The sequence below is a fragment of the Vanessa atalanta genome, chromosome 11 (assembly GCF_905147765.1).
Source record: "Vanessa atalanta chromosome 11, ilVanAtal1.2, whole genome shotgun sequence".
Classification (NCBI taxonomy): domain Eukaryota; kingdom Metazoa; phylum Arthropoda; class Insecta; order Lepidoptera; family Nymphalidae; genus Vanessa; species Vanessa atalanta.
The window spans coordinates 8,733,033-8,877,211 of record NC_061881.1 but is presented as its reverse complement, the minus strand read 5'-3'; the positions used below and the strand labels follow the sequence as shown (position 1 = coordinate 8,877,211).

General features: G+C 31.5%; 2 protein-coding genes and 1 non-coding gene across 5 annotated transcripts in view; 1 reads left to right on the top strand and 2 right to left on the bottom strand.

Moving 5' to 3' along the window:
• LOC125067322 (tektin-2-like) overlaps positions 1-9,499 on the bottom strand; it is a 14,633-nt gene extending 5,134 nt beyond the window's left edge. Inside the window, exons 1-5 of the mRNA XM_047675859.1 lie at positions 9,348-9,499; positions 5,650-5,774; positions 3,435-3,651; positions 1,155-1,369; positions 1-189 (exon numbers count right to left, since the gene is read on the bottom strand). The exon at positions 1-189 is cut by the window's left edge and continues 34 nt beyond it. Coding sequence (XP_047531815.1) covers positions 1-189; positions 1,155-1,369; positions 3,435-3,651; positions 5,650-5,774; positions 9,348-9,428 — 827 coding nt within the window. The 5' untranslated portion in view covers positions 9,429-9,499. The remainder of the gene's footprint in view (positions 190-1,154; positions 1,370-3,434; positions 3,652-5,649; positions 5,775-9,347) is intronic.
• Trnar-acg lies at positions 1,008-1,080 on the bottom strand. Its single transcript has one exon. It is a non-coding gene; the product is annotated as a tRNA-Arg (tRNA).
• A 25,230-nt stretch (positions 9,500-34,729) lies between the features above and the next one.
• Positions 34,730-136,291, top strand: LOC125067416 (angiotensin-converting enzyme-like). 3 transcript variants are annotated; one of them, XM_047676016.1, is made up of 14 exons: positions 34,730-34,972; positions 114,556-114,560; positions 116,251-116,284; positions 129,971-130,169; positions 130,432-130,599; positions 132,162-132,249; positions 132,495-132,635; positions 133,162-133,338; positions 133,794-133,891; positions 133,974-134,262; positions 134,343-134,499; positions 134,578-134,754; positions 134,835-134,948; positions 135,020-136,291. In XM_047676016.1, the coding sequence occupies exons 4-14, from the start codon at positions 129,975-129,977 to the stop codon at positions 135,561-135,563; spliced, it is 2,148 nt and encodes a 715-aa protein (XP_047531972.1). In that variant the 5' UTR covers positions 34,730-34,972; positions 114,556-114,560; positions 116,251-116,284; positions 129,971-129,974; the 3' UTR covers positions 135,564-136,291. The 3 variants fall into 3 exon arrangements, with proteins under 3 accessions (XP_047531972.1, XP_047531973.1, XP_047531974.1); XM_047676017.1 differs by lacking the exon at positions 114,556-114,560; XM_047676018.1 differs by lacking the exons at positions 114,556-114,560; positions 116,251-116,284.
• Positions 136,292-144,179: the final 7,888 nt, after the last annotated feature.

Here is a 144,179-nt window from a genome sequence, read left to right as displayed (position 1 = left end):
CTCTGCGTGTCGTATATGCGTCTTCGCATCATGTAATTAGTAACGTCTGTCTGTGCACGTAACGCGTTCCTCGCTCGACCACGGGCCACAAACAACATCTCCCTGAGACGCAGCGTGTCTTGAAGTTCATCTATCGCCATCTTCTTTGTTGATTCACATTTGTTTAACCATTGTTCGTACGTTATCATTCTGCAGATTAACTTTCAGCATTGATGCTACTCATTTTGATCATATCTATATATACTAGCTTCACTGCTACTATATGTGTATACTATACATCTTTGAGATTAAAGAACAAACATAAAAAGAAAGATTCTGGATTTTTTTTCCGGCTAGAAAAAGTACAACTCTCTTGGTCAGTCTGCTTATTAATACAAACCGCATGAAAATATGTTGCGTAGTTCCAAAGATCTAGAGTGCAGACCGCGGGAAGCGACTTTGTTTTCTACTTTGCAGAGAGAAGAAGCAAAATCTTTAATTTCGAATTAAGCTTCTTACAAAAGCTATTTGTTTGTGAAGTAGTAAAAGAAAGCCGAAATTAAAACATGCATTGGAATATCAGTAAAAAATTTATATGTTTATTTATTTATTGGTAACAATATTATAAACGCGAATCTTTTTACTCAATAACACTTAAACCAGTGGTCAGAATCGTAGTAAAGGTACATAAGGTTAGGAACCTATTTTAAATTATTTAAGCAAAATATATACTGAACTCTATTTAAGATAAAATTTAGTATTTATATAAAGCAGCTAGACAATTACCGCTCGCTTAAAAAAGCACGAGAAGGGTTTTAATAAAACACGTTAGCTAAATTTATTTTTAGACATAGATTCAAGATAACATACTAATAATTTTTGTCTATAAATTAGAGCGATATTTCCTTATAAAATGTACTCGAAAGTAGCCAAAGAATTCCCAGATATAATAAATAGTATAAAAATTAATTTCGCAAGAATAGTAAAAATATAATATCACAGAGTCAAGCACAAAAACTTATATATTCCGACCCTGCCAGGATTCGAACCTGGAATCTTCTGATCCGTAGTCAGACGCGTTATCCATTGCGCCACAGGGCCATGTGATCTACATTATCAAAATAGACTTGTGAATCCACAAATAATGTCTCGAAAAATGAGAAAAAATGTCATACCGATTCGGAGTTTTGAGGGAATCAGTTTTATAAGTAATGTTGGCACAGTCCTTATCCAAACTGAGCATATCTTTATCAATTAGTAAAGCTTCGTTTTTATCATTTAGATCAAGTTGTAATTTGAACTTGACTACTTCTAATTTATTAATCTTTTCCCAAGCTGACTGACATCGATCGATGAGCATTTTTTTGTTGCTCTCCGTGACACACAATTCCTACAAAGATGAAAAACAAAAAATATATGAGTAAATTAGTACAAAATATATGTACATAAAATATTATAGTTAGTTATACAAAAATAATAAGTATATATATATTTTATAAAAGCAATATAAACTACTTATAAAAAATAAGCAGTAACATTACTCATTTAATAACTTAAGTTTATTTATTGTACAACATTGACTTCCGGAATATGTAAATGTTTTATTCAAAAGTATTATACATATATTTTTATGGTATAGGTTTCACCACTCCATATTAATTTAGAAACATATTGTACTTGAAGTTAGAATGTCTCACACACCCTTCAAACCGGAATATAAAAACATTGCTGTGTGGCGGTAGAATATCCGATGAGTGGAACGTACACACGTAGGCGGACTTGCATAAAGCCGTACCACCAAGCATATAATATTACCAAGATATTATTCACTTATTCATCAATCATAATTATTAATTATGTAAAATTGTAATGATTAATAAGAACCGAGATGGCCCAGTGGTTAGAACGCGTGCATCTTAACCGATGATTTCGGGTTCAAACCCAGGCAAGCACCAATGAATTCATGTGCTTAATTTGTGTTTATAATTCATCTCGTGCTCGGTGGTGAAGGAAAACATCGTGATGAAACCTGCATGTGATCTAATTTCAACGAAATTCTGCCACATGTGTATTCCACCAACCCGTATTAGAGCAGCGTGGTGGAATATGCTCCAAACCTTCTCCTCAAAGGGAGAGGAGGCCTTAGCCCAGCAGTGGGAAATTTACAGGCAGCTAATGTAATCATTAATGATTTTTTTGTATCTTATATAATATTACTCAATCGAGGGATGGCGGACGTCACCCTTTATTTCTTTTATATAATAATTTTATCCTTTTTATATTCTACCTCGTTCTTTTTTGTGGGCGATGATTTTTAATTAACTTCCTGATGAGTTAGGGACTTGAAATTTTGATTGTTACTCATAATTGAATGACAAGCCAAGACATTATTATTCTTTGAACAGTTTTTAATAAATTCCAACTTCGATTATGTCGATTATATTATATCGTATGTATATTTACAGTAACATTGATCACTTGGATAAAATCAGTGATAATCATTGTATGTGCACAAGAAGTAAGGATAGGTTTATAACGCCAATTTTCCGACTCCGCAAAGTCAATATAAAAGGTATCCGTTTCTATAATAAAATTCCGCAGACATTTTTTAACTTTGCCGTTTCATAAATTCAAATCATTTGTAAAGAAGGCATATTATTCAATACAAGATTATACAGATGATAAAAAGCGTGGAGTTAATGCTTGTTGACTTCCAGGCAGGATATATTACATACATATATAATTGTATTTAACTAACATAACTGTAATGTTGTCTTAGATTTTCGCGATTATTACACATTGAAATAAAACTAGTGGTCACGGGCAGACCACGAACACTGCAAAGTGCTCGAAACGTCGGGATGTTAAAATAATTAATATACATGATTAAATCCGTTAAAAACTAGTTTTATAACATAACTGTATTTTTAAATGTTGAAAAAGAGTAACTACTGAGTTCCTTGCCGGTTCTTCTCGGTAAAATCTACATTTCGAATCGGTGGTAGCTTTACTTAATATAGTTTGTTAAATAACGATTCAAAAGTGCTTGTAAAAGCCTACTGATGATTTTTATTTTGATTTCTCGATATATAGTTTAAATTCCTAAATGCTATCTCTTTGCTTTTACAATGCGTGAAACAACTCTTGGTGGTAGGCTTTTGTGCAAGCCCATCTGGGTAAGTACCACCCACTTGTCATATATTCTACCGCCAAGAAACAATTCTTAGTATCATTGTGTTCCAGTTTGAAGGGCGAGTGAACCAGTGTAACTACAGGCACAAGGCACATCACAACTTATCTTCCATAGTCGGTGGCGCAATGGTGATATAAGGAATAGTTAATATTTTTTACAGCGCTAAATTTATGGGCGGCGGTGACCACTTACCATCAGGTTGCTCACTTGCCCCTCAGCCTACTTATATCATGAAAAAATATGTATGTATTACTAGACGTACCTTTTTCAACTCAGTGTCAGCTAAGTCATAAGTTAATTCCGTGCTCCTTCTTCCATCTCTATTGGACAGACATTCAGAGCATACTAGAAGTGGCATGTTCAGTTGTTCTAATTCCCTTTCGGTTGAAGCCTTCTCCTCTTTTAACGCACTCATTTCTCTATCTATGCGTTCCAGCAGCTCTTGAAGAGTTGATTTCCACTGTTCTATTTCGTAAACCCTGTATAAATTGTTTTGTAAGTTTAGGCCTAATATGTATTAAAAATCTTAATAATAATTCCTTAAACGCGCCCAGGCTTAGCACGGGTGCGTTTAGTATAAAAATAAATATTTATTTCATAACGAGTCTCATTCTCCAGCAGTAGTAGGCTGCGTGTTGAAATGTCTATTAGCCAGTTTATCGAGAAAAAAATGATCTAATATAACTTTTTTTGATATTAAAACAGGACAAAACTGTCAAATTGAAGTATTTTTTTTTATTTCCTATAGAAACTGACAAACCTATAAATCAAAACAAATACAACATAAAAACCCTGCCAAATCGGTCAAGTTGTTCTCAAATGACGGTCTTGAATGAGGCAATTTATATACTTAGAATTGCAATTATATCATGAAAAACTAATACTGACTGATAACTTATACTATCCCAAATATATATCAACATTTATATCGTACTTGCTACCCTACAGAATGAGGGTCTCCATAAAACGTTTATATTGAGGACAAACATAAAAATAACACTATTTCTACTAATTAAAAATTTCAATTCATTCATTTTAGTTTAGTAATTTTATCGAGATCATGTCATAAGTTATTTAGTCATGTTAGTTTCTCATTATATAATTGCAAATATAATTAATGTATAAATTGCAGCATTAATTATTATCGTCACTTGAACTTTTTAATTAGGAAATATTTAGATTTTTTATTTTTATTCTTGTAAATTCCCTTTTTAACTTAAAATAGGAAGATAGGTGAATGTGCCATCTTCGGCATAACTATAAACATCTATATCTACAGCCAAGCGGTCATCGTCGCCTATATGGTTATTCCTTTAACCGGAAACTTGTATTGCCTTATACGACCTGCAAATCAGTACAAAGTCAATGAAATTGATAACAATTTTGAATACATTCATTTAATATTATAAAATTATATTTTCAGTTGTTTAATAAATTTCAGATTTCATAATATTTAAATTTAAATTTGCCTCTCGTTAAATGTATAATAATAAATATTTATATACGAATTCGAATTCGAATTGAATTTAAATCGTATCGAATGAATGAATGTTAAATAAAACCACGTATCACTATTTTATCTGTCATTCCACTTGTAAGAAATTGCTCCCCTACAGCTGGGTAAAAGCTTTTTATACTTAGTAAAGGTTTAGTAGCATTTAGTGAAATCGTCCCCAGCGTACAATACGCTCGTTTAAGACAATTCCGTATCGTAATACGGACGGCAAACTCAGTACTATTTTCAGTTTCAACGATCAGTTGATTCAATACTTCAAGAATATTGAAGAATTAATAATATGAAAAGTTTTATTAACTGGGATCGTATTAGGAAACCTAGTCGAGACTCATATAAAAAATAATAAATCATTTTTATTTTTCATCGAGTTGCATTATTAAAGGAATGAATATTAAACGTCAATATTCATAAAATACAGATTTTTTACGATAATTTTACAGCATAATTTAAAACAGTTCCATAAATAGCACCGCAACCAAAATAGGACTTTGTTTTTTTATTTAATCGGCTTTTCTCAATTCTGGCAAAATTAATATATTTTATTTTATTTACTTATTTTATTTTAAGGCTATCGATCAACTTCAAAGTTTATATTAAAACAGCTCGTAATTGTCTCATTGTTGAATACTCTCCTCTTAAAGAGGAGTTTCGAATTCATTCCTAAACGCTCCTAAGTGTATTGGTGGACAGATATTTGGCAAAATATCATGAGAGACGTGCAAATTTCCTTACGATGTTTTCGTTCACAGCTCGGCACGAGAGCGATATGAAACGCATAAAATGTTACATGAATTTAATTCCGCGATCTTAGCATGAAGATCCATGTTTTTCGCTAGACCATCACGGCTCAAGTTTCTACTATAAAATCTTATTTGAAATACTAAAGCAAGAGCTGATCTAATAATAGATAAAAGAGTAAAAAGAAAAATAAAGCTTATCGTATTTAGTTTAGTTTAATTACCTTGCTCTAAGACGATTGTTGTTGTGGTAACTATCCCATTGCGTTTTAATCCTAGTTTCATTGCGGAGTTGATGAGCACTGTGGCGTAGATCAAAGGCGTCAGCTCGTCTGGTGTCTGCAGTAACCTATTTAACGGAAAAACTTTTTCAGATTGATGAGCGATGAACGGTTTGATTTCTTTGTATCTAGAATTACATACATGGTCGATTTGTAAAAAGTTCTTAATTTCCAAAAAAATATAGTGATGCGCTATTTGAATATATGAATACTCAAAAACAAGTTCTAAAATCAATAAAAGCGTAATATGAATGCCAATAGGATCATTTCAACTTTTCATTGAAAACAAACTTCGTTGAAATGAATATTTACGACGGAACGTCTAACTTTGAATAAAAATCACCGTTCCTTTTCAGAGACAAAAGTTTAAGAATTCGGAATGAGATACACTTAGGGGGATTTACAAGTAGTGTTTTGTCTAGACCGATACAGCATAGCGAAATAAAAAAAATTCGCTGCTTATACCCATCGTTATCTATAACCAACAGCTTACAATTTTCAGTCAATAGATAGAATAGTCGATAAATAAAAAATTGCCATAAATACTAAATATTTTGGAAATTAGATTGTACATATGAACCGTCATAAATCATCTATATGAGTAATATCGTGAAGATTTAGTATTTTTCTTCGTCTTTTTTGGGCAACACCTTCAGATGAAGAAAGAAAAATTTTACCGTTCTATAAATAGTAGAAGGTGAAAATAAACAAAGCTAGTCAAACACTTATATGAAGAACCTTAAAACAAAAGATGCTAATCCTGCTCAAATACTCCTCAACAAACAGAACCGTAACTCAAGATTTCAAGATACGTCAAAAATTACCCAAAGACTTAAGAGCAATATTATTCAAAGTGAAAATTGAGGATCTCGTGAATTCCTCGCTAAATCTTCCTTTAAAAGGCTTACCAGTCAATTTAGCATTACGAGGAACAGGTAAAACTTTTCTAATTTGCCAGCAAACCAGACCACCCTTAAAATTATTAAAGGGAGAATCGACGAAATGTTACCTAAAGCATAATTGTGGTGTTATGTACTGAGATGTACCCTAATAAAGTTAACTTAGGTTCTTCAAAGGTAGACAGTAATTTGTTTCTCGCTTTGAAATTCAGCCACGTTAATAAAACATTAAGGTTTTATTATTAGGTTATATTGTATTATGGGAGATACGACCTTTTATAAAAGAGATTTGAATACATAAATACTCAAAGGTTTCTATTTAACTTTACTCGAAATGAAAAGTAGCCACGGTTCGAGTAAAAAGTTTTATTTACTTTAAAAAATACTCAATTTTTATATTATAAATTAAATTTAATGTAGCTATTTTATAATATGTAAGTCTGATTAATGTACCTCAATACTAATATGTTTATGTAATGGTTGTGTTTCTAAAATAAATATTACCTAACCAAGGTCTAAAACTTTATTATTATCTTTATTTTATAAGACAAATATTAAATACATCTTACTAACATACATATTCTATGCAACCAACGAGGCAATACTAGCCAGAAGCTATATCAACATATTTTTAATAAGTTTTGTTATTTACTTAACGTTGACGTTCATGTGTTTTTTATAAAAACCAAATTGCCACCTGAAGATGGCCTTTGTTAGTAATGGTTATCTTTGCCCATAGATACTGGGTATATTGTAATACAACAGGTCATATCTCAGATGCTGTGTCCCATATTTTACCATAGTTAACCTTGACCACTCACCTTTTAAACCAAATCACAGCAATAAAAAGCATTGTTATTTGGTAACAGATTAACTGGTAAGTAGGAAAGAAATAACCAAGTAAGGACAGATAAGAAATGTTTTAAAATATACATAAGTATTTGATAGGTCACATGATCGACAATTGACGTAACAATGTCGGTATAAAATAATTGCTTCGTTAGGAACCAAATGCCAATTTGATATGAGTTTAAATCTCACTGAACAATGTGTCAACACTGGTAAAATTAACCTTTGTCATTGTTTGTTTCTTAGCATAAAAGTTTTTGTTCGATACTTTCTGAATAAAATAATGCTCTGTTTATGTTTGCACCTTTTAAAAGACTATTCGTTCGTTTAAGAATACTTTTAAATTTTGTGTATTAAAACAATACAACAGTCAAAAATAAATCGAAAAAACTCCGAACATAGAAGTAAATATTACTTGGAAGCAACTATTTTTATCCTATCGGGGATGGTAGAAAGAGCCTCTCGTAAAAAAGAAGTTCTAACTCTCTGAACATTGCTTTTTGAGTACGATACAAGAGCTGTTTGTAGTTTCCAAGTGCATTTACGTCAGTATCTTTTCTCCTGCAACGGTAATAGTTGTAACGAAACTTATGTACTTGTAAGCACTGTTATAAATCTTTTCCAACAATTACAAAATACGTAGTGTGAAATCAATACAAACTTATATTATAAAAAACAAACAAATATCACGAATTATTTCATGTATTGATAATTGAAAATATGTTAATGACAATGGTGTTATGCACGGGTCGATATAGGTAATGTAATAATAAATATTTTCCTTTAGTACATGGTATCGTAAGTTAACATGCGTATTTTTGTATAGATGTGTAACAATTATATAATTTTGTAATATTATCAATATCGTCAGTTCTAAGGAAGAACGGCTAAAGCGCCAAAAAGGTGATTTTGGGAAATGAGGTTTAAAGTTAAGTTAGTAAACCTCATTCAACCTCATCGACGACCTCCGTGGTCGAGTAGTGTGTACACCGGTTAGTCGATGTAGAAAAAGTTCATTAGTTTTCTACGTTGTCTTGGTTCTGGGTGTTTGTGGTACCGTCGATACTTCTGATTTTCCATAACACAAGTGCTTTAGCTACTTGCATTGGGATCATAGTAATGTATGTGATGTTGTCCAACATTTATTTATTTATTTCCCAGAAGTATCATAATAAAAATACCCCTTGAACGAATTTTAGCAACAGCGGTCAATTTTAAAGCCAATACCACAGACTTTACGTGCTTACAGACGAACGGAAGTGTATCACTACTAACTTCCTTACGTCGGGATGGTATTGAGAATTTCTTGATACAAAACTCAATGAAATTACAAAAAGCTGTGATAGGGAATTTTGCCAAGATTTCACAACAATTTCACGTCCCAAAACGAATTAAAAATGGACAATCCCATTTCGTATTATTAGTATGAATTACACCTAAGTAAATGTCAGATTAAAATGTTTAGCTTTATGATTTCCGTAGAGTAAAATACTACCGCTCAAGCTGAGAGCGTCGAAAGAACTGATTAGGATTTTTTTAAGCGCATTTATTAATAACATTAGAACATACGGATTTTCATTATCTGTTTCATGGTCGGGAACCAACCTATCAGTGAAGCGACTGGTTTCGAAGAAGAATTCTGTCAAATATTACGCAAACATTGGAAAAACTTGCAAAAGGTGATGATGATTATAAGAATCAATTTTTATAAATCAAATTCTATTCTAGTCAATATAGTTTCACTTCTACTAAAAGCGAAGAGGTTAGACAACAGTTTATGTGTATCCTTTGCTTCGACAATGTTAGTATAGTCATGCTAAACGATCAGTAACGTAGAAAACTAACGTTCACGATGGCTTTAGTCTAAGCTGGCTATAAAATAAAGTAAATCACCTGCAAGCCGTACAGTCGAGCATCCCAATCCGGCAGACTTAAATGCGGTAATGGCTTCTCGAACGTTACTACGGACTGCATCCTGATAATTTATTATTATTCCAATATTTGGATAATGTCTAAACTGTACTATTGGTAGCGATGTCAAATTGAAATATGTGCTGGTAATGTTGACGCTTGTTTAGTAACGTGCGGCGTTCTTATTTCGATTTTTATACGTGTGACTGGTTGGTTTGTTTCAAGGAGTTTGTAGTTTTCATTTTTTTTTTTTAAATTAAATATTTTTTTAATGTAGATGTAGTTTATTTTGTTATTAATGTATATCTAATTACATATTATTGTTATAGCATGTTTCCACACGGCAGATACTCTACATCCTTTTCTCACAACGCGTGGATCTAAAATTAGGAACGCGCTGTTTCCATTATAATTTTACTTGTTTATAATTATTTTTATAATACATCCCACAGTCGGTGAACCATATCCTAAACAGAGGTTACCTTTGTCCCAGAATGTTTTTTTTTTTTAATATACTTTTAAAAGGTTCGTTTAGTTAGAGGATGTGAATCTTAACTGAAGTTTCTGGATATCCGGCTGAGCATAAATTATTTGTTGTACTCGGCAGTCAAGGAAAACACAGTCAAGAAATTTGTACCATGTATATTCATCAATCCGCATTAAAGCGCGGTAGACTCCAAACCTTTCTGGAAGCCTTCAACTGGTTGTTACTTTTCACAATACATTTTTATATACCTGCTAATATAAAAAATAATATTTTATGACTTGCAAATTTAAAAAATATAATAACGAAAAATTTAAGTCGAATCAGATAGAAATCAAGTAAATTTCGTACCACTCATTCGCGTACGTTGTTGCGAACTTTACATGTTTGTGTAAGAATTAACCGCATCGTACACGCCCTGTTTACCAAATACAAGAGCGAGGAAGTTAATCTAATTCCGGAATTATCTTAGATTGACCCACTTTCTGTATCAGTTCGGAACTTAACATTTTGCGGCCTTACGATGTAAAAAAAATCTATGTGTGTGTGATCATAAATATTCTTTCTTATATTTACTTGGATTCCTGCCAGTTGATCCACTTATTTATGAGTTGATGCCGATTGGGGATAACTAACGCTATTCCTATGCCATGTTACAAAACATGAAATAGCAGATGTTAGCATTAGAGATAAGTAGAACTTCTGAAAAGTCAATTTGCTATTTAGTGACAAGGACGGGCCGCTGGGATATGGCCGCCGGCGTTTAGACTTCGTTTCCAACAACAATCATATAATTTATACGAAACATGAAACGCAAATTATTTGAACTAAAATGATCCTTATCGTATCCTTCATTAGGACTAAAATCCAGAACTAAAATAACGTTGATGGTTTAAACACTCTATGATCATTTTAATATGTAATTAGAAAGTTTTTGTTATATAGGTTTTTAATAGTCCATAATTTGTCAAACAGGAGACTTGTTTGAGGTCATCGTTTTGGGGTATTTTAGTGTGAGGTATCTCTGTATATGTGTGTGTAAATGTGTCTTATATGAAACTATGTATTTTCAAGAACATTTATGTTGTCTCTTTTTTATGTATGTAAGCAGACGATCAAAATGATAATTCCTTACATCGCCAATGCGCCACCAACTCTGCGAGCGAAGTATTATGTCCGGAAAACAACAATACAGAATACTGCTATTTGGTGGCAGAATATCTGATGAGTGGGTGGTACCTACCCAGACGGCCTTGCACCAAGCCTTACCAAAAATAAAATAAATGATGACTTCATGACCGAATTCACTCAATACAACGTAAGTTTTCACTGATGACGATTTTATTCAAGTACCGAAATAGTTTAATATTGTATTTATTAATAGAAATAGTACAATTACATTAGCACACATTAGCAGCCCGTAAATGTCCCACTGCTGGGATAAAGGCCACCTCTCCCTTTGAGGAGAAGGTTTGGAGCATATTCCACCACGCTGCTCCAATGCGGGTTGGCGGAATACACATGTGGCAGAATTTCGTTGAAATTAGACACATGCAGGTTTCCTCACGATGTTTTCCTTCACCGTCGAGCGCGAGATGAATTATAAACACAAATTAAGCACATGAAATTTCAGTGGTGCCAGCCTGGGTTTGAACCCGAAATCATCGGTTAAGATGCACGCGTTCTAGCCACTGGGCCATCTCGGCACTCAATATATTAATTTGTAATATTATGCCTTAAAATTTTCATTTATTATATATTACTAATAAATATTACAGATTTGATTTGTCATGTTAGTGATAAAATTGTGCGTGTCAGTGTTACGAGCACATAATATTATGATCGGTAGTGTTCTCAATTTCCTGACGGTACGAAATACGACCTATTCGGCGACTCAATCGGTCGTGTTGGTCCGTATAAAAATGTAACTCTATTATCATTATATATAAAAAATCTATCGCAGAGATTAATTAGGTCAGTGCTATAACTGCCAGGAATGTATGTATGAATATGTTTTGAAAAGAAAATATTTTAAGTGTGATTCAGACTTTGATGTCCGTAAAAGTTTCATGGTTATGTCACGGTTTTTAATAAAGAAAGAATAGCTTTAAATATTTAATTATCGATTTATTTGTTTCATTACATTTGCATCGAAATAAATAATACGATTTAAATCAACAAAAAGTTTTAACATCCATAAAAACTACGACAGTTTTAATATAAATTTCAAAAATACGAAATGTGTTTAATTTAAATTTTATTCTCCTGTTCAGGATTAAAACTTCATTGCAACTGTTACATGCAACTCGATACTTGAAGGTTTGTTCACAATGTTTTCGTTTACTGTTTGGTACAAGTTGAATTCTAAACACATATTTTGTTCTCAACACTTCAAACTTGAGATTTCGATTGTTATCATATTAATATGATAACAATCGAAATACTTATCGACACGTAATATGCTATAAATTGATTAAATAAAATATCTTCTCTAAGGTCTAGTCTTAATTTATTCCGACACTAAGTTAAGTTCTAGGTCAGGCTTGTAGATGAGCTTAGATAAAGTATACATTAGTCGCCCCCGCCGTTCAATGCTGGGATTTTATAGCGCCGTCATTATGCTTAATTGAAAAAATGCAATTTAACGGAATCATTTTATAACTTTTTTTTAAAGAGAATAAAAGTTACGTATGCCAACATTTTTGTATGAGATTTATTAAATTGGATAGATTGAATTAATAAAGCCTACAAAATATATCGAGATAAAAGAATGTTGTTCGATAAAGATGTGTTGATTTTATATCATAATCAATGTGTAATTTCAGGAACCTAACTGGTAACTATATAATGTAACACTCACAAACACTCATAATTAATGTTCTGAAGAGTATTACAGGTTATCTTATAAACACTTAATCATGTAAACTTCGTAAAGAAGATGTTCCAAGACACGGATGCCCATTAAACCCATTGATAGGGTTTTGAACAAGTCTGTGTAGGTGTTACCTATTCATTACGTCATATTCATACATCAAACAGCAGTCGTACAAGTAACGTTGTATTCGAGGTGGAAGAGTGAGAGTTGGAAGTTGGTAGTGATCGGTGATGTAAGGAATGATTAATTTTTCTTACAAAGGTATTGGTAAACACCTAACATAAATTCCATTTGCAAGTACTCGGAAATAAATCCTTAAAAAATGGAATAAAGAAATCTCTCAACTTTCTAAAATAAATAAAAAAAAAAACAGTTACAGTACAGTACAGTAAAGTACAGTTCAGCGCGGTCGAATAAATTGTATAAACCTATTCTAGTTTTTTTTAAATAGCTCGAGAGGAATTCTGAAAGGATTACCGTTACGCGACGGTAACACAATTCATCCGTATATCGGAGAAAAGGCACTCAGTTCCACTTAAATGTTACTACTGTTTTCCATGGTTCCCGAGCCTGCCTTTTATTATGGCTGAGGATAAGTTAGGTAACATTGGTATTGTAGATAATTTACGGTAGTCTGGAAAATTTTCCTTTATACTAACTAAGTTTTGTTTAGCTTTAATGAATATGTAAATAATTATAAAGTCTTCATCCAACTATACTTTATATTTTGCAAATAAATTTAACACGCTTTGAAAATAAATACAGTTAAATAATAAATAATTAACTTAAGTATCGCCTGTTGAATGTTTAATAGCAATAACGCAAAGTCAAATTAACCATTGTCGAGTAACTATTGTCGGCTTACAACTTCATATGTTATTATAATAGTTTCATAGTAGCGTTTCGAATATATATATTTCGATAGTCGATTATAAATGATATAGGATATATGTGGTTTTGTAAGGATAACATAATTTATGACGTATTGGAACTGCAGCAAAAAATATTAATTAATGTAAATTATATAAATGTATGAGGTGGACGTATAATGGCAGAGTTTTCGTACAATTTAGTCTGGTTTCTGACTTAATTTTTAAACGCCACTTAATTATTATTATTTGTAGCACATATAAAATTAAATCTCAAAATTACGAAAATTTTACCTCTTCTATATGTATAAGATTGGCTCGTTTTGTATTATTAAAATTACACAACGGGTTTTGATGCGGTTTTTTTAATAGATAGATTGATTCAAGAGGAAGGTTTATATGTATAATACATGTACAATATAATAGAGAAACACAGATAATTTTAAAGGCTTCCAAAGTGATGTCGTAAATAAACACATTTTTGCGCTTACATTGCAAATGCTGGCTCAACCCTACGAGATAGATTAAAAAAGTCCCGGATGATATATGTCTATCTCTTAGGGATAGCCCACAATAACTTTTATTTATCCTCTACTTTTTACAAGAAATAATGGATTATTTTCGAAGCGATTTTATGCAATACAGTATTAATGCTTATCCAATTAAGTACCTTAAATACATTGTGCATTTAAGATAGATCAATATAGACCTTTACAGCATGTAATTTAAATGAATATTTTCGAGGGTATTACAGATTTAAAACGCAGGGACATAGCGGCTTGTATTGTCTAACGACTGAAAAATTGTGAACGTTGTAAGACATTCTGTAGTATATTTAGTGGCAGCATTGCACCCGTGCGAAGCCGGGGCGGGTTTAACAAAAGCTATTCGGAAGTACGGCTGGTTATAAGTACAAGTAACGAAACAAAAAAACTCAAAATTGTACCCAGAAACCGTAAATATGCTGCACTTTTCTATAATCTTCCTTTAGTAAAACCATCCTGTCTATTAAAATATTTGATTACTTGAAAACTTTGGAAGATAATTTAAAATACTTTTTTTTATAATTAAATCCACGATTTGAGAACATTCCCATTGCTGCCACGCCTAGTATCTTGATGTTGATGTTTCGAACCTCGTCCTGTTCCGCGGTCAAATTTGCCAAAAAAATTCAAATTCAAATTTGTTTCAAAAAAGCTTGATGTGCTCAGCAATGCGAAACGGTACTCCACGTCGGCCTATTGCCTATAACTTTACTAGGTGTAAATTGAGCCTCACATGGAATACTTTCATTTGCTTAGAGATGTTGGATCACTCTGCATCTTCTACAGCATTTTTCACGGGGAATGTTCCGAGGAACTATTTCAATTAATCCCGGCTCCTGAATTTCACCTTCGGACATAACATACATAACATAACATAAGCAGCCCGTAAATGTCCCACTGCTGGGATAAAGGCCTCCTCTCCCTTTGAGGAGAAGGTTTGGAGCATATTCCACCACGCTGCTCCAATGCGGGTTGGCGGAATACACATGTGGCTGAATTTCGTTGAAATTAGACACATGCAGGTTTCCTCACGATGTTTTCCTTCACCGCCGAGCACGAGATGAATTATAAACACAAATTAAGCACATGAAATTTCAGTGGTGCCTGCCTGGGTTTGAACCCGAAATCATCGGTTAAGATGCACGCGTTCTAACCACTGGGCCATCTCGGCTCATCTGTCACCTTCGGACATCACGTCAAAATTTCAAGTTTTTCCTGCACCACCTAGATGTCCGAACTTCCAACCAGTCTGTGGAACCAGCTTTCGCCAGCGTTTTTTCCGAAATGATACGACTTGGTTACCTTCAAGAAAAGAGCGTAGGTAGATATTTCTTAAAGGCCGCCAACACCTACAGGTACCCCGGTGTTGCAGATGTCTATGGACGATGGTGTTATGTGTTAGTCGTACGCTGTTCAATTAACTATTAATTAAGAAAATATAAAGTCGTTTTTCTTTACTTTAGCGTCGACTTAAATTTATAGAATTAGGTAAATCACTTTAATGTCATACTAAAAAATTATTCGCGCTTAATGCAAGCCATTAAAGGGCAAAGCGGCCTTTCTTATTTGCGAGTACGGAATTCTTAAGATGGTAATGACAGGACGATTTATAGTAATTCAATCCGTTGTTTCACCATGATCTTCTGTGCGCTCCGTCTGCCTTTTGTTTTATATTCCGATTCATTAAATTAACAGAATGGTGAAATCCGGCACCATAACAGATATAATATACAACAAAGGCACATAAGATTGCTAAGCTGTATCTGCTATAACGTAAGATTTCCTGGTACTGTCCCAAACAAACCACAACAGCTTATACCCAGCATGTGTTCCAATGTCGTTTGTGTTGATTAATGCAGTGTTTGTGAGTTTGTGAGGATTGTACGTGTATATGTTGTAAGTATTTAGTCTTGCATATAGTGAAAACAAAGGAAGATATAAACTCGAAAGTCGAAACTAATTTCATTTGACGCATTTACGAATGATATACACACGCAATTACTAAGACGTTACTAACTCTCTACGTTAAATTATTTATCAGTGTTCATTGGCATTGAGTGACGCTCGTGTCTATAAGATATATCTGTGTGCGTTTGCGAGTAACCCGTAGAAGTAAGGAAAACAGTACTTAGGTTATACGACGGCTTCTCCTGAATATGGTTTATTTGTCATTGACCTCAATCTAAAGTCAAGCATAAGCTCTTTATTAAATTAATAAGCTTTAATCTTAAGTACTAATTATCAATTATAAACAATATATTTAAGGGTTCGGAAAAAATACCTCAGAGCAAAGAAAAACCGATTAATAATATGGCTAAAAATTACATTCTTAGCTGAATTAGCCTAGAGGCGATCGCTTCAGCCATCTAAAAAGTCACTTGTTTCATAATTTTTCTTACCTAATATTTCTAATAAAATATTTTAATTTTTTTATTGATTAATTATTTCTAAACGTTTTCTGTTATCCTGTTGTATATGTAAATGTATGTTAATATGTCCTACAATTTTTTTTATAGGGGGCAAACGAGCAGGAGGCTCACCTGATGGAAAGTGATTACCACCGCCCATGGACATCTGCAACACCAGGGGGGTTACAGGTGCGTTGCCGGCCTTAAATAATTAAAAAGCCTGTGAAATAAAGGAATAGTTACAATTTTTTGCTTTTTCATTATTTTACAGTTATGTAAAAGCTTATTCCTTATTATATGTGATTTACCTATAAATTTCTAGAAAAAAAAAATTATGATTTAGCGTACAAATATAACCAAGAGCCGAGATGGCCCAGTGGTTAGAACGCGTGCATCTTAACCGATGATTTCGGGTTCAAACCCAGGCAGGCACCACTGAAATTTCAAGTGCTTAATTTGTGTTTATAATTCATCTCGTGCTCGGCGGTGAAGGAAAACATCGTGAGGAAACCTGCATGTGTCTAATTTCAACGAAATTCAGCCACATGTGTATTCCGTCAACCCGCATTGGAGCAGCGTGGTGGAATATGCTCCAAACCTTCTCCTCAAAGGGAGAGGAGGCCTTTATCCCAGCAGTGGGACATTTACGGGCTGCTTATGTACAAATATAACACATACAAATATATATTGAGCTCTTTTAACAATTTTAATTTCTTCAAATTCACATTTTAGTGAAGTCAATTTTCCTATTTTAAGTTACCTAAATTTTACCAATAATATGACGAATTTAAGTACATAAATACATATAAAAATCTATGAAACGGGAAAAACTAGTTGGCAAGCGTGGTCTCCTCTGCGTTTCATGGCGTAATAGATGATAATTATAGATGTAAGGTGAATTAATCCTTTTCTGTGCCACTAAGAATTTTTATGAAACATTTCATGATGATCGATTATTATTTATTATGAAAGGGTAACAAACAAATAAATCCACTATCACATAATATAATATTAGTTAGGATGTGCTGTTAAATTAAAAAAGCACGTGGAATACAAACACATAATAGATACAGACACATGAGATAATACTTTCAGCAAATAACAGTCTTCTTGCCCCGAAAAAAATTGAAGCAAAATTTTAATACAAATTATATATTTTTTCCTTATTAATATAAGTTCAAGTAGGTTATACGGGTATATGACAAAATTACCTTTATGAACTAAAACAAAAATTAGACTTACATATTACTTTTGTTGTCCAGTTTAGATTAATGAAATCTATTTATTTACATGCTGTTAAGATGGCTAGGTTTTAGACTTACAAGCTATTTCAACTAGTCTAGAAACTTACTTCATTTTGGTTAGATGTGTTTGGGCAGAGACACGAACTTCGAGTTAGAAATTTGCTTTGTCGTACAAGCCAGTCTTACTAATCAAATAACAAGAATACAAATATAAAGACACAACACATCAATTAAAATAACCATTAATAAGTAAGATTATAGATGATTGATCAATCAAATCAATTAATCTTGTTCAGGTGTTATAGATGATCTGAAAAATTCCAAAGAAAAGATTTCCCCAAGGTTTTGGGAAGGTGTTTAAAGTTAATCCCCAGTTCAAATATTCATCACAATTTTGAATCAGTTCGGTTCAGTCTTTAATGTTCCAAAAATTTTATAAATTCAAACTCTCCAATTTGAGATGACTCGCGTAAACGCTGGAAGGTACTAATAAAGTTTCACACGAATATCGCTTATGATAAAGTCATAATAGATTATCAAACCGTAATATTTGGATTTCGTTAAAATGTTCATACAAGTATGTGCGTACTGATATTAAATATATTGTATGTAATTTATGCTGCTTAAACTTATTAGAAAAGGTCAGATTCTTATTTTATTTTCATTATAGGCTTTCATCAAGTTATCCTCTAAATAACGTGACAACCGACTTATATAATTTAAGACTGCTTGCATGTAAATGGTAATGGTAATTTCGGCTTATATCCACTCATAATTTCTTCAGAAACTTGGGTTCATTACGGAAACATATTTATCTTCTCGACAGATTTCTCCCTTGATAATTTCGCGGTATTATTTATTTATATTATTTCGTCTAAAACACATATAGACTAAGTCGCAGAAGGCAAAATGAATGATGAAGATCATGGCATGATTTTGTAACTGACGACAGTTACAGTGGCGAAATTGATTTTCTTAAAAAAAAGAGATTTTCGGTTTCTTAGATACAAAGACGACCTGAAAAGGCATTTGAAGAGATGCCATACAGAGTCCTCCCTTTAACATGTCCAAATTGTAACCGTTTGTTTTCACATAAGGTCGCCTGTGCCTTTTATAGCCGATATAATATTATACTTGTCTTCGTAGCTCCGCTAAGAGCAATACTTATATTGGTTGAGGAATTATAGACCAACTATTAACTATATTTTAAATTATGTATGTATTTATTAAAGTTTGGGATTATGATTATTTTAAATCAACATCTGTGCAGTATTTTTTTAACTATTTACGTTAGTATAGTGTAGTAGCGGCTTAAATTAACACCCACTTACAGAAACTTCTGATGAATGCAAAATAAACATTGTATATTTAAAAACAAAAATCCATTTCCACACTTCTAACTAAAAAAATTAAGAACCTAAAAAAAATTACTTCATTTCCTTTTTAATACCCTATAAAGATTGCTCTCTGAACATTTTTCACACGACTGACTTTCATTAAAAAAAAGATAAGCCGAATACCGATTTCCAAAATTCTAACTTCAAAAATAACGAACGATATTTTTTTTATCCTATATTTAATCCCTTCCCAAAGGCTTCGTCCGTATGTATACGGGTACGTATTGCTAAATTGGTTGTGAAGGGAAATCATAACAAACACACAGATAAACAAACTCATTTTCATTCATAATTAATAATATCAGTTAGATAAATGATACGAATCAATCAAAAATTTAAATGTGGATAAAAAACGTTCCAAAATTGAAACACATATATTCTACGCAATGGATATTGACATCGAATCGTACACATCGTTCATTCGAACTAATCTTGATCGAAACCATTAATCGTACTTTATGTATCTCCGTATACTCTGACCAATAATCGCGAATAACGATCGGTCGATAATTACAACGCTCTTTGATTCACTGTAAGAAGCTTATTTCTGACAAAAGTCTTATTACTCCACGTAGAAGATTTGACACTCGATGGGATTATTTTCTAAATGAGCGAGAAATTCAATTGAGTTCTGATAGTGAATTTAAGAAACTAGAATGGTAGTAAATCGATTCGGTATTTCGAAATGGTAAACTTATAGGATCGCTAGGAGAGTTAGAATACGAAAACAGAATTCTTATATAGGTGACTATTATATTCCTCTATAGCTTAAATATTCTCCCGCCAAATACCAATCTTGTTGTTGTGTTTCGGTTTGTTGTCCAAGCGATTCTTTACGTCAGTTTTTGCGTATTTGGAGTATTACTCACATCTTTGGATTCCCAAAGTCCAAAATACCCACTGCCCACCCCTGACTTTATACAAAGGCGAGTAGTCCGAATTGTCGATGATTCCAATCTGACTGACAGCTTGAAGCCGCTATAACATAGCAGAGATTCAGTAGTCTATGTGTGTTCTACCGGTACTTATATTAAGAGTGTTCTTCAAATAATATCATATACTGGTGTCAATATCATCACATTTTTATTTTATTAGATAAATTACTGGTATAAAATAACCCAACAGTTATTGAGGTTAATATCGTTCTCAAGCCTCAACGAGTATCAAAACCTTAACAAATGTTAGCATATAAAAAAACAAATGAATTAATTTATTCAGTTTAGTAATGAAATAATAAATATCATAGTAAATTTTAAATATTTTATTATCTATTCATAAAATATATTTATAACGAATAATGGAAACTGTAAACATATATGTTGACTGCTATACATATATTTTATATACGCGTAGTCGACTACTTACCAAAAGGTGATATGGCTGTCCGAAACCCCCTCCATAAAATTAAGACAAACAGAGAGTAGACAATATTGTATAAATTGCATTTTTTTAATAAATTAAATGTCATATTGAATCGCTTTAGTACATATAAACCTTTGTTATTATTAGTAAAAAAATATATTTTATATTATAAAATATAATCTTGTCCGTAATTAACTCTTTGGACTAACGAAAATGTTTGTATAAATTTAGCCGAATACCTCAAGAGTATCATAAAATTACTCGGCTGATTGTACTTGAGGACTCGAGCTAAATATAATAAATATATCTCAATATTTAAGCCTAGTTTGTAGACGTTCTTATCTTTGTCGTTTCATTACGAGTATATTATTTTAAAGTGACCTTTGAAAAGTCTATGATAAATATTCGCCTGGGGTACCTACTAGCGATAAGGCAAAATTTGTAGGTCAATAGTTTATATTTCACTCAATTCGAAATTAGAAGGTAATTAACTTTTTTTTTAATCCGTTTCTGGTCAAAATCTCACATTTTATGGCGAAATAAAATCGAAATTATTTTTCTCCACTTCTATGAATACATTTTAAAAAAATTTAATTAATTTTTTTATTCAATTAAAAAAATTATATTTTATATAAATCATAGAAATGACATAAAATAATAATATTCTAAAAACTTAATACAAAATTGCTGACTTGGAGCGCATAACATTCGTCACGGTCAGCTGAAAATGCGGTTAGCATGGTAACCTAGCGTAATAAATGTTTTGTCTGTATCAAACAATTTTTTATACTTAGAATGTTAGAACAGCAACTCTTTATCATCTGTGCTCTGGTTGCTTTATACTCGTAGAACTTGCTTGCTTGTGCATGTTTTTATAGTGAAAGGGTAATTGTTTATGGTATAATATAATGAAAAATATGCTTGGAGGTTGTAGTACTTAATCAATTGCATACAGTTTTTGTAGTTCACTTTGTAGTTAATTGAATATTAACTGACGTAAAACAGTAAACTAATAATATTGGGTTAAATAAAATATTAAAACTTATGAAATAGAGTAGAAACTCGATTATCCGAATTAATTGGGACTATTCGGATCATCGAAAATTCGGATAATACGACATAGACTGGTAATAAAGAAAAACGAACTGTCACACATAGAATAAACTTTATAATGTTTAACCAACATAATTATACAACCATAACAGTTTAAATATATCTGAACTCCAGCGAGTTCCAACTTGTTACAACAAAACATAACAAAATACTTGGTTTTAATTTTCATATTACACAAATAAGACAAAAAAATGATCATTTATGATTGGTGAATTTAAACCAGCTAACGTCGGTTAAGGGCCACCATATATAGGCTCATGTCGGCTGTAACTTGATTTTCTCAACTCTCAATTAAAATTATAAGCTAAGAATTTTTTTTAAGGCTTAAAAAACATATTACAATGTGACAAATTAGTAAGATAATACATCTTACTAATTTGTCTTTTAGGATTAAAACTCACTTGGTAGTAGGGATTTTTGCAATCCCGTGCGTTTACGTCATCACCGACTAATCATATATTCAACCACCAAATATTGTTCACTCACATAAACTCAGTATTTTTATTTTTACGTTGGCGATTTATCGAATAGTGTACACATTCAAAATACTTACAGCGCCAATGTAAGGGGGATGGTGCCTCTTCACATCAGGTGGCCAATCTGCCGGTCCATAGTTATGTAAAAAATATAGTAAGTATGTCAGCATAATCATAATCGTATAAAGTACATACGTAATGTGCATGTGTTTTTTTTTTCAAACTCAGATAATAACTCAAAAATAAAATAACATCAAAGGATAAATAAAACTTGGTGGTAGGGGTTTGTGCTAGCCCGTCTGAGTAGGTACCACCCACTCATCAGATATTCTACCGCTAAACAGCAGTACCTTGTTGTGTTCTGGTTTGAAGGGTGTGTGAGCCTGTGTAACTACAGGCACAAGGGACATAACATCTTAGGTCCCAAGGTTGGTGGCGCATTGGCGATGTGAGGAATGGTTAATATTTCTTATAGCGCCATTGTCTATGGGCGGTGGTGACCACTTAACATCAGGTGGCCTATTTGCTGGTCCGCCTACCTATATCATAAAAAAAAAACTTCAACAGCACGTCATAGTGGGTAAGAGTCTAATAAGAATGAGAATAATTATTTCCAAGAAACCGCTTCTAAACAATGAAATGTAACTTTATCAACTTACTTAATAGTTAATACTTAGTTATAAAACAATCATAGTAAGAATTTTAAACTTTAATAAAACTTAACAATTGTTTTAAAGAAGAAACATAATTCTAAAAATATGGCAGTGTGCCAGTAAAAGTGCGAAAACTAGGTTACATTTATTAATAAATAGGCGTTTAACTTCAGAAAATGTATAAATTTTCATTAAATCGTTTATTGCAAAAGTCGTTAAACAAAAACGTATAGTATTTCAATTTACAATAGCTCTTATGCCTTTAGTGTTAAAAAACGAAATTGCACGAAAGCCTTTATATAAAACACAATACCCGCGGAAAGTAAACGTCGAATGATAATGACACCCAAATGTGGTGAGGCTCATATATTATGCACATGTAAATTAGTCTTCGTAAATTGGTATTAAAGTTGTCGCTGTGGCACGTGTGTTTTGGAGCGCTAATTAGTTATTTGCTTTGGGAATTGTATGCACTTCTTTTCAAGACACATTAATGTACAACCAGCTTATAACCGTATTACTCTGTTGAACATAATGTATGTAGGATGTATTTACTTTTCCCAGTCGCAATTAAGAAGAAACATTATTATGCTTTCTATGCTATCTAAGTTTATATTTCGTTGACAATTAATATTTCGGTAATTTAAATTCTATGTTGGAAATGTTCTCAAATAATATCGTTAAAAAATAATTAAATTAAAAAATAAAACTTATATAATCAATCTTTTACGTACCTATTGGGAGATTTAAAGAACTAATTATATTTCTGTTTTTGTAACCACACCAAAATCATAATTTCAGTTCTATCGATAAGGCTAGGAAATATTTCTAAATTCAGTTGCACATTCATTCACATTTGATAAGCTTATGTTAGCGAGTAGCCCTAGCCTCCAATACGGTGTTACGTCATAGGGTGTCATAATTTATCATATCACATTATTATATTATTTAAGACTAGCACAAATAAATATACATACTTTATTTTTTTTTTTAATTCATCTGCGACGAGAAATAATGAGATGATTGCGGGGGATTGAAAAGTATATTTGTTGGAGAATTATTATAAAACGTGATTTTATTTTGTCATCTTAAAATACTGAAATCACAAACTAGCTTGAAACTGCATATATGCCTATATAATCACAACTACTATCGTCAAGTCAATAGATATAAACTATCGTGATACTATTAGGTGCATTATTAAGTCCGTACCTACATATGAAATGTATTTTATGATTGTTATATTCAATTATATAGAAAATAAAATAACATCATCATAGTAAGTTATCAAAATAATTATAATATATTGGATATACATACAGTTATTATTAAAAAAATAAAAACTGAGTAAAATATTAAAATCGATTGTCACCCGTAGTAACCGTAAATTTTACTTTGTAAAACGTATAAAAAAATGCTTTTAAAACGTATTAAATAATACGCAAATTACTTCGAAGTTACATGTTTTTTTGTCTGTAATGTAATATTAGTTTAATAAATCATGTTTTTACTATCTGAAGTAATAACCTAAAGTATAAAGTGTTGCCAACTTACTAAGCTGTTTAAAAATAAGAGGTGTCTCTCATTAAAAATTTCCAGTGAAATTTGCAAACCTTTGTGGTTATTTGTGCTGACTTTTGAATGTTTTTTCAATCAACGAAAAGATTTCGATTCGATATCGAGCTACTGAAAATGTATGTATTGCATACACAGTGTATAAGGGTAACTACCTAGTTAGATTGGCTGAACTATTTGCTATACTATTGGCTATATACGGTTGCAGACTTAGAGTTCAATCGGGTAATATTTTTTTTTATTATGAAATAATCTATAGCCTATTCCAATGTAATTAGGTATAAAGATAAACAAACCTTTTCTAATTTACGTATTTCATGATATTTGCTAAATAGCTCGGCTATATTGTGGACTGCTAAGAGTTTTTGAATACATCTTTATTTATAATACAATGCTATTACACTTAACTACCTAAATCTACTTAAATTTGACTTCCATAGATCCGATAGCAGTTTCTTCGACGTTTAAAACGCCATTTTTTCACAAATCCATAATGAATATCATCGATTAATCAAGCTCACTTGGCTTTTGTGTTCTTGTGGTTGGAATAGACTATACATTAATCCGGAGTGAGATAGTTGACAGTCCTGTACTCTATAGTCGGTTCGGATCGCCACCCCACTTATTACTGGGTAATAATATTACACACCGTACAACATATGAATATAACAAGCATATTATAGTTTGATAGATTGGTCATGTATGCCATTGTCAATAATAACGTTGAACAACTGTTTTCAACAGATTAATATCTGTTGATAATTTAACGAACCATCTTGTTAAAATTATTTAATATTGTTTATATTTTGCAAAAATATCTTATATATTAATAAGGAATGTTTTTTTATAAATATATCATAATAAATTAATTGATGTTATATTATATATGAAATTAAAAACATATTATTTTCAGCGAATATAATTTGTGTTATTTTTTGAATAATTAAAATTCTGCAATCATAAATGATCCATGTGAAATCGCAATTAAAATATATGTTTACAAATCCCGTTAGCATTTCCCCGTTAAACCGGATTTCCGATACTCTGGTGGTAAAATGGTTGTAACAGAAAGGAAGTATCTACAATTATTCCCGCACTTTGCAAACTTCACACAATAGAAAAATGCTCATATTATTTTCAGTAAAGTTAATTGTAAACTAACTCGTTTAATTAAAAACAATTTAATATCTAAAAAATGTAAGATATTTAACGCTTTCGTAAACTTTGATGATATTATTATTTAATTTCTATATCAGATTTTTTTTCACACTTTTATGTTTTTAAAAAATTTGATCTGTACTAGAAGAGGATTCAGAAATAACGAACCCCTTGTGTTTGCATCCGTAACTTCATTCGCGCTGATGCTCGCTGTAACATGCAACTAAAAATAATTTAAATGGTCTAAAGTAGTACTGGAAATTTTTAGTTGGATGAAACCGGAAAAAAGTCGGACATATCCTGTTAAAACCAGATATAACCGATTTTCGAAGTTCGTATATTCAAATTATATTAGAGAATCTTAGTTATTATGATTGGTTGCACTACGCTGCTATTTGTAGAAGCACGTGTGAATGAATTTCATTGAATTTAGACACACGCAGATTTCACAACGAAGTTTTCTTTACCCACCAAGCACGAGATGACTTATAAAAACAAATTAGGCACTAGAAAATACGGTGATGCTTTGCCCAGGCTTGTATCGCAATCATCCGTTAAGAGGCCCGCGTTCTAATTTCTGGGTCGTCGCGGCAACATTGTCGGATCTTTCAGCTCAGATATTTAAATATTATTTATTAATATTTTATACTGTTATAAAGTTATTCCACTGTGTATGTGTTTAGGTATTATTGTAAAGTTATTTTTATGTACAAATCACAGAACACATGAATAGTATGCCCTATTCACCCTTGTTTATAATTCTCAAAACGACTAATCATGATTGGACCGTTTTTGTGCTGCAATAATTCTCAAAAAGTGTTTAATTATTGTAGGTAACATTAAACACAAACCCTTAACGCATTTGCCGTATATGTAAGTTAGAGTTTTAGAGTATAAAATGACTTTAGTAAATAATTATCAAAAAGCAAAATAAACAAGATTACCTTTACACACAAATTCAGAAACGATTTTTTTAATTAAGTACCTACAAAATACAAAGAGCAATTAATATAAGCTTAATATCGTTCCTATGTGATGTACGCTGCAGGATAATTGAGCAAAGAGGCCCTCGTTAAAGAGAAAATAATGTTTAACAAACAGGCTCTTCACTGTGCTAACGGTTTCAAAATTATGCTCAAAATTTCCAACTTATCTCAACACTGCCGCAGAATAATTAGAAGAAATTTTAAATTAAGAATGATATTCCGTTGAATCGGATTCTAAAAAGAACTCATTTCCAATCCGATGTTAAATATGCTAAATGCGAATTCGGAAATGCACTCTCATTAGAGGTTGCAGTCGCAAATATCTAGCTAAATAGTCATATTGTTATTCACATTTCACTTAACACGTGCTCTGCCTTTATATTACATCATTTGAATTTCGAACCGTTTCGAATACGTTTAATATAGATAAAATACATTCGGTTTTAAACAGTTCCCTTTTTTTTGAAATAAATATGGCGTTAACTGGCAAAGGTATAATATTATAAGTCTGGTTGGTCTCATTACTAATACAAATTTAGATTATTTTTTTAATTCTAAAGACCTGGTTTCAAATCCCAGATTTGTCCAATAAGAATATATTGAGATTTTAATTCAAGGATTTCGGAACATTCGGCCTGCCTGTTGCCTGGAGGTTGGAAGTTGACAATTTAGACTCACGTTCTTCGGAAAGCGCTTAAAGTTATTGTCTTGCATTACCATCCCATTGGATTTGAGAAAACAGAGAGTGCACTTGGGAACTAAACCACCTACTGCAGGTGCAGTCTCCCTTGAGAATAGAAAGTGGCAGAAAACGTTTTCTGCCATATGAGATAATTCTTATCGATATAGTAAAGACCTCTTTACTATTATATCGATAAGAATTTTAATTTAGTTTTAATATTTCATTCGAATTTACGTAAAAAGGACGTACTACATTCATATTGAATTATATATTATCTTGAATATATAATGAATTTGTAGAAAAATATATTGTTTATTTTTTGAGAACGACGCCCCCTGCACTATTGCAGGTTTTTATAGGTATATCTTCTCAATAAAATTATTGTTATGATGATATTAATGTGTGAAATTAAGTAATATTTTTTGTTTGTACAGTTTATAATATCTATCAGCATTAATTTATTTACTCACAGACCTTATTTTTTTATGAAATATGTAAGCGGATGAGCATATAGGCCACCGGATGGTAAATGTCACAAGTAATGCCGCTGTAAGAAATATTAACCATTCATTACATCGCCAATGCGCGACCAACATTGGGAACTAAGATGTTATGTCCCTTGTGCCTGTAGTTACACTGGCTACTGACCTTTCATAGCGGAATACAAGAATACAGTATACTACTGTTTGGCGGTAGAATATCTGATTAGTGATTATAGTAAAGTGTCTGTATAGTTAATATTAACTTTCGAGGTTGTTGTGGCAAAGTTGTCAAACTGAATTTCATAATAATATGTATTTATTGGTTAAATTAGCGATTTTGTTTTTTCTTATTAAATATTATTTTATATTAAAATATAAAATTTTCTTATTTTTATATACACTGCACGTAACGTTATCATTATAACCAAATACTTGAAAGTTTTTTACAATAATATTACTAAGCCGAATAATGATAATGATAATGAATAATAATATTTCATTAGGCACTTCGTGTGAATTTAAAACGTTCTTAATATAAATTAAGAACGATTTTTTTTAAACGTTGCTTATTCGTTTCCAACGATGTTCTAGTAAATTCGTTTGAAATTTGATATCCTACGTAATAAGTGCAATAAAAATTCTTTAAAAATTCTTCTTTATTTACATCGTATATATATTGGTTCGACTTATCTGAACTGCATACTGCTAATAATTCAAAAATCCGAATCAAAGTATGAACCTAGACTTAAATATCAATTCAATAGGCAAGTAAGTATGTTGTTCAAGTTATTAAATACCTAGCTAAAATTATTGTAACACCACAACAGAAAAATATATATATTTAAAGACAATTTTGATTATAATTCGTCAAATCTATTGGGACGACATATTATTACATTACGTTCAACGAAAAGCGTTAAAAATTAGCGGCGTTTACGACGTTTCGGTCGCGCGAAAATTATTCTCTACAAGCGATTTAGCGTTGTATGTTTCAATAGTTAGATTAGATGACATAATTATGATTTATCGCTGCAGCGAACTAATAATGTATACATTTTTTATCAGTTATTGGACAAATACATAATCGTTTTGGTTATCGTAGAAAATAAGTGTATTTTTTATCATAAAAAATACGGAAAATCTTAAAAATGTCGTGTATATGTTATTCTAACTAACAGATGCTAAATTGTAATATAAATATTATTTCCAATAATAGGTAACTAGATAGATAAGTAACTAGATTATTGCATGGGGTATCGAAGTAAATTATTACTGAAATGGCCTATAATTGTATAGAGCACCTGAATTTAACCGAAAGTGTGAGTTTAAATCCAGGCAAGCCACTGAAGTTTCATGTGTGAAATTTATGTTTATATTTTTTATATTTGAAAGGCACATTGACAATCTAGAAGCAATTAATATTTTTCATTCTGTCATTGTCCCACCAACCATGTTATCTTAAGAATTAAAATTGACTTCCTTATGCCTGTACTACACTGGCTCAATTTCTGACCTGAAAGAGTTTGCATCTACTCATATTTTTTAGCTTCTTCTAAACCTGGTATTTGGGCAGTTTTGATTATATTAATAAGCGATATACTAAATATATATTAAGTATATCGATCGATCATTTAGTATTCAAATTAGTGTATCTATCGTAATACAAAAGACAATGAAAAAATTAACATTTTTCAAGGTTATTTCATTCATTACGTGTTCAGCGGATAGAATATGTGGATCTTAATAGGGACGGATTTACTATAACAAAATAGGCTTATACTTGAAAAACTCTTTTTTCTTAATTATTTTTAATATAAAAACTCAAAAATCAAAAGTCATATGGAGATTCGAAAAAAAATGTTCTGTAGGGATGCATCAAGCAACAGGTAGAATTGAGATCGTTTTATCAATTTATCATCAATTTTTAATTTTAAGGTATCAAATCCTTCATTGGACCTTGAACGAAGTCGTAATAAGCCCTGATTATTGAGCCCTGAGCCTTTGTGTCAATAAAATTAATCTCGTGCTAAGAAAAACATTGTTAGGTAACCTGCTTGCGTGGGATGAAGTCGATGTGTCAATCTACGTTGGAACAGTGTGAACTAATAAACTAAAAAAATCCCATCAACAGGAGGAGATGTCTAAACCCAGCTTTGAGACATTTATATAATTCAACCTGGTTGGTTAATTGTTCATTAGTCATGTCATTTAAATTTAAAACGTAATTAATACAAATTAACCACGTGTCATTTAAAATATGGCATTGACGATATAATTTGGACCTTAATTAATTCCAACCGAACCTAAAATACACTGTATGTTTCTTTTACTTTTGACAAATGCATGTACAGAAATATATTCAACGTGCAATTCGTGTCTAGTGATGCAAGTATGAAATATATTAGCCGTCATAAAATAGTAGCTCCGAGCTTCATATGTTTTACTTACCCTCCAGACAGTTCGGAGTCGGTCGTGATTAATGCGCTTCTAAATCAACATGAAAGCACACCTCTAATATACTTTTAAAATTGTTTATTATTTCAAAATAGTGTGTGAGAATAGAACAATTTTTCATTTTAAATATATGGATGACGGACGTGTTTTAAAATATCATCTAAGCTTTAAAATTAAATATGCTGCTATTTAGCAATATAATATGACGCTGCAAAAAGATCGTCGTAAAATTTTGAAAATGCTGTTTATATTGAAGAACTGCTGAGATGCTTACAGTTTAGTTTTAATATTGCTGCTAGATTGTTGGTTAAATTGAGGGCACTGAAAGATTGACGTTTTGCTCGTTTGACATTAACCATGGAGAATATAATCAACACTAGTGTAGTTAGTTATATAGTGATTGTTTGTCGAGTCATGTCTAACTTTTGAAATGCCAAATAATGTTTTTGTCTTTGGTGATATAGGATTTTGGATAAATGTTTTTTGTTTTGGCGATTTTGGAGAGAATCGATATTGGATTCGATCGATTTTTATGACGAAAGCAGACAAGATTGTTTTTAACTTACGATAAGTGTTATCTAGAATAAATATTGACACTGAGAGAACCATTCTTTAAATCAACAATAAGGTTTAACAGTTATATCTGGTGTGCCTGTAATAACCCCCCATAAGCCGGAACAGGGCAAAATATTGACGTTTAGTGATAGAAGAACGAATGAGTGAGGAAGTTCTATTCTGTGTTTCGTACAAGGTTTGTCTGTTTGAAAATTAGTGAACTATATTTCCATGGCCTCATCACACCTTTTTTTTAAATAAATATAATCACTACTAATTCTACTTACTAATTCCATTTGAGATAACTACATTGGGCAAAGAGATTGAACCTGCAATTTATAGACCGCTAAGCGGCCTTTAAGCCGTTTTACTATATTCGCTTTAATTTCTTTAAATATTAAAGACGATATAACTTCCAAACCGTTTCCATCAGATCCATGCTTTTAAGATACGGTGCAGAACTAAAAATATGGTGCGATCCTGTGAATGCTTCACGATCCAGTCATTACCAGCTAAAAGGTTTGTAACCTCTGCAGCATTAGCTGGTTCACGCTTCGTTGGCTCCAAATAATGATGCCTCAAATTGCCGAGGATAGGAATTTATATTAACTCTTCGTTGTTTCCGGAATTTTAGTTTTAACGCTTCTTACTTTTACATGGTTAATTGCGGAAATCAATGACGCGGAAGGAGGAAATTACGTTATCTCTTAATTACTTTGCGATTGAACTTAATAATTTATATATAGCTTCTTTACGGTGTTCAATTGACCTGCAATTGCTTAAAGTGTTTGGAATTGTACAATACCAAACCAGTTTGCAAGGACTACCAATTATATTACCAATGAAAAAATATTAACTTTGTTTACTCAGCTTTCACATCTTAAATAATCAATCGATCATCATGATATTTTGCATACATGTTATCAAGGTGGTAGGGCTTTGTGAAAGCCCGTATGGGTAGGTACCACCCACTCATCAGATATTCTACCGCCAAATAACAGTACTCTGTATTGATGTGTTCCGGTTAGAAGGGTGAGTGAGCCAGTGTCATCACAGGCACAAGGGACATAACATCTTAGTTCCCAAGGTTGGTGGCGCATAGGTGATGTAAGGAATGGTTAATATTTCTTACAGCGCCTTAGTCTATAGGCGGTGGTGACCACTTACCATCAGGTGGCCCATATGCTCGTCCGCCAACAAATGCTATAAAAGAAAGGATACAGAAAAGGAAATAGGGTACCTTTCAACTGTCTACTCCCTGTCAACGAAGCCGTAGGTGGTAACTAGAAAAAAATATCACTGAAATGAGATTTTAAAAAATCTTAATTACACAATCGAGGAATGAATTTCGAACAGCTTAAAGCCACTCTGCTATATTCAAACTCTATTAACAATTGTCCACTTTGTCATCGTTAGATTGAGGTCAAAGGCCTTTGGAGTAACGTGTGATGAAGATTATAAGGTTCGTTAGAAATTAAGCTATACATCAATGGTCATGTAAGATATGGATTGCTGAACAAATCGGCTTATATGAAGAACAATATATCGTCCCTCTAGTATTGTACAAAGGCTTATATTATCTAGTTCGTTCTACACTTCATTTGAGGAGAGGGTGAATTTTAAAAGGAGACTTTTTTTATAAATTTAACTCGATAAAAAATAATTTAACACGAACTATACTCGCACTTTAATTGTTCTACAAATTTGGCTTTTCACTTTCAATTTATAAATGAAAATGCAGGCTACATTTTTTGAATACTTTATTCGATAGAGACATCGTAAGGTCGTCATTTAAAACAGGACTACAATTTGTTTTTTAATTGCATAGACTTATATACACTTCCATACAAATATTAGCCGGTGGCTTTAGGTTATTTGTCGTATATCAGTAAGTCATTAGTTAGATCAATCTAAGGAAATAATTTATTTAATTATATTTTATAATATATCAAATCAATGTTTGCCAAAATAGGCGTTATAGCGTACATCTCCTCCGTACATAGTATTAGCAAAACTATAAAGAGATTATTATAATATTTTATATTATAAATATTGATTGTAAGTATAATCCCTATTTCTTGCCGATTCGTCGCAATACAATATGCATTCCGAACCGATACTATTAAAAAATGCTAAGTGGAATAACGAATAATATTTAGATTTTTATTTGTGAAGAGTGGCGATGGTAATAATAAAACGGTAATGGCGGGAATTTTGTTTTGGGATTTTTTTCTACTTGGTATTTTTACATTCAGAAATTGTATTATATTATTTTATTTTTTGTTTGTTTCTTATTTTTATAACTTAAGGAAGTAAAATAAGGTAATTAATGAATTTAATATGATATGTTTCCCGTTTTAATCTGTTTGTTTTTAAATTAGTTTTTTTAATGTTTTCATATTTTATGTATTATTTTAAATTAATTTTACATATTTGTAATGTGTGTGCGTGTGTGTGTAGTTAACAAGTGTAATCCTTTTTTGTAATTAGTAATATGTAATCCTTTATCAAAAAATGAACAATATTGTGTACAACGTGCATGTTATTTCATGTAACTTAGAACCGAATTTTCAGTTAAAATTAAAAATAATCGGTCAAGAAACTTGGGTATACAAAGAAAATATATACTTTTTTATTATTTGTAAATAAGGGTATATAATTATGTATTATTTCGTGTGCCGATTCTACCCTTCAATCTAATTCATTAGTCTAAGTATTGGTTGAGGCATTTCATCATCTCTATTAATAACTGACGCCATCCGTTTCCTCGTAAATTTAAGCTTGAAAATTTGCTTTTATTGAAATATTTCAGAATAATAGAGTTTGGGTTATTAAGTTTTATACTTTAAACATATAAAAAAAAAACATATTATAAAATTTTATTTAATTTGCAATATTTATTTCTCAATACATTTTGTGAGATGGTTAAGAAACACTTGCTTTTATCCTATTTCTACACCCAGTATTGGGTAGACTCTTTAACGGTCAAAGTGACGACCTCCGTGGTTGAGTAGTATGTGCACCGGTTTTCATGGGTACTCCGTTGTCCTAGGTTCGATTCCCGGCCGAGTCGATGTAGAAAAAGTTCATTTGTTTTCTATGTTATCTTGGGTCTGGGTGTATGTGGTACCGTCGTTACTTCTGATTTTCCATAACACAAGTGCTTTAGCTACTTACATTGGGATCAGTGGAATGTATGTGATGTTGTCTAATATTAAAAAAAAAAAACATCGATACGAAATGTATGATATGATATATGTATGATATCTACAATAAAGGCTAGTTTTTAAAATGGGGTTTAACCTTTTACTAGTAATTTGCTTCCATAAATTTATCTTATTATCTTAAAACATTAAATACAAATTAGGTGCACAATAATGTAACAATAATATAGTGCACAATAATAATTGTGTGCACGCACACACAGGTGTAATTTGAGTAAACGAACTCGTATAGTCCGATAGGATGTTGGTCGGTCAAAGCATGTATGGGTAGGTACCATCAGATATTCTACCGCTAAATAGCAATAGGTAGGTATTTGGTAATGTTGTGTTCCGGTTTGAAGAGTGAGCGAGCCAGTCTAACTAGAGGGAGAAAACATCATAACACGCTTGCTAGTAATGGTTACTATTTATCACAGCTCTAATGTCTATAGGAGGTGGTGACCACGTACCAACACGTGGGCCATTTACTCGTCCATCTACCAAAACTATAAAAAAAGTATAGCCGATACGATAATAGTATTATTTTCAATTTTCAATATTCTAAACTTGTGTGCGTAATTTGTAGCTATTGTTGTATTTCATAATGAGGTTAAAGACATAAATTATAACCAAATATAGATTAAACATAAAAAAGTACCAGGTAAGTATGTGGGTAAGTACCTAATATTTTTACTTGTACTTATTTTAAACGTGAAAACTATTTGGTGTGTGTTTTCGTTTCTATTTATCGCGTTTTGGTATTATAAATTCATTCTATCAACATTCAACATTCATTTGATTCGCAGACAAGACAACTCACTCATTCACTTGTTCAGTTGGCGAGCGATCGCGGTGTGATGTGGTAGTGCGTAACGTAATACAGCGTTGCCGCGTTTTCTTCGCGATAGATTCCAAAACTTTTTAAACGAGTTTATGTGTTATATTGTGAGATAATGACAAAGTATTGTGCTAATATTTCGTGATAAACAAACCGACTGTGCTGTTTCTTCTGTGTTTTCAAAGTTTTTGTATTGTGTAAACAGGCCAAGAGTGGATTTTCAACGTACCGGCATTTTGTTTTACTTTGTAAGTACTGGTTTATAGGTTCATTATTATACTACGTTTAACTTAAGATTAAGAATTTATTTCTTATTTTAATTATGTATTACCTATTTACACATTTTATTGTTTTTTAATTTATACAGTATGTTTCAAATCAAATAGTATTAATGTGTAAAAACACGTGTCATAGTTAAACCAATGGTAGAAAAAAAATTAAATTGAGTGTTGGGTATACTGTTTTTTTATCATTATTTGTTACTGCCTTTCGTTCTTTAAAACTGGAAACCGTTAGTCTGCCTTGTGATGTCTCATATTCGAATTTTATTCAACGACTGATATCTTTGAACTATTAAAAATATACATACCTACCTATAATATATACAATTCGTTTAGTCAAGAGACCCAATCTCTTACCAATAACTACTGTAGGTACAAACTGTAGTCTTCTGTAATTAGTATAAAACACGTGTTTTGTATATAATTGTACCAGTAATATATCTTTAAAATTGCTCTAAAATAATGGCATCATATATTAATTACATTTTAGGTAAGTATGATAAAAAATATATTTATAATTTAGTACGTAACAATTATTAAGTATTATAGAAGTGTTAATGAGCGAGATGAAAAGGTCTCATAACACTTGGCATAATAATCTGATTTTCGCTTTAGTAACGGGTTATATGATTTTTCACTAAAAATATTTTATCGATTAACATACTAGATTTCCTTGACCATTTTTACTTAATTATTTAAGTAAATGTTTCACCCATTAAGAAGTTAAAAGGCTCGTAATTGGCAAGTCATTAACCTATTGTGATTTTATATTAAAACTAGCGACCCGCCCCGGCTTTGCACGGTTGCAATGCTGATACCAAATGTACAACAGAATGTGTTTATTTACGTTATCACTTCAGAAACCTCTAAAATTATCAGTATTTCTCTAAATTATTGTGGATGTATTATACATATAAACCTTCCTCTTGAATCAATCTATCCATTTACAATAATCTGATCAAAAACCTTTGTGTAATTTTAAAGATCTAAGCATACATAGGGACAGACAGCGGTAAGCGACTTTGTTTTATACTATGTAATGATAATACTTTACTAAAATGAGAAATGAGAGAGAGAAATGAGAAATGTTTATTTGGACACGGTACACAGTAAAAAGAATAAAAAAGTATAAAAATTTAAAACAAAAAATAATAAAAAAAAAAGAGATATTAACTAATTATAACTACTAACTTAATTACAAAAAAACAAAAACAATACAAAACAACACAATGATACTTAACGTGTCCTAAGGGTTACCATTCAGCTTCCAAGTTGGGTTCCAAGAACCCAACGCTGATTTTCAATGGTACCCTTATGACTTATGTGTATAAATAAAATCGTACATATTGAATATTTTTAAATGGCCATTCTTTCGAAAACAAATATTTTAAATTAAAATGTGCTCTTTCTAAAGACTACCCGTAAAATTAAATATATTAAATACAATAAATTACTCTTGTGTTCATGGTACTTCAACATTCTTATTGGACTTGTAGGGCTTCGGAAATATTTGGGTATTGTTTAAAAATAAATGAATATTAAAATCGTGCGTGCCACACCAAAGGTCATGCACTAACGGTATTTTTATTTATTTGGATTAGCCTGGCAACGGATCGGACTAATACTTCTGTTATACTATACTACCCATTACTAACATCTACTTACGTACTTCCTAAATCAGTGTTTAATATTCGATTTAATATACCTAATAATATTTTATACTTTGACGTTTTAACTTTTAATATACATATACATAAAAAATACGGAGGTAAGTACTAAATAATTATTATAAATATGAATAAAAACGAATTCTTGCTAAATACAATATTTGTTAAACACGTATTTAATTAACTAATTTTAAATTTTTCCCGTTAATTAAGTGTGTAAAAATTAAAAACACTAACTTGCTAAAAAACACTATATGTGTCAAAGAAAACATAATATGTATACATCATAGTAATCACATAACACTAAAAAATATGTCAAATTTATATTTTTTAATGTTTATAAAAACTTCATTCAAGCTTCATCGTTTGCGTCTAATTTTTATTTATAATAATTTATGATAATGTGAAATCTAAACGTATTTTTGCTTTTTTTAGTTTCATAAAAAAATCTATCAACCTGTCCCTTTTATAACCAAGTGCACATATTAAATTCCTCACTACCGCACGCGTGTCATATTGTTCTCGCCTTGTGTAGTCCCGCTTTAATATTCCAGATTGATTGACATTTATGATTACTGCTTCGCTCCTTAGCTTCACTGTGAGAAGTTATATGACCTAAAACTTTCTATAACATTTTTTTGTTAGTCGTTAAATATGCCATATAATATTATACACCACATTGTAAAAAAACAGTTACAACTAAGGCTAGTATAGATGTGCAAAGGCGGTCTTACCGCTAAATAGCGATTTCTTCCAGACAACCTTTAGGCGTAGGACTCGACGAAGCAACAGCGGTTTGGACTTGTACACTTATTAAATATATTCTTAAATACATCGACGAGATAAAATACATATGAGTGCATGAATAAATACTTATGGAATATATAGCGACAAAAGTTGTTCTTTTAGATGCCATTTGACACATATATGAGACTCAAGAAGTTTTAAATTAAGAGAATGATGCATATTGTCTGTGAGTAAAACAAAATTGTTACTTAGACCATTTTTTAATCACTGGACTCATAAAAAAAATCAAATAACTTCGAGTGAAACTCATACCGATATCTTTGTTTGAATTTACTTTAATTAAAAAAGCAATCTAAGCGATGAAAATAATTTATCTTATTCTCTATTCTATGAATTATGGTAAGTTTTATTTCTTGGCTTGTATCTTGGTTACAGACAATAAAATATTATAACAATGTAACTTTTGTATGAAAATGGGGGTAAATATTTATCTTTCGAAATAAGCACAGATATACTATGCCTATTTATTGATATACATATTGAATTTGGAAGCACGCGCTATAGAACTTCATTCGCGTTTTCGGAGTTGGTCGTCAGGAGTTAAGCATAAAAAGTAGCCTGTGTAAGTATGTGCCTTGGCATTCAAGTTTGCTACATATCTAATTTCATCGAAGTTCAACAGACAGACAGAGTTTCTAACAAATTTATAATATTAGCCTTACCTTACCGTACGAACCTTCTTCATTTTTAATACGACACCAAGGTTCGTAACAGAAAGCATACGTCAAACAATATGACAAACTACGAAACATGTAAAATATAACGGCCTGTAATTTCCATTGCTGGGTTAAAGTTTTCTCTCTTGAGAAGGTTTGGAGCTTATATTAGTCAGTCGATACAATTGAAGAATTCATCTACACATAACCTGCACATTTAGGTTTTTCATGTTGTTTTCCTTCAACGGATAGCGCGAAGTTATAAACACAAGAGAGTTCAGTGGTGTTTGGCCAGGCTTGAATCCATAATTCAATCAAAATTGCTAAAGATTCTGCTTTAACAACTGATCTATGTCTGTAACGACAAGCTTGTTTAATCTAAATTAAACGCGATCAATATATATATAGCCTAATGTTTTGAAAATCAATGAATAATGCAATGAAAATAAACATACAAAAAAATATTCTATCATAAACCTTACAAACGGTGTTTATGTAATGCTTGTGATAGTGGCCAAGATCTGTACAACAATTGTAACAAAACGTACGTATACACATAACATATTATACTGTATGTGCTTATTAAAGAAGAATGGTCAAAATATGGTAATATGTCTGTGTGTGTAGCGCTTATGAGTATGTGTGTTATTTTGTTATTTTATGACACATTTTTAGAAGTAGATAGTGTGTGGGGTTCTGAGTAATTTGAGGTTTATGTAATGAGCCTATTTCCAATATAAACTTATTTCAACAAATGTTATTAGTAATAATTCGTGAAAATATTGACGAAATATTCACGCTCCAAAGAAATATATTTATTTATGTAATATTTTGTCCATGGTAAATATTTTGAAATGAATTACACGCGTTCGGAAATATTGACGTATGGCTTAAAAAATGTATGTAATATCTATTTTTATGGAATATTTTAATCTCTTGAATTGAAATTGCTCTCCAAGCACCAATTGCTTACGCCAACAAATATTTTACGGATGTATAATATAAATAAAAATAGATATCATTGTGTATTAATATATTTTAGGTTTAATTTTATTAAAAGTTAGAAAGGTCAATACGTCAAAATTATATACTTTTCATGTTTAAACACTAATGCTGGGAATCGAGATAATTGTTTCTGCTACACAATTTTATGTTCTAAAATTAAATAAATACTTATTTCCACTTATCTCGTACGAACGAATGATAACATAAACTTGTTTAGTAAATATAATAATTCCTGCTTTTATTTCGTGATAAGGAACTACATGTCTCTATGTATGTAGAATATGAGAAGGTTTTATAACATAATAAAAAGGAGGCCGTACTGTCAAAGTACGTTTATATTGTTGATTGTACCCAGATCGTAGACTATCTCTAGTTGTACGAGTTTATCTGTCAAAGGTCAGAGGGCAAATCAGCGCGGTAAATTTTCATATCCGTTCGTGTTTAATTCGCGGTAGTGTTTATTATCAAGGGAACAATAGACGAACTATTTTTTTCATACGACATCTATGTATGTGTGTTTTTATACTTTAAAATGTTTAATATATTCGAAACTAGCAAACGTGACATGTTTGTTATATTTCGATATGAAAAGTGTTGGGAAAGGCAACTATGTATTTATTTTTTCAAAATATATTAGTTTTATTGCGACTCGTTAGTAAATATGTTAGTATCTCTTATCGTCACACTTAGTGGTAGGGCTTTGTGCAAGCCTATATGGGACCATCCACTCATAATGTGTTCTGCTGCCAAATTGGTTTCGGTTTGAACGGTGAGTTAGCCAGTGTTATTACAGGCACAAGGGACATAACATCTTAGTTCCCAAGATTAGTGGCGCATTGGCGATGTAAGGAATGGTTAATATTTCTTACAGCGTGAATGTCTATGGGTTGTGGTGACCACTTAACATCTGGAGGCCCAAATGAGCGCCCGCCTACCTCTTACATAAAAAAATAGATAAATAGATACCTACTGATAAAAGAGCCTTAATGTTCTATTTTTAAATATAATTCTGATAATCGTATTATTTTAAGCAATCGGCTATAACAGTTACCTGTAACGAATTTCTTTTAGTTCTATAAATTTTATGACTACAGTTTTTTATTTTAAATTCGATGGAATAAATATAAATCGAAACACTCTATTTGTAATACGAATAACTTATTTCATTAACGCTGTTACAATCATCTCTGTTAATAATTAAATCCGAACACAGGCCATAGTCAAAATCTTCACGTTTAAGATGTGGCTTAAGAACAAATAAAATGATTGTGTGAGTTACGACCTCTCTGACTTCTGACGTTATAACTTATATATAAATATATATACACATGTATAATATTTGAATATGTAAATATATAATGCGGTATTACTGATGTTTGAAACAGTGTTCATTTGTGTTTATACGATTTTCATATAAAGCGAAGAAATTAAAAAGTCTGAGTACGTTATGAGTGCATTCTGCGCTAGTATGAGAATATAAATTAATAATACGGCTTGCGTTTATAAAAGCGTCGAGTTTAATATTATAAACGTGTATTTTTAATATTGTACACGAAAAAAAAACATCTTGTCTCTCGGTTGTATTATTATACAAAAAAAAAAAAAACGCTAGTTTGAATAAATTTAGGAAACTCCACTTTGTATAGCGTATGACTTTGTACTTATATAATTTATGTTCTACATCAAACAATGCGTAACAAACTACTGAACCGTATTAAACTAACTTGCGGTGAAGATAATAACTGTATATATTTAACGTGTTATTCGATAACCCCTTAATAATCGACGCCTGGAGCCGAACGTAATTATTGCTGTGAAAAATGATTTAGGTACTGGCAACATTAATTTACATTTAATATTGGATTATTCAAATCTTACGTTAACATTATATAATAAGTTTTGTTATTTTTAAATTAATGCAAATATTATTAACTTGGTGGACGTTCGGAGGTATTTAAAGCGTGAGTGTGAAACAATGGAGAAGAAATAAAATATAATTAGTATTAAAAAACACACACGCCAAAGGAAACCGTTTCCTGATATTTAGGCGGCGGTCGGTATGGAGGCAACCAATGTTTTTATATTGTTGTCCTCGTGTACCTAACCAAAATTAATTAAATCATTGTTATCATCGGTTAATACGTGTGCCAATTTGTAAGATCATCACACGTCTTTAGGATGATGAAAATGACGTTGAAAATTTTCGTTACAGGTTAAGTTAATAAATTTGTAAAAAGTCATGGCAATCAGGTGAGCTGAGTCTGGACATATAGCTAGTGTTATATGTAATTACTTGGTGGTAAAGATATTGGCAAGCCCTCCTGGTTAGGTACCAACCACTCATCACATATTCTACCGCCAAAAAGTAATACAGAGTATTGATCTTTTACGGTTTGAAGGGTATGTAAGTCAGGGTTGGTGGCGCAGTGGTGGCAAAATGTTGAATAGTTAATATTTCTTAATAGACCACCAGGGCTAGTGACATCTCACCATCATGTTGCACATTAGCTCGCCCGCCTACCTATTTAATATATATAACCTAAATGACAAACTGATTTTAAGTAGTCACCTATGCTCATAGACATCGAAACCGTAAGAAATATGAACTATTCCTTTAATCGACAATGCGTCACCAACTTTGAAATCTGAGATAATGTTATGTCCCTTCAAATTGGATCAAAAATACCTATTTTTGATCTATATATTAGTGTTGTTAGTAGAATTTGTAATGACTGTGTATTACATATACATTTTGAAAAAGAAAACTCGCAAGTTGTTTGTAATATAAATATGAATTTTATTTTAAAACTTATTTAAATCTTTTCACATTCTCGTTAGAAGCTTTATTCCGTTTAAATTTATGATAGATTTTACTAAACTCTAAACGAATACGAGAGTGAAAGCGTCATTTTAAACGATAAATAATGGTAGTCCAATTCAGGGTCCATACTTAATAAAACCGCTTTTATACCGCCACATTAACTCGATGCTAAATGAACATCGTAAATTCAACTCACAGGGAAAATTAATAATATGCGCCGCAGGTTCCGAATGAAATGTAAGAGAAATGAACAATTGTGGGGCGTATGAAACGCGATCCTTTCATAGCGCTCATTGCTCGAATGCCATCGGATATGTTGAGAAAAACTTTCTTACTTTAATATCATTAGTTTTCATGTGGGTCCTGAATCTAAATTTTACAAAATTATATCTTAGTCAGTGAGTTGAGTCGAGAGGAATTGATGGTTGATCCACCTGAATCTTTATCGAACATTGGTTGAAACTGTGTTTTTATTTCCTTCTTTGCTTGTTGGTGAAGAAGGTTCGCAAATAATAGCATTTAAGCAGCGTTTTGGAATGATCTCGTAATTTTCTCAAACGGAGAGGTTTTAGCCCCGCAGTGAACATTTGCATTGCGGTTTGTACTCAACATGATATCATAAGTCACTTTTACTTTAATCTATTTGTACTTTAATCAAATAAGATTTCTTGATAACCCGACCAGATTATGATATCTTATCGTTCGTATGTAAATGAATAATAAAGTCGTGTACCATTTAATAAAACATATTTCGTTTAGATGATGTTTTAGAGAAGTTTGAACTTTGTTTTACTAACTCAGGTGTATCTTTATATTAAAAAATGAAATATTGATATTTGCGAAAGGGATACATCAGCTTTAGAACGAAAGAAGTTTGAGTATAAAGTTCATTAAAGAATTTATCGCTTCATATGAGAGAAACGTGTAACGCGTTTAACCAGAGAAACGAAAAAATGGATCATGGATAATAATAAAATATTTCAAAGACGAGACAGGGAGAACGGGAAAGATTTATTTTTGGTTGGTTCAAAATGACTGACCAAAACTAATTATTATTATATTAGATGGATTTGCATAGATCAGTTTGCTTTGGCTACAATCCTCAATACCTTCAATGAGGTTTGCAGTCTGCCCACAAAGGAGACATAAATTTAATTTAGCAGTCCAAGTCTAGAACTAAAACAATTCCAACTGCTAAGTTAGATATCTTCATTGACAACGTCAAGCTATGTAAATTTAGTAGTAAAACTTGTCTTATTAGACAAGGTCAGAGAATTCGTGAATTCATTCGATAATTTCAATATTACTTCGATATCACTTGAAATTGCTAGGAGAGGTTCTAGAAGTAATATTGTTATGAATTAATCTATTTCTGTATATTAATAAAATATTATATAAATTACAAGGTGGTTATTTTAAAATCGATTTAAATACAGTTATTCATTCACATATTTACCTTTAAATTAACGTATCAGAGGGAACAAGTTGAATGGGCTCTTCCTGTATACCTTTGAGCTATTGCGACCAAGATATTGATTGATTGCTTGCTGGACTAATCGCTTAAAATATCGTTAGTCGATAATGACTTACAATTTATAATGCACCAAGTCAGTAAAAACGTAAATAAAAAATTAAGGAAAAGGAAGCTTTGATTCGCCAACATCCGATATGAAAACATAAATACTTTGCTTTGTCAACAAACAAAGCGCATTTTGTTCAAAATGCAAGATCTTTGAATCACACTTTTGTAAGAAAACACCCAGTTTCTTAATTGCGCTAGTTCATAACGAGTCAACTACGGAAGGTTTAAACACTTTAAAACAGCTCTGTTGCTTTTTACAAGGATTAATTGCTTTATTCTTTCCTCAATTTAATCAAAGAGATACACACACATATATAAATACATGTGTGTGTATATTATTTAATAAGAATGTATTTAATTATCATCACTAGCCAGATTGCTGGATTTGAGGCCTCCTCTTGCCTGTGCCACTTTTTACGGTACTGCGCTAATCTAGCAAGATTAAAAAAAAAAAAAAAAACAGTTCCAGCATTTAGAAATGATTCACGTAAAATTTATTCAAATAAAATGAAGTACGAAACTCGGATTGTATTTTCTGCCCGTGCATGTTACAGTTAAAACCTTTCGACAAATTCAAAGCGTTTTTTCGCTGAAATATCACTAACAATTGGTTAAATGAAAATACGAATCGTTTCATTCCGGATATATTGCCTGAGCAATTTGGGTAATACGTTTTTTCAACTGCTTAGTTTTAGTTAAGGATTCGGTGTCGAGGTTCTTCTATTCCTATAGATTTTGATAGGCCTATAAATATTGATATATTTTTCTCAATTGCTTTACTTTGGATGGCAGTTAGTTGTGACGAGGAGAGGACTGTTTTAATTATTTAAGAGGCTCGGCTATGCACAAGTGTCCGCTATACACACATAATATCAATGATTTTTTTAATTCGATAGTAAACCGTTTCCTAATGGGCAAAGGTCGCACATCGCACATACACAAATCCACTGCAATAATTAGAAACAACTCCTTACAATCTCAATAATTAATACACTGGATCTTATATATCGAATCGATCCCATAAACCGAAATAACAAATACTTAGTATTGATTTTTTATCTGTGAACTAATGAGCGTGTAATACTGAAGGCGCTTTAAAGGCGTTTCGTTTCATTTGTATGTGGTCCCTCGAAATGTTATTTACAACAAAACCATAATAGGTTGAAATTATCGTCACGTAATAAATTACAGGAACGTACTTGAAGTGTAAAACGTATTCGGTTATATAATTATTTTAACCTCTCACAGACATGTTGTTAATTCAAAAAGGTCTGCGATAATTTTCTTCATATTCATTCATGGTCAGTTTTTCTACAATGCGAATTTGTAAGGAATTCTTTGGTATTACAAAATCGCTGGTAAGAAATTGGTGGGAATAATAAGAGCTGGAAATATTTTTCTTATTGTCTGTATAATCTATATTTTTTTTAAATTGTTTGTCTCATAATTGTAAATCCTGAAAATTTCGATACTCACCGTAGCATGTGGTTTACGAAAATAATTATATATTACATTTATAGGATACACGCATTAACTCCGTATCAACGTTTTTCTTAATCTTTTACTTTTAACAGAGTAATCATTAATTATGGAAATTAATATGAGTAGGAAACTCTGCCTTATATGGGAATACTTAAAAACGTAATTTCAACATGCTATTAAGACGTTTTGAAAAAAATTATAATTTATTAAATACGTAATTAGGTTTAAAAAAAAAAAAATTACACATGTACACACACACATAGACTCAAGTTCACGCAAACACTCAACCTACACACGCGCACGCACACATGAAAGGATTGTGTTTCAGGTTTTTGTATCCTATTTAAACACATGTAATGAACAAATATATAGGTAATTAAATGTTCCCACTGTCTTTTATTAGATTAAAATTTAATTATGTTGAAAAGAATTTTAATTAAAGTCCGTTAATCACAATCCGTGATACCCGTTATCAAGTATTATCAAACGTTGACATGATACCGTCGAACACTAACAGTGTCATTTGATTAGCGTGTCATTCAACACAGATTTATTAAATCAAAATCGCTGTACAGCCCGTGTATTGACGTGAAATACTTTAAATAATAATCTTTATAATGATTTTGTATCGTTGAAATTTACAATGAATCGTGTGATAGATTCTAACGATTCTATGACATTTTTAAACAATAAATGTGCCACTAGACCGTAGTCTATTCTTGCAAGTGTTTTTTTTATTTATCGCATCATTTATTTAGTGTCATATAATTTTATTATGAAGTTTTTTTATTAGACAGGCGAGAAAAAAAGCGGTTTATATTACATTACATAATTTAGTGGTGTTTCTGGTTATTATTATTTTATTTTGGGGTCCCATATTGTTTTATATACTGAAACCTTTTTCTTACATAAATTTATTTATATATTATATTAAGTAATACACATCTTCTTTTATTATAGTTTGTTTCAGATGTTAACAGCTGTGTTTTTTCTAAATTCTATATGCTTACTCTTATTTATTTCCATCAACTTTTGTTTGTTTTTAAATTATTTTACATTACTCTGTACATGTTTTAATTTTATATTATAATATTTGTAATATTGACGCAAAAATCGCTATCAGAAAAAAATATAAAAAAGTGTGCATGTCTCGTGGTAGATTATAATCATATCTTGATTCGTGATATGACATTTTAATACACTAACTGTGTCATTAGTTCGGTGTGTCATCACACGTGCTTTATAATCGCGTCGTTTGTTTGACGTGGAATCTTTATTATGTTTACTGAGCGAGACTGGTGTTGTTTGCGATGCAATGTTTGCTCTTGTTTTGTAAGTTCTGTGTGTATTGTCGTGTTCTATTATCAGATGTCCGTGTGTATTCGTTTTATCGTTACTTTTATAATCTTTTATAGATCATGAAATATATATTTTATACATACGATTTCGTGACAGAAAATATAATTTAAATTTATGTTGTTAAATTGTTTAGAAAAGGAATTCATACAAGCTAATCTTTTTTATATAAGAATAGCTTTAGGTTTTTGCCGAAACGATAGTTATCGCAATTATAATTGTTATTAGTTTATGTAAAACTTTGTATCGTAACAATTTATACTGTTAAGCTAACACGTAACGTTAAAAATAATAATAAATATCCACCAAGGTACTATCAAGTCATCCTTGGTCTATATGTCACTAACAATGTAACTGACTAGCTATTAAAAACTGATTAACAATAACATCAATCATTTTACAACGTTTTTATCAGTAACGGACAAAGATTTAATATCATGAAATTCCAAAACTTTATCTTAAAATCGTAAAGATAAGAAATATATTACTGATTGGAAAATTGCATGTTGTTACCATGAAACAAAATTTAATTTTCGAGATTATTCAATGAATATTAATGGAATTTTATAGATAATGGATTCCTTGGTTCTTCCCAGGTCCTAGTACTACCGGCTTATACCGATTCTATATTGAATAAAGGTTTGACTTTGATTTTGAATTTAATAAAAACCGTAGGTCTTAATTGAAGCAAGCAACACTTTGTCTCCTCGCTTGGGTCAACTGTTAACTTTTTTAATTCCTTAAGTTTTCGCGTGCACGCCAGTAAAGCTCCTATACATCATATGTCGACAAATCTAAACCGTATTTTGAATGTCTCCGTCAATTGATGAAAACCGTATGAAATTTCGTTCGAAACACGGCAGTTGTACTTAGTTTTATAATACCCGTCAAGAAAGAAAATATCTTAAGCAAACCTACACGTGGCACAATTTGCCATATGTATGCCAAACCCACAATAGAATTGCGTGTTGGGGTGTGGGAGTTTCGCCCAGAATTGTAACATTTAACTAATAAAAATAATATTATATTGAATTAATGGTATTTAATTTTCCTCTTTTGACAGCAGTTAAAAAAAACAAACTCACGTTCAAAAGTTAACAATCTTTTAGAACAACAACCAACAACCATTTTAAAATAAGTTTTAAATTCATTCACGATTAATAAATCAACTAAAGTTCTTTACGTATACTCAATAGCAAACTTTTGTAAATATACTGACGGTATTTTCTTTTAAATATGTCTTGAGATGTGCTATGATTAATAAACATAACGTCACAGAATCAGTCACAATGACATTGACCCAAATGCGTCGATTTCCCAAGAAACGAAAATAGTGATTATAAATGTTTGTTTTAAAACATAGTTATTCGAAATAACCGTAACCTATTTAATGCGTAATTAAAATATTTTAGTCATTCGTGTAAAACGATTCGCTATCTGTTCCATTTAAATTCTATACTATAGAATTCTTGTAAAGAGAAAATGGTGTATGATAATATATAACCATGAATGTTAATGACTATTATAGTGTTATGAGTCCATATGGCGCAGCGGTTAGAATGACGTGAATTATTACTAAATATTGCGGGTTCAGATGAGTCGAGATGGCCCAGTGGTTAGAACGCGTGCATCTTAACCGATGATTTCGGGTTCAAACCCAGGCAGGCACCACTGAAATTTCATGTGCTTAATTTGTGTTTATAATTCATCTCGTGCTCGGCGGTGAAGGAAAACATCGTGAGGAAACCTGCATGTGTCTAATTTCAACGAAATTCTGCCACATGTGTATTCCGCTAACCCGCATTGGAGCAGCGTGGTGGAATATGCTCCACACCTTCTCCTCAAAGGAGAGGAGGCCTTTATACCAGCAGTGGGACATTACCGGGCTGCTAATGCTAATAAAATGCGGGTTCAGAACCGGGCATCACTCAGTTTTCGTGTCATTATTTTGTGAAGGAACAAATCCTGAGAATATTTAGATGTGACTGATGAAAATTCTGCCACATTATGTTCACTTAACAGTATTGGAGTAGCGTAGTTGATTATGTATTAGACCAGCTGACATCGACATTGTAGTACATTGACATAATGTTACTTAATGACATTATATGTAAATAATGTCATAAAGTAAATATATATAAGAGCCTAAATTATTAAGAAGTTTGTTTTGCTTTTAAAGAATATTTAGTCATTACTCTTGTTCCTATATGTTAGACATTCACTATGAATTCCTATATATTTGCATACCGAATAATTGAAAGTATCGTAAGTTGAATTTTCCGTACACAGTTGACACATTATAGGCTGATTAAAGTGTTTCCTCAATTTAGTCAGTCATTATACTATTAAGGTAAATGTTTTTATTAGTTTCAAATAAGAACTATTATTCTGATTGATGTGGAATTTTCATGCTATACATTTATGAACAACCTACTGTACATTTGAAATTTTATTACTGAGCATGGCCTTTAAAAAAAATGTATATTGTGACTGTGTGAGTTATACTGATTAGAAACGATTTTAATAAAAACAAAGATATTAAATATATATATCTAGCTACTTTAAAGCGCTTTGCTGGTATATTATGAAGATATTTTAATTACTCTGAAAATTATTTTATTATGATATTTGTATTTTTCAGCGTAATATTTTATCTAACCACAGCAACAGAAAGCTATGATGTTTGGCCGTAAAATAACTGAATCATATTTTGGATGTTATCTAATACCTACACAATTATTAATAAATAATTTAATTTCATATAATAATATTATCCAGTAATTTAATCGCTCAAGTTTACGGTCGTAGTTTCGAAATACTTTAAAGTATTAAGAACAATCTTATACTGCGAAAGTTTTAATTATATCGCTTTATGTACTTTGATATTCAACGTGGAATTGTGTCAAAATAATTAAATTAAAACGTCGGGTCAAGTTAAACTTATCAGTATTGTGTAATTAATTATGTGGAAACGAACGTTACGTAACAAGACGATAATGTTTTTGTCAATAAATACAAACGAGTACGTACTCGTACGTAATTGAATAAATCTTTTGTGAGTTAACAATACGTGACAAGGCTATTAAAATTTATGGTAATATATGAGTAATAAGTTGTTCAACTTTCTACTTAAAATATGTTTAAATAATCTTCGATTTAGGGCTGCTCGAATATTTGTTATTCGAATTATATTTAAAAAAAAAAAAAAAAACTATTCAAAATTTAAATAGTGTTTATCGATATTGTATAATATATTTATATTTAAAAGAGAAATTGACGAAATTATAAAATATTTAATGCTAAAATATAATATCTATTGGTGTTTTTGATATTCAAATTAGAATTTTATTACGTTTTAATAGATATGTTATAGTTTTAGTTTAAGTTTTAAAGGCATGTTCATTGATCTCCAAGAAATCATTCCATAGATATAAATTAAACTTGCAATTAATAAATGATACCTTGAGTTAACATACTCGTATAGATGATATAATGAAGCGTTTTTTAAAAAGAAAAATGTGACGTATAGCAAAGCTGAGGCATTTTGTGTAAGTAATGTTTAAAAAATAAACGTTAAATTTTGTATTTGCTCTTTCACGTGTTCCTATACCAGAATGAGGTCTTAGCTGACAGTGGATTTTAACAAGCTGTTAGATAACACGATTAATAATTTTAATTTTAAAAGAAATATCATAGCAACCTGATGAAGTACGAAGTTCCCTGTTAAAATTACTAGGTTCTCCGCAAAGTTTTCAAACGTAATACATTTTTAATTGTATTGCATTAAAACCTCGGGAAAGAAATCTTTTGTTATTCTAATTTTATGGGGTTTTATTTTAAAGACTGCAATAATTTATTAAAAAGTAACGAACAGAAAAATCGGTTAAAAGTGTTCGTTAGTTTTTAAATAGTTTTTCGACAATAGATGGAAATTGTATAGACAGAATAGAAAATGTATTGTATTATAATTTATCTGATATATGTCATTGTATTTTTTGAAGTGATAACTTTTTATTCCCATTAGGATAAACCGCTTCGTTACGTAACGTTTACTAATCGTGTCTTATGCTGTAGGAAGAATTCAGAGTTATACTCTTAAATATTTTAAACAAACAAGAGGGGTTATTTTGTTTGATTTCATTATACACTATTTATTTAAGAAGTATTCCTAAGATGAAAGAAAATTGAAATTATTAAATAATTATAGGTTGTTAATTATAGTTGAATAGTTAAATTAAAATAAAAACCTATAAATTACTCACAAATGTTTTCTTATCTTATTATCATATGCTAATCGTAATAATATTTTTTACCTGTATTTGAATATGCATATGACTCAAATGCTGATGAAAATGCGTCATGGTAGTTTTTATCTTAGAAAAAAAATCCTTTTATAAATAAAAATATATATGAAGTCTCAATTCTGTAAGAGTATTTCAGAATATCGAGTACAAAATTCACAACGAATTTCGAATCAGCTCTCAACCTAATTACAAATGCTTATTAAAGATAAAGATTTCATCGTAGAAAGACAAACTGCCAAGTCACATGCCAACAGAAATAGTTGTATATTTTCTATGCCAATTTTGAATTTTGTATTAATTCCAAACAAATATAAATACAGGAAACAGTCAAGAGATTTACTTATTGGCAGGGCTTTGTCTCGCCAGGATAGGTATCACCCGGTCATCATGTTTAGGTCCTCCAGTATCAAAGCTTAGTATCATTAGGCCCAAATGCTTGCCCGCCTACCTATTAATAAAAAAAAACATACTGATAAATTATTTTTACGAATCATTTCATTGTTGAAATTTACTTTTGGGCACAAATCCCAATGAACTTTTGGCTGGTTATTTAATTTTTCTCAGTTATCTGGTTGGCTGTCCCTTGGTAGCGTTTTCGATCAACGACCATGAATAATATTTTAAAGGAAGGAGGAGATTTTGATTTTCTAATCGGGGCTATAAAATGGATATGCATATAACTATTACTATACCAAGAACTTCACTCGAATTCATTTAGTAGTTAATACAATGTTATAGTTACCGCGTCTGAAAGCCATATTCACGCTTGCTATAGCTAATTCAACGCAGACGATACCGCAAAACATGCACATAATAAAGGGCTAATTGATAAGCTAACCTAACTACGGAAATTGCTTATACGAATGGAATTAATTTCACTTGCAGTATGGGATACGCGATATCAGCGTTGGTTGGTGAATATTAAATTACTATTGTTTGATGGAGGAAATTCTTGGTGGCAAATCATAAGAAAACTTTTTTTGGAATGTAGTTCTTTTACGCGACTTACAGTAGGGTAACTGAGACATCGTCACACAAGGACAGCGTTAAGGCCCCTCTACGATTTTCCCTCTCTCTCCGTTCCTTTCTTTTGTATTATTCTACTGAAATTTCTTAGTTCTTTTTATTTTTTTTAAGTACTATTATGAAAAGACTACGTATACGATTACTATGCAACCAGTGGCACAAAGTGGGTGGATAATTTCGGTTTAGTTAGTAGGAACTAGATTTATAATAGTAATTTTTGCGATTAAAGTTAGTCAAAGTATAAACAATCTCATCGTGACCTATTTCGACCACGTCAGTGAATTTCAAGCAACGTTGGACATATACTATAGTACACGAAATAATATATATAAACCCAGATGCATTATGGCATTTATTATATTTTTTGCAACTAGAAGCCATATAACACACAAAATAATATCCCAAACAGATACTGCAAACTTCAATAACATAAAAAAAAATAAGTAAAATCAAAATGGCTTACATGGCCTTAAATCACGACCAACACTGATTGTCACCTTTGACCGTACCATACAACCGACGATGTACAGAAAATGTCCCGCCACTTCTGAGTTAGTTTTCGTCGGGTAGTAATGACGATGCATGAAAACTTCTTACAGATGCATGAAAACTCCTTACAATATTATTATACCATTGACTAAAACATTTAAAATAAATATTGTCGGACACTGATTAACTAAGTTTCACTTGTATACCAACAAAATATGATAGTCACAAAATTGTTACCACCATGACAACCCAAAATGGATGACCCTTTCTTTTACTACAACTGAAAGGTGACGTCACTTCCTTGACTACGTCACTCAGTTTTCATTCCACATTAATGATAAATATGCAAAATAATATTTAAGGTTTTCTGTATGTACATTACATCTTGTTTCTATTTTTACGACATATGTAATTGTACTTGAACAAACGTTTTCGGTAATTGATTCAATAAAAAACCTACAGGGAATAAAAGTATAATGGAAGCGTCTAGCGAGCTAGGCCATAGCGAAAGCGATTTAGATGCCTCGCCATTTGACCTCCATTGCGATTCCAGAACATTCCCAAGAGTAATACAGCTTACAAACGGACAGCATAGAAGTGATAGAGATAAAGAAATGGTATGGAACAGTGCCGTATTACCTACATACTCTCGTAGTGTTAATTAAAACAAACACATATATAATATATGTCCCTTCATGTAGAACGAACTATGTCAAAATCGCTTTTTGGTAAGAGCATGTGACAATTATAATAAATATTACAGTAATGGAGATATCTTTAACGTAAATCAGTTCTTAAAAATCTCTATTTGTCATGAATATTATTTGTTTTTGTTTGTTTAGTTACACTTTAAAATACTTTTTTTTTTTAAATCTATTTTTATATATTTTGATTACCAATTGTTCTTATTAGATTCACTCCGTGTTTTTTAAATTTAATAGTGGAAAGTTTGGCTTACGTAAGATTTATTTTGGTATCCCGAATAAAATAATAAAAATATGTAAATATTTTTAACTAAATTTAAGAAGGCATTAGTAAATACTTTTTACTGAGTTTGGTGTTATTTCTCTTGTGTCTGTAGTGACACTGGCCACAATTTAAATCGAAATACAGCAATGTAGATTATTACCAGTTGGCAGTATTACAACTGGTTAGTGGGTGGTACCCACCTAGGTGGGCCTACAAAGCCCTACCCACTGATTAAAGTATATTAAAACATTCAAAGTAACTATAATAAAACTGGTTTACTTCATTAATTTTTTGATATATTTTCATTTATATTAATTATATTATAATTATCTTACGAAAATTAATTAGATGAACATCGTGATGATTTTAATGAATTATGGCATTTTATTTTTGTTGAAAATAATCAAAATAAACAAATTTTATTAGACTCTTACAAGGCTTGGAATCGGAAGCAGTGATTATTATATTAATGAAACATTAATCACCATTAAGTAGTACCGAATAAAACCCAAGAGGGATTATTGAGCTACACACTTTAAATATCTGAATGGTCTAATTTCATTCAATGCACAGAATGGATACCACTTTTACAAAACTTTTGTATTCTACGTCTTGCACAAATAAAATAACAAGATAAGAACTTCGAGTCTATACATTTATTTTGCTTAACAATCCCCAAGTCATAGTTTTAATAGAATTTAAGACAAAACTAAACACATACTGAAGAAAAAATATTTGCGATACTAGGGTTGAATTTGTTGTACATATACACAGATATACATCTTTTTGACAGGCTTTTTAAACGTACTATTACAACGGCTTTTAAAATATACTAATTATTATTAATTAATATAGTTTCAAGTAAGCTCTAATATTGAGTATTCAATATTATGACCATTTGCTTCATTAATATTACATAGTTGCATCACCATCTGCAATTTATCCGAAATCTATTGTAGGTACCATGCCTTACCTTATTAATAAACGGTTACATTTGTACGGTTAAAAGATGCTTTGTCTTTTTCTTTTCAATGTCAGCTTACCGATGACAGAAAGAGAAATCAGCATGTTTCCATTCTTCCGCTATAAAACGTATTGTTAAGGCGGTATATAGATTAGAAAGCCGTCCGAATATTTTACTTGAGGTTAAATTTCTTCTATTGACCTCACAAGACAATACAGTTGAGTTTTTAATTTCTGTTAACATTGTTTCAACTCGTTATCATCGATTTAAACCCATCGTGATGTCGTAAAATACCCGTGTTAGAATTAAACTCAACGAAGTAGACACACTTTTTATCCATAGCCCTGTGGCCTGCTACTCCCTTGATCCATAATTATGTGGACCTGTACTAAAAGGTACATTACCAATAAACCTCAGCTTAGAATTTTAGATAATCAGAACAGAAGCAATGAACAGATGTCTGTTGTTTTTGTATAACATATGACTTTCTCGAGAAATATTGTTGATAATATTAAGCTAATACTCTTTCAGCATAGTTAAAATTTTATATTTCAAATTATTTGACAAATGTCAAAATGTGTCTTAAATAAAATTGACTTAAGATCTTTTAGCACTAAGCTACAGAATTAATCAGTATGGTTATAAAATTAAGGCATTTTTTTATTATAAATAATAATTAATATTAGAAACAACACAAAATATGTACCTATATTAAGCGTGATAAGGAAAATTTAATTTAGTTTAAATGAGTTATTTACAATTTTAGCTTCCTGAAATTTGATTTAAATATTTCTTAATCATTATTAAGAGTCCTTCCCAAATGTAATTAATTTTAAGAACTTAATTTTTTATAATATATATATTGATGTATGAAAATAAAGGTTAAATAAAGTTACTAGTTGTTGCCCGCGGCTCGCTCGCGTTTTAGGACTTGGTCGTCAGCTGTGAAGCATAAAAAACATGTCTTCCCTTGGCTTGCTTCATATCCGATTTCAGCAAATTCAGTTCAGTGGTTTGGCTGTGAAAGACAAACAGATAGACAGACAGAGTTACTTTCGCATTTACAATATTAGCATAGCTACAGCAAATTACTAGAATTTGTAACAATAAATGATAAATTTCACCAAGAATCTTATTTTGTAATCATCGTGAATAGAATCATGTTACCGGGTCAAAGGTACAATCTTATCAAGTTTTAATAAGAAGATAATTATTATCCATATCTTAATCACCTATTTATCAATCAGTGTAATTATATTATGCAAAGGTTTGATTATGACGAAGAAAAATCGTTCGAAATATCTAGAAAGTAAACTGAAAATTCGGCATAAATTAAACCTGTCACACGCAACGCTGACTCCTGACGAAGGCGGATAACCCGTTTTCGCCGTTAAAAAACGTCGAGTATTTTTCGTGTTTGTTAATTAAATTAATGAAACGATTCTTGGGAATTGGATGATATGACATGATATTTATATTATTGTAGATATATCTTTTTTTATTTACATAATTTATTATATATTATTTTTTATATAGATACATGTACAAGATAATTGATCATGACAGAGATTAATTATGAACACACACAATGTAGATTTATTCATCTTAACTCTTTCTGAATAAAAACACATTATGATTTAATAAAAACAATTTCTCATTTAAGTATTTTGAGTAGAAATAAATTGTCATTATAATATAATCATCCGTCAAATCCATATGAAAATATCATTAATTTTGTACTTATAAATGTTGCAGATTCGCATTAAACTCTACATTTCATACATATAAATAAAAACGAAGTATAAGATAAAAATTAATTCTGGGTTTCAGCTGTGCCAGACGCCATGTAGGCGACAACTGCCTAGTTAATGGTTACATGAAACTAGAACAAATTGGAGATTCATCGTTCATCCCACGCTTATTTGATTACTTTCATTCGATATAAAGATATATTTTTATATTTAATAATATTAATACAATAAATTTCTAGATCAATATGCAAACAACCTTGAAACACTGTTTTGAATATTTCATTTTTTTATCATATTCCTGTGACATATTGTATAAATATCAATACGAAACGGCAAGCTGTAGCGATTTGTTAGCGAACATTTTGAGATATTCAAATCTCCCATACATTTTTATGCTGCAGCTAGCAAAACTCGACAGATGTTTTCTTGTCTGTGTTTATATGTACCAGATGGCGATCCGTTCAACGGGTTAGACGTTGATTTTCTAGTGTCAAATACCGATTGGCAACAGATTGGATTGTATAAAAAAAAACTTCTCTATAAAGACATACAAATAATCATGTGCCAAATTTCATAGTAATCAGTCAAACCGTATTGAAGTTTATTTTTCTGAAACAGATATATCTACCTATATATATATCACCAACATCTATGCAAGATAAATATAATGATGACATTATATTTAAATTCATACAATACCTTTAAAATTTAAAGGGACTTAGGTAAGTCACTTGAAAAATAAATCAATAAAAATTTTCTGAAGAAATAAGTATTGTATCTATATAATATGGTAATGGCGCCTAATTTTTATGGAATTCGTTTTAGCATGCAAATCCTACAACTTGTAACTAATCGAGTCCTTCCGTTCTTGCCATTATAAGAATACCTATTATTCTATATGGTTTTGTTAAAAAATCGTTACTGTTACTAGGTCGTTAAGCATGTCGCGAACATAGCACATCCGTTTCCGAATGTCATAAAATATCCTCAAATCGTCGATGAATACGTGATTTTCGCGATAAGTACATATAGTCATGTGATTTTTATAGTACTATACACCTTTATTTTAAACGTTATTATTAGTTTTTTTTTTAAATAATTACCTAGAAGTAGTGACCAGTTTTTTTCGTCAGTTTTTCTCTGTAGTCTTTCCGAAACAGTGGTAAAATTTTGACAGTAAATATGAATTAATATTTCTATGTTGAGTGAAGATATATGAATTTGAAAAAAGAATCATGAAGTTTTAATTAAGATTAAGAAACATCAAGAAAAAAAAAATTATCTATAGCGTTTGTCTTATGATTTAAAACTATCATTGGATAGGTTTTGGTACGAAATCTCGTTTTCCTAACACGTTTATATGTTAGTCATATAAATTCTATTCATTATATCATATAGATTAAATTCACATACATTGTGGGAATTGTGGTAGAAATTGAAAGGCAGCATTGTTCACTAATGGCCATCGTTATTCGCTTGCCTGTAAGTGGGGTCGGCGCAATTTGTTTAAACACTGCAAGAATCGCTTGGCTCACGCCAACTGCTAGGCCTAATACCTTACTGATTAATTTTTCTGATGGACGGTTTCTCGCTAGTATACGGTTTGCTAAGGCAGCAAGAAAAGCTTAATGCAAAACAACATCTAACGGGACAAAATAGGATTATTATTATTATTAATATTAAATTTATAATATCAAGTCGATACTTAAGATAAAACGGAAATTCTGACTGTACCAAAGCAAAAAATCACAATATTGAAGTATTTAGGTTGATAATGCGTATACAAATCTGGAACAACGAAAGCAATAATAAAGGCTTTGTAATAGACTTTTAAATTAAAATGTCACTTGATTTTTTGCAGAAAAAATCCATGTATCAAAGGAGTGCGATGACAATATTATATCTGTTGAAGGGCTGCAAAAATCTGGAACGTCGGAGCTTTTGATTAAACTGTATTTTTTGTGAAATAAAATGTTGCAGTGAATTCATAATTAAATTTTCCCTTGTTCTCATTCCGTTCCAATGCTATAAGAAGAATAATTAACCTGATATTAAAACAATGAAATATAGTGCTGTTAAAGTTGTACGTGCATTGCAGTGTCATAGCTTATAATTCGCGCTCTAATAAAAATGGGTTGCATTCACTATTTGACAAAAGAAAACGACAACGCGTTTTGTATTCATAAAATTGCCATTCGTTAAACATCACAATTGAAATGATTATTATTTCTTTCAATGTTGTGATGTTTTGAAATTTAAAAAATGTGGCTGAGACTTGAGTGACATTAATTGCATTTTTTACATATTTCCAATTCCAATTTCCAAAAGCGAACCTAGTAGATTCTCTATTGTTAGAAACAATTGGAATCACGTTTTTTACCAATGAGGAAATGACGTCATCGCAATAATGTAATAGGACTGAGACCAAATGATTGTTTTCAATTATTTACTAAACTCTTTTTTTATTTTTGACATCAATGAATCACGAGTAAGCACGTGTAAGTAGCCTCTGACTTCATAAAGATACAAAACAAAAGATTCAATAATTAGCTTATTAAAACAAAGTCACAAATCGACCATTTTTTATTATTCTTTCTGAATGATTTACAAATATTACATAATAGTTTTTCATTGGTACATGTAGCCTAAACATTGAATGATGGACTGTAAAAGAATATTTTGTTATTAGTGTAGACTGATTGCTATGCTGTATACTGCAGAATGATTATTAAACGATGATGATTACGATGATATCCTGACTAATTTCGTTCACGGTTTCCAATTCATCGAAGATTCTCTAGCTGTGTAGAAGATATATATAGATAGATTATAGGGCACAAGTGTGTGCGCAAACATAGATGTCTTTTCCCTCTTATATTCCGATGGAATGGAAATCATCAGAGAAATTCCAGGATCAAATTTCCGTGCTTCATTTACTGGAGTGAAAATACGAGCAATTATCAAATTTTGGACTATACTGAGAATTATTTGACTAGATAACAAATAAACAGTGTAATTATACAATCATAGTACAGAACCGCAATATTGATTTTCTAGACTATCTTATAATACTAGATATATCAATGTACTTTAACGTGATAAATTTATTCTCTATCAGATTTTAGAGGCGAATATAGGTTAATGCTACAACGCCTTGAGAAGGGCAGGTATTGTAAAATGAAGGAAATTGCTCGATGTGATAAATTTGTATGTTGATCACGATCTATATTTTCAGCTAGAGTTTTTGAAAATATTATTATCTAAATAATGTATTCAATATTTGAAATATAATCACGTATTTCGAAAAAAATTATGTTGAGATTTAGAGAAATGTCAATTTTTCTCATTGATTTCAATCAAAGCGCTTCCCATAAATACGAATTTCTTTTACACCAATCTTCTCTATATTTCCTTTTTACTCATTAACGCAACATAATAAGAATAATGATAATATTATCGTTTCATATTTTTAAAATATCTTCGCGTTTTCATATTTTAAATAAACTTTGATTTTATTATTCAAACACAATATCATACGACCTAATTAGTGCTAAGCTAAGATTTACGACTTTTTTCCATTCAATATCAAATATACGATTCATATAATTTTAAAATTGTAACCAATAATTTGAGATCCATTAACTAAGCTCTTGTTTTGGACAAAGTTTAATGTTAAGTCTTTGTAAGAAATTTGTGATTTCCGCGAAATTTAAGATGTGACGATCTCCTTGAATTATAGTACTTAATTGCTGTTGCATCAGCTGATCAATTGATGTGAATGATTGTCAATTTACATCAATTGGGAAGTTCTCCATTACCGTCGAGTGGAGTTGTTGACCGGTTAGTAATGTAAGATAAAAGTCGAAAGAAATCACAAGATATAGTTTGAGATCATTTTTTATATTACCGTTACAATTCACTCCTCGATATCACGCTTTAGCTGTTTGGATAATAACATTTGTTCTTTGAATTCAGGTGAACTGGGAATTGTTTGTTCTACTCATGTCGTCAAAAGAGGAGAACTAAGAAAAAATAATTCACCTTTGCTTTTATAGAACTCCGAAAAAACTGCGACGTATATTCTTTCGTTTTTAAATCAACGAGAACTGCGTCGTTATCTTTGTGACTGTTTAACATTCTAACGTATGTATATTTTTACATACATTTTATTTCCTTTGCGTCAAAAGTATCGTAACAATCTATTCATTATTTCGTATCGATATCATTTCCTATTTTTTAAGTGCGTAGAGTTTTCATTCTTCAGATTTTTTTACATTTTAAATAATCTTATTAACGCTTAAATAACAGCGAAGTGTGAGTTAATGCTGATTTAAATGGCTGCGCAGGCATTAAATGAGTACTCGATTAAGTTAGTGAATTGTCGCTGTCCAACTTTTAAAAAGCGAATAAAAAATTAAAACAGGGCACGTAGCACGTACGTTGGTTTATAAACGACTTCCGAAGTAAGTTACTCTACTCAATTCGTGCCAGTGGTCGATAACCATTTTTTTCGGGTGCTAAAATTCAACGACAGCGATTAATTCACTAGCGTTGGGTCAGAATTTTATGTTTCACACAGCTGGCCGTGGTCTTCATGTCAATTAAGGAAAATAGGAGTCGACCGTTATTGGTTTCACTCACGTATCGGTAAAATGGCATTTGGGATATGGGAGGGGAATTTTTAGGCATTAACTTGATATAGCAATTTATTCTAGAGCTCCACGAAATTGGACTTCAAGAACGAGGTCATCATTGGTTAGCAGAAGTTGAAATTACTTTTGTCTCTGATAGTTTTACAATTTCCTTGCGTTTTATTTAAACTTTTATTTTCCATTACCAGAAAGGCTTAAAATGTATTGGTTCGTACGTAAAATATGATATGAATGTCATAAAGTACAAACGGATCACAAGAGACGATTGTCGAAGTCACGAAGCCCACAAGTTTGAGTCCTCTTAATTGCGATTACTTCTAAGAGCATTAAATAATCGCCCTTTACTCGAAAATCTCTTGATCACTGACTTTGTGTTCTGTCGTTGTCCTTTTATGAATATAGATGTCATGTTATATTGTTCTTGAAACTTTATATCATAATATATAAAGATTTTCATTCATGAAAGTCAATCAACTATTCTGTTGACATAATGCACTCACACATTTGTATATATATGAAATATTTCTACGCTGGTTATAGAATTCATAAATTATTATTCGTTAAGGTAATACCTATAATCTAATTTATTGAGTAATAAATATATAATCAAATATTCGATAATATATTCAATGTAATAGCGCCTACAATAAGTAGGTATCGCGCCAAGTGATCTTTTCGCTTGAACCCAATCAACCTACTCAATAAAGTGCTGATATTCTACTTTGTTGGACTAAAAACTAGCCGATCATAGGGCCTTAGATTCGAAAACTCAAATGTTATTTAATTTATTTGTGTGCATGTGTTATATCCATGTCAGCGTTTTCATCTCATTATTTATTTCTTAAAATGTATACTAATTATAATATTTTAATTAAATTTTGTTGATTACCTAGTATTTTTTATTATTTAATTTCTGAAAAAGATAAACTTAAATAGCCTGTATAGCATCCACTGCATCATCATTTTTGTCTATGGTATTTTTTGTTTGCCAAAATCTCTGTCAAATAGTTGATTTAGAACGGACTGACAAACGCCATGAACACCCTTCGGCGTTGGTTGAAAAACGATCGTTTCGAAAGTTTGGATTCATTTGAATACAAAAATTTCGGTGCAACATGGAACATGATAACCGAATTTACCGAAGCGGTTATTGCTATTCAAAAAAAAAAAACGAAAGCGAATATGGAGGGTGAACATTTTTTTTTAAATAGAAATGTATAGTGGAACGACATAATGGCAAAGTTACAAGTAAAATTCAACACTATTCGTTAGCCACTGACTCCACAGCGTGTTCAGTCAAATTCTACTATTTCTTTTGACGTTACCGCCACCGGATTGCCGGCAAATGCAAACGAAAGATCGTTAGCTTTTACGAAACCGTCCAGACAAGATCAACGAAGGGCACCGAAACCAATTCGCTGGCGTTCGTTGGGCTTGACGCAGCAAGACGAACGAGGTCACTCGCAGTTTATTATAATAATGATTTAAAAATTCGATTTGCGTGACGATTTCATTTACTCATTCGCCTGAATGCCGCTTTGTAATTGACAGCGGGCTGTAATTTAAACAAATACGTCGTCGTTTTATTATTGACCTTGGCTCAAAAAGTTATTTATACAATTACACAGTGACTATGTTTTTCCGTTGGTATATCTTTGTCGTAGATCTAAATTACTTTGGCCTGTAGAATGAATTTATTATTAAGTGTAATGCATCATTCTTAACAATGCAGTTTGTTATTTATAACCCCATCTTTATTTGTTGAGATTCTTTCTAATTAATATCTAATTGGTAGTTACTCGTTTCTATTAAGAGTAAGTATAAATTACGTTTAAATTACTGGTTGATCATAAATAATAGGTATAATCATATCAGATGGTAAATAATGGGTTTATTTTCAGATTTATTTATATTTTCTTTTATTTATATACATTTCAATCTTTGTTTGATCCCATTACACTGTTATGATTCAGGAAAAGATACATTCGGCCTGGAAACTAAACGGATTTATATATATATTTTTTGTAAATTTCACAATTAAAAACTAAAATAATAGTTCTTATTGGAAACTGCATGCAAGCGATCGTTTCAATTCCAATGCGTGCGGGAAAATGGTAAATGATGATGGTAAATGTTCACCACTCATAGGAATTTCCTTACATAGCCGATACGTCACCAACTTTAAGAACTGATATGTTATGCCCATTGTGCTTGTTATATTGGTGGTAGTGGCGGGTTTGTTCTGCCTGAGTACCCAGTGCAAACCTGGATAGTTAAAATAATAAATTATTTCAAATAAATTGGATAAACTCGTAACGATTATTGAATGGAGATACATTAAAAACATTCAAAACATTTGGCTCAATTAGTAACATTTTTCCAAGTTACGGTGTTCATTCAAACTTCATGTTTCAAACGTGTTTGATTGACACGTAAAGTTTTTGGAGTATGTTGATGATTTTATGTGTTTCTATTATGAACTTACACGAGTATAATAATTAAAATATTTGCAGAAATTGGGCGTAAATTTTTTTTTTCGAAAAACACTTATATTTCGCATCATGAGTCGTACAAAATGTTATTCTTTATGTTTTAATAATTCTTTGTAAGTTTATAAAATCAAAATGGATACGATTCAATCGTACCGGATTGATTGAATTTGTATCTGATACACGTTTACCAAGAACACGATCGCATTTAAAATTCGTTTCCTTTCAAAAATATATTACGTATCCTTTAAAATACACTTTTACAAATGGCAAACATAATCGCAAAGAGAACGCTTGCCTTGAAGCCAAAGTGATTGAGCCTACAATCGACCCACACTTATCGCATTCGTGCTAGATTGCATTTACATAAGCTTTCAAAGGACCATGCACTTATGTTGGAAACTCGATCATTTTCATTTCGAATGCATTCGACATCCTTTCTCACAAAGCGGACGAGAATTAATAGAAATTTTCACAAAAGTATTGTGTTATTAAAAAAGTATCGTATATAGAATTTATTTCGGAGTGTTTGTTGAATATCTGATATTCTCCTAGTTCCTTTGTAAAATGTTATTAATGTTTGAAAAGGAATAGGCTAGGGTTTGCCAAAAATAGACGTTTCACGGCGATTTCAAGTTTTGGCACCGTTTCAACAAGATTTCACGATTTATAGATCGGGATATGTAAGCGCGGTCACCATTCAATATAACCTACTTTTTATTATTTTAAAACGTTTGCAAAACGATTCTCTAAAACTTTACTCATTTCCTTTGGTTTTAATTCAGACTCTTCCGTCTTAACTTAGATTGCATGGATTAAGAATAAAGAAAAATGACGATTTGTTGCTGAAAAACTTCGCGAATAATACTCGTAAAGTAATTTATATTCAAGATCTAGTACACGATTCAATCTCAAGACTTGAAAAGAAATTGTCACAAAGGGAATAATCGTTGCGCATGAAAGAACTATTTCTTTAGGTGTTTACATGTCTTTAGTTATATTTGTATTGAATACTATTGAAGTAAAATCGAAATATTATGTTATACTATCTGTTTTGTTCTTCGGAAATTGAATTCTTAATAATTTAATACGTAAGAAAATAAAACCATAAGAAAAATCTTCTACATAACATAAGAACGATAAATCTATCCGCTTTGATGATGTAAGATAAATATAATTTAATAATTATAAAAAAAGACTTATGTAAATCGACAAGGCGTAATCTTTTTGCCATATATTATCTAAATTATTTTGGCTGCTGGAGTATCATGCTGTTTTAAACACTCATATTTGCAATAGTCAGATCAGTGCAAGCAAGTTTAAAATAATGAAGCAATTTCAATTTTCCTTCCTTGCGTAGGAAAAAATATATATTAAGAATACATAAATCCTACACAATCATTTGTTCTCTTGTGTAAGATAGAAAATACTTATTATTTAAGATTTTTTTTAGAACCACTAATTTACAAAACTTATTAAATCAAATTCGAGTTAATAGAGCTTAATTAAATTTTGAGCCTAGTTACACAGCTGTTGACATATTAAAATAAAGCCTTGAGGAAAATCCTCTAAATTCTCTTCGAAGATCACCTTATCTCATGATGAAACATAAAATCCCATAGATCGTTTACGAAACTTATCGGATTTTCGAAGATTTATTCTTTTCTAAACGATGCTTCATAATGTTCGGTGAGACATCTGTCTTGGGTTTTTATGTTATCAACGCCGTAATGTTGTCTAGATACGTTTTTATTAAGCTGCCCAAACCTGCTTTATATGCATACAGGATGATTGATGTATACTTGAAAATCCTCATTTATGTACCTAGCTTTATCTCCAATCTATTAAAAAGCCTATTCAAACATAAAAGTATACTCCAAAAAACGTCAAAGATTAGTTACTGTACATTTTTTGTAGCTATGCAATGTTGTTTCATTGTTCCTATCCTTGAACTTTGTGATTGGCTCGTATTACGCAAGTCAATAGTGAGCTCGTCAACACTGAATGACGTCATAATTTACGTAGCTTTGATACGACGATCAAAGTTGATACTCTTTTTGTAAAAAAATACATCCAAGTTATGTCTGGTGATTTCTTGGTTCAATTTGATTTAAATTTATATTATTTGAGAGACTACTCTGAGGTTTGATTTATTTATGTTACATTGGTACAGACATACTAATCCATTTGATAAATTATTTCGGGTCTTAACCGCCATCATCCTTTTTTTATAAATTGGACAGACTCCGTTTGCCGTTCGATAGAGTAGCTCGAGTCGTGAACACGAGTCATGATCAGATGACTGTTACCTCGTAACTATGATAGGTCATACTCGTAACTTAAATATACTTTAAATAAAATGATTAATAAGCAAAGTAATAAGTTTAAAGTGCACAGAAAGTATAACAAACTATTTCCAGTGTCAATATTATTTACTTTCCCAATATTTAAGGAATCTTTTATGAAATTTTGGAATGTCTAAGTCTTGCTTTATTCATTCATGAGAAGTCATCCTCCGCATATTCCAAGCCAGGTCACGTTGAGCTAAAAGATATGAACTTACTTTGTTGAGCACGTGCAAGACTTTCGTGGTTCAGTATCAGTTTCAATTTAGCTACAGCGAAAAGAGTACAAAGAATTTTCATTGTAATATTATACATTGTGCTGTCCTGAATCATAAAGTCACGAAACTCCATTCAGAATAGTGAAAAGGTTCATGATTGCGCCCTATTTAAATTCTTAAAAGAAACATTTGTAATACGAAAACACGAGAGTTTTCTTCATCAGAGAGAAATCATTGGTTACAGAAGCAGCATATCTACTCGAGTATTATACGCATTTTATTTACAAGGAAACAGAAATAAAGACTGCTTCACACGAGTTAAATTGCTTTGCCGCTGTTGTGAAATTATTCGTTAAATGTGTAGACTGGCTAAGATCTTCACTAATGAGCGGATTTTGTGAAAAGGTGCTATGATTTTTTCCGTGAATAAACGTCATTATCGTTGTGTTGAACTGACCTTTGTGATGTTTTTCAACAGGAAATAGTCGCTTTTGACAATGGATATTTCACGACTTGTGATGCGAAGTATTTTACTATTATGGACCAATCCACACAAGTTAAAAGAAGTTTTTTGTCCATGCATCATACTGAAATCGATGTGACAATAGCATCCTGTACACCTGTCCTCCTTCGTCAGTATTTGTATTATGTTTTATAGCATCTCGGGAAATGAAAGTATTCTTGAATAATTCTGTAGTATCTGTTTTCAACGTGTAGCATTCTTATATAAATATTGAGTATGTACATAAATTTATTGCGTTTGTAATAGACATTACATATAGGTATACATTTACGTGCAGACTTCTTTATGTTCGCAATCCGTATATTATATATTGTGTTATGTATACTCTATGTAAAATGTGAACAAGCATATGTTTCGTTATTTTATTTATATATATCTTACATATAATAAAATTGGAGTGTCTGTTTGTAATATTAAAATAACCGGTTTTTACTAAATAAATTACACGGTACATATACCAAAATAATATTTTTTACAATTTTTGTCTGTCTATCTGTTTGTTCCGGCTTATCTGGAACGGCTGGACCGATTTTGACGGAACTTTCACTGGCAGTTAGCTGATGTAATAAGGAATAATTTAGGCTACTTTTATTTTAGACTTATATAAAAAATAATAATAAAGTCACGCTGTGATTTCCAAATACTGTCTGTACCGCGCGCAGCCCTCGCGCATACCACCATTCTGCCGTCACGTCAGTTGCCGCCCACCAACGACTTAAACGACGAAAAGCTGCCTAATACAGAATTAATAAGTTATAGTAACATTTGTGAACTGAACAATAACTTTTTTGTTAAATTCAAACGCGCACGAAGTCGCAGGCACAGCTAGTATTAATCCTATATAATATCACGATCATTAATAACATTACCAGTATTATCATCGCGAGAGTAGTATAAAATCTTTAATTCACTATGTTTTCACGTCGCTGCGAAATTCATACCGTGAAGGTTTTTATTTTTACCTAAAATCCTATCATTTCCTTAAATTTTCGTATTGTACTAAAAATAAAAAAAAAAATATTTTTTCTATTCTAAATTCTAGAGATCCAAGATCATAAATGAAAAATTAATATAATTTTGTCATATGTATTACACCTATAAATATATTTCATAAAATGATATCTAGTAATTTGATGTATTTTTTCTAGAAATTTGTCACGACGTGGCTTACTTAAGCTTTGATCGAATTATGTTAGAGAATGCTGTGTTAATTACATTAGATTGTCAAGATCCAGTAATGAGATAATTAATTCAGTTTCCTTCTATTTGCGTTCCTGAGCATTTAACAAATTAAGAATTAATAGTCTTTGATATTGTGACTTCAAGCGGCACTGAATAGGGCTCTTGATGCATATGAAATTATATTTAGTCCATAAAATACATTGAAAATTGTCTGATCAAAATGTAATTTATTCAGAATATAAAAAAATATATAATTGAAATTTCCAAACAATTATAAAGAACCAAATTGTTTGTAGAATGTTCTTGAATATTTAATAAATATTTAAATATAAACATTATTTATCTTATTAAGATAAAATATATAGATGATTCTTTGAATTAGATCTCAATTTCCTACATTACCTATTATCATATATAACATTCAATAAATATATATATGAAAGTAATTAAAATAAATATACATATAGAGACACATTAAAAAAAAAACTAAATAAATCTATTTAAGATATTGTTAAAGTTCATTGATTTATAAAATTAAACGGCTCTTAAGGAAAAGTATTTTAATTTTATTTAACCAAGCTCTTCCACTCAGGAGATTTTTATTTAAATATCTTAATTGTAGATATTACATTTGTCTTCTAAACAATTCGAACTCAGTCCCTTTTTTAATTTTGGTAATACGAGAAGGTATTCTTTGATTGACGTCCTTAGTGTTAGACTTAATTCATTGACTGTGATTAATTAATAGCTTCGCCTCTATTTCATATCTTAAGTGCTCATATTCGAGTCGAGCTGCGTCATTACTTATCGTTACAAAAGCTATTGTTAAATTATAACAATTTGACTCTTATGAGGCTTGTTATAAGTAAGGTTTTTGAAGAGCAGCTGATGTTCTTTGATACGATGATTTATTTATGCCAATGTTTACTTTAAACTAGTTGAAGACTTATTCGCATTATGAGCCTAAGTGCTTCTGTTAGAGTTTTGTATAGATTTTGTTTAAGAATTGTCACCTAATCTTTTGAATGATTTTTATTAGCTTGACTCATTATTCTTATTTTCGAATATCGACAGTGCACAGATACTTGACTAGTTATTTCTTATCGGACTAGATTTCATCCAAATACGGCATATACAAAATGGGTAACCCAATTTAACCTGTTTAGACTGTACTAAATGTGCTTTAACTTATTTATTATTAATGTACAATGAATAAAATTGTGTTACAAAGGAAAGTATGTCTCTCTGAGACATTTCGTGTCCCACATAGAGTCCCACATAACCTCATAACGCCGATACTTATTTCCGGCGAGATAAAAATATTAATAATGATACTATCAAAATAATAAAAAAACACAGTAGGTACACACATATATTAAGTACATAAATATAAATTTTAAGCAAAAAATTGTAATAAAATATTTGAGGCACCATCTAAAACTCAAATGTATAAATACTATACCCATATCTACTTATACGAATTGATATCTTCTTGAAATTATGAAATTGTAAGGTAATGGTAAAACTTCTCGAAGAAATGAGATCTTGTTAGATTTTAAGAGCACCCTATATAGTCGTAACACGTAACGTAATGAGGGATTCCTTCAAACAACTTTTATAATTAAAATAATTCTCACTTGTCACGTTTTAAGGTCAATGACAAATAATAATTAATATGTATATTTTACTGTTACAAACGTCGCTTGTCCGCTCACAAAGTAGTCGTAAAATTAACTCGTCAAATTTTTTATTGGTTAAAATCTGTCCGAGTAAAAAACCATTTGGTGTCTTATTGCATCTCGTCAACAGAGTTTGTATCAAAGACGGTTTGACGGTTTTTTATTTTCGATAATTCTTTTTTATATATTTTCGCGATGAGTGTTTGCTATCTGTCCTCTGAAAATATTCATGAATGACTAATTGTAGTTCAAAAAACATTTGTCTATGAAATTGGAGTAAAACGAAATTTAAACTACTAGAGATAGCACATAATGTATTAATAGACTATTTTCAGCTGCGACTTAGTTCGTGTGATCTTTTTTACCCGTGGCAGTTGAGTTAAGCTGCAACCTCACTCCCGCCTAATCTGAGCATCCAACCGCCAGCAAAGTAATATTAGTTTGATAATAATCATTCAAGTCAGCGCAATAATGGAATCTGAGTCCACAGGTAATACTAATCGCATATCATTTCCTGACATAAAACAACATTGTGTAGACTTTTATTGCTCAACGCATTAGTACCGGTATATTCATTGATTAACATCAATCGTACACGTTTCGTATCTAATCATTTAGCAGTTTAATTCTAAATGTGCGCAAAGGTTATATCCCATCAAAAACATAAATGTAAAAATGAGAGCCAAGTTAAATATTATGATATATACCTTGGTTGTTGACTTCAACGACAAAAGAAGTGAGATCTAAATTTGTGCCAAGTTAAATAGTCCTTTCTGAAATTTATTTATAACTACATAAATATCATTTCTTCTTATAACTTGGGATAATATATTGTTGCCTAAGGTCAGACTTGGCTAGTTCCCATATACGAATTATATTATAGCCTTCGTAAGTTCTAAGCCTTTACAAATGAATTATAAACACAAATTAAGCATGCAAATATTCAATGGTACTTGTCTAGATATGAACTCGCAATATCTGGTTAAGATTCATGTTTTCTAGTGACTGGACCATCGCAGCTCTTAATGTACGTTAATACTAACTAAGCAATACTGAGCTGTCCTCCATTCTATTAGATGTTCTGAATTATAATTTGTTATTCTAAACACAAACTACAAGTTGTGTTTATAAGCATATAAGAACTAGCCAAGTCAGACCTTAGGCAACAATATATTATCCCAAGTTATAAGAAGAAATGATATTTATGTAGTTATAAATAAATTTCAGAAAGGACTATTTAACTTGGCACAAATTTAGATCTCACTTCTTTTGTCGTTGAAGTCAACAACCAAGGTATATATCATAATATTTAACTTGGCTCTCATTTTTACATTTATGTTTTTGATGGGATATCACTACTTTTTGTATATAAATTATTAGTAGGTACTTATTAATAACAAAATTAATACCAAATGGTTTTTGTTAAGCTATTCTATTTTCCTACGTTTACGGGGTAAAATTGTCTTTTTTTTTATACGTTCTTATTTTTCTTGTAGGTACCTCTGAAATGTTCGAGTGAATTGCCCATTCAGTGTCCGGATTTTTTTTACGCGTTTTCTGTTTATACTTAATTTGGCCAAGTAGGGGTGGTAATACGTGCGCAGACGGTTGTACTCTACAATAGAGTTCTCTTGTGTTTTAATTTGACTTGGACCTAAATTGATAAGATGTACTCCATCTAAGGTTTTAACTCTGGAGAGGCCAACGTAAGCCTGCTCTTTACTTAATATAGAGGAACCTATGTCGAAAAGAGCACCGTCAATGCGAAGGCCTTGTAATTTGTGTATAGTAGTAGAATATGCTAAGCAAATAGATAATTGTTTCCTTTGAACATATATGTACATTACTTAATATCTGTAACATGGTTTTGACTTCTAGTTTGCAAATTAAATTATGTTTAAATTGAATCGTTATTTTACCAACGCTATTGCTGTTGTCGACGTCCCCAATGTACCTTCTCTATTTTTCCATTGGACCCATACACCAGTCCTTTGCTGACATCAGCATGCTTGCTCGATACTGTTCTTCCAAGCAATAAGGATCCCCGTTTGTAGCGCTAGAGTACAAACTTAAATCATTCCAGTTACGATATACATAGTCTACTACAGTCACACGAAACCTATTTTATTGTTGTATACTAGTATACTCAAACAAAAAATATGCAGTCGAATAGACTAGGCAGCTTCCATCGGAAGGCATTGAATTAATTCTTATGAGCGCGGTTGCCACTCGCTCAGACACGTCCGCGTTAAGGTTTAATCGCAACGCTCCTTTCCCGCTGCTCCGGCGTCGCATCGCGCGCCGTGTACCGAAATGCCTATTATTATTTTTTTTTTAAGTATAATGATTTTGCACCATTGATGTGCGCTAAATGCCAGTTAATAACGTAATAAATACGAAAGTCGGCTATACTCATAAGTACTAAAACGGAAATATTTGGATTTAAAAAACTTAAGGGTGGTATTCAACTTGTTATATATTCACGTGAAGACCTTAAAATCCACATTAAGACGGGCTGTCATAAGTTTTGATTGCTGGTTCTTACATCATTTTTTTTTATTACAGTTATTATAGGATTATAGGAACTAAGTATATATTAAGTGTTCCTAAGAGACCCAATAAATGAAAAATTATAATAAAATGATAAAAAATTACCAGTTTCAGATTTTTTCCTTTATATTGGCCTAATTATCTACCTGCATGCCAAATCTGAACTTTCTAGGTCACCTGGAAGTAGGATATAGTTTTGATCTATAGGTCAGTCAGTGATAAAAATGACGATTTTTAGACGTTAATATCTAAATAACCATTTGAGATGCGTTTATGAAATTTGGAACACATATGTATCTCGCGAGTCTCAATATATGAGCTAAATTTGACACATTTATGTCAAATAGTTTTTGAGTTATGAGGAGGTCAAAAGTGGCTCCAAATGGTTCGTGTAATATTACACACGGTGCTGCACGCCAGTTCTGCTATACTAGAACTTGGCTGACACGCTACCGCGTGTCTAGATTTAAAGTTTTGATAATTATATAGTCTAACGTAAATTAATTATAATTTATTTGGTTTTTGTTACGTCACTGAATTACTTGTAATTTATCATTAGGTGTGTCAAGTTTAAATAAAATACAAATAAAGAGAGGATCAAAATTGGACTTTTTGTATTCGAAAATAATATATAAGTAAATTATTTACCCGTCCCGACTTTGTACGAATAAAATTCATACAAAAATATTATTTGAACAATTTCCGAAAAACCTTTCTTAACGAATGCTTACGTTATGCTTCAAAATTTTGACTACAAAAGATTTTATGTGTATAGGTTTGCATAGAAACCTAAGGCCAAACTCTTTCGTTTTTATTTTAAGTATATATCTGATTTAAAATTAATCTGATGTACATACGTGTCATAACTCATGATTTATGAGTTACGACAGTTGCCAGCTATAATTTTCTTGCTGTGTTTTGCACTATTTATATAGATTCAAGATTATTTATTTCCTTCGTATACGCTAGACGTTCAATAGTGAGATAATTGGTATGACTCGTATCGTAATGATTTAAATATAAATTAGACGGAAATTGTTTTAGCATAATCTTTAATACAATTCAATATTAATCGTGTCTAGCTTTAGTTCATCTAATAGTTTCATAGTAAATCGTGATTATGCTGGTAATTGTTTAAGAGTTCCGTCGTTTGGAGCCAATCCAGAGCGTAGAATTATGCTTAACATAAACTGCATCATAAAATCTGAACCAACATTTAAAATTTCAACTAAGTTGTAAATATTATGTGTATCTAATTCAGCTTGCAAGATTTGACCTGACAACTTGCCATCAGATAGCCCGTCCGTTTACTTATTTTGTGAATAAAATTCTATTATAATTAAATTTAAGAATAATTTCATCCTCGTAATTTACTTTTGGTGTCTCAACAGACTTTGGGATGAAAATAAGTTAATTAGTCAATTGTTCTTTGTTGTGTAGTTTGCTGTCCCTACGGTAGCGTGTTCGATCATCGCAACATAAGTAGGTAGCCTGTTTAACAGTCTATCTGCCTATATTTAATAAATAATCTTAATAAACTACACAATTATCGTGTAAAACTTAGAACTTAATAAATAGCTAAATCTAAATAATTCAACTATTTATTTCAACGTAATAATCTATACATATAATATAATTGGAGTGTCTGTTTGTAATATCAAAATAACCGCGTTTTACTAAATACATATGTATGTATACACGGTACATATACCTAAATGATATTTTTTAACAATTTGTCTGTTTGTTTGTTCTGGCTTATCTCTGGAACGGCTGGACCGATTTTGACGGGACTTTCACTGGTAGATAGCTGATGTAATAAGGAGTAACTTAGGCTACTTTTATTTTAGAATTATATGTAAAATAATAGTAATAAAGTCACGCCTTTTTATTAAATTCAAACGCGCACGAAGTCGCGGGCACAGCTAGTATATAATAATAATGTAATGCAAATGGTAGTTAGTAAATTCAATAACATTTTGCTTCCATTGCGTATGAATCGCCATGTTATCACATATGAACGCAATTGTAAATTGAAATTTGCGTTTATTACTCTCATTATAATATATAAACATGTGTTTTGTTCGTAATTTCGTGGCTCGTTTGTTCTACATTTTTGTTCGTGATCATTTAAGATGTGTTGCAACCGAGGCGTAAGGTGAAGTAATTTTACACATTGTAGCTTTACCCCATTTCGATAAGGAATGTAAATGTGCCGGTGCTTTTGTTTGACATTATTTCTACGACTTCATAGTTTATCAAGACTGTTATGTGAATTGTGATTTTTTTAAGAAATACTTTATGTTACGGTTGGTGGCAATGACAATATACGGTTTGACTGAAGCATTTTACATCGTTAATTTTTATGAGCGGGTTAACTCATTCAATACCAGATGGTATTGCCATATTCAAGCGTTTAACGTATTGATGTTGCCGTTTTCATTATCGATATAATTGTATCGATGCCAATCATGATCAGATATTATCTGATCTTGTAACGGACTATACTATACTATTTACATAAATACGTGAGAATGAATTATTGTTATTTTAATACATTTTTTTTTTTATATATAAAACATAACATCGGTCGCAGCGCCACCTACCGGGTCCAATATAAGCCGTCCGTAGACTTAGTTAAGCACATATTAAAATTTAATTAAAATTGGTCAAGTTGTTTTGGAGAGTTTACATACATGCATACATACATACATATATAGAATTATATGTCATATATAGAAACATAAAAACATACATACAAATAAATTCATGAGATTGCATAGTAAATGTATACATATACATGGAATAATAAATTAATGACATTATATCAAGCTTATCTTTTTTCATACGTTTTTGGTGAAATCGTTCGTGTATTCATGGATATGTTCGTGTATTGGCGAAGAAAATGACGTGCCACTTTTTGATAAAAAATCTCGGCGCCAGCCTTTTTCCATACAAAATTCTATAGATTTAAGGCTGACCTGCGCCGAATGTCATACTCTCGTGAAAGCATATATAGGGGTATGATGCTTGGCAGCTCGGTTCAAATTGGACGCGTGGAGTGTTGCGCTCGCCGCATCGGCCGCGTGCAATAATGCATATCAAATTACATAATAAGAAATGATACTAGGCGGTGCAGCTGTGCGGGTTATACTGCGAGGCTGCTAGCTATGGTTGATTATTCTGAAATATAGGAGTGGCGCAGATCCGTGTGTCGGTGTAGTGCCTACTCATATATCAATGGTGGATGCATGGCAAAATATAATTATAATGAGAATGTGCTTCGTGCACTTTACCTATAAATAATACAAATGATTATTACAAATGACGGTATGGCAGGCCGTCATATGAATGAGTGTTCTCAATGAGACATTATATTTATTATATAAAAGCGATATAAAGAAGGTCGGGGTTAACCTCGAATAAAATATAATAATGAAATTAATATGATATAGAAACGGTTTGATGGTAGCCGTCTTGCGATAATATCTAATTGCAAAAAAGTATGTACTAGGCGATGCATACTGATAGTAGAGGGTTACCTCGGTGACTATTAATTATGAAATTTAAATCAAGTATATTAACAAATAGCAATAAGGCTATAAATAATGATTGAATTTCTTTCAATAATAATTAATTTGTAAAATAACTAAACATATTGCTTGTCAACTTTGTCTTCCATGTTGCAGATTCTTGTAAACCGTAAGCGGAGCAAGTTGTAGCGATATTATAATGTAAAACTGTGACGATCGACGGATGTAAGTTCGTATAGCGGTCGAAATCAATAATCTTCATGTAAAACTGTGACGATCGACGGATGTAAGTTCGTATAGCGGTCGAAATCAATAATCTTCATGTAAAACTGTGACGATCGACGGATGTAAGTTCGTATAGCGGTCGAAATCAATAATCTTCATGTAAAACTGTGACGATCGACGGATGTAAGTTCGTATAGCGGTCGAAATCAATAATCTTCATGTAAAACTGTGACGATCGACGGATGCAAGTTCGTATAGCGGTCGAAATAAATATTCTTCATGTAAAACTGTGTCGATCGACGGACGTAAGTTCGTAAACCGGTCGTTCTAAAACTCCACAATTATTATCAGTAAACAGATCCAAGTTTGGTATAACTGTTTGATACGATCACGACGACAACGATCTAATGATGTTGATGTTTTAAGATTTTTATTGTTAAATAACAAAACCTTTATAATATATTTGTACTATGCACATGCAAAATGATCGCGCACGAGTACTGTACTGAATATACTCTGGTGGATTCTTGATGATTCGACGCGTTGGTCTGAGGCTGTGTGGCTCGACCGAGAGTCGCTGCATTAGTGTCCCTCGTGGCGATGTCGTCTTGAATTTGCTTAGGTGATGCAGTTGCGAGGTGTGATGTTACTGTATAACGTCTTCGGCGATACGGTAGTGTCCCTCCTTCTGTTACCAATGAGGCTGCCTACGTGAGATAGTTTCGGGGTTTGAGGTTACTGTATAACGTCTTTGGCGATACGGTAATGTCCCTCACTCTGTCTTACCGGGTTACTAGAGTAGTGTATGTGCTATGTGGTACTGAGCTATGGCTGGTTGACGTTACGATGTCGTTATTGATGTCTCTCATCAATCGGTAGTACCAGAATCACGACCGAATGTTGCAGGGCGTTGCGGAGGCTGTAATAATGCTGAAGTGACACGTTCATGCAGTGAAGGACCCAAATAATGGATTTCATCCAGGCTGGCATCACTATACATATATGGCGCACTAATCGCTTTATACGAGAAGTGTCGTTTGTAGCAAAATGTTCGTCCTTTTAGGGACGCCTCCTTAGCCCAGTGTTAAGGATATTATAAGAAATATTTTAGTAGGACACCTAGTTTAGTAATAAGACTGCGTATATCTCTTTGAAGTTGATTATCACATGCAAATAATGATTTGAGTTCAAAGCTGGTTTAAGTAATCGACTGTCGGGTGTGTGCCTGTTGTAGAGTTAAGTATATCCACTGTATAGTTATAGATTTAAGTAAAACGTGATATGCGAAGCGTTTATAAGGTTTATAAGCTAGTTAAGAAAACGTTCGATTTAGTTTTAAGTCTTAGTTATAAGTCTTAGTTATAAGAAACAATACGATTATACGTTTATGATACATGATATATATATTCATACCTTATAACCTACTACGGTAGAAAATATAGCAAATTATGCTAAATCCACTTAAATGATTCCTACGCGGTAATCTATGAGTTTAATTGAATATTATTCCACTATGTTTGGAATTAATACGTATTATCTTACGATAAAACGACACTCTGCGACAGTGGATATAGCAACGAATAACGTTGTGCTTGCATTAGGCCGCCTGATGGTCGTGCTCTTGAACTGGTATGAGAAACAGTGATTTAATGAAATGATAATCCAGGGTTAAACCCGTTGACTACAGATTTCCTCAGCTATGACTGATTAACTATTTATGGGACTTTGATCCTTATTTTTATTATTATTGTTGTAGCATTGGCTACTTTATAAACACCGCAGTTACGACTGTGAAAACCACCGGACCACGGTCTAGTTTGTTGATGTATTTATAAGTCTAATCGTCGATTTGAATAACATAGTTATTACTGTGCTATCTGCTGGACTACGGTCTAGTTTTATTTATAAGACTATTAGTCTTTTATACACCTCAGCTACGGCTGTGATACCTGCTGGACTTTAGTTCTAGTTCATATATTATTTAACAAAGTGTTGGCACACTATAAAATTGCACTTCCCATGCTCGAGGAAGGTTCACCGATCTATGGTTGGAATCTACAGTTGATGGCGGGCGCGGGGCCATTTCAACCTCCTCCCCCTTTTATATTTTTCAAAAGAGTTAAATATATAAAGATGGGTAGGAGCGACATCCTTCAGCTACTCGTAAGAGGTGTTAAAGGAAATGGGACCGGTATCTCATACATTCGATTATTATTATTTCAAATATATTAAACAAAATATTTATATTAAAAACGCATTTAAAAGATAAACCTGGTTTTATTTGACTCCTCTATAGTCGATTGAATTTATAATCTCTGACGCTCTAAAAGAACACGGTTATTACACAAAGTCAACGTTATATGGATCCTAACTAACTAGACGAAATCACGAGCCAAACCGATATTTAAATATAAGAAATTTAAACGTAAAATTATATTTTAACTAAGATAGGCAGGGAAAAGTCACAATCTGATCAACTGTTAACGAATTTCGTATTACGAGCACTTCACTAGTAGTTAATTTTATAACGATATCTTTAGTTCAATTAATTAGTTACACATTATAAATTCTTATCGAGGTCAATTATAAATTTATTTTAAGTGTTGCCTATATAAAAAATGATATTTAGGTACATCTTTGATCTAGTTATACACGTCAGAGAATTTTTTTCATATAATATAGACATAGTTAGGGAGAATAAATAGTTTGGCTTGATATTACCTGTATTAAATATACTTATTTACACTGAAATTAAAAAAATATTGAAAATTGTTTTATCACTGCGAAGTGGAGGGTCTTTAGTATAATAGAGAAGATTCAAGAACGCTGCGTTACAATATTTCGATAATTTTTTTTTTTCAATATCGCAATGACGGCACGTAGAATTTATGTTCCTTGATAAGATAATAAGATCGCATTTAGTTTTCGATAAATGCAAAAAATATTTATCCAATTTTTTTAATGAAATTTTACTGAGCTTGTTTAAAGACTCTAGTGTAGCATATTAATTTAGACAAACTTGTTTATATTAATGTATCAATTGGGAAATGAACGTCACTTCCATATTATAACTCTAGAGGTTAATGACATTGAAAGAAATACGTACAGAATACGTTACATAGTAATTTAGTGAATATAAATAAGAACGTAATCAAATTTAAATTTAACGTTACATATAACGTTAAATTGTATGTATAACATTTTGAATATATTTTTATGTAAAAAATATTTAATACCGCTATGAATGATAAATGATTACATCTTACGTTGATTTTAATCGATTAACCGAGCAATTTAAAAAATGGCTGTCCACAATTAAGTCTTCTTTTTTCTTCCGACGACTTTTTAATTTGGATACATAACATTTCGATAAGACTTATTATAAATACGGGAAAAAATAATAGTATTTAACCACAACTAAAGCGATTTTTTTCGAACAAAATATATTTACTTAGTCAAGATTCTTCTCAGTAAAAAATAAGATTCTAAAGCGTAGTGTAGGTGCAGAGATACCCTTACTTATATAATTTACATGCAAAAGAAAGTACGTTTATTACGCTTTAACGTCTCAACTATTCAATCGATCATCATGAACGTAACCAGACACGTTATCAGGCTTACTATAAAGTACACAGATATAGTATAATATCCGTCGTCAGGAACGGGCGAAGACACGGACAGAAGCTAGTACTACAAAAAATTGTAACGAAGTGAATTTTGAAACATTTTCGAAGTTTTGTAAACATCCATTAATCCGTAATATAAGTAATGTGTGAAAAAAGCTGAATCATCGAACATAATAGGTGATTGACACCTTTGGTTAAGTGATTGATATTTTATATAATACAAGGAATTTATAATAAATCAATACAAAATATTCTACGACGACTTTTGAACTGTCGTTCGACGATATTATACGATAAGATTAAAATTAATCATCTTAATTTTCATCATCGATCTTAGGGAATAAGTGATTAGTTTCTGTTTGAAATGAGTACACTTTCATAGGGCGACCCATAGTGATAACATACATACATTACATTAACAGCCTGTAAATTTCCCACTGCTGGGCTAAGGCCTGCTCTTTCTCTGAGGTTTGGAGCATATTCCACCACACTGCTCCAATGCGGGTTGGTGGAATACACGTGTGGCAGAATTTCGTTGAAATTGGACACATGCAGGTTTCCTCACGATGTTATCCTTCACCGCCGAGCACGAGATGAATTATAAACACAAAATAAGCACATGAAAATTCAGTGTTGCTTGCCTGGGTTTGAACCCGCAATCATCGGTTAAGATGCACGCGTTCTAACCACTAGGCCATCTCGGCTCATCTATGATAAGAGTGAAATTAAATTTAAATCATTTAGTGGAAGGGCTTTGTGCAAACCCGTACTCATAAGAAATTCAACCGCCAAAACGTAATACTTAGTAATAATCAAAAATCGTAATCGTTGTTCCGGTTTTAAGGGTGAGTGAATGGGAACTAAAGGCACAAGTCACATTGTCAATGACGGTGATGACCATTAACACCGAGGTGGCCCATTTACAAGTACGTACGTAGTAAGCTACACCACAAATATAATGTAGATATATATAACACGGATAAATATGAAGGGTAATATTATTATACTTCTAAATCTCATTGTTGCCGCGTAAATGATATTCTGTTGAATGGAAATTCGATATCGAATACTCATTCAGATTGAAATCAATATAATTCATTGTTATCGTGAAAAATTTAGAAAGTCGGTTATAGTTTCATCACAAACGATTGTTTGTGGTGATGGTTGACAGGTTCTGATTTAGTTTCGACATTTACTCGAATTCCAATGTTACTAGAATTTTTCCCACGATACTATTACTGGATTAAATAGATGATAAAAAAGTGGTGTTAGTTTTCGTTGATTTTTATCTCACTTTCATTTGTATGATATGTCAATTAATTCATGTATGATTTATATACATGTATTAATTATGGTAAAAGAACAATGCTGTTTGGGAGTACAGCTGTTCAACAAACTACCAGATGAAATAAAACTAGGTGACAGTGTAGGGATGTTTAAAGTCAAACTAAAAAATCATTTAATATCCTCGCTATAGTAAATAAAACCTTTTATATCCCACGGCCCAGATGTTAAAACTGTTTTCTTGTAAATGTATAGAAATATTCATTGTATCTCATTTTAAGTGAATGGTAAATTCTTATGAGAAATAAAGTTCTTTATACCTTATTATAATTTATGAAAATAAAAAACTAATTAGTTTCTTACCGGTCTTGGATATCAGAACGTATGTAACTTCCGTACCGATGGTACCTACTCTTCCGACTTTACATAAAATTTATCATGTGTTATTATAAAGAGGTAAAAAATATTTGTATGTAGGGGATGTATCATATCAATTTATTTATTAATAAGTTGACTAAATCGGGATGGATCTCTAGTTTCGTCAAATTCGGTTTATTGGTTTGGGAGTGAAAGAGCGACAGACAGACAGAGTTACTTTCACATTTATAATATTAGTATAGATTTTCTAGTTGAAATTATATTTTTGGAACTATCCAGAAGCCATTTCAAACAAATAAAATCAGTTCAGACGCTAAGTGTTCAGTAATATGCACACGTACCTACACAAAATTGAGACAATTAAATTATTACAGCAAAATTAAATCCAAGAAAGAAAAATAACAATATTTCATCAAATGTTTAATTGAATCTACACTAATGCTTGGTTACGATACTCAAGTAACGATTCGTTCTGCCCAATGATAGTAGAATTATCTACCAATAACATTTCAGAAGCTACCATTGGCTTCCTGCTTGTAGATCAATAGGAATAGGTATATTAACAGGGTTTTAACGGGTTCTGAACCGATACGACTTGGGAACCTTAAGAAAAGAGCCTACACATGCTTAACGGCCGACAACGCGTCCTGAAAGCCCCTTGGTCTTGCAGATATCCATAGGCGGACTTTCCATCAGGTGAATCTCCTGCTCGTTTGGTACCTATATCATAATAAAAATAAAATAAATATTATTATTACTTAAATTTACAAATATTAGGTTTAAGGGCCGAGATGGCCCAGTGGTTAGAACGCGTGCATCTTAACCGATGATTTCGGGTTCAAACCCAGGCAGGCACCACTGAAATTTCAAGTGCTTAATTTGTGTTTATAATTCATCTCGTGCTCGGCGGTGAAGGAAAACATCGTGAGGAAACCTGCATGTGTCTAATTTCAACGAAATTCAGCCACATGTGTATTCCGCCAACCCGCATTGGAGCAGCGTGGTGGAATATGCTCCAAACCTTCTCCTCAAAGGGAGAGGAGGCCTTTATCCCAGCAGTGGGACATTTACGGGCTGCTTATGTTATGTTATGTAGGTTTAAGGGGCAATAAATGTTGTAAAAAATACTTAAACATGTTGACAATAACTCGGAAATTAGATAAAAACCCTCCAAATGAAATGTCAACGAAAAATGTTTGGAACAAGTTTAATTTCCTCTCATAGGCCGCGAATCGTTACACCGAGATATTAATAACGTCGACAAAGTTTGTCAAGCAGAACAAGTCAGTACTTACAAATATTAAAAGCAAATATTTAATGGTATCCATATTTTATTCTATATACAAATATTATAATTGTGAAAGAAACTCTTTATGTCTGTCTTTTCGTTACGCCTTCACGGCTAAATCACTGAACGGAATTTGATAAAATTTATAACTAAAAACTACGAACGCCCCCTAACACGCGAGCGAGACCGCTTTCAAGAATTCGTATTATATATTTGTCGCTTGCTGTACACCTCTACTTTAAGAACGTTTTATATAACACAGAACACGCTTCATACTTATAGGTAAAGGTTTTACATATGTACCAATATTATAATTCTAGCAAATAATCGGTTGCGTTTAGTTAATTTAAACACCACTAGCTATATCGTTCTTTCCCGGTTACCTGAAAAGGCTGTAGATCTCGTGGCCCGGGGTTCGTATTCTGAGTCAGGGCAGTACGAAAGTAATTGGGTTTTTTCCGTCTTGTATTGCTAAGTGTCATACGCACAGCCCTCGGAGAGGCGGCTATGAATCCGATTTTATATATGTCGTTTGTGACTGCCGTGCCATTGGACTATGAGGATGAGGATACAAAGCGCACACATTTGTACATTATAATATATATTCTTCTGTCCTTGAGATTTACCATCGATAGATATTAACACGACAAAAAAAAATTGAAAGTAAAACTGTTCGTTCTAGATATTGAGGAGGTTTATTGGCTGTATAAATTCACTTTGTGACCATAAGGACCGATTCTGTAACCATAAACGTCAACCGATCTGGCAAATTACCTACTAGTATGTATTTAATAAGATGTATTTGATTATTTGAAATTGGAATATATAATAGTAATTCAATAGAAGAATGTCGAACATATATGCTAGATATGTTGAAGTTATCCTTGAATAATATAAATATATTACTGAATAATATACCTAATATTTATAATTATCTTAGAAATTTTTCAAACAAATATTTCCAAGGACCACACTAACGATGCCGCAAATACGGTAGCTCACTACTTATATACTTCAAATAACATTTTATTTTTCTAATAATAATTATGTAGTTATAATCTTACAAAGAAAACATAGAGTTTTAATATATTTTTTTTAAGATAACTAAATAAATAATACACAGTTTTACATTCAAAGAAAATTCTTCATTAAGCGATAAAAACGCTTCACCGTTGCCTAGGGAGAATAAAATAATTTCTATAAATTAAAATAATTATTTATAATCAAGTACTATAAAGTGTGTAAAACCTAAAAGTATTTAAGACGTGTTGGCTTATTGGTTAAAAATTTAAAATCTTAACTGTAGATTGCGGGATCAAACCGGTGTAGTTTTAAAATGTTTTAATAAAGCATCTTGCACTTGGCTGTGTAGGTAAAAATAAAGAGGAAATTGTAAACATATATATCCACCAATCCGCAGCGTGGTTAAATAGGCTCCAAACGTCAAGAAGAAAGGAGATCTTTGCCCAACAATGGGACTTATGTAAACCTTTGTATTTCACTTAAATGTGAAGCACCTAAGTCTTTATAATGTCAAAACATTTTAATTCTATTTATACGAGAATTAAAATAAATTTATATAATAAAATGAATGCCTTTATGCTGATTCCAGTTAAACAAGATAACTCGTCCAGACGTTTCTATAGAACTTCTTAATAAACTTCAGATAGCTGAGTAAACTTGAGTTTACATTTTGTTTTCGGTATCTGTAAGTTTCCCCATATCTATACTTAATATTATAAATGCGAAAGTGATAAGCCGTATGTCTTCCAGTTACTCTTTCATGTCTAAACAGCTGATGCAAATTCGATGAAATTTTCAAGGTAGGAAATAGGCAACTTTTTACGCCTACTTGAAACTAACCTCCTAAAACGGGAACGAAGCCACGGGCGACAACTAGTTTTACCTTAATTTCGCTATTCAACAATGTGGTAGATTTTTTACCAATAACGTAGACCTGACGCTGACGAGGCTACAGTAGAGACCACTATGGCCAAAATCAGCTGTTGATTCGATAACTAAAATCAACCGATACATATTGTATGTATTATATGACAGTGTTTTACTTCATGTAAAGCAAAAGATGGTTCATAAATACTCTTTAAGCACACGAAAATTCAGTTGTTGCCTGGGATTGCATTGGAAACATTCAGTTAAAATTCACGTGTTCATATCGCTGCCTTTTTGAATCTCACGTGTATGTATGTGAAACTCTATGAATGTTTAAATTAAAACCCTTCAATATAAGATTATGAGATTATTACGTTATCCAGATTATTTTAGTTATTCCGAATTTGTCATGTCTTTAACTTGTTCAACCTAATATTTATAATATTCGTAAATGCTCAATTACGTTATTAGGTTTACAAGAAAGGACATAAGTTTACCTGCGTCCAACTTACACGCAGGGCGGAAGCTATACAAAGCATTAAAAATTGACTTATTCTTACGAAAAATATTAATTTAGAAATTACTTATATATTAAGAACTAGAAGTCGCCCGTGGTTTTGTTCCTGTTTTAGGGGAAGGTCATCAAATGTTGGCATAACTGGCTGTTGGAGTCTTTAAGGTTCTTGGAGTTCAGGTTGTTTCATATCAAATTTAAACAAACAGACAGTTACTTTCGCATTTATAATATTAGTATCAACAATAAGTCCATTGGTATAACGTAGATATATACTTGTAATCATCAAATTGACCAAAATATACGTTTCATCTCACAATATTTTTTTTACATAAGCATACAATTTTGAAACTTATTGCCCAATTAATTAGGACGTAATGAGACACATCGCACAGAGTAATGTCTATTACAATCCGCATTAATTACTTATGTAAATTTTAAGAGTGCCATTACAGATCGCATTTCGTAATAAACGTACGAAAATATCACGGGACGATGTTGTATCCTGGGAATTATTTTAAGTAATTACTTTAAAACCAGGTCGATGTTTCCAGAGTTGGATAGTAAATTTGTGATAGGTATATTTTTGCTACTTAGTGCTTATTTATAATAGACTACGTTTTTTTTACAATTTTTATTGAATATGGAACAAAAGGAACGCTTTTAAAAATTCTCAAAATAGTTCTTAATGATTATAATTAATAATAATAAATAAATATTGGACAACATCACATACATTACTCTGATCCCAATGTAAGTAGCTAAAGCAAGTGCAACACAAGTGTGTTATAATGGAAATCAGAAGTAACGACGGTACCACAAACACCCAGACCCAAGACAACATAGAAAACTAATGAACTTTTTCTACATCGACTCGGCCGGGAATCTAACCCGGGACCTCAGAGTGGCGTACCCATGAAAACCGGTGTAAACACTACTCGACCACGGAGGTCGTCAAAGTAAAAAATAGTAAACGTTAACTTTAAGTTGTTATAACTTTTAGATAGACTCTGCGATTATGACGAAAGGAAGACGAAACGGTACGTTAGAATACTGTCTATATTAATTTAATTTTACATTTCTAATTTTATCCGTTTGTAGTCTGTAGTCTTAAAGACGACTCCGCACGAAAGAAATAATAAAAATAGTTGTTTCAGTTTTGGTAAGACCACAGACAGTAAAATCCAATTTTAATTATATTTGTATAAATGAATCAAGTTACCGAAATAAAATTCGGATTTGCAAACTCCGAGGAATCTTTTATCTTTTGTTAATTCTTGTTTAACTTTTTGTAACCCTTTTTATTTCAGTTGCAAATGTTGTTGATTTTTTAAAAAAATATACACATACGTTCAGTTTAAATAATTGTGGATGATTTTAAGCGAAATTTCTTCTTTAGTGAAACATTTTAATATTTATTTTTAAATCTTATAACATGAGACGTACAAATGAGTCACATGATAATTATATTATATGATTGGTAGGCGAACGGGCTAATGTGTGGTCTGGTCTGTTTAGCGGTAGAATTTATGATGAGGTACCACCTACCCAGACGGACTTGAACAAAGCCCGCTATTATAGTGGTATAGACTTACCACCACCAAATAGTAATAAAATAATAATATTATCATCATGACATACACTAAAACAGCTAACCCGGACCCAAGATATTTTGCTACTGTGTAACTAGGTCACTCACCCTTGAAACGAAAACACAACAATACAAATTACGGCTATTTGTCGGAAAAATATATTCAACTTATAATCCAATATTAACTATTTACTATAACAAAACAAATAACGAATTTTCCTCTTATGTTCCACTACGGTTTGATTATTGGTCAATATAATGGCGTTTAATGGGTGTTTCCGACTGAATTTTATGTCGCAATTTCTCCGAAACAGCTGCAAAATATTTATTTTTTCTTGATCGTTCTATAAATTTTTATTGTTCTCTATATCGATGACGGCAATCGGAATATTGTTTTATAGCATTCGTGAATGTGAAACTACGTCTTAAAACTTCTGATCTTGATTGCATAAAGTTATCACACAATTTTATAAAATTTGGGTTAACGATCGCAGTGTGTGGTATCGATGCTCTCAATAAATGCTTCTTGAGTTTGACCTATTTGATAAAGAGTTTAAAGTTGGAGATTGATTAATTACGATGAGTATTTTTTTCCGATGTAAACATTTAATAAAATATGCAGCGATTTAATTTTAATCTATTAATCTTCGGGATTAACATAATTAGAAGTTTCTTGATGACATCAACAAATAAAACGCGTTTATTCTTTTTGATATTTTATAAGAAAATTTCTATTTTTCTATTGATAATATAGGGTTCTCCCTATATTATCAATTTAATTCCATAAGTAACATGTAACACATACATATATTGTAGTAAAATGTTCTCACGTATACAATAAGTATGTACATAGTTTAATGAACTGATTACATTACATTAATGAATTTTTCATTGAATTATTCGCATTTTTGAGTCAAATTTAAATCAAAGTATGACATTGGGTAATTCGTTTTAATTCATGTTTTAGTGGAATCTATTATTTTAAATGTACTTGTGATTTCTCTTAAGACTTGACCCAGCTGAGAAAAAAGATATGAACAAAAGAAAAAAAAATCATATATTTTTTTTCAGCAAATACTGCTGTTAGTTATAAATAGTAGACACAAAATTACTTCAAATTTGTTTGTTATTTTCTTAGATTTAAACCCGCAAAGTTTTCCCCGTCTTTTCATCGTATAGTTGAACAATATACTACCACATGGTAGGCGCCTGTAACGTATGAAGAATAATTTAGAAGGCATATGGCATCTGATGTATATATAAGTAGTTAAGTCACGCTGTTCGTGGAAGGATAATTGGTTTATTTCACTGAATTGGCGGCGCCTTTTAACAAGCTATCCGTGATGACTTCAAACGGGTATGGTTAATGTTTTTTTTTTATATTTTAGAGAAACATAATCATTCTTTTAGTATATATTCAGTCGGTAATATGTCAAGCGATCCTGCCAGACTTGGTGCATGTGTACCGGATCAGTGCTAATTCATCTTACTGTGCGATATACGACATTTGCACACCTCGATCGCGAAGCGTAATAGTGCTCTGTGATTGTTGTATGTGACAACGATTTAAAAGGTAATTCTTAAACTGAATCAAAATTTTTGTCATTATATAATATTATTCTTATAGTATATATATATATATATTTAAATCTTTCCATAGATTACTGATCTACAAAACATTTGTAGATATTCTGATCGAACTAAAAATGTTTTTCCTTTATATATCGTATCTTATACAATATACAACATCAAACAAAGTATATATCAGTATATACTGTGGACATTGAAAACCCCTCTTACAAATATACGTCTTCTCTGCTTACGAATCTCAGATTACTGGTGTCGGGAAGTGAGAATAGTATAAACTTGTAGAATTGTAATCATAACGTGGAACTTCAGTGTCAATTACAAAAGTAAAAGTTTGGTAAATCCCGAATAAACAAACGAACAAACTTACTTCTTAACGTAAGTATTATTAATGTATAAGTTTCTAAACAAATTAAACTTTATTGTATGCATAGATATTCTGTTAAATTACGACGCTATTATGATAAATTATAAACTTTATTACGGAACATCTTAAGATGTTTCGTTATAATTAATATATAACGAAGTTTGATTTGAGTTTCGTTTCTTAAAATGAATCTGATAGCTAGTTAATCTTTTAGACTTATTTTTATAACTGTTTTAAATAATCTTTTGTAGTTTTACAACGAAATCTGAAACTCAATTATAGTTTTAATTAAAACGCAGGTCGATATGTGATTGAAAGCATTGCATGTAATCTGAATTACTATGAATTAAACGTCTTCGATTTTGTGACGTCTTTAATTTAATCGTTATTTCGAAATAAATAAATTCATTATTATTAACAATATTATTACTAAAAATAAAAAATCAATATTATAATTATCAAATTAACTAAAGCTTAATGCAGCTCTAAGCTCAATTTTCTGCATATAATCGTACCATTTTGAAACTTATTGCTCAAGTATTAAAGACGTAGCGAAAAAATTAATAACATTGTATGGGTGAAAATGATTGTTCAATGTTAAAATATAAAGCGGCTGAATGAATCCTTGTATGAATAAATAGATGAAGGAAATTATTAATGAAGAAAACAACAAGCAAGGAGAATTCCTCACAATTATTATTGGAACTTATTTTCCTCTTATGAATATTTCAATTGTGAAACAAAATAACTTACGTCATGAGATAAGTATACGTCGCTTATATTATTTATTGTGAGGGTTACCCAGAATAAGTGTTTCATTTCATAATTAGCTATCCGTCCCGGCTTTACACGGGTACAATAAGGATTTATAAACAAATTTTTGATTGAATAACACAAAAAAATAAATGTGTTTTGTTGGCGAGGAAAGTTGGAATTTTCGACATTTCTTTACTATATGCATGTATTACTATAAACCTTCCCTTTGAATCACTATGTTTATTGATGTAAGCCACATTAAAATCCGTTACGTAGTTCTAAGCGTACAGAAGATGGTGAGCGACTTTGTTTTACACTATGTAGAGATACATATATGTATATTGGCTCAGCATTTGTACAAGAAGCTTGTGGTTATTTGACTATTGATAATGATTTACAAGAAACACTGGTATACGTGACATTTGACGTAGAAAGGATTAACGACGATACTCGCCAATGACGTATTACGACTAGGTAAATTATTTATGAATATTAATAATGCTTATAAGCCATGATATAATGTATATGATATCTTTTTACGCTGGAAGCTGCTTGTCGAAATGTTAAAAGAATTGCAATATTGACGATTCAAAAATCTATTCTAAAGTTTACTTGAATAATATTTTATTAAAATTTGCTTATCTACTGATCGAAATTTCTTTGTTACATATTATAAAATATTTAAATTACTCTGTTATTTATCATACCAATACCATTCCATACCAATTAATTTATATATATAAACATATAAATGGTGAATCATACTTTTTGTAGATAGTTCGGATATCTGCAAATCTTACATACGAAGTTTTGGTGTATCTGTACGTGTACAATCTTGGCAACGTTCGCTGAAAAGCGCTCGTACTACTAGTTTATGACTATGTTGACATAATATGCTGTACTTAAAAATATAAAACATATAAATATTTATCTATGTTGGCTATTTTAATAAGTATATATACAAATAAAAATTGGATATTAGCAAATTACAAATCATTCTCATTTTTTCTAATAGCGTTATATACAATATACGTTTGTGATATTCATTGTCTCTTTTAACTTAATGTAACCTATATAACCTCCTTTTCAGTATAATTATAACATAATTATAATTATTATTCCATTTTTGAATATCATACTAATAAAAATGTTCAAAAATAATTACGTTTCATGAACGCTTACCCAATAAGAATTAAATTTTATTTGTTAATATAACTAAGCCGTAACTCTCTGATTAGTTTAATTCCCTTGACTATTTCATTTTAGTTTGTTTCCGAGCAGTGGTCTGTGGGTTTGTTAGAACTCCGACCGTTACTAGGTTAGAATATTAACTAAAATAACAAATACAGATCCGAAGTAAATACTCTATATTCGTTCTACCTAAGGCGAATGCTTTTGTTTCTTCCTACTTTTGAATGAAACGAAAACGAAATAAATACATTTATTTACGAATAAAGTAAGTGCATGTAAGTCGATGCTTATTCAAGCTTTTATTAAAAAGGATTTTTAATAAAAGATTACAGTTGTTATAATGGAGATAAAATATTAATCTACCTTACGTATGATATTTATTTTTCATATACGTTTTCCCTTCGTTTATTATGTTATAAAACTGGCTTCATTAAATCATGAAAGCGATGAATATAATAGAAAAAAATGTAGAACAGTATCTGTTCGTGATTCACATAAAAAACGAACACATTCAGGTCATGTTTACATTATTTAAAACTCTCCTCTTCAAGTAACTATGCTTTCTAGCCAAGGAATAATTGCTATTGTTGTTTTTTTATAAGAAAAATGAAAAGTAACTCTAATTGTTCGCACAGTGTCGTGTTTAAAATCAAAATATACTCCATATAAGTAGACTTACAAGCACGTTATCAAACGTAAAGTTACCACCGGCTTGGAATGTAGAATCAACTGAGAAGAAACCATCAGAAACTCAGTAGTTACTCTTTTCCAACATTTGAAATACAAAGTTGCGTCAGTTAAATACAGTTAAATTTAAAGTATAGTTTAACCTTTTATCATCTACATACAACCATATATTTTTATAATCATAACATATAAATGTGCCGGCAGAACAAAGACATCGTAATTTTCGAGAAGCTGACTGGAACCGGTTACGTTGCCTAATTTAATGTTACTACGCGCTTTTAAGTACCAGTATAATATTATTAGATGTAATTACATATAAAGACATCCATAACGTAGTGAAAAAACAACTCTAAAAATGGTACAGGACACCAGTGTGTTGAAATACAATGATTATTGTACAGAAACGTTTACCCAAAGTTTTGGTGGAAGAAAAGGAAAGTGCTGAGTTTTTGCTTCTATTCTGTAAAGTAAAGAGCAGGATAAGCAGAGATTTATATACGCTGTTCCATAACGGATTGGTGTATTGAAATATTTCTCAACGCGAATTACGATATTTAAATTTTCACATACATATGAAAATTCATGAAAAGTAATGGGTTCTTAACCTGATTTTAGCATGTAATCTTTGGTAAGCGTTCTCCACTTTTCATCTCAGTTTATTTTTATTCGTTTCTAATTAAGATGGATTTTGCTTTTGACTAATTTGGTTATATATACTAGACTATATATACTGTCCCTAGGAAAAAAGTTTTATGGTACGATCGTAACAGCTTACCCCACACATTTAAAAAAACCAGATATATCGTTTCAATAAGCGATAAAGAATCAGAGCAAATGCATGTCGAACAACTGAAAATGCACAAGACAAGACAAGAAACACAAATAACAAATTTTCACATGAAAACTATTTTAATTGTCTTTTTTTATGATAAAGGTAGGACGATCAACTAGGCCACAGAATAGTTTATATAGTTAGCAGACAGTTATTGATCGTCACTACCCATAGACATTGGCGCTGTTATAAATAATTAGAATTCCTTACATTGCCAATACGCCACTAATCTTGGTAACTAAGATGGATCTTTTGTTTTTTTTTTTCACTGGCTCACAAATCCTTCAAACCGTAACACAATACCTTTATTGCAGTTTGGTGGTAGAATATCTGTTGAGTAGGTACCTACCGAGATAAGCTTGGACAAATCCCTGCCACATAGAATCTCATGAATGTCATTGATCCTTTCATTTCTGGTGTGGATGTATCCGACACAATTTTACAACGTGTATGGCATTTTATCAATTGATATAGGTCCCATGTGATCATCGTGTTCGTATTCTATTACGGCCCAGCTGAGCTTACGGCATGAGTACCCTTATCTCATACATTTGTGAATACGAAAACATTTTGTTAATTTTATATATTTCAAGTAACGTGATGTTATCGTTGCTTTAAAATTTGTTTTGCGTTTTGATTTAATTAACATCCTCGTTATAACAAAAAAAAAACATCGTTATTTTATTATTTTTAAAATAAATAATAAATATGGTTTCTTTTAAAACGCTGGATTCCGATTCTTGACATAATTAATTAATGATTCAAATTTTTTTATGAAATGTTCGCGCGTATAAATTTAAGTATGTTTTTTTTCTTTTCAAAGCTTTATGGATGTGAGCAATTTAAAATAAAAAAATACAATAATAATAAGGAAATAGACACAAATACATTATAAAATTAAATTTTGTTTATATATTGGTCGTTTTTTATTTTAAAAATAATTAATATTTTTTTAGTATTCGTAGTATGAAATTTAATATTTTAATTACTGTTACAGTAAGTAGGTAGGTAGGTGTAACAGCGGATATAAATACAAATATACCTGTCGAAAAAAATTACACGCCGTTTCCAAATAATTGTAATTCTGTATCTGTGTTATGATAATATTAATAATTATACATGTAACTGCTCGTCCAAACTTCGTCCGGGTGGAATAAGAATTTTCTTTCCTTACCGACTGCAGTGTCATCTACCGGGTCCAATATAAACTATGTAAGGACAAACTCACTCCCACAATACAAAGGGAAAAGAACTTCGAAATCGGTCCAAGAAGTTCCGTTACATAAACACGTACTGAAGATTTATATGTAAAGAAGATAAGATTCTTCAATTTCCTCCTGTAAATCCTCGATCGTTTGAGGCAAAGTATTTTTAAATTTACTTTTTAATAAACTTATTTTTAAATTTACTTTATTAGTTTGTATTGACAAAAGTGTAATGAAATTTCGGCTCAATCTGTTTGTTGTATGTAAAACTCGATTAAGTTTTGACTTCAGTTAAGATTCGTTTTTTAAATTCGGATTAAGCTATCAAGATATTCCACGTTCCAATTTGCTGGTACATTATTATAAATTTTGAACCGTAATATGATATTGTTACGGTCCAGTCAAAAAGTACATTTTTAAAGTACTTCTAAATTGGATATCCTCTCAACTTTGATAACGTGGACTAAACAAGGCGGATCTCATTTTCTAGAAGCGATTTTTTGCACGATTGAAATTGAGTCAAAAGCAATTTGTTTACTGAATTTAGTAAAAGTCGTGTTTAGGATTCCGTCGAGTATTCCCTGTTCACGGAGCTTGTTCAGGATAATGGTATTGTTATTCGTATCCATGCTCAATTAACCGACCCTACTGATTGTATGTTAACTTTCAATATCTGCTTGTGACTGGCGTATTAAAATTTTGGTCGCCGTTTACATTTAAACAGGTAATATATCAACTAACCTTGGTAATGATCAAAACATTTTGTGAGGATAATACAAGTGTGCGTGATATACACACACATATGTATATAAAATATTTCTTTTATTGTGTTTTTTTTTTTAACCAAATATATTAATCCTCCTTGTGAAATGAACATAAGAATGTCTAAAAGACGAAACGAAGATTACGCGCTTAATCCCGGGCAAGCACCAAGGAGTTTTCATGTGATTTATGTGTTTATAATTCATCTTATGCTCGGGCTGAAGAAAAATATCGTGAAGAAAATTGCATTTTTCCGATGAATTCTGCCTTCCGTGTCAACGTCAAACCGTTCAAGGATGATATAATAAACGCTTAAGTTATCTTTATAAAGACTTATTGTATAAGTAAAGCATAGTAATCGCAAGTATAACGAAGAATTTTAAATACATAAAGATGCGTCAAATGCAGGCAAGCTTTGCTTTAACTTTTAAAATACCTAAACTAAATTGCATCGTCATTAGGCTTCCGCTCACTTGAAATAAAAATAATCTCGAATTTTATTTCTCATTTTAATTATGTTCTTTACTAAATCTTATATTAAATTGAGCTTAAATATAATAAAGATAAAAACAGTTGATAAGTTAAAAATAATTTTATTATTTCGACACACTTCCAAGTTACTCTACCGATCTACCCTCCCATAAAAACTGGCCTAATCAATCAGCGGAATTGGCACTCAGGGTGATGGGATAGAGGATGTATTGTTATTGTGTTAAGCTTGTCACATATTTAATTACCAGTTGTCGCCCGCCCCTTCGCCTTCGTTTAACTACTGACCCCTTAGTCAGGTTTTGGGCATAAAAAGTATTTGTCCTTCCTTGGAATTCAAGCTCGCTTCTTACCAAATGTTATCTAATTCGGTTAGGTCGTAAAAGAGCAACAGACAGACAGAAATAGTTACTTTTGCATTAATAATATCAATAATTTATATTTTTGTATGTCTTGGTTTTGAATGTAAAACATCTATCTCTCTTATTAAGTCATGCCCGCTTTCTTCTGTCGCGGTCTGTTCCCTAATACGTAAGATCGTTTCACTCAAGGACGCGCCAGTCCATGTTACTGCAAATCCACGTAATTACTGTAAGGTCATTCTATAAAAGTTGTAGTAACTTTCAAGGTTTTTCTCCTTTTTCCATGCAGTGAAAACCTTCAAAAAGGCACTCGGGCTTCGGTGGTGTGGAACCGGGTTATTTGGGACTCTTACTCAGTAAAACCACTGCGACGGCTCTCTTTGACATGGATCTGAGAGGCTGTGGGATCCTGTTCAAATGACTTATCCAAAGCCCCTTTCGTGCTGTTCTCCGCTCGTATCTTGGTGAAGCCCTCCACGACCCCTTTTGATGTCCTATTTTAAGAAGTCTATTTACTACATGGTGTAGTAGATAGACTTATATTATAACTTATCCTTAAAATAATATTATTATAATTGTCAGGTAAGGTTAAAAAAACGGGCGAAAGTGGCACACAAATTAAAATTACTACTCAGCCTCAATGTAAATAAACGTCAAAAAGCTCGTGATCCTGTTAAGAAAATGAAAGTTTAATAGATTGTTTTTTTTAATTTTATCCCGAGGTTTCCCAAAGGCCTCGTTGGGTTCAGTAAACAAAAATGGAAAATCATTTAACTTTGTCTTTTTCTTTTATATTTGACGGCCTTTGTTTTCTTGATAGCGATCTGGATAGCATCTTTTTAAGACAAATAAATCCGTGAGATTAACGAACTAATGGACTGTCACTGAAATTAGATTTCAATTGTCATTAATACAGAATTATATGTAAGGATGTACATATGGAGTGATAAAACTTAAGAATTAAACAAAAACAGTTAGTCCAAAGCCTTAGGACTATCTGTTTTTGTTAGGACTTAGGACCTAAGGTATTAAGAATATATTACAAGACGTGTATTAGTGACGACAAGTAGTGTTTATTTTTTTTAATTTATTGTACACTTAAAAAATATGTTTAAATTTGTAAATTTGTGACAACACTTGCCATACAAATTTGACCTCCTTAGTTATCCTATACCGATCTACATAAATTCATTCAACCTCTTGGCATTTGATTCCTATAAAATCTACTTCCAATTATTTATTTCATTAGACTAAATGTATTTTATTGAAATAATTAGAATGTCTTTTAATAGAAAAGTACTTAATTATTTTTGTTAGTACTATGACCTTTTTACTTTGTTAATGGCAAAGAGCTTTTTGATAGTACGTGATCACCACCGCCGACATACATTGTCGGTGTAAGAAATATTAACATTCTTTACCTAACCAATGTGTCACCAAATTAGAATTTATTTCCCATATTTTTAATAATGCTGGCTTAACTTTCAAATCGAAATGTAACAATACTGAGTATTATTGTTTGGCTGACGAAAAGTGATGAATTTGTACAAATACATTTTACTTGTTGATAAGGCTCACCGAGTAAATTGTTTTTCTTTTTTGTCAATTTGAAGACAATCTCAATTTTAGTTAGTACAATTCATGATATTTCAATTTAACCTTAACGGAGTTTGACATTTGATATTTATTCTACCAATTTCATTAAAATAATAATAAACAAAGAATGATATCTCAAATCTGTCTATCAATGAATGGTCTATCATTGTCTGACGAACCTTTACAAAGATTCATTCAAAGACGATTTAAATCGAACAAAACGCTATTTCCATCAATACATTTTATGGCTTTTCTAGGAGTCAATCTAAAAGGACGTAATAAAGAAGACGGTTGCTCTTAGTGAACTCATAATCCCAAGTGTTCGAAGACGGCGTCTCGTCTCCACATTATAGACTGTATTCGGAGCTGTAATGTATTTGAACCCTATAATAAATTATATTTATCAAGAGAGGACATTATTGCCGTCTTATCTCTCAACAAAGCTTTGTTATAAACTTAAGATGTTATTGTTATAATACCCTGAAACATAAGACTGTTGATAAAAAAAATTACTTTTAAGAGACAAGATTTAATTTTAATAAAAATAATGTTTAGGATTTTTTTTTAATCTATAATACAGTTGTCTTTCACATCTTACGTTGAGATATTTAATGAGAATATATGCTTAAATCATTGGTTAGTAATAAATTATCATGATTCAAAATTAGATGTGTATATTATATGTAAAATGTCTATTTGTTTTGTACGTATTTTATATGACTCGCAATTTAATACCGCAGTATATTGAAGCACGCACACATAAAAATGCTTTTTATTAAACCCAAAAAACACACACTCGCGCGCTATGAACCTTTACTTTAACAAATACATACACTCTTAAACTAATTTCAAATATGGAATCAAAGTGATGAATCTTTAGAGAATTTTAGATGATTAATTTAATCATAATTTATATACTTAATCAAGTTTACTTTAGCTAATAACTTCCATGAAAGGAAGCTATATAACTGGGAAATATTCCGCAGGGTGTGCGTAATTACTGGAGCAGAATTCTCGCAGCTAAACGCGAAGGAATCTATTGACGACTGAGTATTTCGGTATATTGGGTACCTATTGCGCAACGAATAATAAGCTAACATGTTTAATGTACATAAATTTGCCTGATTCCACCTAGGATTCGAACGTTGTTCACTCTAAAATGATGTTTCGTTGTCAGTTCGTGAATAAATATTTTCAAATGTTTTTAAATTTCGAAGTCGCACATTCGCAAGATGGCTGTTGGTGATGATAGTAGATATATTCTTGATGATGAATCTATTGTCCAAGTTTGAGATGTTTATAATAAAATCACGATTGAGTTTATCAACTAGAAAGAGACAGCCGCAGGACTACTAACAGCCTTACTTACGTACTTTCCGAGTCAAGGGTGTGAGAAACTCAAATAACTTCGTATAATTCGGCATTCGAAACTGGGAACCTCGGTATTTGAAACCGTATAAGCTGGTGTCTAGTACAACAAGTACCCTTTGCAATAATATTACTACATTCATAATTTATTATTCTATATAATATATAACATAAAATATAAATTTCCTTCAATGTATATGCAATAAAGACGCTGATATATGAAATCAAATGTAATTGCGTGGCGATTTAACGTATAACGGTACGAACTTTTGCCCGATTTTTTGTCTAACTGTGACCGTTAAAATATAGTGCTAAATGTACCGTTTTATACTAGAAGTTTCAGAAATACTAACCGCTATAAATTTCGAATAGGTATATAAACCTACTAATTTTAGTATATACATTTTGGTATATATATTTTAGGCGACTTATCTGATACCATTATAGTATTACTTAAATTTCCGACCAGTTTTTTACTGTACTAAATTTTCAAAGTACGGTAACTTGTTTTTAAACCCTTACAAGGAATTTAATTCTTCGCTATCCCTACTTAAACGCTCAAATGAACTACTGTGGACAATATTATACTCGGCTTAGCTGTTTTGTGTGTTCAAAAGAAACATCATCCTCGCTGTAAAATAATATTTCGCAAAAATGGATTATCTTGAAGAATTTTGATACTTCAAAATATTTTAGGTTGTCAATTATAGGTAAATAATGAACCTAACCTAATTATATTTTTATAGAATATTCGTAAGTTGACATTCTTTGTCTTGATTAAATAATATATTTATAAGGTATATTATATATTTATTTTTAATGTTAGTAAAATAAACACGATATTTTTTTGCCGTTTTTATGACTTCAATAGTTCTTTGTAAACACTTTTCATTAATCAAGATTAATTTTAAATTCTTATACCCTATTCTCTCTTCTTATACAACAATTTAAGAAAATCAATAACAATGTCTGCTATGGTTTAGCAATATGAAACGGACGAGCAGAGACGCGGACTTTTCAAATTATTATCAAAGTCGAATTTAATTTGAAATAAACATTAATATTAACTAGATTCGATAATACTTATTCATGAATTAATGCCCACTAAACTGGTTGCTGGAAACAAAACCTACAGCTTTTGCTGAGAATCAGCACGTGTCTGTATTTATTTCGTCGAAAATAAATTTATGGATGGAAATCTGCGATTGAATATCCAATTCATAAATGGATTTGCAAGTGGTTCGTAATATATATATACATATCATACATCGTGTATATTATAAATAACTTTTGTTATGAATCATGATATGAAAATTATAGGAAAAGTTTATTCATTAATAGTTCTATAAAAAAATGTAATGATATAGGTTGTTAATTATAATGACACCAGACCTTGTAGAATATTCTAACAAACACCGACGTGTCTGTTTAAATCTTAAAGAATATTAATACCTTTAACGTATAATATAAGGTATAAAGCCGACGACTTTCATCGCATCGTACCTATTTTCAATTCAATCTAATTAACTCGTAAAGAGTCATTGTTTTAAGAAGACCAAGACAAATAACTATACGAAGCACTATATAAAGCATATGAAAAATGTGCCACACTTGTTGTTACTTTCACTAAATTTTTTACTTTTCAAGGTCAAACACGACAGATAGTGCTAGAAAATCTTGCAAAGTTATTACAATAAAACAATTGCGGTTTTATTGTTCCCTTTCAAATTTCTTAATAATACAAAGATCTGGGAAATTAACTTGAAATTGTTAACCTGCGAATTGTGGTCTACCTGCTTATACAAGCGTCGGATGTTAAATACTAACTTCAGTTAGGAAGTAAGCTCGCAGCTCGGCAGGCGCTGCAATTAATTACGAGAGCTAAGTACTGAAAACAATATGTTGAAATTTTACAACTCACAACCATCATTACGTTTGTGTGGAGGAAATTTCGTTCAACTTTTACTTCTTGTGACCTTGTTGGCTAATAAGTAATCAAAATGAAAACGACGGCACTTGAAATGTTTTGGAGAAGTTCACAAGTTTTTCAGTTTGCTGGAAATTCTGTTTCATTATTAAATAGTCCGTATCCGTGTAACTTGTATCTTCGCATACATATTGTACATTTAGGAAGATACTGTTGGTAATAGAATGAACATTGGCACTGTAAAATATGTAAACCATACAATACCAATAGTAAGTACTAAGATGTTATATCCTTGAGCCCGTGAAATTACTAAAATTACCTAACAGAAAACAGCAATAAAAGTATAAGGCGAATGGAATCAAGAGTACTGAGAGAATCAATGGCTTTGATTGCAAATTACGTCTGGTGAGTGTTTTCAATTGCGAGCGATATGTATTTCAAAACGATGCCTGAAAATTACCAGTACCTACTTGTATCTACCTACCTACCTAACCTACCTACCTACTGATTTCATGTGTTGTGAATATCTGCTATCTTAGCTGTTAACGCTATAGAGAGTGGCAACAGCGACAGACGATGTGTGTGAATGTTATCTTTTTAGAGGAAATTCTGCGTACCTATTTCCTGGAAATGATATCTTTTACGTTAATATTGTTGCCCGTCGCTTTTTCCAAACCTCACTCCAAATCACTTATTCTTCGAAATCGAATTCTTCTATAGTATCTTAGTTACATATTTCTACTGCCGTAGTTAACGAATATTTTCCAAACCATAAATTTAAGCTGTTTCCATTTGAACCACTTGGACCTTGCAGCGTTAGAGGAAATATATTTTACAAAACATTTAACACCCCGTCTTATTGCCTCCACTGGTGACAGGAGGGCTGATCATTTTTCGCTCAGAGCCGAAATACTGCTAGCATTTTTACAACCATTCCACGTGTCGTGATATTTTGTTCAATAACTTTTATAGTTTAGACATTTTATACTTTGTTCCAACATTCCTGGTGTATATAGAAAGATCAAAAAATTAGACAAAACAGCTTATAAGCCAACAATATTACAGACAGTAAATATAAGCTGGAAATACAAACATTCCGAATCCTTGGTTGAATCGTCTTAACTGCGTGTCGTAGCGGGCGGAACCCCCCTGGCTAGCCGCCAGATATGTGATGATACGCTGAGAACAAGTCGGTTAACTACGAACATTTTTGAACAAAGCACAATTTTATCAGTGTTTCGGTATGGGGTACTTCATGAATTATTGCCGGCATATATTTTTATTTAATTGCATGACGCATTTGATAACTAAAGGAAACTTTAAGGCTGCCGGCCAAAATTATGACGCTATATCTATCGCACTTTGATTATTCCGATAGTTTGAATGCTTATATTGCTTGAGGCCTTGTGCCTTGGCCTTTGAGGCCTGTCTGGGCAGGTCCTCTCATCAATTATTCTACCGCTAAACATCAATATAGTGTGTTCCTTGTTCCTATTTGAAGGTTGATTGAGCCACTGTAATTACAAGTACAAAGGGCATAAGATTCCATGGTTGATGGAGCAATGTCTTTAGGCAGTGGTTATTAACTGACAAGACGTTGCCTCTCTACTAAATAAAATAAAATTCGAATTCGAATTCTCTAAAAAAGCGTTAAAATTGGATTTCAGAGTCCATTTATTAAGTAATACGCTACGAATTGGACACTTAAGGGCGTGTAAATGAGTTATCTAACTTTAGGACGGAGACAGTATTACTTCCCTAATTTAAATTTGTAAATCCATTGTAGCTTTTTTCCTCTGCTGTGATTAATTCGTCTTCTTTTTTTTAATGAATTAAGTAGGCAGACGGATAAATCGGTCCTGCTGGTCGCCTTTAAGACTGGTTAACTCATCCTTCAAGCCGGAACACAACAATGCTAAGTATTGCTGTTTGGCGGTGGCATATCTGATGGGTGGGTGGTACTTACCCAGATGGGCTTGCAAATACCTTACCATCAAGTCCCAAGTCTATTTTTCAGCTATGATTTATCGTTGGATATTACAGAAAAATAATTATTATATTCGCATTATATCTTAATATTGATGTCAAAAAAATCATTCACGCTAAAATTTGCTAAGTATCGAATAAATTGTGTGAAATATTATATAATAAAATATCTTACATATAATGTGAACTAATTTAAGTTATGGACTTTTCTGCGGGTAAATTATAACGGCGGATTGCCGCAACTCCACTGCGGTATATAAATCCTACAATATTACTGGCGTTTGAGCAGACACTGAAACAACGTACAAGTTGCGTCTGTGAAATGAATTATATTAATTTCGTTGACATCAATGTTGGATCATATGACTGTCTGGCTTCAATTGTTTTTAATAATAGTTTTTAATCACTTGAAATGAGTGAAAATTTCAATAATAATAAAAACTATTTTAATCAATTAAAATATAAATCATTTGTGATTAAACAGTTACAAGGTATAGTTAAATTAATGTAATAATTATGAAATGAGTCGAGATGTCCAAGAGGCTGGAACACTTTAAGAAAAACTGGGCTATAACGTACTGGAAAAGATCGAGAGAAAATCCGTTTGTGTCGGATATAAACCACATGCAACATATGTACCCAAACCATATAGTATCTGTGTGGTATAAGCTACAAGCCCTTTCCTCAGAAGAAGAGGTCTTCGCCGAGCAGTGAGCTATTTACAATTTGTCACTTTTATTTTTATCCATTACTTTTTTTTTAGCATTTTTTTTTTAGCATTAGCAGCCCGTAAATGTCCCACTGCTGGGATAAAGGCCTCCTCTCCCTTTGAGGAGAAGGTTTGGAGCATATTCCACCACGCTGCTCCAATGCGAGTTGGCGGAATACACATGTGGCAGAATTTCGTTGAAATTAGACACATGCAGGTTTCCTCACGATGTTTTCCTTCACCGCCGAGCACGAGATGAATTATAAACACAAATTAAGCACATGAAATTTCAGTGGTGCCTGCCTGGGTTTGAACCCGAAATCATCGGTTAAAATGCACGCGTTCTAACCACTGGGCCATCTCGGCTCTTATCTTATCCATTATGTCTCAGCTATTTTATTAAATTGAACCAATCTTCATCGGTTACTTAGAACAGTTATTTTCTGAAGCAAAGTGTAATGGATTCATAATATCATCTATAATAGCGTATTAGCAAAAGAGTTCAACACCTCTTTTGCTAATACGCTATTTCGATTTCAATTTTCTTCAAATGGTTTCAGTTTGTAGAAAACTCACTCAGCATTTGTTTAAAGACTTCACTCGTTCGTCAAATTTAAATCAAATGCGATATTTCCGTGAGTGTAAACTGGTGTTAAATCTATTAAACAGGTATTAAGAGGAAAAATAACAAATACATTTTGCAACTGCTTGATAAACAGATATGATGTTAGTGTACATAATTAAAAAAATACATTAACATTACCTATATCTTGTAAATAACATATATTTTATCTTTTTAAACCATAGCGCCATTAACACGGGTTACTTAGTATTTTTAAGAAAAGATCCAATAAAGAATTAAAAATGATATCCTCAGTACGTGCAAGACGTGAGTCCAGTAAATGGAGGCGTTTTTACGAAGTGGCGGAGCATCAACTTAATTAGTTGGTTCTATTACTTCTCAAGGAAAACTATTCGTAGTAACAACGGCTGATATTCCCGAGAGAATTCCTTAGCGAATTAAAAATATAAATTTGTGATAAAGTTTCGTTCAGAAAATTTAAAACCAATTATAATTGATATTAAAAACGGTCAGTATATCATAATTAAGAGGGACAAATATTAAAATACACATTGATATAAAACCATTAACATTTCTAATGTACGAGTATAAGTATCAATGAATATTAAAAGCCCTTTGAGATAAAGCAGACTCTATTAGTTATCAATTTTAAGAAACAGACTCGCATTTTGCTTTTGATATCATATGAAATAAATAACCTGACCTCGAGATCATTGGGTAGGTTGGCAATGAAGAGATTGCTTACATATAGGGTTGCCAGATTTAGTTTTTACGGTCGTGCTCGGACTAATATTTTCAAGTCAGACATAGGATAGGGGTTTTGTAAGTTTATTATGCGGACTGTACCTAACACAGATTCAGTCGGCGGTAACAGTTATTTTTTGAGGAATTTCAGTCTTTAAATAGTATATCTTTCGTATAAAGAGTATGAAATATGAGGCAATTTTTTATTTTATATTTTATAACACTTAACTATAATACATACTATCAAAATAAAGTACATAAAAATATGTCATAGAGAACTTAGCGAATAAGACATGCTTATCCCTTGGCGAGATTCCTTCCAGCACACCCAAAAAATAATACATATATGAATACTTAGATACAACCAACTTTTCAAACAAATTTAAAATTTTGGGCATAGCAATTCTAGTAACATATTCATAGCAAAAACAAGTTCTTCGCGATCTTTAATAATTAATTTGTCTTTCAAACTTTATTGCCACTTTAAACTGTGAAGTAAGCATTGTTCTTAATTTGTTTTAATTAAACAGAACAGCGCTTTACCTGCTAATTTTGCCGAGGTATGTTAAGCAACTTTAGTTGGTACTTAGGGAACACGGCTGCATTATAGTTGTGGCGCTATTTTATCTAATAGAAAATAAGTCATCAGCATAATCTGCTTAACAGATCACAGTAGTCTATACTATTTATTTCATATTTAATGTCGTTTCAATATGAATTAAAATCAATATACATTTTTTTTCAAAATCCTTTTTACCCCTCCAATTATCTTGTGTTAGGAGTCGGGACGACAATATCTCAATGGCTCTGGATCGATCCTGCGACATTTTACATCGCTAGGCGGCCCTTAAACCTTTGCGCTATTAACGCTTTTGATTGATTGACTATTATGATTGAGCTTTCCTAGAAACCAAACCATTTACATATTGTCTATTCAACGTTAAAAACATTTGAATTTATAAAGTTAGTTCAAAAGACGTCCACACCGATTTTGTTTTAATACAAAATTGATCACGCAATATTGAAAAAAAGAATCGAGAAAATGCCCCTTAATGAATTTTACAAAAAGAACCATTCCACGAGCAGATAGTATCGCTACTAAGAGCCCTACTATAAAATTAATAGCTAAATATTCTTTAGATACATACTAAAGAGAAAATATCTCAATTCAACGTTTATTTAATAATAATTAATACTGGTATAAAATCATAATACAATACAGTGTTAGTTCGTAAACAAACTAATATATACAAAGCTATTGTTACAGCCGTGTACTACACGTGTTGTTCTATAATAAGCACTGCGACTGCATTCATAACTGCAAATAGTAAGGTTTGGGCTAATGAGATGCGAGAACTAACGATAAATTTAAACGTTTAACGTAACATTCTGAACAAAACAACCGACGTGAATTCCGACATTGAATAAAATAGTTATTTTAGTATTCTACGTTATTTTTAAAGTTTTATTCATACTTTTGGTAGTTATATAAATTATAAAATATATTTCACATGGTAAGGTCTCGAATTTGGTAAATTGTTAAAACCGAAAAAATCTTTAATGTATTTATAGGAAGCCTTCTTTAAACTTTCAAATTAAAATAAGTATCATATGTAGAGGGAAAATTAATAAAGTGTACACTGTATATAATTAAATATAATATAAAATTTACATAGTTGTATATATTTACAAAATATGTCAAATTAATTGTTCAAAAAATCGACTTGGCGCTTGGAGTAGTAGTGCAAAAAGCTTAATTAAAAGTAAAACACCTCGCCTTATTGCCTCCACTGGTGACAGGAGGGCCGGTTCGTTTTTTTCCAAGAGGATCGGAATTGCCATTCAACGGGGAAATGCTGCTAGCATTCTTGCCACCATTTCACGCGGTCAAGATTTATACAGTAACTATTTTTAGTTCATATTTGTATATATTTATGGACTTAATGTTAATAATTCTTTAAAATAAACATATTGATTGTTGAAACATAGCAAAATTAAAATAAATGTGCGTCACAGTTTTATAATAAATAAGAAAAAAATAATAATTAACCATTTAACAGACCTGAATAGATAAATTATATAATAACAATACTAATGACAAGAGTTTTTTTTTTTTTATTTGGAATGAATTACATAATAATTTTAACTATATTACGTATGATAGTAATGATGTTGAAAATATACAGGCGTAATGCGCGAACGAGAGTAATGACTTTGAGATATCTGATATTCATTTTGAACAATACAAACAAGTTATACCTACCAGTGTCTTTGACTTGGCAACCTTCCAATAGTTCTGGAAAGGCAGTACTGAAGTCAACAAAAAGAATTCATTCGGTAGTAAAGCGAAGAATTACAATATAGTTCCCCTTTTGTTTACGTCTTTTAAGCGAAGTCCCCTATAATATATTTGTGCTATTAAAATAGAAAAGGTTCGTGCCGGAATTCTTTTTTTTTTTTTGTTGTCGAATCAGCTTCATGTGTATCTCTAGAAATATGACTATATTTACACGCATTTCATAGTCAACTAGGTCTCTTTATTTATTTCCTATTTGACGAATTAAAATTATCTTTAAGAAAGTTTTTTTGAAAACGAGATATTTTTTAATTTAAAAGAAGAAATTATTATATTATTCAAAGACCGGCATTGCACCTGCAAGGCCCTGGGATTTTAGATGTCTATGGGCGGTGGTAGTCACTTTCCATCAGATATCCTCCAGATATCCTGGCTCGTTTGCCAACGGTAGCATAAAAAACGTTTAACTAGTTGTCGCCCACGGCTTTGCTTGCGGTTTAGGGGTTGGTCGTCATGTGTCGTTTTTATGCCTCTGTCCTTTCTTGGAGTTCAATCTTGTTTAATATCAAATTTCATTACATTGGTTAAGCCGTGAAAGATCAACAGACAGACGGATATTTACTTTCTTATATATAATATCAGTATAAATATAATTGGCGAGTTATTTAAAATAAATTATTAAAAGAAAATACATCTAAGCCCGAATGTTTTGTTGGGCTGTATTGTTTGCAATTGTTAACTTTTATAGATTTGCTTTTATAGATTTCGTAATAGTGCAATTCCGAGTCATCAATTTGTTTGTTGAAGATTTTGTAATAAAAATGAGTGCAATCCGATATTGAACTGCTATGAAAAATTCACATTCGCTTTAAAAGAGTTAGCGGTCAGAAGGATCGGAAATGAGTTCCGTGATTACTATTCATCCATTTTCTTGTCTGCAGTTCCGATATGTAACTTCGAAGTAGGTAATTTCTTGTATGCATTTTTACTCCACACTTATTATAGCTCATTTCTTATTTAAAATAGGTAGAAAGCCTGGAAAATTTAAAATCTGACCTATTGCCTATGACCTATGACCTAACAAATTGACCTAGTGGTAAGTGGTGACTTTATAGTGGACACTGTAAGAAATATTAATAATCCTTAACGTCATCCATGCACCACTAAACTTGGAAACTATTATGTTATGACCTTTGTATCTGTAGATACACTGGCTCACGCATTCTTATAATATAATCACTGCTTAGTGGTATATTATCAAATGCCGCAAAAATCAACGATATTGATTTAGAAGAAATAAAAAAAATTGAACTATCTCCACCAACATTTTAAACCATAAAATTAACCGCATTTGACTGAAATTTTAACAAAAGCAGCTTAAAAGTAAGTCTTTTTTTCCTATTTGATTTAAAATTTACTAGAGGTAACGATATAATTTCAAATCTAACGAATTTTTAAATAAAAGTCAGTGTATTTCCGCACCATTTCAGGTTCTGCATTTCTGTCTATTGAAAAAGTTTTTGCTGATTTTTTTGTTCGCCACTACAATAGGGCAATTAAATTCAAGATTTTTTTTTCGTTTTAGTCAACGACACGAACTCGGTAAATTTAAAGTGTAGTCGCAAAGGCCTGGAATGAAATGAAAAAAAGTATGATCTCGGTTCAGCAAATTTGCTATCACACCAAAAAAACCTATTCGCCTCTAGTGATGTGGAAAAATATATTTTTGGTGTGGAAGGCATGTTTATTTTTCATATTAAGTTATTGAACGATTATCATTTAAATATAAACAGTGCTACTAGCTAGCATTTAAAATAAGCTCAAAGTGAGTTGAAATACCTCTTAAATGGATACCACGAAAAGTATCAATGAGTTCATCAAGTAAGCACTTAAATTCGTGTTTTTGATTAATTTACTGCTTGCGATAAAGAAATATATCGACAGATAAACTGCACTTGTCGTATAAAATTCTGACACAGTTAGGAATTTCCAGATACAAACTGAAAACTGAATAAAAACTTTTATTTTTATGCCACGTATTCAAAAAATCTGAAATACTGAACTGAACTCATCCAACAAAGAAAACGTAGTTAAATAGTACAAGGTCCACGAAATTATCATACATTTAGAGACCATACAAATACCGAAATAGTTTTGTTCAATATTATGTGTTTATTACATTTATTTGAAAATATAATAATAAAATTCGTTCAAGAGCTCGTTAGGCAAATGACACTCGAGAGAAGAGCGCTTTCGTAATGTTATTAGTGTTTAACGTCGGTGCTTTCGATGTTTGTGTTTCGTAAATTGAACTCTTCGTAATGTATAAGAATAAAATTAAATTAAATGTATCTAAATATCTATCTAAAATATGGTGTACATTACAAATCGTGGTATATAGATCTCGATTAAACGAACATGGCAATAGTATTTTGTGTGTGTGTCACGTAAAAGAACTTTGTTACAAGATAGATTTCGAGGTCCTAGATTCGAACCCTGGTTCGGACTTATAAGAAAGTTACAAGCTTTTCATTTAAGAAAATCACAGTAAAAACTCGAAGTTTCGAAGTTAGTACTTCAGTGTTACTCATATAATATGATACTAAGGTCGATGAAGGTCTTCTCCCCCTTATATTATCTTACTAAAACTTTCTAAATAAGGAGGAACTTACGGTAAATCGTATACATGTTGTTTTAAATGCTCTACAATAAAGAGTATTTTTCTGGTTAAAAGATAAATATTATCTTAGTTCAAGCATAAAAAACCAAATAAGTGGGATCGAGCTAGTGATTCGAATCAAATTAAAATTGGTCTAATATAATATCGAAGGAAACTCACGGCGTATCCGACTAATCTCATTCCAATTTGTAAGTAGAAGGATTTTGTGAGGGTACCTCACTTAATATTATTGAGCGTATCTAGAAAGCTTTCAAGGTATTTTCGATAATATTAAAGCCGCATTGAGTTCATTTGAAACTATTGCTTGATTTTTAACCGAATTCAAAAAAGAAGCTTCTCCACTTGGGTTGTATTTTTGTTATTTATGTTACTTCACAGCTGTTTGATATTTGTTATCCCAGAATTCTGGTTTTTATGAATCGAACCTAACCTTGCCGATTGGTACCATTTATTAGGTCTAAATGGCTCGAAATTTATTTAAATATTGTGTTCTTGGAGGATTCGGTTTTTTATATTTATTCCGTCCAAAACAGATATACTTATCTCCTTGACAAATGACGTCAAGTGAAATGAAAAAATAAACGAATAATGTACGATATGTTTACTTGATGATAGAACTTTGTGCATGCCCGTCTAGATAGGAACCACCAATCATGACATTCTACTGCCAAACATCAGTACTTAGAATTGTCGTGTTCCGGTTTAAAGGGTGAGTGTGCCAGGCAAAAGCTCAAGGGTCACAACATCTTAGTTCGCAAGGTTGGTGCGCATTAGCGATGTAAGGAATGATTGATATTTCGTTCAGCGTCAATTAGCTTGGGGATGGATAACAACTTACCATTAGGTGGCCTATTTACCAGGCCGCCTAAATACTTTATGAAAAAGGTTAAATTTACAAGATTTCTCCTTTTTATTGGTATAAGTTATTGCTTAATTAAAGTGGAAACATTTCTTGGTAACAGGAGTTAATAATATTCTTGAAAAAAATACATATGTGATACTCTTTCTAGATGTTATTTATTTATTAACAGAGCAAAAAAAATCATGACGACCTTTCTCCTTCAGTGCACCCATATAATCGCATTGAGACAAGTCGAGCGAGCTCAAATCCGTGCTGTTAACCAATTCGTAGTTCCTGTCTATATTTACCATCTCACCAGCTTCAATACAGTACAGTTACAGTAACAGGCTGTAAGTTTCCCACTGCTGGGCTAAGGCCTTCTCTCCTTTTTAAGAGAAGATAATTGTGCATAATTGAGGAACATTTGAAATTGGAACTATAGAATAATGTAGGAAAAAGTGAGTTCTTGGATTATCTCGTAATGTTAAAGGCAAAGTTAATATAAGAATATTAAAAAATGAAGTATTGTGAATAAGAATGACTTAACAAGTTTTATTAATGAGATAAATTAAAAAAATTAACACGGGAGACGTACAGAGTGGCGAAAATTGAGGGAGGATATTTGATTATGATTTTTGTGCGAACGGCACTAGACCACCTCGCTTTTATTGAAATATCGACTTTGAAGCATTAAAGTCGTTTCACTGAAGTAGATGACAATTTTTTTTTTGCATTTTTTAGTTATTTGAAAATTGTCCACATTTATTTAAGTATTTTCAACAATTCGTCAAAATATGTCTAACCGAGGAAGCCTTTAACATACCGCAACATTCGTATTCCACTATGTTAATCGTTTTTCCACCCCCTTTTTATGAGCAATAGAAAAAACTTCTTAACGTCCGCTCTTTTTAATATAATGTCACACCAAAAACTAAAACAATTACGCATGCTAACACGTGTTAAGAATCGTTTTAGAAGGTTAAATTAAGTGTAAATCCAGCTCTTCAGAACTGGCAACAAGTAAGATAGTAGTTACTCATATCCCCTAATTAAAAAAAAAAGAAAACAATTACCTAAGAAAATAATCAATATACTCATTCTCATAACTCATTCATAACAACACAGTCATTAGTCAATGACATTAATTTTTCCACTTCATGTTCGTGCATTTACATTTTACCAAACGTGTGATGATATAATCGGAAAACATTATTACTTATTAGAATAAATTGGCTGGAATTTAAATGGCTTTTATCTAATTTGCTTTTGATCCCCCAATTTTACCCGTCAATTTAGGAATTCGCTGTTCGTATTTTATGAAAAGCTATAATAAATACAAATGCCATCGCCTATTCTATTTATATTTCGTTAACATAAACCGTTGTTTTTATACGTACTAATGGGTCTCCCGCGAAACTACGCGTTCATTCAAAAGATTTTTTACGAATTTCGAAACCTATGACAGGTTTTGTTTTGTTTTTTTTTTCTTTGTAAACTGCAAGTCACTCTTCACTCACTACACTTGGCGACAAAATGACAAACCTCTTTTAAATGAAATTGATAATATTAAATAGTTTACATTAGGCAGTTAGAATTATATAATTGGAATTTGTCTAATAAAATTTAATTTGATTTTCGTTTTTTTTTTTTTTTGTTATACAGCAGTAGTACCGCGCTCTAACCGGCCAGTATTTTTCTTCCGCTGTTTAAGTTTACTGCTTCGTTATTAATTTAATTGCAGATTCCGACTAAATTCTTAGTAACAGCCGTAAATTAAGAAGTTAGCACTGTTGTCTCGGAAAGCACGTATAACCGTTTGTCTTTCGACTAAATTCTTTCCGGTCGTGTCAGATTTGTCGACGCATTGGATTATGAGATCGAGGAGGTGGAGTGCACCTGTATTTGTGCACACACTCTTTACAATTAAAACGTCTCTTTTATGCTATTTTCCGTTGAATTTTGTTATAGTGTCCTCTTGCCGGATTACAGTCAGTATATCAATAATAGGTATATAACAATTCTAGATACATTTTAATGTGTTTGTAAAAGTTTATGAAACATCACATGGTTTTAATTGACGGTAAGAATGTATTTTATAAAATGCTGATCGTGTATGCACCAGTAGTCGTTAAAAAACATAATGACTGAGCATTTTTGAACAGAAAAACTCTTTTTTTATTTGCCTAACTTGGGGATTGATCCTGGTACCTCAAAATTTGGTTTATGAGCTAGGCATTAGACCAACGAGGCGGTTGTATCCGCTTTAATTGAGAGATATAACAAAAAAGTGAAAAATGAAAGACGAAAAATCTTGGCAAAATAAAGTACCTACACTAAGATAAAATGACTGATTTGGTGTTTCGTGTTACATATTCTTCATTTTTGCGCAAGGGAAATCACCCATACGAGGCACTGAGCAACCGACAATCTTTCCATTTTTTTCGGTAACCGTTTCAGTAACTTGTCTAGTTCAATTTACAATTTGATTTTGTTTTTATATGTGTATTAGATTTCATATGAAAGAACATATATTGATTAATTCCGCTTTTTGTTCAGCCTTGTTATCACTTTCTAAGTGAATTAGACGTAGAAAGTTACTGAGTGACTAATAACAGGCGTGCGAACAGATGGGATTCTATAAATAAATAAAACGTATCAACTGAGACGAAATTGTAAGTTGAGCCCATTGTTTTGTAACTAATAATTTAATCTCGGGAGAATTTCGTAGACGGAGCTTTACCATATACATCTATCTCCCTCTAATTGTTTTGACATTTAACCGTATTTCTTTACAAGACGAGAAAGATGTTCCGTTAAAAACTGAGTTACACGTGAAACAAAGGATGTCGTTTCGTGAATAAAATATTACCACCTTCGTCGTTGGATTTTGTAAATCCAGAAAAGGGAATCCTTTTTAATCCTCCTTTGTTCATATGTTAAGCTATTCAAGTCAACGATGTCTCGAAGTGTTCAGAAAGGAGGATATTTTTAAAACGGCATAAATACAACTCTTTTTTTCTCTTTAAGTGTACAATTATCCAAAATTAAAATATATTTTTACATCAAAGTGATATCTACCTAGGCAGTGGTAACAATTTGGGCCACCGAACTTAATAACTAGGATTTTTTGCCGCTTATCTTAGAGACATTTAATAAAACTGACTGACTCAACCTTCTAATGGGAATACAGAATACTATGTACTACTGTTTGGCGGTAGAACATGTGAAGGGTGGGGTGAACAGTACTCTATATTGTTGTGTTCCGGTTAGAAGGGTGAGTGAGCCAGTGTAATTACAGGCATAAGGGACATAACATCTTAGTTTCCAAGATTGGTGGCGCATAGGTGATGTAAGGAATGGTTACCATTTCTTACAGCGCCTTTGTCTATGGGTGATGACCACTTACCATCAAGTGGCCCATATGCTCGTTCGCCAAACAATGCCATAAAAAATATATATTAAAAAAAATCTCGGGATTGTAGTATTCCATTAATATTCTGTACAATTCAAAACTTATGGTCTGTTATATAGCCGTGTTTATTGTTAATTAATATGCAAATTTGTGAACTGTCAATAGATAAAGATCTATCGCCCCCGACGACAGGATATCTGTTAGGGGTCTCACTCACACGCTCTTAATAACTTTTAACGAATTCTAAAACTTTGTATAATTTAATGCCAGTAAATGTTTGCTGTTCTAGATCTCTCATTATGAACTAGGGGTGTTGGAGATTACCCCACCACGCTGCTCCCAATACTAGTTTCTGGATACACATGTGGAATTTTTATCCGACGTATATTTACAAACGATGTTATGCATGTCGATATAGCATGAGATCAATTATAAAAAACATATTCAATTCAGAAGATTCAGTGTCAGTTTGTTCAACGATTAAATATACGTGTCAATACGGCTTACAAAAAAAACTAACTAAATATAAATTTAATATTAAAACTTATTCATTGATATGAATAAACTTTATGTAAGCATGTCTGGTAGGTAGGTACTAATCGGCTATTCTACCCCTTACATAAATACTTGATATTACGGTGTTCCGGTTTGAAGAGAGGGCCAGCTTAATTACAGTCACAAGGGACATCCCCGATCGTATGAATAGTGCCGCATTGAATATCTAAAGAATACCTATATTTCTTATACTTCGAATATCTAAGGGATTAGATATAATACTCGTATAGTATAGCGGACGGATTTCTGAACGAATCGGGATGTCGACCGCGCCGCGTGCCGGCCCGTTACCGTAAACTGGACGATTGAGAATCGAGTCGGTACGCACGCGAATAGAACTATGGCGTCCGCTCCTGCGCAGTTTAACTGTTCTAATTTATAGTTGTCAGTTATGTAATTGTTTTTTAATTGTAAAATCATTGTTCACATTCAGTAGAGTGCATTTTCTTAAGACCGTTATTATTATTTACACGCCCGCTATAATAGCTTATCACGACGATTCGTTTTACTTCATACATTTATTAAGTTAGTCATACCTTCTCAATTCGTAAGTAGCAAGCCGATAGCGTTTTAATCACACACCGTTGCTTGTTACGCCTGTTAACATTGAATTAACTATTATTTTATAGTAATTCGGCAATATGTTAATATGCTAATTCGAATTTACAAATGGTTGTATTTGCAATAACTAGCGGTGTGCCCCGGCTGCGTGTAATTTATTAGTAAAGAAAATGAAAAGTTAGCATAGCAAGAAAATATTAATTTTGTATTTATAAGGTTTATTTATTTATTAGTTTATATAATAAATATGATTACTAATTATATTATGATGTTTTTTGTGACTTTCGTTTGTACCGAGAAGGCACATATTATTTCGCCAATGTCACGTGAAAAAGATTGATCGGTACTTTGTAAAAATTACATTCAAAATATAAATATATTAATAGGTACTAGTTGTCGCCCGCGGTTTCGCTCGCGTTTTAGGGGTTGGTTCTCATGTGTTAGGCAAAAAAGTAGCCTATGTCCTTCCTTGGAGTTCAAGTTAGCTTCATACCAAATTTCAGACGGACAGATAGACAGAGTTACTTTTACATTTATAATATTATTATAGAATTATAGATATAGATAATTGGCAAGGGCAACATTTTATTGTTAAGCACATTCCACCCGTTTCGAAGCGTGTAATTTTATAGTCTAAAGATATAAATACAATTCGCCTTATTAATTTGGATATCGATTCTCTTTAATTTATAACTATGATTATTTAAGGTTACTTATTATATATGATATTCTAAATAGAGAAACATTTTAGAATTAATTAAAGGTAAGCACTGGTATTAAATTGTTCGAACATTTACATTAATTAAAATTAACAATTTCTATTCTGGTCATATTTATACGAAGTTTACATAATTAAATTACATATTAAGTATATACTTAGTAATACATAACGAACTGTATATAAGTACATTAATTTAATTAAGATATCACGATACCTAACTTGATACGAAACTTTGCTTCGCGTATCCTTTAAATTTTAATTATTATAATTGATGTGGCATTTACTAATAAAATTATTATCAAACGTACCATAAATTACTCAGGAAAATAAGCACGCCATGTCCCACGAGCCTGTGACACACTGGCTCACTAAACCTTCAAACCGGAACACAACAACTAAACACGGTGTTATAAGTATTAACTTCAAATTACTTACAATACTTATTTGCCGTTTCCTTAGCTCCTTAAAATAAATGAATTAAAAAACATAGACAACGCAATTACAATTTTTATGGTCTAAATATTACACGAGTAAATATAGGATGAAGTGAAAATTCCCCTGGATATAATCTTGTTGGATGGCGAATCATAATGGAATTTTTAGGTCTCCTGTACCATGTGATTATAATTGGGTTCTTTTTTTATTATATGTAAGTACATGCCTGTTTTAAAAAAAGAGCCGAGATGGCCCAGTGGTTAGGTTAGCCAAACCCAGGCAGGCACCACTGAATTGTCATGTGCTTAATTTGTGTTTATAATTCATCTCACGCTCGGCGGTAAAGGAAAACTTCGTAAGAAAACCTGCATGTGTCTAATTTCAACGAAATTTCTCCTCAAAGGGAGAGGAGGCCTTAGCCCAGCAGTGAGAAATTAACAGGTTGTTAATGTGAATAAAAACATACCTGTTTTATACATAATATTACGATAATTAAATAACGAACTGCATTTCATTTAAATACCAGATGTTCCCATATTGGTTGATGTGTTACGGCAACATTTTCGCCCTTTATAGTCATAGAATGAAGTATATAGCTTATGCATTTCCTCAATGCGAGCTATGTAACGCAAATATATTAAAATAAATCAATTATTTGATTTACAAACTTTATGATATAATGAATGAATGAATGTAAAGAGAAATAAATTGTATAGTTTTACATTAGAATGGGTCCGATACAAGTTATTCGTAAGTAAGTGTACCTTTTTTGTATACTTCGTAAAATATTTTAATGTTTGGTCTTAATCATAAAATAAAAGCGAATGCTAATAACCGGTAGTGAGAAACGACACGTCGATTTGTTTATATATGTCAAAAGTCTCTTTAATTACTGATATATTTACAAATTCTTAATTACTACAAACTCTAACGGAATTCGCATAAGCTTTTGATGTTGTATTCGCTTGTGTTGCTTCAAAATAATGTTCCGCGCGTTCTATCTACCTTTTGTTTTATAATCCGAGTAGGTATTTGGTATAATCAATCATATATATAATCATATATAATTATAATAATCAAAACTTTAGGTAACAATGTATTTGATAATAAATATCAGAATATCATACGATGTCTTCAACGTTACTCAGTAATACTTAAAATATATAAAATTTACATATAGTATACGACTATGTAAATATTATAAATTTAATTTTTACTTTTATAGTTTTAACTTGTTAATTGTTTATTGATCCAATTTATAGATATACGTTGAAATTATTATATAAACTAATAAAGAAATACATTTCAAAATATTAGTTGTATGTTATATGAAACTCAAATATATTCTAATCATTAAAGTTCATCGAGATGCAATCAATCTGTGCTAGTCACCCTCAGTCGGGTAATAATGACGTTTTAAATGCGGCAAAGCTTTTATCGAAAGTTTTATAGTTGTGCTGTAAAACTTATGTGGTTTTATAAATAAATGTATAACTAAGATTTTTAGAGTACACAGTGAGGTTAAATCTTCAAATTGCATGGAATTTATTGATATATAGTTTGTTTATCTTTTTTCCACGTGATTGTGGAAAGTATATCGTCGTATTTAATATATATATCTCTTGAGATATTAAAAATACTTATTATTTTATCTAAAGTTAAAACACTAATAGCGAATCATTATTTTTTTCGTATTTTTAATATAATGTCTATGAAAGAAAATACAAATTAATATAATTTTATTTTCCAGATACAAGACACTGCTATTCAACGCCGCCAATTTGGTGAGAGTATATTTAATTAATTTTACTTAGAAATACAATAACTATTCCTTTTTTTCATTTTAAATGATTAGCTACAACAAAAAATACCAATATCATATTTTCTTATTATATTTGATTGTATGATTATGAATAAATTGATTTTTGTCTTGTATAGTTTAGTTTAGAACGCTTGCATCTTAACTGATGATTCGGTTCAAACCCAGGCAAGCACCACTGAATTTCATGTGCTTAATTTGTGTTTATAATTCATACTACAATACTGCTCGGCGGTGAAGGAAACCATCGTGAGGAAACCTGCATGTGTCTAATTTCAACTAAATTCTGCCACATGTGTATTCTACCAACCCGCATTACTCAGTACTCAGTATTGTTGTGTTCCGGTTTGAAGGGTGAGTGAGCCAGTGTAACTACAGGCACATGGGACGTAATATCTTAGTTCCCAAGGTTGGTGGCGCATTGGTGTAAGGAATGGTTAATATTTCTTATAACGCCATTGTCTATGGGCGGTGGTGACCACTTACCGTCCCACTTATCAGGTGGCCCATTTGATCGTCCGCCTACCGATATCATAAAAACAAAGAAATAAATATTTGAAAACAGAAAGAGAAGCGAGGCGCGTAGTGTGTCCAATACGGGCTGGATAAAGAGAGTACGCACCTAAGGTTTTCATATCCTCATAAGTGACAAGTGATATTTTTGTATAAGTAGGTATAATTAATTAAATGATTCCTATAACATTTACTGATTGCTGCACTTCGAATTGTCAGATATAATTATATATCGAAATTTCAAGGACAATGTGCATTTCTCCAAGTATTCTATACTCTTGTTTGTGAATAGCTGTATACAGTAATGCTATGCTTACTGGTTATATCCGTTAATACCCCACAATTGGGCGAATACATCTTAAGGCGGTTTGGGGGATCGCTACGATGCTGCAGTGTTTTCCTCAAACATAAATAACGAGAAAATTTGTAAAAACAAAGTTGTTTCATGTTACACTAAACATTATTATTTGTTGCTAGTTTTAACTCGTGGCTTTGCTTGCGTTTAACGGGTTGGTTTTCAGATATTATTCACACAATATCTTTATAAATTATAGTCTATTTATTGTAAAGTTTCCTTAAAATTCATTAAGTAGTTCTTTCGTGAAAGACTAACAAACCTCCATACATGCAGACTTTCGCCTTTATAATACTAGCAAGGATGTACGCGGATCAAAACTCGTGATACATATAATCCGTGTAACATCCATTGTCAGATCTTGGCTTAAACAAACCAACATTCTCGTTGAAGCTAAATATGTTCGATAGTTTACAATTTAGTCGTATAAATTACTCTTCCAAGTCGTTTCACTAGCAGTAAAATTGTGTTTTGATAAATTTCAACGAACGATCGAACGATTATAAGTTGCCTTCCCGCTCTTAATACAAATAAGCTTTATTTCTGGGGTCGTAAAAACGGTCATAACGTTTATTTACTGTCAATAGGAAGTGTTCGATGTGATTGAGTGCTACTTGAACATACGATATATAGAACGCAACGGAATGTGTTTCTATATTTAAATTCATCGTAAATGATTGACGTTCATTTGTTTTTTTTTTTCTAAATCTTTTAAATAGACTTTTCTAGTATTATCGATTTAGACTTGACTTTTAATTCTAAATAATAAATAAATGATTTTTAAGTATTTTTTAATTATCTGTTTATGCAATTAAAGTTTAATTTAATAGATGTATGAGAAATTAATAATGATTAAATATATATTGTAGGTAGATACCTACAATATATATATATATATATATATATATGTATATATATATATATTATAGGAGTCTTTTAGAAGTGCAATAAATAATATATTGTTTCAATCACCCGATATACTGGTTTTGTCATTTCCGAGAATAGTACAGGATGATTGTACTACTTTGAGAGATAAATGACCGACAAAGAAAGATTTCATAAATATTATGTATATATACCAACTTTATTTATTACCATTACATATACCTATATATTTTTAATCAGAATACATCCTTCTTATTTTTATTATAAATAGATATTTTATGACTGCAAATTATTATTATTATTATATGTATTACCAGTCACTGTAAGTGCTTACTATGAATTTATAGACGGAAAAACCCGATAGTAGTTCGACTCTGGATATGAACCCAGGACCTTAGGATCTGCAGCCTTACAAGCTGATATTAGACAATAAATGATTTAAAGATCTTATATAAAAGACTTTTTACATAATTGTATTGTAATGCGTCGCTATCAAAGCATTTAATAACGTGAATCGATAAAATATTTCCATATAATGACGAAGCCGTACTGGAGACATGTGGCTGTCTCATTACTTTCCTGACGCTACACGATATGTTGCTGACGTTTAAAGAAGCCGTACGACACAGGCAATCTTGAGGTTGAGGTTTCTTCAAAATCTCGAAGACGTTTTTTTTTTCGTGAATATTTTTACGAGAACATTATGGTGGTCTTGGTTTTTAGAGTTATTTCTATTATATTTTTATGTCTAAAAAGTATGGTAGAACCTACGTTTTGGGGACATATAAAATTATATATTTCATCTATTAGATATTATTTATAATACAATTTTTAAAATCAAATATTATGTTACTTTTTTGAGGGAAAGCGTGAGATTCTATCTCATTCTATCCTTAAAATATTAGGCTACCCATTGTTATATTTATGAAAAAAATAGTTTCTATTCGCACAGTGATGCGGCTGCCGGTCAACGTTATGGCCCACTGACGGCCAGCGGGACGATTTCTATACGCACTACGCGAGTAATGCTAGTTTGAGGATGCTCGCTATTGACGGCACACGTTCCTTTTGCGGTTACGATTACCCGTCACCCGGTTAACCGCATCCCGTGACCAATCGGACGACTGTTCGTAACGCGGCTAGCCGCTCAGTGCGCACTTGGCCTTAATGTATTTTTTTATTTAATTCAAAATCTAATTGCTTGCAAAAATCTTTTTGAAAAAGAGTTTGAGTATAAGTTATCCTCCTGTGTATTAGAGTACTGCCATCAATAATAAAATTCATACTTTCTAACATTATTATTTTTTAAATAATTTCAATAAAAACATAAAAATTGGATATTTTTAACATGGATATTTGTAACATTACGATTGAGAAAAGAGCATATGTATGTATAAGTAGGTACTTACATCTCTAGTATCTCTGCACCCAAATAAAAAAGTATTTTCAAATCGATTAAAAACGAATCGTAGTAAATCGACTATTTTTTTTTTTAATTTTTTTTTTACGCTTATTTATTTCTTCATCTTCGATATTTATAATATTAATTGCAGTTCCATACATACACATTGACGCAACATAATGCACCAGCAATACATTCAGAATCAATCAATTAAATTTATCTCTCTTGTATGAACAAATTGTATCATTAAATATTATTCTCTACAATTACTAGTAAGTAATTACCTAAATTTTAACTCTTAACTCACTTTTTTAAAGATTAATTAATTTTGTATTTATATTTTATTCGTGAGGTAGAACTGTTGAAGGTAGAAGAAACAAATAAAGAAAACGTAATAACCTGAATCGTCGGACGTGAAAAGAAAAATACAAAACAATATATTCCCACGATGCCATTCACAGAGTCATTAAGGTTTCAATCTCAGATCGAATTATCCTTTTCGCTTTTATAATCTTTTAATCTGGTCCATAGTGTACTTTGGTACAAGCTATGAGCTGACTTGTTATTTATGTTAGTTGCAATACAAACACACGTGGCCTTAAACAAAATATTACAGGATAATATAAGGCAAGCTAAACATCTTTTCAAATGATTATTTTGTTTTTGTATGTAATGTATATTTGTTATAGAAGAGCCGGATAGAGGTCATTTACCCAGCAATGTTACATTAAAAGCAGGTTACTTTATATACATCTAAAGAAAATTTTAAACGTATTATACATAGGTTTTAAACTTTTCAAATTCCTCTAAATTTTTAAATTTCCTGTTGGAGTTATATTTTCGAAGTTATATTCTAATAGGTTATTAAGCGTTACAAATATACGTATTACATATCAAAACTTTATGATACGTATAGTACATACCAATGGCAATAAGAAACAAGATTAACCAACCCTTTGATAGCAATGGTATATTATTAACTACGAGCTATTTTTAAATACTACGTCTCTCTATATATATATATATAAGTAAATACTTTGTGTTAACCACATATAACATTTCAAACTTTTAATGACATATACGCTATTTAAAACGCCATTAATCCCGAAGTAAAATACACCTCAACCATAAAAGCTCCAAAAATAAATGATCGATGAATATACTTGAACCTATTTAATTTTATGTATCATTTCATCATCATCAGCAGCCCATACTTGTCCACTGCTGGACGTAGGCCTCTCCAATTGCAGACCACTGTGATCTATCTTCGGCTAATTGCATCCCGCTCCTGCCAGCCGTCACTTCACCGTGCCTGAGGACGTCCTAAACTACGTTTCTATAGTTTAGTCACCATACAAGATAATAAACAGAGATACTTCCGCATTTATACAATCTTAGTCTGATATTCTAAGTATTGAAATACAACCTTATTGGTCACCGATGTTGGGTCAACACTTACCCCTGTCTAAGTACTGTCCTTGAACTAATATAAACAGACTGAACCAGGTAAAAAGTAATCACTAAAGAATAATTAATTACGAAGTGGTACCAGACTATTTCATAAATCATTCTACGACTATAGTAAAATAATATAAATCTATAAAAAAAGTTCCATGTGTAAAGTAATACTCGAATTTTATTTGAAGTCAACATATCTGTATTTATTTGAGTTATCGCTATGTCTTATAACTTATAGAAGAGAAATACGCCGCTGAACCAATAGAGAACATCTGTTGCGTAAATATTGACGCCGTGAAAATGTGATCGCCTCATATTATTGCGGATGAAACGCATTACCAGCAAACAATATTGAAACTCGAAGATTTCCGCTCGAAATCATACAGATAGATCACAAACACGAGAAATAAACAAGAATTTGATAAAACTATGACTGCGACTACAATCCAATCCTGCGTCAATTCTATTGCAACGGAATAAGATTACAAATTTGGATATTTTAATAAATTGGCATTTTATTTTATAATAATTCTGTAAACGAAAATAAAAATAAAAAAACAAACCGAATATTAGCTATCTGTGGTCGTATTCATAACCAAACCAAACCGAATTATACTTTATGAATGCAAATATTTGATTGAATACTTGATTCTTAATTTACCAAAATTGCTATTTATAAATATTTTATAATATTATAAATATTTATAAGTATGCCTAATATCTGAGGAGCTGAAGGTATAATGTGATTTGATACAAATAAAGTTCCAAATCGGTTTATGAAATAATGGAATTCTTTGGTGACAAACATAAAAAACTATGAATAAAATTTATGTATCTTTTTTGAAGTCAATTAAAAAAATCGGTATAAATGGATTTTTCAACGGGCGATACAAAAAAATATTAAGGTTGTCGGCCTGGGCTGAAACCACGCGTCGGGCCAATTAAAGAGTAACTACGAGTTTCTTGTCGCTTTTCTCGATATTTTTATTTTTGTAAATACTGGAAGGGTTTTGCCGAAGAGTTATTTATCTCGTAAACTATGTATATAAAAAACCTGTAATTGTTGATCAAATTTTAAATATGCTTTAATTAAGTGGGCTTGTATAAGCGAATTACTAAATAAAATTTAATACTGGTTGCCAATGGACATATGTACCTACTCGTAGATTCAATACTATTTTGACATTAGTATTATACCATAAAATATTTTATCATATCAATTTCCTTATTATATTCAACTAAGACCCAGGAGGTATGTATGTATTGCGGGATTTCCAGTCTTTGAATTATTATTGGTTTTAAAATATTTCAACGAAGTTACAGTAGAGTCTATAATGAAATAATACTTTGTATAGGTCATATTCCTGGACTGAGCCCTTTGTTGATAACGAAAAGAATTAGGAGCTATTAGGAAAATATATCTCCACACTGCTCGTATGCGACACATGCAGAATTTCTCACGATGTTTTACTTTACCGCGCACAAGATGGATTCTAACATAAATTAAGCACATAAAAAATTTAATAGTTCTTGCTTTGAGTTACTAAGCTCTTCATGTCTAGTTACTGAGAGCGTAAATACAGAAATAGCTCGTGTATCATAAAATTCAACAGCTAACATATATAAAATTCATTGTTCATCAGACATAAAATTTATTTATTTTAAAATGTTTATTTACACGATATAAACGAATTAGATATTACGAAATGGCGGTTTAATGATTGCAATTTCAAACAATGAATTCGATTGAAATGTTTCTTGGTGTGCAAAGATTATTTAATGTAACAAAAAACTTTAATAATTCTTGCATGAAGCTTTATTCAAGTTTTAATATATTAAATATATTAAAAACGACATTTAATACTAATTTCAATGCTTATTTTTGTAATATAATCATAAAACTCGTAAGTTTTTACAATTTTGTTTGTCGTTTTACGGTTGTTGTTAACAACGGACAAACATTTGAGTTAGTGAAACGCGAATTCGATATTCAAAAAGAAACGTCATAACGAATATTAATTTCGACCTGTAACCGTAGTAATTATAAAATTAATTAATTTCTCATAAGAACAGTTTGTTCATTTATAATGATTTACACGGCATCCTATGAAGTTAATAAGTTTGTATAAAGATTAAAATCTTTAAGATATCCTCGGTAAGATCACTCAATTTATTGAGGTATAGAAAGCAAAACTCTGAAATTATTTTTTTTCATTATTTCGTTACTTTTAATTTTTCATACTATCCCAACGAAGAAACCCTCAATCTTGACAAATAACCTAATTCTCAGTAGTTACTTGGTACCTGCAGAACCTTTCGTAATTATAGTAAAATAGAAGTTGTTTAAAAAAAAAATCTAAAATATAACTTCGTTATTGGCACTGAAATGATGGCAAATAAATTTCGCTACCAACTGTGAAATCTGTAATATTATCTTCTTTATTATATCGGCTAACTCATCCATCATTAGAAAATACAGTAAAGCAAAGAATATCTGATATTCAGTTGAATAAATCACTTGGAAATAACAAGGAATTATTTAATTATCAGGTTTACATTAAGGCTTAGCCCATGAACTGCATTTTGCTGCATGATTGATAATACGGATATCATTTGCGGTTTTATTAAAAATATATTTAATCGAGTATAATATTTATTTATTTTCTACTACAGTTGCGTCGAACATTGTTGCGGTTTCTTAATTACATTTTATTGTTTCAGCGATAAAGCGTCTCTCGTAAACTGAGTCGAGACTGCGTTTTGCTTCGATCAATTAATCAACTTATGTTATATAGTCTTATATATAGCGCAAACGCTCTTCAGAATAACACAACATTAACAGCCTGTAAATTTCCCACTACTGGGCTAAGGCCTTCTCTCCCTTTGAGGAGAAGGTTTGGAGCATATTCCACCACGCTGCTCCAATGCGGATTGGAATACACATGTGGCAAAATATCGTTGAAATTACACATGCAGGTTTCATCACGATGTTTTTCTTCACCGCCGAGCACGAGATGAATTATAAACACAAATTAAGCACATGAAAATTCAGTAGTACTTGCCTGGATTTGAACCCGAAATCATCGGTTAAGATGCATGCGTTCTAACCACTGGGACATCTCGGCTCTCTAGGTACTATATATACGCTCTTCACGCCATATTTTAATTTATATATCAAAAAACTTTGCCAAAATGGAATAATCATAACCAGTCTCCGTGTCTCTAGTATTGTAAGGAAAATTATTCTCTTTTCCTTCCAATACTTACTACAATCTCACAAACAAAATTGTAACGCTGTAGTGGTATTAACCGTAGTTTACGAGGTAGTCCAACTTCGATAGTTCCTAGTAAAAATCCAATAGATAGGATTGGTTTCACGAGAGTGGTCCGCGATACGCAGAAAAGATTACCGCTCGCTTCTCGTATCTCAATATTGTTAGACGTCTACGGATTTACATCAATTATTTTATTTTTTTTAAATAAATGTCTTTCTGTTATGCAAACTGCTGTTTTATCGACATCTTTGTGGAGTTTAGTTAATATATTATTGTTTGTCTTCAGGGTTAGAAGAGTAATAGATTAATACATTGAAATGGAATAATGACGTATGTCCAATAAAATTGAACGTTAGTGTATCTAAGTTCAAAGGGTCGTATCGACCTATGTTGTTATTGTAAACTTTTTTTATTAACAGTATGTTGGAAGTCGAATAAATACTCTATTAGAATGCTAAATATTTACCGAAATTGCTTTTTTAACTCACGAGTTCACGCCCAATGCTCTGCCAACATTGAAATCTGACATATATATCGTTTGTAAAACTATTATTATATTTTATTACTTATTTTTTATATCAGAAAATACAGAGCAAAATATTGTAGAGCAATAAGCTTACATTCAGTAGGAGGTGCGTACGTTTCTAGGTGAGATTATATGAGGTTAAGACCTATTGGTAAGCCTCTTCCAAACGGTTGCAAAAATGATAAAAAATCATACTAAATTCAAGCTAAGTCGCGGAGCATATATTTGGGTTATTTCTAAATTTGATTTATAAGTACGTAACATTAAAAGCGTCTACTTCTAAGGGAAAATTTTGAGCTAATTCTATCACTGTACCAGTGCAGCTAGCAGATATACATGATAGCAAACGCATGCAGTTTTCCTTTCGATGTAACAAAGGAAACATTGATGTACATGATATAAATCTATCTAAGATACAAAGGATTCCAATAAATCCACATTTCCTATCCCCTGTATGGTAGTTGGACCTACCTGGTATTGACATCGGTTGCGAGATAGAATTCTGATACTCAGTCAAGAAAAGCTCATTGGAAACGCTAAATTCTAATTTTAAACAAAAATTAACAGCCTAGATTTTAGTAAATTACTATTTGCAATGTTCGAAGTCGTAAAATAGTTAATTGGAAGCTTAGTAACTTTACTAGTAAGTTGTAATTAGTAGTTCAAGATGGCACTATAAACCCACAATCAATCAACCGATACTATCACACAATTTACTTGATGTGTATCTGCTCAATGATTCGCTGTTGCGTATTTTGATTATACTGTTGATGGTATATTATATTTGTACGTAGATTGTTTAGATATTAGTTGCATGGAATATTGGTTTGGCTAACATCAGTAATCTATTACTCAAATTATGTCTTGATTCTTTTACATGTTGGTAAGACTTTGTGTGTGTCAAATAAGCCACCTGATAGTTATTACCGCCCATGGACACTGGCGCTGTAAGAAATATTAATTACTTTAATTCGCTTACCATCAAGTGACCTATTTGCTCGTCTGCCTAGCTATAACATACACTCTCTCTGATCGAGCACGGAGCAGAGCCCGCTGGATTTTAGAAATTAGGATTCAAAAAAAAAGAACTACTATATAAAGTATTTTTATATATTATCGTATATTATTTATTATGGACTATTTATATATTATTTTAAATTGAAAAAAAAAAATGTCAGTGTGGGCCACGTCTTCCAAGAAAACGACAAGCTCGAAGTCCAGCCAAGATCTGCTGATATTCTGTAAAAATATATAAATAACGCCACAATTTGTAAAAATAAAATGTAAAAAAAGGCACTGGCAACTGTGAGCCCGTGGATGTTGTAAACTAAATAAAAAAAAAAGCTATAACATAAAGAAATATCATCATTTCATTTCTGGTATAGATATTTTCTTCTTAGTTGGTTGCTAAGTTACGTTTCGGAGTATGGTGAATTACTGTATTGTTTGTTGATATTATTTTTAATTATGGAAAAAAAAACTTATCATTCGAAATTAATAATAATGTTTAATTTAAAATGGAACAAGTCGCAAGGTCTCTCCTCTAAGATGAAGATCGCTATCACACCACGCTTTTCCAATTATGACGTTTCCGGTTAATTACCTGTGATAAGCTTATTTCAGATATTGTTTGTAGAATGAATGAATAGATCTATATTTAATTTTCATTCAACGCATTTGAGAAACAATGACATAAAATTAACCTCATCTCAATTTATTAGTTACGCAGTACTGATATCGTAATACAATGAAGATAATATACCGAGTGTTATGTACACGACAAAAATTGTCTACACTTGATTTAATCTACTTTATTCTAGAAAAGAGAAGATCTTACTCCACCAATATAATAATTAATCTCTTCTTATAACAACTGATTCGACTTTGACGTATTTGTTGGTTCGGTTGGCACATTATCAGTTTTTTTTTATTAGTAGATATATGGAAGAGTAAATTGTACTTTTTTACATGGCAGAATATTACTGGAATTTAAAAAAAAACATCCGCTAGTCTTAACTAGTCATAGTTGCTGTTTATATTTTTGTCTACTATGTTTGCAATAGGATGTAATCTACTGAGTCTGTAATTTCAACCAGTTTTGCGAATGGAAACCAAAATAAAATATCATACTAAGTATCAAGGAATTCGTTTCCAATTATTTGCTTTAACTCAAATACTATGTTTGTATATAAATTCAAGCACGTGTCAATAAGTATACAAAGTTTCAACTCAATCGGAAAAACAATGGATGAACGCAAGGAATTGTTTACACCAATTATTTACATTCACGCAACAGTACAGGCCTATAACGGTAGGCTATATTTCAAATATAAAGGTAAATCTACACCAGATACCTCAATTTTAAACGCTGTTGTGGTTTAGTTGGACGAAGAGTATTTATAAATATCTAACAAAACAATTCAAATGTATGAATAATTATTGAAATTACGGAATTTAGGCTATTTATAACTTTCCACAGAAAACGCGAGGAACGCGCGCCCTGACATTCCATCTGTCTATCAGAGATAAGGTGCCCTCGTCATTGTTACGTCCGGCATCAAATGAATGTCCTTTAGTTATGTTAACAAGGCATACATTTGTAGGATTTACATTATAATATCACACGACCGTCGACGTCCAGAGACGCGGTCAGAGTGAGTGAAACTAAATACTGCAAATCGTGTATGTATCTTAATTATATTCTTTTTAAAATTGTATTATATTCTTTTTATTGGTAGAAATGTAAGCGTTTCCTTTGGAACAAATTGTAAATAGACACTGTAATTATCTTATTGGTTGATACTATTTTAAGATTTTGTATATATATCTAAACATTTTTTAAATAAATTAATTCAGATCTGACAAGCAAGCAAGTGTTATTTTGCTATCAAGAAGTACCTACAAGAAGTAACCTCAAGTAAGCTAGGGACCAGTATATTATTATTTCGCCAATGTCGCGTATGATCAAGAAGACGTTAACATCCTTGTTATACAATTGAACAATTCTTCGACATAATCATACCACACCCCAATATCACACCATATCCCAATATTATATATAGAGTATGAATCTATAGAGTAATAAAAATTAAAAACAGTTACTGTACAAATCACGATCGCGTCATGCGTGGAATAGTGGAAAGAATGCTAGCCTGTTAATTAGTAATTCATTTTAATTTTAAATTAATGATTCGTTCAAAATTTACGAATTTATATCCAAATGTTGTTAAGGGGTAAGGAGGAGGGGGTAAATAGTTATTTCTTTGAGTGCGTTTTACATAACAAACTAAGCTAACCTTTAAATTTCAAGACTATATATTCAAGCTTTAAGCTTACTCAGTTATGATATTGGTTTTTATAGATATTATATGAAGAAAAATATTTACACTTATTAAATGTAAGATTTCGTGTTGAAGTCTAGACGACCACCTACTTCTATAGATATTAAAATCTAATATACCAAAGTATACGGTGACCCCTTTCCAGTTGAATTGACCGTAAGTACTCACCTACTTTCCCATTTCTTGATGTCTTTGGTCTGAGACTAAAACATTTTTAGGTTAGACTGCACAAGTTTACGTGATAAATATAAGAACTTTTTTTTTAGGAACTCGTGTACCGATCGCAATTCGGCAATAAAATATACAATTTATTCAAATGCAAACATGTTATAAGCTGTGACGGGTCTCCAGTCTGTACATAAAATACATTTTGATGAATTCGTGACCGACAAAAAAAGCCCCTTTTTGTGTTAAAATCCTTCGTCTGTAACTGTGCAAACAGCACTTGAAGGTTACATGTTGGACTTAGAATAAAAACTAATTTTACCTAAATGGTTCAGAAATTCAGTAAATAAGAATTTATAAGAATACTCTATAATTGAAGGTATGTTATATATTACGTCTATTTAAATGAAGATACAGCAGAAAATCCTCGTCTAAATCATCTCATTTTCTTCTGTAAATTTGCAATTTTTCTTAACAATGATGGGTCGTTTAAATTTTGCGTTCACTTAAAATTTCTTTCCGTCATAATTAAGGTGGTGATTAAGATTTCTCGTGTAATGTTTTTTTTTGTCGCGTTCTGCTAATCGTCGTTTCTTGCTGAAACGTTGTAGGTTTTACGTCTGCGTCATCTACCATCGTTTTTATAACTTTTATCATATCCTTATTTGTCCTCAAACATTTTTCATTTTTCTTTCTTTGCTCGTTTTACATTGACACTTAAAAAAAAAGTATGTATTATAACGGTATGACAAATGTTCTATTTTGTTTGAGATGTCCCTTATATCTAAAACTACATAAATGATCAGTTGAATCTGAAAAAAATATGGAAAATAATGAGATACAATATAAAAAGATCTTAACTTTACAAAAATTACGATGTAATACTGGTGGCACAAAACTACTTGGTTTACCTTACTATTCTAAAATAGATTTGGGCCAATATAAAGAATCAATTGGAGAAACGTCTCTCACGTGTTTTTCTGCTTTGAAATCGATTGACTTCGGTTACAAGTGATTGGAGTGACATTTATTCGGAGGTAGTTTGACAATACTCTTACATAGTAACAAGTAGTGAGGTGACCTTCAATTATAATTTATAGAGTACAAAAATAAATACATTAAAGTATAAGTTGAATTACGAATAGAGTAAAAAAATATATTTCTTTAAAATAAATAGATATAAAAAATATTTATATTAATAGTTTAAATATAAATTGAACTTGAACGTGAACTAAAGTTTATGTAAAACGTTTAACATGTTAAATAGTTAATTTATCATAACTTTCAATTTTAATTTTGGGAGAAACAAAACGAATTGCGTTATTGATTTATAAATTACTTATATAACAAGGAAATGCTTATACGATAAAGTAAAGTTACTTTTATCATGAAAAGGGAAAAAACCCTTAGTAAGAACACGACATTTGTTTTATGAATGCTTGCTCTTTAATTACTGACCCTTCTAAAGGATACCGAAAGAAATAGGCAGATATTATTTTGCGACAATTTCTTTAGCTATCAGTTTTGCCATTTCGACTAAGATAATTGCTTACTTTTGATGCCAAAAAACTTTCCTACTCAAGATTTTTACACAAATCTGACGGTTCCATTTTAATTCATTGGTTTAATTGCGTTGATTTTGATAGTGGAATTACTAATCGTTGGTCATATATTAATTTTGTTTTCATGTATAGTTTTTTTTTTTTTCTAATAGAATCATTTCTTTCACAGTACAATGCGGCCGAACTTCTTTCTGCTCTGTATTTGCTTCTATGCTCTTCTGTCAAGCGGAACGTCAAGTGGTGACGATAGACGATGGCTCGTCTCTCTTGTCGATCTTGTAGAATTCGACTATCAAGACCAATGCGACCAAAGAGCAACAGCTGCTTGGGAAGAACTACTAGGTAGCACCAAGGGCTTATCTATGAAGGTAAGGAACTTTATAGAAAATTCTAGCTTCCATAATACCATTAGTTGAAATGCTTTCTGTTGATGATATGGAGAGTAGTTTAGGTGAACATTCCCAACCAATAACTGATTAGAATAAAATAAAAAAACTATTTGCCATCGTATTACCAATATCAATATTTCTATTTTAAATTTAAATCATGCCCACTGCTGAAAATAAATATGGTCAATTTATAAATTTATAAAAGTGTCATAGTATTAAATTGTAATTATTTCTGGCACAGTTGGAGCGTGATAAGGCGTTTGGTATATTCGCTCGTAAACAAAAGACAGACGTTGAAAGTGCGTTCACAGCGCATGCGTTATCTGCTGATGATGATACATTGCGTCGACGCGTGAAGCTGCTATTGCAACCGGGCGATGCACTGCTTGACACGCAGCAATGGATACGGGTAAGAACATATATATTTGAATTCACCAACCACATTAACAAAACACGAATATTAAAAAAAAAACAAACACAAATAAAATATACAATAAATACTAAAAGACTGAATACTATGATGAATTATTTTAATATAGTTACCGATGTATGAGTTAGTCTTGTTTATTTTATGTCATATTACTATTTGAAATATTAAGGACGGTAATTTTCTTGCTCACTCGCTCAAGCACAGCTCGTCAATAGTTTTCACGTAAAAAAAATCTGTTGACAAAATACAGGAGAAAAGGTACTGAACTGAAATATCGTTGCCTATTCATATATACGTATTCAGATGACTAACAAAAGTCACTTCTTAGACTGTCCATTTAACCTTTTAAAGTTGAATCGTATTGTATTGTTACAACTCTCAAGACTCAATACATGTAAGTGCTTTTTCGAACAGAGGGGCGTGTTTAATGGACCGTATTAAGTGTTTCTCCAACTTTTTCGGCACAACATGGATTCTAACTTAATTTGTAACACATGACACTCATCCATAAATCAGATAGATTAAACTTTGTAACATTTGGTTGAGTGATAGATATTCACGATAAAAAATTAATAATAAAGTTTATCAGATGACTATCGAAAGTCTGTAACGTCAATGTGACGTCACATCATGATCTCTTTAAATCCAATGAATAGTGAAAGCATCATTAGTCGATCTCACGGATGTCTTTCAAAGACACAAACGTGTATGAGTTATTGAGATTATTATCAAATAGTATTCGTGTCACGTGAAACATTATTAATAATAAGAATATGGAGGAATCATAATATCTTACTAATATTATAAATACGAAAGTTGTATGTATATACTAAAAATTTTTATTCAAAAACGCATACACGACTGGACGAATTTGGAAAAAAAATTAAATTTTACATAATTGGAAGATTACATAAAACCTGATCAAGGGGGTCAGCTTCATTCGCGGGCAACGTCGCAAGCGAAAGCATTTCCGCAAGAGTCTGTAGTAAAGAAATTAATTTATGAAAAATAAACCAACATCACATGTATACGAAGATAAAGAGGAACTTATACTATAATAAAAATAAATTACATTAAGACAAAACTAATCGCAATATCATAAAATCTGAGTCATCCAGTACGGTACGTGATTACAGAACACACTCCCTGTGTCTGACCCACTTAGATTACCTTTTCACCTCTTGCGGTTTCATTCACTCATCCTATACTATCTGTGTAATAATTAATATTGCTCTTTGAACATAGAGATAAATGTATTTACACATACGTATTGATATAATATTAAATGAATGCCACTGAACGTTATTAATTAATGTAAGATGGGAAGCGGAAAATATCTCCTTCAATATGAATCCAATTCTTTTTCAACAGTTCGTACCCATAAGGATGTTTGATTACTTAATCAACGATTTAATAATCATCACGTTGTAGAACTGCTTCTTTATTATTTTATATAACATGGATAGGCAGACTGGCAAATGGACAACTTGATAACAAGTGGTATTTATGTACATTGACAATAATATGACCACATATTACAGTTGGTGACGTTTGCTGATAATGCACTCAATCGAATTCGGACGTCGACCGATTACGACTGTGGAGCTAACACCACATGCAGTTTGAGGGGTATGATATCTATTATACATTTTCGGCCTTGTGAACGGCTGGTGTGCTGTTCTCTATTTCTTTTATCATTGATTTCACACCGCAAAGAAGATGATAAAACTTTGCTTAACTAGTCACCCCTTAAAGAATATTTAACGATGAAGCCGTTTGTTTTTACAGCCTTTAACATAAATCACCACGATAACATATTTTAATTTAAACTAGCTACTCTGATATTTTATGTCACGTAAAATTTCCTTCCACAGAATTACATAACAGTCTGGCGAGAGAGCAAGATGAACAGGTTTTACGACAAATGAAACTATCATGGGAGAGCCACCTGCCTGAACTACATGATTATTTAGAAAATATTTTACCTTTGCTGAGAAATGCATCAAAAGAGAATCGTACGTAATATTCTTAAACGTAATCAATTGGGATTTTATTTCCATCCATGTTTTTTTTTTTTGATTAAATTAAAATTCATTGTTTTGTAAAATGTCAACGATATTAACAAATTTGCAAAGTTTTGTCAATGTATAAATACGTGTAGCTAAATAGAACATTATCGTTTTAAATTGCCAGAATTATTTTTAATCGTGCGATTCGATTGCAAAGGAAAACAGCGTGACGGTAATTAACATAAGGCAGATGTAATTCTTAACAGTATAAAAATACTGACTAGAAGACATTTATATCATTCATTTTTAAATTTGTATTCAGTAAAATATCTCAGATAATTATATGAAAACCATTAAAAATACTTAAAACATTTTCGCCCTTTTATCCTCATTGACTTGACTTCCTCCTCGTTGACTTATGTAGTAATTAAAGATAAAAGGTTTTAGCACAATTAAGAAAGTATTTATAACGTTTTTATTCTGCACACACGAGTTATAGTTATATAATATATGTATTTATATTTGAATTTAGACTACGAACTAGTCGAGGAATACTGGGACGCACTATGCGAGTATGAAGGGGCGTTGTTAGCAGCTCGTGAACTTTGGCAACGAGTTCGTCCGCTATACCTGAAGCTACACAAATATACCGCGTTAAAACTTCGCGGGCCATCAGCAGTCGGCGAGCCTCTGCCCATTCATTTGCTCCGTGAGTACATCATTTCAATTTCCATTTAGCCTTATAAAGTTTTCGAGTACATATTATAAATCGTATCACAAATTACACTCAAATACTTTAAATTTTGGGCGACTGGAATTCGATTATTATCAGCTTTATTAACTTTATATATTCCAAGAGAGCGAACGTCAAATTGCTTGCAATATTTTTTGTTTTATTAGATAGATAATAATTATTATTATTTAATATATTTCTTCATTTTATTTTCAATATTCTCTTCTGACATCGTAAGAAGTAGTTCATACAACATAACAATTATTATTATGTTCGTTTTGTTTTTATTTTTGTGTTCCATTAAACGCAGGTCAGGATTTTATTCCAGCAATGTAAATTATTTAGTCAGTTAATAGTTGATTGTATTTTATTGGAAATTTTAAGAATGAGTGATAAAAATAGGGATTTAAATATGGACATGCATTTCACAGATTCCCTTACGGGAGACGACTGGTCGAATCTAATCGAAAAACTGCTGCCCAAGCATCCGGACATTTATCAAAAAGTCCACGCAAATTTACAATTGAAGGTATATTTTATATTGAAAAATAAAATTTAATAAATGTTTATCACATTACTAGAAGAAATATTCAATAATTTTCTCATTTTAGGATATCGGTGGGTTAAAAGCCTTCAAAGAAGCTAATAATGTATTAAGCCAACTAAATTTGGGAGAACTTCCGCCAGAAATATTTTTAGAATCGGCTTTCAATGGAACTTGTCCTACAACGGTAGTAGACTGGTGTCAACCTAACAAAGTTAGATTTGTTACCTGTAAAGACGTCAGCATTCAGAATTACATGGACGCCCACGAAGCTGCAATGAAAATCAGATACAAACTTATCACCGCTTTACATAGTAATAACACTTATATTTTAAGAGAAGCACCTCGTTACTCAGGTATGAATATGAGCAAGGCTGAAACTATTATGGATATCAATCATGAGTCGTAGTTTTTAATTATCAAAATATTTTTCTAGCTATATATGAAGCGGTTCCTGGATTTGTGTCATTGCTGTCATTGAATCCTCATACATTAGACAGAGCGGGATTGTATCCACTGGAAAGGTTCAACTATAATACAAATCATCATAGGCTCGTCTTACAGCTTATAATAGCTTTAAGAGATTTGCCCAAGTAAGTAACTATTTCGATAGTAGACGTAGTTTTATTAACATTATTAATTAGATTAGTAACAATGTAATATAATTCTAGGTTAAACTATTACATAGCAGCTGATACTTGGAGATTGGATGTGTTAATGGGCAAAATTCCTTATGCGAAAATTGAGGATAGTTGGAGAGATTTTAGGAAGAATTTTTCTTTAATTGAGACATCAAATGTCGACATCGTCGGAGATCCTTATATTTTATTAAATAAACCGTATATAGGGTAAGAAATTATTAATAATTACCTTAATCGTGTTCTATTACTATTTTTTGTCTTAACACGATTATATATTTTAATTACAGAAAATTCTTAGGACTTATATTGAAGTATCAAATTTATCAATCATTCGCTGAGGAACTAATATCAGATGACTCGGATTTAGTCAAACACGTAGCTGAAAATAATCAACGTTTGATGTAAGTAACATAACTAAAGGCAACTAAAGTTTTTCATTTAAACAGAATGTACATTATCAATTTCTTTTCAGTGATGTAATGATGCAGGGCTTCGTAGCCACGTGGCCAGAAATGGTCAGTGACTTATTAGCGAAAAGAGAAAATGGACTAGAATATACCGGAATTACTGATTATTTTAGGCTTTTAGACGAGTATTTAGATAACCAATTAGATCCAGCTAGCGATAACATGGTCGAGGACTACGTTGATCCACCAGTCGAACCCGAACCACAGGAAAATGATATATCAGAAAAAAGTGATACACCAATCGAACCAAACAATGAACAAGATAAAACCCACGACGATATTCACGAGAATATAATCGAAACCGATGACGACACGAATTCGAAATACGAAACTTCAACAGTGGGTGTTCTAGAAATCAAAAACCCAGTAGGAGTCGGTGACCAAAACGAAATCGAAAATCCTAAAGAAGCTTCATACAACGTGTACTGGTGGATAGGTGTAGCGGTTGCACTTGCAGTTATCGTTATACTAGTGGCGATAATTGCGAGGAAACGGCGCAGTCACAAAAAGCAGGTGGAGAGACAGAGAAGACAAAACACTCGCGCTTGATTTGAAGAGTATCGGTTCTAGAACTGGAACCGGTACGCGTTGAGAACGTTAGTGTAATTGTGCCAATAAGAGACCGAGTACAAAACTTCGTTGTGTGTTAATTTTTGTTGTTGTGTCTCGATTCGGTTTAGATTCGTGAACGTGGGTGTCTAAGTGAACTTATTTATTCTTCTCTATGGTGCTGTATCTTATAGATTCCATTTTCGAACGTTGCATTTAAGTTTTCATTTATTTTTATGTGTGTCGTGTGCGTTTTGTCAGTATCGTTTGCAATTGTAACATAGTCTTAGATAGTAAAGATGAAAAAATATTTTTGTACATATCACAATTTGCGGATTAGTATAATGATGGTTACCAAGTGTCTACGATAGTTTATATTATAGTTAGATGTAATTCGCCGTGCCTTAAGCGTTTCAATTTCTTATAAATAATAAATATGATAAAGGAAACGATCAAATTTGTAATAAATTAAATAAGATAATTTTATAAATCTCTACGAGTGTCGACTCTTTTCTCAGACCAAGTTCTTGTATGTTTTTTCATAAGCCTTCATGTTTTGATGTTCTCGAGATGTTGTTCTATAAGTAATGAAATAACCAAGTATTTAAATGTTATTTAATTGTTTATTGGTATATTTTTATTCGAGTACATTTTATTTATTATATTACTAACTCTACTGTTAGTAAAGCATGGTATTGTAAAAAAATATGTCAAATTTTGAACAAATGAAACGAAAATAAATGTTTGAAACATACTGGTTTTTTTACTGAACTCATAATAAGTAAATGCTGGAAAGATAATCTCAACGACTTTTTTGCTTTATATTTAATAACTCAATTGATTGTATCTACATGTATTTAATAGTATGAAAAAAAAAAATACTATCCAAGCTTACTCTTGTTACAAAAATGGACTAATCAACTCGCTCCATACACGATAGCTTGCACAAAGAGTGAAGTACTACGTCATACGTCAAAATCATACGAAATAATCAATCAAAATCATTTCAATAAATAACTATTTAATAATGCTTTAATCATATTCAAATAAGTATTTACGTTTTTTAAACATGTTTTGGTATATTCTGAGCTACAAGGTAAAAATTTAGCAATTAGACATGAAACTTTTACTTTTTTTATCACATTATTTATATTACTTTGTTATTTTTGATATTATTGCAGTGCTTGTATAAAACATGCTAATTAATTAAATAAAGTAGGAAGATTTACTACACCTTATACAATTAAAATAGTCAATAAAACAGACTTTAATTTTATAATATTACTTTTCACGTAAATAAACATAATTGCTATAATAATTTGACAGGCGCTAAATAAAATCATAATGGACGAATACGTGCTATACTACACCATCTCATGATCTCATATAACAATAGTAATATTAATTATTTTATTCGCTTATAATCCATTGCTGTTTATTATTCAATTAAACGCAAATTTACAACTGAATTAATGTCATGTAGGTTTGTAATTAATTCTGACAAGAGAACGATATGAACAGTCGTTTTTCAATCAACGCTACCAGGCCGCGGCCAAATTATTCATTTCGTTTGGTTTTTATCAATTAACACGCTTTAACACACCTGGTTTTACCTAAAACGAAAAAGTTACACGTTTAACGTTTTTTTTAATACATTTATTGTCACTGATTACTAGAAAATGGCAACACTGGTTTGGATGAATACAGTATTAACGCTTGTGATGTTTTTTAATCATATCTGTCTGCTTATATTGATATTTCGGTTTTCTGATTAATTCCCATTTTTTCGGTTTTTAATTGGAGCCTCTCCTGTTATACTGTGCAAATATTATTTAAAAACACATAGGCAAAGTTATCAATTACGTGATATGGCAACTTTTCCAATTGATCGTTATAGCCGTTTCTCCGTTTAAAGTAAATAAAACATGTGTTTGGCTTTTTATAGACAGTATATTTAATATCAATAGCAAATCGACTTGAATTAACCGATTTATTATTTTTTTACCGATGTATTTCTTTTACGTTTGAAGGGTAACAGTAACAGATGATTAATAACGATTCCAGTGAGGTAAGTTTACGTTTTTTTATTTTTAATTATTGACAATTAATAAATAAATAAACGACTTGTTTCTATATATCTAATTCATGCAAATAAACATGAAATTCTTTTAATTATTAAACTAAGTAATAACATTAAAAAATAATAATATATAAAATAAGTACACAAATTAAAATAATGTACAATTACATGCAGTCTTGTAGTTTTAGATTTCTTTCAAATTATTATAAAATTGATTCTCAACGTCTTTACATTATCATGTATATAACTCATCAGTTTATATCACGAAATTATCACAAATGAAAACAGCAGCGGTCGATAGCAAAGAAAATAAGAAGATTTCTTTATTTTCAAAAGTAATTATTAGGGTACAGAAACGATTCAAATAACAAATTTTTAAATTGAGAATTCACTGGTTATTTTAGTTTACTCGTTTTGTGTTCACTCGCTTCTAAAATAAAACGTTCATTTTCATAACATAAATCTTCAAAAAACAATTACATGCTTGAATTCATGTAATTTAAAAATAATAACAGCGTATCCTACTTGTTTGGTTGAAATAATTTCTTTAATATTCATAACATTGATATAAAGAACAAACTGATTACTCTTGTAATTTAACGGTCTAGAGTCAAAGACTCCAGTATATAACGATTTAACAACAGCATCCCAAAAAGAGCAGCTAACGTCGAACGGTATCTGAGGTTAGATAATTTTTCTTACAAAAAATGTCAGTGTGCAAGATGTTATACAATAAGTAGAGTTAATCAATGACTGCGCCCCTTGGGAGTGAAATAATCGTCTCGTGTTTATGTTCTTGCTAGTTGTTCTAAATTGTAATAAACATTGTTAATTTAATTATTTAAAATGGTTATCAAATTACAGGCGCATCTTTTCGGGGTATTTTCTTTTCCCAACTGGTGGTATTTTTACTTTGACTATCAACAATGAGGTACTTGAGTGTAATGCTTCCATAATAAATAAAGGAACTAAATAAGACTAAGTCTGAGTGATTTTTAGGAACAGTCAAAAAAATTGCACTATTGTTAAAATTTGATTTTTATCTCAAACAAGACTTTGGATATAATAAGATTTGTTTCTCGAATATGACGCATGAATTACGCAAATGCTAAAAATTTAACGTCATTATACATTTAATCATAGCATTCAATCATCGTTTTTTTATGTGATGTAATAAAAGTGTGACAAATTCCTAATTAAATTTGGCAAAGGGTTTTTCAATCAGGGTCGGCAAATGCTGGCGACTGCTAATTTGTTTTCGTGGCCTTAGTATCCCAGGCAGCTAATTCCCTAACGGGGGAAAAACTCTGACCTACACATAACATAAACTTTCTAACAATCTTGCATACCCAATTTAACCTTATTAGGGGATAAATTAAAAGAAAATCCTTTCTTAATGGAACGAGGGTGCGTTACATAAGGACTTCCTGTGCAAAATTTTATCTCGTTAGACCCATCGGTTCAGGATGAGCGTTGTATGTCAGTCAGTCATTTTAAAATTGTATTATATAATTATGTTAAATACTAGGTGTTTGCTTGGTTTGACTTTGTTCAAGCCCTTCTGGTTAGGTACCACCCACTCATCAGATATTCTACCGCTTAACAGCATTACTACTCTTTACTACTGTTTGGCGAAAGAATAACGATCCCGATTTAGAGGGTGATTGTGCCAGTCTAACTACAGTCACAAGGGTCTTAGCGTAGCTTATTGTTTTAGTAATTATTATAATTAATATTGTGTGTATTCGACTTACTAATACCTCGTTTGATGACTGACAAGTAACAGAGAAGTAGCGATAATATGATTTTCAGTCTATTGTAGTTTCAGTCAGCTTGCAAGTCTTTTTATAAAACGTTTTTTGAAACATGGCCCAGTGGTTAGAACGCGTGCATTTTACCCGATTACAGCCAAGGTCAGGCACCACTGAATTTTCACATGCTTAATTTGTGTTTATAATTCATCTCGTGCTTGGCGGTGATGGAAAACATGCGAGGAAACCTGTATGTGTCTTAATTTCAATGAAATTCCGCCACATGTGTATCCACCAACTCTATACCTTTCCTCAAGAGGGAAAGGAGGCCTTACCCCAGTAGTGAGACATTTACAGGATGTTACTTTTATTGAATCATCCTTACATTGTATAAAACTAAGTACGCTGTCTGTCTGTCCCTGTTTATGCTTTGATTTACTATGCTTATATTACACAACGGGTTTTGATGCAGTTATTTTTAATAGAGAGTGATTCAAGAGGAAGGTTTATATGTCTAATACATGCACAATATAGTTTGAGAAACACTGATCATTTTAGAGGTTTCTAATGTGATGTCGCAAAATAAACACACTTTTTTGCGCTTACATTGCAAACTCTGCCTGAACCCTACAAGATAGATCAAAATAATGTAGTACAGTATTGTACACCTTAAAAAGGTCTACAAAAAATATATATCTCTATTTCTTACAGATAACCTACAATAACCATTTTTTATCCTTTACTATTTATGAAAAATAATAACAGTATCAGTATTGTACCCCTGCGAAGTCGAAGAAATTTGAGCCTTAAATTTTTGCGATTTTTAAGACATTTTCTGCCTCATACAACCGCTCTGTGCCTCGTACAACCAGCTATCGCCGGTGGTTTTTCCGAACCGATACGACTTGGGAACTTTCAAGAAAAGAGCGTACTCCTTCTTGAAAGGCCAGCAACGCACCTGCAAGCCCCCCGGTGTTGCAGATGTCCAGGGGCGGTGGTAGTCACTTTCCATCAGGTGAATCTCCTGCTCGTTTGCCACCTCTAAAAAAAAATTATAATATTCAAGTCAAACATGAACAATATGTAGGTATTTGCGTTTCCGCGCTTCAAGTATGTGAACGCTCTTTTCTTGAAGTTTTCCAAGTCGTATCAGGTCAACTTTGGTCGTATCTGGCATGAATAGTAATGACTATTATGATATAATATTTGCATTAGGTACATAGAGCTCAATATTGGTGAACTAGAGCACTTTCATATCTTATGTAATACTAACTCTCCGTCCCGGCTTTGCACGGTCAGAATAAGAGTGTAAAAAATCTTAATACATATATATTATAATTCTATTGATTTTGGTAAAACTTTGTGTAAACCCGTCTGGGTAGGTACCATCCACTCATCAGATATTCTGCCGCCAAGCAGCAATATTTGGTATAGTTGTGTTCCGGTTTGAAGGGTGATTGAGCCAGTATAACTACAGGCACAAGGGACATAACATCTTGGTTCCCAAGGTTGGTGGCACATTGGCAAAGTAAGAGATGGTTAATATTTCTAAAAGCGTCAATGTATATGGACGGTGGTGACCACTTAACGTTAAGCGGCGAATGCCAGTATATTATATAGCTTCGATTCGTTTTTTAACATCTTCACTAATCATTATGAATTGTACACCTAAGCTATCATTTATCCAGTTTCATTTAACTTTACTTAAAATTCCTGCATTATATACAATAAGAATTATTCGTATATAAGGTATTTGTTTCATCTATTAATTTCAGCGGAGATAGTCTAAGATCTAAGCAAGGATCGCTGTTCATCTCCGGGCAACCTTTAATGAGTTTCCACGAAGTTAGTTTACGTTTATTATTCATTTCGTGCTCGGTGGTGACGGAAAATATCCTAAGAAAATGCATTTATCAGTAACATTTCGTTCACGTGTAAACCAACCAACCAACTTGTTGTAGAGGGTACCTGTAGTAAATTAACTCACTCACCTTTCAAACCGGAAAACAATATTATTACAAAGTAAAGCTTTTTCGAAAAAGTTCCAAAAACATCTCCTTAACATTAAAGGTTGACCTTTGTATTTGTTACATGTAAAAATGATATGCCAATATTCAAAACATTGAAAAGTCTGCTATAGAATTTTGGGAATGGTAAATATTGAATTCGACATCGTACATTACTTTTAAAAATAGAATTAAACATTTAAAAGATAAAGTCATCATTGTAAAACCTGAAATATTGTTAAAACCCTCAGGCAGGGTACGTTTAATCATTTTGTAATTATATATTTCCTAAATTATAATATAAGATATGAATGGATGAAAATTTACAAAATAATTGGATGTTTATAACAGGATATTCGACGTTCAATTGTCTTGATTAAAAACCTTTTGAAAAGGTACCGAACTAAAAAAAAGATTTACTCCAAGCTTCCGAAACGCTGATCAAAGTCAGATTTACTATTCCGACTAAATACTAAACGCTCATTGGTCGGTAATTACGTCAACGGCTACCATCGACCAATTACAAATCAGATTACAGTAAAATCTTTTAAGTTTAACAAACTGAAGGATAATAAAATACCGAAATATTATTATTTCGATATTTTATAGTTATCTATCATATCATAATGCGAGACTGAATACATGGTGTATGAAGTTTTATGTTCAGCCCACTTCCGCGTCAGTGCAAGGAAGTTAGCAGCATGTATGAACATTTAATGACTTTAACGTTGCAACAATTGTTTTTGGGTAGAAAATAATGCACGAGGAGCGTTGAACGTAGTATTTTAAACAAGTTTCAAAACTCTGGTGATATGATACGGATATCCAAAGGTAATATTGATATGTAATTTTATATATCTAAGATTACTAAGCTGACTTACCTTCATTGAATTTTAAATAAAATTGAATAATTATGATCATATTGATCGACCTACATTTTTAATCATTTCTTGTAATTTTGTTTAAATAATTTTCTCAGTACATAAAACTTAATATTCTTTGTATGTACAGTTATTTGTGATTAGCGTGAAAGTTTTTGACACTAATTGCGCACGAGTATCTCGCGTTCATAAATAATTTAACCCAATAAACTATTCAATAAACATTATTATATTGGAAATTACTGTAATTTCCAGTATGATTGAAATAAATATCTGATTAATAAACTCGTCATATTTCCAATATGTCATGACATGACATAGGCCTCTCGCAAGGTACATAATAACTTTGCCAGCTTCGCCGCTTTCAGCGTGCAATCATCATATTCCCCAAAAAAATATAGTACCTTTGATGTAACAGTTCCATTGTTTAAATGACAACGTGTGTCTATACAGAAAAAGTTTCTGTTTATAAACGGTAATATATAAAATTAGCTAGTTAAACAAACAGTTTTTTCTATAGTTTTTCCTTATTAAAATATAATTATGATGCTCCAATGTCCGATTTAAATTATGGCGACCATTCTTAAAGGAAATTAAAAGTCTGCGCATGAGATATAGTGCGGGTGCGACAACGATCCGACTCGATCATAGAAAAATCAGCAACAGGACCAACGGCTTCAAGCACTTTCCCAAGCACTTCTCATTTCGCAACGGATTCGCCGTTTGGGGTAATAAAAAACTGGCGTGTTTAAATAATCTGTAACTTATGCCCATAATTTTCCATATTTAATAATTGAAAATGAGATACATTTAATAATAAAATATTCACACTTTTAAACGATACTCAAGATCAAGAAGGTCAAATTATATTTGTACAGAGTATACGCCGTATATAGTACAGAGAATATATATCAGTTTTTTAAAAATAATATAACATTAACAGCCTGTACATTTCTCACTGCTGGGCTAAGGCCTCCTATTCCTTTGAGGAGAAGGTTTGGAGCATGTTCCACTACGCTGCTCCAATGTGGAAATATGTGGTTTAGTGGAATACACATATGGCAGAATTTCGTTGAAATTAGACACATGTAGCTTTTCTCACTATATTTTCCTACACCGAGCTCGAGATGAATTATAAACACAAATTAAGCACATGTATATTCAGTTGTGCTTGCCTGGGATTGAACCCGTAATCATCGGTTAAGATGTACGCCTTCTAACCACTTTGCCATCTCGGCTCCTCATATATAATAATTTATTTTTTATATTTAGCCCCATTATAGGGAATTGCTCCGTTTAAGATTAAAGCTTGTTAATCTTAAACGCTCAAAGGGTCAAAGGGTCAGGATCGATCCTGAGACTTTTTACATCGCTAGGTAGCCCTTAAACCAATTTATTATTGACGCTTTTAAACTGTACATATAGTTTACAGAGCTGTAAATTATATTCAACTATAATGCTTTGGTGGTTAATTGTTATATATAATCTTCATGATAGTTTAGTAGGATTGTGTGGCAGTATCCTAGAATCAAAATGACAAAAGACTTACATAGATAGTGTCCGTGACCGAGGCAAGGAAAGTACAGATTACCAAAAAATTAATACCTCAGAAAATTCGTTGGATTTCTTGATAATATTTCCAACGGTTAATAAAGACGAAATAAATAATAATATTTAATGTTATTAAAATAATTCGTTTGCAATTATATAAAATGTTTTATTAATAAAGAGAATTGTTTGTCATATTCTAAAGATCTCCTCTCCACCAACAAAGGAAGCAATATAAATACGTTGCAATCTAAGTTGTATGTCGACTAAACGACTTGCTATCCTTTTTAACGACCACAAAAGAAAAAGATAATAACAGTGCAGTTTTGTTTACACTTGTTTAATTAGTT

Bases quoted from the DNA above. Each gene is read 5' to 3' on its own strand.
- LOC125067416 (XM_047676018.1), top strand. From the start codon at position 129,975: ATGCGGCCGAACTTCTTTCTGCTCTGTATTTGCTTCTATGCTCTTCTG. The intron at 133,892-133,973 runs GTATATTTTATA...TTCTCATTTTAG, and splicing joins ACGCAAATTTACAATTGAAG to GATATCGGTGGGTTAAAAGC. The intron at 134,263-134,342 runs GTATGAATATGA...ATATTTTTCTAG, and splicing joins AGAAGCACCTCGTTACTCAG to CTATATATGAAGCGGTTCCT.